Source organism: Silurus meridionalis, chromosome 4, assembly GCF_014805685.1.
Source record: "Silurus meridionalis isolate SWU-2019-XX chromosome 4, ASM1480568v1, whole genome shotgun sequence".
NCBI classification, from domain to species: Eukaryota; Metazoa; Chordata; class Actinopteri; order Siluriformes; family Siluridae; genus Silurus; species Silurus meridionalis.
Genome location: NC_060887.1, coordinates 26,559,626 through 26,668,057, shown reverse-complemented (window position 1 = coordinate 26,668,057; position 108,432 = coordinate 26,559,626). Strand labels below are relative to the sequence as shown.

General features: G+C 38.7%; 3 protein-coding genes and 1 long non-coding RNA gene across 5 annotated transcripts; 2 read left to right on the top strand and 2 right to left on the bottom strand.

Moving 5' to 3' along the window:
- Positions 1-58,115: 58,115 nt before the first annotated feature.
- tent5aa (terminal nucleotidyltransferase 5Aa) lies at positions 58,116-63,205 on the bottom strand. Its single transcript, XM_046848400.1, has 2 exons — positions 61,916-63,205; positions 58,116-61,492 (listed from the first exon to the last, which is right to left on the bottom strand). The coding sequence occupies exons 1-2, from the start codon at positions 62,342-62,344 to the stop codon at positions 60,713-60,715; spliced, it is 1,209 nt and encodes a 402-aa protein (XP_046704356.1). The 5' UTR covers positions 62,345-63,205; the 3' UTR covers positions 58,116-60,712.
- A 10,847-nt stretch (positions 63,206-74,052) lies between these two features.
- On the bottom strand, positions 74,053-94,809 carry ibtk (inhibitor of Bruton agammaglobulinemia tyrosine kinase). 2 transcript variants are annotated; one of them, XM_046847182.1, is made up of 28 exons: positions 94,463-94,809; positions 90,906-91,829; positions 90,280-90,376; positions 89,946-90,070; positions 87,047-87,157; positions 86,804-86,971; positions 86,578-86,695; positions 86,077-86,257; positions 85,685-85,808; positions 85,385-85,562; positions 85,147-85,288; positions 83,859-84,476; positions 83,636-83,722; positions 83,472-83,554; positions 81,905-81,942; positions 81,682-81,778; positions 81,492-81,593; positions 78,929-79,046; positions 78,596-78,656; positions 78,391-78,518; positions 78,172-78,305; positions 77,832-77,971; positions 77,609-77,724; positions 76,848-76,943; positions 76,571-76,723; positions 76,279-76,464; positions 75,251-75,383; positions 74,053-74,618 (listed from the first exon to the last, which is right to left on the bottom strand). In XM_046847182.1, exons 2-28 carry the CDS (start codon positions 91,227-91,229, stop codon positions 74,487-74,489), a joined length of 3,990 nt encoding a protein of 1,329 aa, XP_046703138.1. In that variant the 5' UTR covers positions 91,230-91,829; positions 94,463-94,809; the 3' UTR covers positions 74,053-74,486. The 2 variants fall into 2 exon arrangements, with proteins under 2 accessions (XP_046703138.1, XP_046703137.1); XM_046847181.1 differs by having other exon boundaries at positions 75,251-75,386; positions 94,463-94,805.
- A 5,745-nt stretch (positions 94,810-100,554) lies between these two features.
- Positions 100,555-108,047, top strand: LOC124385281. Its single transcript, XR_006925719.1, has 2 exons — positions 100,555-102,427; positions 107,804-108,047. It is a non-coding gene; the product is annotated as an uncharacterized LOC124385281 (long non-coding RNA).
- On the top strand, positions 102,421-104,406 carry tpbgb (trophoblast glycoprotein b). The gene has a single exon (XM_046848511.1). It carries the CDS (start codon positions 102,669-102,671, stop codon positions 103,812-103,814), a length of 1,146 nt encoding a protein of 381 aa, XP_046704467.1. The 5' UTR covers positions 102,421-102,668; the 3' UTR covers positions 103,815-104,406.
- Positions 108,048-108,432: the final 385 nt, after the last annotated feature.

Here is a 108,432-nt window from a genome sequence, read left to right as displayed (position 1 = left end):
TCCACTAGCACCAAAGTGTTTGCAGCTCTGAAAGCACTATTTCATCTTTAAAAACCATGTTTGACAAGTCACTAAATACAGCTGGTCTCCGTTTCATTTTGTAGCTCATGCTTTGTTTGCTCTTGCTCAACAGCATCTCTCGTTCATTCTGTCCTCTTTATCCCTCCACCATCTTCTCAGCAATGGAGTCCCCATATACAGTGCCTTATTACATTGCCTCATTCTATGCCCTTTTATGGAATTTATTTATATTGTGATGTGGCAAAATATGTGGTAGTTTTTTTTCTAGCAAAATGTGATGCGTAATTTCCACTAATGATTGCATGTTTGGAAGTAGAACAAACCGTGATAGTTGCTTATTCCTGATTTTCTATTTGTTGCCATTTTCTACTACTACTATCCAGTCATACGCCACAGATATTGCATTGAATAGCTTTCAGTTACTGTTCTCTGGAATTAACGGGTGCTTGTAATTTACATTTACATTTGTGGCATTCCAGAGCGACGTACAAAAGTGCTTTGAATCTCTAGCAATGAAAACAATCTACACTGGTTCGCTCGATTACAAATTTAAGATAAGTCAGACTACAACTCTTGATTTTTACAAAGCAAACTTGGTAAGTGCTAATTAAATGTTTCAGGAAAAGGTAGGTCTTCAACTGTCGCTTGAAGATAGCCAGGGACTCCACAGTTCGGAAGTCGAGGGGAAGTTCATTCCACCAGAAGGTGGTACCAGTCGACCAGTGCTGGAGCATCTCACAGTGTGGTAAAGTGGGAGGTGTGATGAGGTCTCTGAGATAATATGGTGCTGAGCCATTTTTGATGAGCACTCATCCATCAAGATTTGTCCATCAAGCATGCCGATAGCTGAGCGAAAGCTAGGTATCTGATGGAGGGAAAGAAAAGATGAGTTGAGTATCATCAGCATAGGAGTGGTAATAAAATCCATGAGAATATGACTTCACTAATAGAGTGGATATAGAGGGTGAAAACGAGGGGACCAAGTTCCAAGCTTTGTGGGACACCAGTGAAGAGTCTGCGTGGGGCAGATGTGGACCCCCTCCATGTTACCTAGTATGAGCAACCTTCCAGGTAGGAAGCAAACCATTCCCATGCTGTTCCATGGATACTGAGGCTCCCGAGTGTAGACAAGGGAGTGATATGGTTGACTGTGTCTAATGCTGCTGAAAGGTCAAGGAGGATAAGTACAGATAACAGCTTGGCTGATCAAGCAGTATGCAGTTTCTCAGAAACCTCCAAAAGGGCCATCTCTGAAATGTGCCGCTTTGAAGCCAGACTGGTTTGGATCATGGAGCTTGTTCTGTGAGAGATAGAAAGACAGTGGGTTAAAAACAGTGCATTCCAGAGACCAGAGATTCCAGTCTGTAGTTGTTGATGTCTGCTGTATCCAGAGCAGGTTTCTTTAAGATGGGAATGACCCTTGCTTGCTTGAAAGTAGTTGGCACATGGCCAGGTGTTAATAGCCCATTGATGTTTGGGGAGATGTAGGGCAGGAGGTCTTGTGAGATGGTTAGTAGTGAAATGGTTAGTAGCTGTAGTGTAGTTGAAGGCACTGGATGCAGAGGGCAGGTGGTGGGATTGCAAGATTGGATGACTTGCAGTATCTCATCTTCTGTTATGGTTGGGAAGCTTGACAACGAAGGAGTAGGGGATTCCTGGCTGTGTAGTGCAGTCATTGTTGTGGAGAAAGTGAAGGTCTGTCAGATTTACTTGATCTTCTTATCATAGAAGGAGGCAAAGTCATCAGCAGTCGGGGAAGATGGAGCAGGTGGAGCAGGGGGGTTGAGTAGTGTAGAGAAGATGTTGTGGAGGTTACGAGGATCTTGTGCAGAGATCTTGAACTTTTCCTTTTAAAAGGCAGCCTTAGCAGATGTCACATCTGAAGAAAATTCAGGAGTGCACGGTAAGATGCCAGGTCTGTATCTAGTTGTGATTTTTTCCATTTCCTCTCTGCTATACTTCCTTCCACTTCCTCATTGCTTGTACAGAACCTGATCTGCCAGACATTGTTGGCAGTGTGTATTAATTAATATTTCAATTAAAGTAGTTTTCAGGTTCCCTCTTTAATCAGAAATGTGCAAATATCCATCTGGGATGAATAAAGTGATCTATCTAGTAATAGAGAATTTGTTTGGTTGTAACTAAAAGTTTGGTAAGCTACAAAGGTGTTGATCCAATGTATACATTTTTGAATCAATTCATTATAATAGGATTTCAGCAGGTTGATTAAATGGATCTTGGAGTTATTTATGGGGTTGGAGTTGTAAGTCTAGTGATAAGAGAAGTAATTATAGTTTTCTATGTACTCTTTCTCATTTTTCTCAATGAAAAATTATCCAGGGATTTGAGGTCAAAATATTGCTATATTCAAAAGACTGGGCAAGTTAGGACATTAACTCTGAAACTCATCTATCAGGGGAAACTGAGAGTTATGTTGTCTTGCTGGGATGTTTGCTTACTGATCCTAAAGACATCTGCTGTGACCACAGATGAACTAAAAACCACACATGAAAAGCCAAATTATCTCCACAATTTATGTGGATTCATAAATATTTGTGGCTATTTTTAAAGCGTGCCTTATACATCTTTGGAGTTACTTTCTAAAAAAATAAATCTGTGTTTAACCACTGTAAATAGCTTGAATGTGTAAAAGGAAGAGAATTTCTAAAAATATATCTGGCAGTCAATCATTTGAGGTTATTACTGAGTTCATGCTCTATCTAAACAATACATTTCCAAAGGTTGTATGGCATTAATTAAGAGGTCACCTACACTTCTCAAATCTGTGTCACCACTTTTTGGTACAAAAGCCACATCCCGGGTGTGTGGGCTATGTTGACACTGTATCTGCTGCACCATTGTACAGTCCAGTATAATACTGTAGGTAAATCTCTCTCAGTGATGATCATTTGTAATAGGAACTTGAGGTTAAGAAAGACCACCCTCAAGTTGGTTGGTGTGCCATGATCTCACACCAGGGATCCACTTCTCCCCACCATTCACAAGTACAATAATTAATCAGTTTGAATGTTGTTTTTTTGCCATTTAAGGACTTAATTATATTAAGTATTTCATTATTTTTAACACCTGTAAGTTTTCTTTACTTATAGATCAGTCCATCTCTTATGGAAGATAGCCAGGGACTCCACAGTTCGGAAGTCGAAGGGGAAGTTCATTCCACCAGAAGGTGGTACCAGTCGACCAGTGCTGGAGCATCTCACAGTGTGGTAAAGTGGGAGGTGTGATGAGGTCTCTGAGATAATATGGTGCTGAGCCATTTTTGATGAGCACTCATCCATCAAGATTTGTCCATCAAGCATGCCGATAGCCGAGCAAAAGCTAGGTATCTGAGGGAGGGAAAGAAAAAATGAGTTGAGTATCATCAGCATAGGAGTGGTAAGAAAATCCATGAGGATATGACTTCACTAATAGAGTGGATATAGAGGGTGAAAACGAGGGGACCAAGTTCCAAGCTTTGTGGGACACCAGTGAAGAGTCTGCATGGGGCAGATGTGGACCCCCTCCATGTTACCTTGTATGAGCACCCTTCCAGGTAGGAAGCAAACCATTCCCATGCTGTTCCATGGATACTAAGGCTCCCGAGTGTAGACAAGGGAGTGTTATGGTTGACTGTGTCTAATGCTGCTAAAAGGTCAAGGAGGATAAGTACAGATAACAGCTTTGCTGATCGAGCAGCATGCAGTTTCTCAGAAACCTCCAAAAGGGCCATCTCTGAAATGTGCCGCTTTGAAGCCAGACTGGTTTGGATCATGGAGGTTGTTCTGTGAGAGATAGACAGACAGTGGGTTAAAAACAGTGCATTCCAGACACCAGAGATTCCAGTCTGTAGTTGTTGATGTCTGCTGTATCCAGAGCAGGTTTCTTGAAGATGGGAATGACCCTTGCTTGCTTGAAAGTAGTTGACACATGGCCAGGTGTTAATAGCCCATTGATGTTTGGGGAGATGTAGGGCAGGAGGTCTTGTGAGATGGTTAGTAGTGAGATGGTTAGTAGCTGTAGTGTAGTTGAAGGCACTGGATGCAGAGGGCAGGTGGTGGGATTGCAAGATTGGATGATTTGCAGTATCTCATCTTCTGTTATGGTTGGAAAGCTTGACAACGAAGGAGTAGGGGATTCCTGGCTGTGTAGTGCAGTCATTGTTGTGGAGAAAGTGAAGGTCTGTCAGATTTACTTAATCTTCTTATCATAGAAGGAGGCAAAGTCATCAGCAGTCGGGGAAGATGGAGCAGGTGGAGCAGGGGGGTTGAGTAGTGTAGAGAAGATGTTGTGGAGGTTACGAGGATCTTGTGCAGAGATCTTGAACTTTTCCTTTTAAAAGGCAGCCTTAGCAGATGTCACATCTGAAGAAAATTCAGGAGTGCATGGTAAGATGCCAGGTCTGTATCTAGTTGTGATTTTTTCCACTTCCTCTCTGCTATACTTCCTTCCACTTCCTCTCTGCTTGTACAGAACCTGATGTGCCAGACATTGTTGGCAGTGTGTATTAATTAATATTTCAATTAAAGTAGTTTTCTGGTTCCCTCTTTAATCAGAAATGTGCAAATATCCATCTGGGATGAATAAAGTGATCTATCTAGTAATAGAGAATTTGTTTGGTTGTAACTAAAAGTAAGCTACAAAGGTGTTGATCCGATGTATACATTTTTAATTCAATTCATTATAATAAGATTTCAGCAGGTTGATTAAATGGATCTTGGAGTTATTTATGGGGTTGGAGTTGTAAGTCTAGTGATAAGAGAAGTAATTATAGTTTTCTATGTACTCTTTCTCATTTTTCTCAATGAAATTTTCTAAAAAAATAAAACTGTGTTTAACCACTGTAAATAGCCTGAATGTGTAAAAGGAAGAGAATTTCTAAAAATATATCTGGCAGTCAATCATTTGTGGTTATTTCTGAGTTCATGCTCTATCTAAACAATACATTTCCAAAGGTTGTATGGCATTAATTAAGAGGTCACCTACACTTCTCAAATCTGTGTCACCACTTTTTGGTACAAAAGCCACATCCCGGGTGTGTGGGCTATGTTGACACTGTATCTGCTGCACCATTGTACAGTCCAGTATAATACTGTAGGTAAATCTCTCTCAGTGATGATCATTTGTAATAGGAACTTGAGGTTAAGAAAGACCACCATCAAGTTGGTTGGTGTGCCATGATCTCACACCAGGGATCCACTTCTCCCCACCATTCACAAGTAGAATAATTAATCAGTTTGAATGTTGTTTTTTTGCCATTTAAGGACTTAATTATATTAAGTATTTCATTATTTTTGACACCTGTAAGTCTTCTTTACTTATAGATCAGTCCATCTCTTTTCTGACACCTTCAAATATTACAGAAAAAAGCACTGATTTGGAAGACAATGTCAAAAGCAGTTATGCTTTGGGGTGATGCAAATGCAGAAATATATATGGGGAAGATCCACTGTTGTGAACTAGTTCTTTGTCTGTGTGGCATTAAATATGTTTAATAGCTGTGGCATAGTTAATATTTAATTTGATGGACATTAAGGAAATACACTGAATAAAAACAAAAATGTGTTCTGTAATATAAATGAACAACTATGTGCTTGTTTTGTATTGATGCCAAACAATAGTAGGAGTGTTAATGACAAGCTGGTTGGTTAATCATATTGGTGTGCGATATCAGTCCTGCGATGTTAATAACTTTGATATAAACCCTCCAGGCTGGATCTATCTCCCTTTGAGATCAGAGTGCAGCTGGCTGTCTTTAAGCAGTTGACAGCTAGTTTTGAGTCAGCCTCAGGGCCAAACGGATTTCCATGTAATATAATAACCGCCCAAGGATGTTTAAGCTGCTGTGGACTCTTATACAAAAGTATAGACCAAGAGAAGTTACTATCAAAGTGTCAAAGAGCTAGAGTGATCTATATTTATATTAAAGAACGGATTCCAAGACAATCAGCCAATAAGACATTCTCTATTTTGGCAAGGAGGCTAGCTTCCTAATCAATGGTGAATGGCTATGGCAAAAGGCCAGAGTACCAGGTTTCCTACGGTACATGGAACCATTTGGGAAATTGACAAAAGGTAAACCTCACACCTGCATGTTAAATCTTCTCAACACACATAGGATAGTGTCACACATCTCATTAACTATGCACTACACTAGTTATCAGGCATACCAAACAAAGCAAAACCATGGTGAACAGAAACTTCCTGTACCTGCACATGTGCTTTTTCCTTCAAGGGGCTCACCACTGACTTGGATCAGCTAAAAGTGGGAATTGCGGTATGGCTTCCCCATCTTCCTAATCCTATTTGTAATAATCTTTAAAGTCATCATAATTGGTGTTAGATGGATAGATTAAGGAGTATGACTCCCTAATTGCTGGAGACTACCCCTTGTTCAGTGTTCCTGATTGCTTAGAATAGTCCCCTGCATGGCCAGATTCCTGAGAAGCAAGTCAAGGAGCCTTTTTTCATGGAAGCAAAAAAAAAAAACTGGATGACCAGGACACCTTTTTGATCAGCAGTGAACACCCTGCATTGCACATTAGACTTTAAGACTTAACAAATAATCATGGAGTCTCTTACAGAGTTCAAGATGTGTACCACATCAAGCTGTTTCCATGAATGATCTGGCCCCCTTAGGGGATTAATCCATCCATCCATCCATCCATCCATCCATCCATCCATCCATCCATCCAATCCATCCAATCCAATTCACCCACTGATGGCAAGTGGGTGGATTTTCTTTCTCAGTTTTGGGTCCATTTTACTGAAATTTGCTGGGAAAGCACAGAACAGAGGTTTTACACAATATGAAAGATGTGATTCAAGTGGTCAACGGAAAGATATATATATAAAAATGTCAGCTTCCTTATCAAGGTGACATATGACATCCTTCCTTTCTCCTAAAATTTCCATCAATGGCTGAGCACTGACCAACTCTGTGACCACAGCAATGCCAATATCTAGCACATTCTGTCAAGGTTCAAGACTGTACTGGCATAGGGTGGACATGTACTGGCTCCTGTCTGACCTCGTCGGTCAACCTGCCCATCACCACTGCAATCCAAGCCGGTCCTTGATGCAATCCAACCTCTACCTTAAACCAGTCTGTCGTTTCCTACTGCACACATCACATGTCCTCATACATGTCCTGCACCACCCTCACACTACTCTGACACACCTGACTTCCTCATACAATACCACAACTGCTCTCTTGGCACCCTGTTGTACGCTTTCTCAAAATGCACAAACACACAATGCAATTCCTTCTGACCTTCTCGATACTTCTCCATCAACATTCTCAAAGCAAATAATGAGTCTGTGGTGCTCTTCCTCTGCATAAAACAATACTGTTGCTCACAGATAGTCACCTCTTCACACTGGCCTCTACTACTCTTTCCCATAACTTAATGGTATAACTTATCCAATTTATTCCCCTGTAGTTACTGCAGGTCTGCAGGTCCTTCCTCCTTGCTAATCATATCCACTTCCTGCTTCATCTCCACATCATCCAACCGTCTCTCTCTCTCTCTCTCTCTCTCTCTCTCTCTCTCTCTCTCTCTCTCTCTCTCTCTCTCTCTCTCATTTTCTTCATTCATCAATGTTCATAAAGTAAACAACTACTAGTGTCCATCCTGGTAGGAATTAAAGCTCCTTATGATTCTTTAGAATGGCTTTTGCTTTCACATGTATATTTATTTATTAGCAGTCTTATTAACCTGGACCCTTCTGCTTGTTTCAGAGTTGTAATTTAGCTTTTGGAACCTGTAAAACATAGAATGTTTTGAAATTCCTTTTCTTCATTTCTAATACAAAGGTATTCCTTCTCTACTCAAAGAAATACAATATATTAGTAGATGCAGTAAAATCTTAAATAATATTAAAATCTCAGAAGGGCTATTTGATGTGTATATGTCTAAAGGCCAATTGGGGCCATGTTGAGGAATGGGACTGCTGATTTTGGAATAAGTATTGAAAATGGTTTAACTTCTGAAAATGGGTTTGAAATATTTCTCTCTGGCACCCCTGCAACACCCAACCCCATTAGAAAAACACATCTTGATCTAGTTATGACAAATCAGGTTATGGTGTCCTTAGTCAACACACAAGATCCTCATAAGCTCTACAACATCTTCTCATCACTACTCAACCCCCCTTCCTCCACCTGCTTTTTCCTCCCTGACTGCCAAAGACTTTGCCTCCTTCTATGATATGAAGATTGGGGAAATCTGCAAGACCTTCATTTCCTCCCTGACTATTCCTGCATCACACAGCTAGGAACCCCTTCTTCTTGGATGTCAAGTTTCTCAACCATAACAGAAGATTAGATATTGCAAGTCATCTAATCTTGCATTCCCACCACCTGCCTGATGAATCCAATCCCTTCAACCATGCTTCAGACCATCTCACAAGACCTCCTGCCGTTCATCTTCACGATCATCAAAGGGTCCTTATCTGGCCATGTGCCATCTGCATTCAAGCGAGGGAGGGTTATTCACATCTTGATGAAACCCGCTCTGGATCCATCAAACCTAAACAACTACAGACCGGTATCACTTCTCTCCTTTCCTTTTAAATCTCTGGAACGCACTGTTTTTAACCCACTGTCTGTCAATCTCTCACAGAACAACCTATAAAGATACAAACCAGTCTGGCTTCAAAGCGCACATTCCAAAGAGACGGCCCTTCTGGCTATCAAGGAGAAACTACATACTGCTTGATTAGCCAAGCTGTCATTGTACTCATCCTCCTTGACCTTTCAGTAGCATTTAACCATAACACTCTCTTGTCTACCCTTAGGAGCCTCGGAATCTCCTACCTGTAAGGTCGCTCATACCAGGTAACATAGAGGGGGTCCACATCTGCCCCATGCAGACTCTCCACTGGTGTCCCAATACTGGGTCCTCTTTTTTTCTCCATCTATACTCACTCTCTCTGTGCCATCATATCCTAACATGGGTATTCTTACCACTCCTATGCTGATGACACTTAACTCAACATCTCTTTCCCTCCCTCAGATACCACAGCTTCCACTCGCATCTTGGCATGCCTGGTGGACATATCTTCGTGGATAAGTGCTAATCAATTAAAACTCAACCCCAGCAAAATTAAACTGCTGCTCATCCCAGGTGATTCATCTCCAGGTCAGGATTTTAGAATATCTTTCATAACTCTCTGCTCTCCCCTTTTGCCACTGCTTGCAACTTTGGGGTAAATATGGACAATAAACTGTCCTCCTCCACACATGTTGCTAATGTGGCTCATTATTGTCGTTTTCTTCTCTACAACATTTGAAGGATTCAACCATTTCTGTCCACACAGGCTGCTTGTTCAGTGCTTGTTCAGTTTTTTGTCATTTTAAGACTGGACTACTGCAACTCTCAAAAGGTCTTCCTCTGTACGATATTCGTCCAGAGCAAAAGATCCAAAACGCAGCTGCACAAATTGTGTTCAACATGCCCAAGTTCTCTTACACCACCCACTGCTGCGCTCCCTCTACTGGCTTCCGGTAGCTGCTCGTACCAGCTTCAAAACACTGATGCTTGCCTACAAAGCCAAAAATGAACCAGCACCATCTTACCTCAAAGACCTCATTACTCCTCGCACTGCACCATGCTGCCTGAGATCCTCTAGCACTACTCGACTGGTACCACCTTAATACAGGGTAAGGGTTAAGTATACTTCAAGGGTTTTCTCTGTTCTGGCATGGAGGTGGTGGAATAAACTTCCCCTAAATGCCCAAACACCAAAGTCACTGGCTATATTCACGCAATAGGTGAAGACCTACCTTTCCCTGAAACACATTTAAACTAGCACTTTTCCAGGTTTGCTTTGTCTTTTACATAAAAAAAATCCTCTTAACAGAGTTGTGGGCTGATTTATCTTAAGTTGTAGTCTAACGTACCAGTGTGGATTTATTCATTGATAGAGACTCAAAGCACTTTTGTATGCCGCTCTGGACAAGGGCATCTGCTAAATGCCATTGCTAAATGTAGCAACACATCTAATTTTACATTTATGGGATTTGGTAGATGCCCTTGTCCAAAATTGATTAACCGAGGTGCTTTAAAGACTCTAACAATAAATACTTCTTAATACTTGTTCACTATCTCATGGTCTAAGAATACAATCAAGCTAAAAACTTGGTTGGAAAGGTGATATGGAAAGGAAAGCACTTTTTAGAGTTTTTTTAAGTTATTTAACTTCAGGAGGTCGTGTTTAGACAAATTGTTCACTGAAAAAACTTTCAATCAGAATAAAGAAGTGTCTTGATGCATTCTTTATTTGCACCCTGTGAAATGTTGTGTCCAGACAAGAAGTGCTACATCAGATGAAGTGTGTTGTAGTCAGAGTGTAATACGTGCTCTGAGGTAAGTGGGTGCTGGTCAGTTTTGAAGACAAATCAACATGAGTGTGTCAGATTAGCTATGTAAGAGGAAAAGGAGAGTCCATTATAACCCAACGGTTGTGTGCAATAAATGAGTATGAGATCAGACAGTTGTCAAGGGAGATCACAAGATCCTTACATGGGGATGAATCACCTGGGATAAACAGCGGTTCGGTTTTGGTGCCATCCATGATCTGTCAGACATGCTGGGATGTGAATGGAAACATGAGTGTATGTGGGGGAAAAGGAAACCAGAGGATGACTTGTGTGTCATTGCATTACAATGTTATGAAAACTCATGTGAAGATATAAACTTACCAAGAGACATAGAGAAGGTATAGAAAAAGAACTTAAGAGGAAAATATGTATTGTGATACATTGTTGTAATGTCTGCATAAAGCGGATATGGATTTTGTCCAGGTCACCTGATATGACCAACTTTCTAGATGGAAACAACCATTGTCATGCTGTGCCATGGATCTATGGGCATGTAGCATTGTAGTAAAGTTTAAAGTGGCTCTAATGTTTTAAAACACCAAATTAATTGATCATGCAAAAAAAAAAAGGTATTTTGATTTTGTCCAACCTCCTGGTAAATGGACGGGCTACTGTAAAACACCCATAGATTTAAAGCATGCATGTGAATCTTTGTGAATGTCTTGCACCCTTTTCTGATATTGAAGGTATTTTTTTTCTGAAACATGGAACTATTGGTCCCAGTGACCAATAATAACTGAGTTTTTTCATTCTGCTAAATGCATCTTTATGCTTTAAAGAAGACTTTTGATTTATGGCATTTAGCATAGACCCTCAGAGCAATTTAACATACAGAGCAGTTGCTAATTTGTTGCTCAAGGTCCCAGCAGTGGTAGCTTGGTGGTGCTGGGATTTGAACTCATGACCTCCCGATCTAGAGGCTAATGCCTTAACCACTGAGCTACTACCTTCCACAGTTATGTAACCTGTACTATATTTTTTTGTATATCGTTCAGACATATGTTTAGAGCTAGCAGAACGCAGAACGTTAGTTCAAATCCCCTGGTGGTCTAGTGGTTAAGATGCAGCGCTCCCACTGCTGCGACCCGGGTTCGATTCCCGGTCAGGGAACCATCCCCAGCCACTCTCAGTGCCGGTCCCAAACCCGGATAAATTGGGGAGGGTTGCGTTAGGAAGGGCATCCAGCGTAAAAACTTGTGCCAAATCAAACGTGCGGAGGATCCGCTGTGGCAACCCCTAACGGGAGAAGCCGAAGAAAGTTTTACTATAGTTAGTTCAAATGAACTAATCTTTATTTATTTTTTCTGGATAGTATTGTGACTGGAGAACAAGCTAAATAGAGGTGTGTGTGTGTGTGTGTGTGTGTGTGTGTGTGTGTGTGTGTGTGTGTGTGTGTGTGTGTTAATATCCCATATAACATTTTCAATTAAGTAATACTATTATTTAAGTAACTATCAAAAAAGACTATAAACCTATATGGGGTTACATTAATGCCTAGAATGTATTTATTTTTCATGCAGTAAGAAGGGCTTGGAAATGAACTGAGACCACATGATATGTTCATGTGTTCCAAGGATACTTAGCAAATATAGAAACCTTCCCAATGTGGACTGTAGTCCAAAGCATTAATATAGTATAGGGGGTGTTGAACACCACATTATTTTCACTTGCTTTACACTTCTTAACAGTCATATTATTCTTAAGTGTGGAAAAAACAGTGGAATGATACTTCAGGTTCGATTATGTGTGAATCACATATTGTCAGCATTCAATTTCAATAGTTGAGAATAAAGATGCTCTGATGATTCTTAAATAACAGTCTTGTCATGACCCATAAAACAAGACAAACTGAGAATAAAATACAAAATAAGATAACTTTACATTTGAACCATTGTATAGAAAATGCAAATATAAGAAAGTTATTTGTTTTGATTGCATGTTGATCCTTGCAGTGAGATTTGTCTGGGTGTGTTAAGACAACATGCTCTCAAATCCGTGCTTTATGTCAGTTCACTGATGACTGTATTGCTGCTTTGTATTGTCATTATGGGTAACCTACAGTGTAGTTTGATTTTGTTATTTATTGCTGTTATAAGCCCTTAAATAGACTATATTTATGACTGTGGTTAACCTCATTTGCATATGATTATAGCTAAACTCTTTTGTCTATCAGCTTTACCCATCTGGATCCTGCTGTTTTTACCCATTCTTCTTAGAAAAATTGCTCAAAATCTGCTACATTGAATGGAAACCATTTGTGATCAGATTCATAGTGAGCAGACCATTGTAACAAATACAGACTCTTGGCTCATAATCACTCCAGTACATCTTTGGACATGTGCTTAGGGCCATTGACCGCACTGCCCATTGTTGGATAGTGAACCTGTGGTCTGTGGTTGCTTTTCTGTTTAAAGCCCTCCTTACCTGTGAGTGGTAGATGGCCTACTCAAAGCAGAGTTGTGGTTGATGCCATATCATTGCATTACTTAATACCAGTGGTGGGCCGTGCATTTGGTACCTGGACCTTCAGTGGGGACTTGCTCGACTTAATTCACCTCTTAATACCACCACTATCACGTTGCAATTATAGAAACCATCAATACAATACAAAACACATAATAACAGGCATTACAGAGAGAAAAGCATTCACATATGGAAGGTGAATACCATTTTACTAAAGCAATAAACTCCAAACCTCTACACTACAACCACAACTGTGCACCTACATCATCTGGAGCAGTTAAAAATCAATATTTGTCTAATAACATAACAAAAACATTAAATTTAAATAAAATACAACCTACTATAAATACACCAGAGATGCAGACTCATAATTTGTACCGCTCCTCAGAGGCTGTAATCCAGTGGAACTGCTCCTATTCACTGGTCTGGAAGTGGAGAACAAACCCTTTCCCTAGGCTGAGACAAGCTAGCTAGCTTCGGGGTTGGCCGACCTCCTCACAATGTCTCGCTTTTCTTGAAAATGTATTTTAAGTATGCCTGAGACCAAATCAATTTCTCTTCCTCCATAGGCATAAAAAAAGTCTAACTCAGAAGTATTCACGTGTGCAGAGCGCTACCGATGTGTTTTGCCAGTCGAACTTGGCTGTACCAGTTTCCCTTTGACCAATCGATCAGAGGACGGAAAAATGCTGACGCTTTTCTGGGCCAGCTAGCTGCCCTGTGAGGCGAATTTGGTTAAAGAAACAGAGCTATTTTTTAAGGAGACTAGGGTAAAAAAAAGCTAGCAGTATAGACTTTGCAGGCCCTGGACAGATTAGATTGACATGGCAGCAAATAGAGGCTGAAATCTGATTGGACAAAAAATGTAACATACCTGTACTGGAAGCAGTGCAGCCAAGAGAAACGCTATGAAATGAAGAGAATAAACTGTTGGGAATGAATTAATATTAATACAATTTCATGGAACAAATATTAGAAGTTTGGTTGTAAATGTAGGTCATTGCTTCTGATAGTGTTTAGGCCAGAAGAGACGGCTTTGCTGGCTCTGACCGCCCGACACTGCTCACTACAGAATTCCAAACTGCCACTGGAAGCAGCATTAACACAAACCTGTTTGTTGGAAGATAAATGAAATTAGTTTTCATGGTCACAGAGCTGAACACATGCTAAAGATCACTATTAATGGTGTGTTGGCTGGTGTGGCAAAAAAAAAAAGTGAAAGTCTTCAACTTAGCCTACTCAACACTTTTGATAATGAGATGAATGAAAATATCAGTTGCAAGCAAGGTCATCTTGTCCTGTGTCAGCAACTTTAAATGGCCTTTTTGACTGAATGGGTACAAACACACTCAAAAATCTTCTGGAAAATCCTTTCCAAAATAGTGGATGCTGTATTTGTTACAAAAGGAGTGCCAGCTTCATATTAATGTCTATGGTTTTAGAAAAGGATGCCACGGGGCACATATTAAACGTGTTCATATAGTTTTGGACATGTAATATACTTTAAAATACCATGGGGAAGTAGGAGTAAATAATATGGCATTTGTTATACATGACTTTACTGAGATTAAATTTGAGTTTAATGTGCTAAAACTAATTTGTAGAAAAATGTAATTGTATTATACAAAACCTCAGCATATGCAGTAATATTAGAACAACAATTTCAATAAAAAGCCTTCCTCTGCATCAAAGTCTGTTAGAGCTGATTTTAACCTTGGCTTTTCTGAGCTTCTGTAATAAAAGCAAGAATGTGATTTTTAAAGCCATTTATTTATGTAAAGAGTTAAATGTATATAAACATTTATCAACAGCATTTGACTTTTTGACAATTAATAGGTTTTATTTCCAAACTTAGAAGTTATTTGGACTGGATGTTAGGAGGTTACTGTTAATTAAATGCCAGTGTCTTCATTGCTCTTTAGTCTGCTGCACACTGAGTATTTTTTACTCATACCATTCTGTTCTCTCTTAGCCGTATCTTGATGTGTTCAGCAAAATTTTAATAAGCTTAAACTTGCTTAGAACATCAGCATGAACCATTCACTGCATAATCAAGCATGACTACAGCATGTATGCTTTGGGCTTACTGCAGCAAAAGTCCGCAATAAAAACCCTTCATTGTGGTGTAGGAGGTGGGTGTTTCTCCCCTGCAGCCTTTTCTCCGAACCTAGTAGTAGAAGAAAATCGCACACATGGAGTTGGAGGACAAGGCATTCCCCACTTTATGATTTTCATGGATCTGTTTAAAACTAACAATTGTAGGCTTTTATTTGCTCAATCTCAATCAAGCACTGATGGTGTTGTGTTGTACTCGAAAGCTAATTTCTCCATTTGGTCCCTTACTGGTTTCCTTATACCTGTCCTTAAGTGCTACTGCATAATGTGAAAGAAAGATCACTTTATAAGTGTCAAATTGTGAAGTGTTTACCCTGAGTTTTACCTCAAAATGATTGAAAGGAAACGCTTGCATAATTTAAGAAAATATACATGCTCCTTGTCATAATCACATGAAACTTTCAGACAGCAGATACAAGCCCCACCCTGTTGCTGAGATTGCTGGCAAATTTTCCTCCTTACAGAGTTTGTCTACTTCTGCTATAAACAGTTATTTTAGAAATAAAGCTAATGAACAGGTTGGCTTCATTAAAGCGCTGTAATCTCTTATGTGTCCCCAGAATGTGCCCTGGTGATTAGCAGGAGGAAAATTGCAAATTTTATAAAACCATTAATGTTTCATTCTATATATTTTTTAAGATAATGATCTAGCATCAGTATAACTGTAGCCCGTAAGTGACTGTATGTTAACATTTTGATGCTCTGTTAGGCATGCAATGCAGAAATTTCCTAATTTCTTTTAATCTTAAAATTTCTTCAAAATGTGAAATGTTTACTGGTGTACAGATCAGTTGATTGACTTGGCCATTTTGCACATTCTCTTTTTTTTTTCCTGAAAAACTCCAGAGCCTGGTTTTACTAATGTGCACACATTGAGGCCTCAGGCTATGGAAAAAGAACAGTTCCATTTTTGTTATGTGCTTTCTGCAAATTTAGTACAAGCTATTACAGATACCTGTTATTGTACCAGAACTTTTATGTTTTTTTCCCCCAAAATTATAACCTTGTTTTCTTTTTTTTTTTTTTGGTTGGTTTTACCAGTGGTTTGCATTTTTCCAGAAAATCCTTCTCCTTCCCGCTTGTCTGTGATGATGTCTTGCTTCCAGATGCACTGAACAATTTCCACATACAGTTTGAAGCAACATGCCACCAAAGAAAAGCACCTTGACCCCCACTGACTAAGTACATCTTCAACATCTCTGAGCCAAGCAGTTATCCCTGTGTGCTTTTAGGTGACCACCTTTATTCCTGTGCTGAAGAACTGAACAATGAAGTCCTGTCTGATTGACTACTGACCCATTGTACTCACACCTGTCATCATCAAGTGGGACAAAAGAAGGATGCAAAATCTTCTATCATCCCCATTGTGTAAATCTACTGACTGACATTGTGACATATACTGACTGATAGTGTGGAAACAAAAATCACTCTTTTAATGTGGATTAATATTTGAGGAAAAACATCACTAGGTTACGTATGTAACCCTAGTTCCCTAAGGAAGGAGAGCTGCTTCAAAAACGATTTGGGAACGCCTTGTGTTGTTCATGCTCTGAATCACGTGTAAAATCTGGCCAATAGGCAGTCGTGACGTCATTGGCGGGCGACATCGCGCAAACCAGGAAGCTACAAAATGGGAGCGCGATGGGAGCGGCATTAGTTCCTGAAAAGGAGAAGGAAAGCGCTGCAGGGAAGCAGGAAGTATGGCCTGTTGACGCAGCTCTTGTTCCCTCAGGGAACTAGGGTTACATACATAGCCTAGTGACATTCCCTTTCAGGAACTTGAGCTGCGTCGAAAACGCTTTGGGAACGTTTGTCCAATCACGCCAAACTGACCAGTCCCTGCCTAGTGTGTCTGAGTACAACCTGCATGCAGGACAGAGGAGCCAGGAGTGGCTCTGATGTCGAGGTCGTAGAACCTGACAAAGGTCAGCGGGTTGAACCAACCCGCAGCGTTACAGATGTCCTGGAGCGACACTCCAGCGGACCAAGCCATAGAGGCCGCCATACCCTGGATGGAATGAGCCTTAACTCCGAAAGGAGTGGGAAGACCAGAAGACCCATAACACCGACAAATGGCATCCACAATCCATCTACTGAGCGTCTGCTTATTAGCCGGGAAACCTTTCCTGTAAGGGCCATAGCAGACGAACAGCTGAACAGCTGAATACCTGCTTCCTCCACGGACTTATCCAGTCAATTTAGCTTTTCCTGGTTAGGGGCTAGGAAGGGAGGAGGGCAGAATGCCTGCAAAATGACAGGTTGTGAGGGAGCAGCAGGCACCTTAGGCACATACCCCGGTCTGGGGTAAAGAATAGCACTGGCCATGCCAGGGGCAAACTCCAGGAGAGACGGGGCCATGGAAAGAGCCTGTAGCTCCCCGACCCTCTTAAGGGAAGAAATTGGCAGGAGAAAAGCAGTCTTAACTGACAAATACCTAAGGGCCACCTCGGCCAAGGGCTTGAAGGGGGGCTCAGATAGAGCCGCCAGCACAATGAGCAAGTCCCACACAGGAACTCTGAGTCGTGTCCCGGGCCTCAGCACACACTAGCCACTGCTGCCATGAGACCAAGCTGCCTCTGGAACTGCCTTACAGTCAGTGACTGGCCTGCTTTTACTCTCTTGACTGCAGTGAGGATGACTTTGGTCCGGTCAGGAGACAATTGTAGGCCCAAGAAAGTGGTTCTCTGTACTGGAGAAAGCACACTCTTCTTTGCGTTTAGTCTCAACCCCAATTTCTTCATGTTGATGAGAACGTCATCTCAATGCCGGACTGCCTGAAGCTCTGATCGAGCTAATACAAACCAATTGTTGATATAGTTTAGAATGCAGCTGCCCTGAAGCTCCTGTGAGAAGTGAGGATGGCTATGTGGAAATAGGTGTCTCTTAGATCTATCGTGACAAACCAGTCCTTGGACTTGATCTGAGACACGATCTCCTTGAGAGTAAGCACCTTGAACCTGAGCCTCTTTAGTGAAAGGGTCAAAGAGCGCAGATCTAGGATTGGCTGCATTTCGCCATCCTTTTTTGGAACAATGAAGTATTGGCTGTAGTAGCCTGTCTCTCTGACTAAGGGACGAACCACCCCGATGGCCCCTTTCCTTAGAAGGGTGCGCACTTTCTGTTCCGGGTCCAGAGTCTGCTTGTGTCCCACCATGGTAGGACACAACCCGTTGAACCGGGATGGAGGGAACCTGAACTGAATCGAGTAGCCCTTCTTTATTGTGCGCAGGACCCACTGAGATATGTCTGGCAGGCCTTCCGCAGGAAATCTCTCTAGGCTGGCTTCTGACCCTTTCAGAACAGCTGGGAATGCTTCCTAAGCAGGCCCGGGTCCCCTCCATCCCCAGTGGGGATGGAAGGAGCCACCCAGTGAGACTGCACTCTGTGGGAGAGTTAACAGTCTGGCCCCCTGGTGGTGTTGAGGAGGTACGGGCACCGTATAATGAGGTGTTCACTGCACTCCTCGAAACATGGCGTTCTGATTGTCAGGGCCGCTGCACCACTGCCCGTTTGTTCGCAGAGAGGACCACCCTCAGGTTGGCCGACCCCTTGGACTTGGGCTTAGAGCATCGCCAAGGGCCCTTGGCAGGCCTGCATTTTAGACTCCTGAAACCTGTCGCCTTCTGACCCTACCACATGGCCAAACAGGCCAGAAGCAGCTATCGGGCATTCAGCAGAAAAACCCTGTCCCCGTCAGGAATTTTTGACATGCCACAGATGCCTTTTTAACTAAGGCTGACATGGAGTGACCGACAGCCCGCACCAGTTCCTTGGTGGCTCTAAGGGTTAGGTCAGCAGCGTGACATAACTCCTTGATGTCGTCAGCCCCAGAGTAAAAACCCTCATCCAACTTTCACAGCAGATCGGCCTGGTATGCCTGCAACACACCCATAGTGTGGAGGCAGCCTGCGGCTTGACCTGCTGCTGCATAAGACCTGCCTACTAAAGCCGAAGTGGCTTTCAATGGCTTGGTAGGCAAAACCGGAGCCTTCAGTTATGCAAACCTGGGGAGAGATAGCCAGCTAGTGTCTCTTTAAAGCTGGGCATCTCCCCATAGCCGCACTCCCTGAACCCTACTATATGCGCGTATAGCGAATACGGAGTTAAAGTACAGGCTACATATGGGGTCTCCCAGGACCTAGACATTTCGGTGTATAGTTTGGGAAAAAGCGGTAGGCCCCGGGTGGAGCCCGTGCCGCAGGACGCAGGAAACTCATCCAGCTTGCTGGGAATGTGCAGCTTCCGCTTCTCGTCGGGCCAAGCTATCTCTAGCTTACTGCTGGCCCATGTCACTACCTCCAGAAGCTCCTCGAACAGCACAGGCTGAGAGGAGTCCATGGGCCCGCTATAATCCGAAAACTCTACCTTCTCTGAGGAAGAGACCTGGAGCTCCGCGTCACACGCCCCGGAAGAAAAGACCACCAAAGCGAGTGCTTTCCCTAATGAACGGGAGCTCGGCTCAGCAGGGGAGGCTGGAGAGGACTCATCACCTCCGGCACCGCTTCGCCTCGGTGAGAGAGGGGCCTGAGCCGCGAGGGAGATCACTCTCCTCGAAGAGCCATGTAGCCATGCGGCTACAGCACGGAAAATCGTCTCTCTTAAGAGCCGATTGAGCATGCTCCACTCCCAGGCAAACAATGCAAACACATGCGATTTGTTACTTTTTGGCCATGCTGCACAGATTCACACACAAAGCGCTTACCTGAACAACAAAAGCTAATGTTGTTTCTATTGTACTTCCATTTTGTGGCTTCTTAGTTTGCGTGACGTTGCCCGCCAATGACGTCATGACTGCTTATTGGGCAGGTTTTACATGTGATTCAGAGCGTGAACAATGCAAGGCTTTCCCAAAGCATTTTCGACGCAGCTCAAGTTGCTGAAATGGAACATTACTTACTGTACACATGACAGAGGACAACTTCTGGACTCTCAGCACTAACTGCATAACCAAGGAGGCCCAGGAGCTCCTCCACTTTTGTGTAGGATGAAGGCTATCAATCCCCATTTCTCTTCCTGATTAAATGCTCTCATACTTATATCTACTATATTATACGATAAAGTGACACTGGATTAATTAAAAAAAAATGTGTCACTGTCTAAGTACATAGGAACTGTGGTTTAAAAAACAATCCTTTGCAAGGCACATTCCTTCCACCTTTCCTGTGTGGCTCTGCATTTGAGTTAACAAGAGCTTTCCATGAATGGTCCTCAATTCATCCTGCCTGAACCTGGTCTACAGCTGGGCTTCAAAGGCAAGTGATAACAGTGCTTGCCTAAATTCAATGTGCTTTCATTTAGACACATCTTGTTTCAGGAGGTTATGCACTTAGATTCAGAGGAAACGTAAAGTAGAGCCTGCCTCCTTTAGCATTAAAGAGCCAGACCATGTAAAATTCAATAAAGTTAATTTGTAATTAATTAACCATCACTGTCATTTGATAGCAGTTACAAGTTGTGCTTTTTCCCTATTTTGATGTTGTTCATATTTGGTTGATTTAAAATCTTATATGCACATCCTCGCTATGAACCAAACTTGTGCAATGCAATTGTAGTATTTGTCACTGTCTGTTACACTCCAATAAATTGTTGCAAAAAAAACAAAAAAAAAACTCCAGTCAAATACTTTTAGAAGTACACTTAACATTTATATAAAATGCATGGAAGGTGGAGAAGTGATCTTTAAACTGCTGTTTAAAGTGCTCTAGACAACTCTAGAATACTGGACAAAAAGTTGACAAAAACAGTGAATGCATTCAGAAATTATTTTCTGGGTAAAGTGGATTAGATTAACTCTTGTAAAATTAGCTTTGCTGGGTCAACATCTGGGCCACAGTCTGGGTTAACATCTGGGTTTCTACCTGACAACCTTTACTATAGAGTGTTGCCTGGGTATTTTAAAAGGTGTCTTGTCACTAGTGATCAACTCTCTGCTCTCTAGTTGCAGCACTGGAAGAATGATTCTGTTTTAGGTAATTCCAAAAAGTTTGATAATTTCTTTTCAGTTATTTACAGATAACAAGCAACTGAGAGGCAGGAGTCGACCTTGAGCATCCTAAATGCATTAAACACATTAGAATGAGACAGAAGGACTTTTTATCTAGATATTTGTGTGATTTCTTCCTTTCTGATGCTCAGGATTTGTTCAAGGATGGGGACGGTATGACATGATGCAAGGTACATACAGTAATTTTCAGTGAATGCTGCTTGGAGAAAGGTGTAGTTCAGAACAGGACAGAACGCAGTGTGACATTAGCTGTTTTTTTTCTATCACTTTATCTAAAATAGCTGAAGGCCACATCCATGAGAGAAATGCATCATAGCTGTTGCTTATGTAGAGCAAATGCATTTACATTTAGGGAATTAATTGCAAGGAATTTAGACTTACATAGTCTTACATATTGCAGTCATAATAAATAGAATTATTTAAAAGAAAAAGAGAGCTCTGACCTTCGAAAAAAAGACCAGGCTAAATATAACATTTTTGTGTACACTTGGACTTAAAACTCATAAGTGCTTTTTAAACATCCCATTTTAGATCTTTAAACCCTGCTTTGATTTTGTACTCGGTTTCTTTCTTTTTTAGTACAGAAAGTGGCTGTGCTCATTCAGCAAAAAGAGAATTAGTGAGATCAGGCAAATGTCAGGTGAGGAGGATGGGGTGCAATTAGTATTTAAATTTTTTCATGTTTAGTGGGGTTGAGGTCAAGGCTATTTGTAAGTCACTTGAATTCTTCCACACAACTTTGGCAAAGCATGTCCTAATGAAGCTCACATTGTGCACAGGAGCATTGTCATGATGGAACATGTTTGAGCCCCTAAGGTTTAGTGAATAAAAAAACTTAAACGTTCTAATCGTGAAACTGTGGTGTTACGGTATTTATTTGAGACATTAGTCTGTGTAAGTATTTATTTGAATGCAACATAATGACAAAGAAAATACTTTTCGAGAGAGTTCTGTAGGTTTAACCTTTGTTGTCTACATAGTGAACTGATGACAAGGCTTGAAAGGAAAACTGATGACGGAAACAGAATTTTTAACGATGACTGGAAAAAAGAAGTATGCATTGATTCTCTGCTTCAATTGTAAAACAGATGTCTAATCTGTAGTTAGCTACAGGTGCTGACACTGTTTTTCTAACATGTATTTTAAGTTAGCAGTGTTGCTGATTTTGGCTACATTTTATAAGCACATAAATCTGTCCTATTCTGACCAGGAATAAGACAAATGCAGTAGGAGCCAAATAACCATCCCAGAAGAAACCCTTACAAAAACCAACATAATATTAAAACACAATATTAGTTTTGATCCCTGAGATTTGTGCGTAATAAAATTTGCAATCACTTATTTTTCTGTTTGGTACAAAATAACCAAAACCATGTGTAAATTTAATAGGAAGGAATTTCCCTTCACATTCATGTTTCCACATCCTCTGCATATTCTTAGAAAGTGTTCAAAATCCCAAGCATAAATTACTCCATTTGTACAACTGATTACTCTTTCAAAATGAACTGAATGGAGAATAAACGTATACTGTGTATGCACAGTATTTTTCATGTCTAACTGAGTAGTGAAAAATGCAGACTGAAGTCGTGTTTGATCATATTTATGTGTGTAAAAACACTTTCCATTCTATGTCTTCAAAGTGATGTGATTTTCCAGTACCCCACAGAGCACTTCAAATGTCTTGAAGGAAATGAGTAGAAAATGCTGGTATGTTTAAACTAGCTCTCTGTCTCCAGTGGTTGGTTTTGGTTGACCACTGTCAACCAAAACCAACCACTATCAGGCCATAGATTCAGTGGTAAGAATATAGTATCATCTCAGAATTCAGTAGTACAAGAGTCACAAATTCCTCAGGCTAAAATACCATGTATAAGTCCTCTGGCAAGTGTCTGGGCTTTTCCTGGCTTTCCTATTAGTGTTCTTTATGTGCATTACCCATTGTTTATCTCAGATTTACTGATAATAATGTTCTGCTGTTAATGTTGAATTTTGAGCCCTGTTTTGGGTAGCAGTTTCTTTGACTTGCTGGTTCTGTATTTGAAAGGTGACAGCTTGGATTTAAGGTGTTGGGATAGATTTCTTTCTTTAAACTATAATGTGGCAAACCTCAGTATGCACTCAGTCCATTAACTGTGGGGTTATTCATATTTTGAGAAAGTTTTGAGTCCAAAAAAAGAAATCAAAACCATGTTCAGAAACCTGGCTTAGTTTGAGCATGATGGATAATGTTTAAGTATACTGATCAGATGCTGTGGATATTACACACAGCCAGATGATTTAGAAGACACTGATACCATGCAGATGCTACACTGGGCAACTGTGCAACCCATCTGGTTCTGGTGTACAACTGAGGATCTTTCAGTGACAGCACTGAGGACGTTCTGGCAGGTGGTCTTGGAATTTGAAATCATTTTGTTACAAAATGGAAGGCTAAAACATTGTCCCTCTAGGTCTGTTTTGATATTTCCAATATAAAAAATTTGTAAATTCGAAGAAGTATTAACCGAGCTAATTTATAAACAATAAAGTTTAGATGAGTTGAGAAGCCAGGACTCTGATAGAATTGGCTTGAGCAAATGTTTAGATCTCTTCAAAGGCTCAATCGAGGTGATTTAATCAATCCGTTTTTCCTACACTCATCAATTTTAATAAACACTGAAACCATAGATGTTTTTTTAAGATGTTAGACAGATTTCTTGTCTTTTAACTTTAGACTGCCCTAATGGTCTTTAATTTATGGACACTTGTTAAAAAGAGCTTTAATTGGACCTGCATTGCAATGCAAAAAAGAAAGCTTGCTACGCCACAAAACAGAAAACAGATGTAAAACAAGAACGAAAGGAGATATACAAAATGACTAAATCTTGACAAACTTACATGTCTGTTTACCAGGAGAACTGCAGAGTTCACTGTGTAGTGGGGCCAGCTGAGTCCTGATAGAATGACTCACTGCATGATTCTCTGCTTTCTTAAACTTCCAGAAAGGACAAGCAATAAATAGAGACCAACAATCCTCTTGACCTTTACACTTTATCATTAGTTCATTTATTCTTTTATCTGCTTTTGCTATATTCCAAAGTTCAATTCCACAAATGAATTTTATTTAATCTGACATTATATGTCTGCAATCCACATACTGTAGATGGTACTATATTAGTATATTTTAATAAAACATGTCCAGCTATGTACTTGGAATATAAAAAAATATAATGAAACTTTAGCACTCAAGCTGTCACTAAGTTTTAAATGAAGCATGGCTGCATGCCGTGTGCCACAGATCATTTTAACAATGTTCAGCAGCCCCTAAACGATCAAACTTTGAGGTGTTTATACAAAGCATCCGCATGTGTTATTTAGCAGCAGGAGGCCCTAATTCCTCTGCTGCTGTCAAAGCTTTGTTTATCATTGTATGAAAAGTTGCCCAAGTTCATAGTGTGTGACACACTGCCCGTGAACTCTAGGAATGCCACGGGCATGTGAGAGAGGACCTCATGTTTCTGAAGAAGAATAAACAGGGCCATGTACTGTGTGAGATCAGCACATCCTATAAATATTTGTTGGTTCAGAAACAGCTGACTCTTTTGCTAACCACTTATGTATTGTGCCATAGTCTGTCCTCTGACCAGTGGTGGACAGTAACAAAGTAAATGTAATTCGTGACTGTACTTAAGTTGTTTTTTTTACGTATCTGTACTAAAGTATTTCCATTTGAAAAGACTTTAACTTCACCACATTTTAAAGTCAAATATTGTACTTTTTACTCACCTGCATTTTGCGAAATTATTTGTTCCTTTTTATTTACGATTGCATCAAAACTAAACTGGTCAATCACGCAGTAATCCACCGATCAGGGTAGTGCTCTGTTTTAAACTTGTTTTGATTGCCGCTTGGTGGTATCTACAAACATACAGTTCAGCGTCAGTTCAACAGCAAGCAGAACATTTTGGGAGGAATAAATGATGGAAGAAACTCCTGACTTTAAATTGCCACAACAACTGTGGCCTTATTTGCATGATTTTTTAGTAGTTTATTAATCTTATTAGTTAGTTAGTTCATTAGCTCATTAATCTCAGTCTATTAATAGAATGGTGTGCTAAGAGTAATATTAGAGTCTTTTCACATAAACTTCCTTGATTATGCAAGAGCCTTGTGATAGAAATAATAATAGGACATTTTAAAATTTTAATTTTATTTTATTTATGAAATTTATTATTTTATTAATTTATTTAAATTAAATCATAATACTTGGATTCTTAAGTACATTTGAAGGGAAATACTTTTACAGTAATTTTACTGAAGTGAAAGTTTATTGAGAGCACTTTTACTTTTACAGAAGTAATATTTTTCAGAGTGTGTCTCTAATTTAACTCAAGTACATAGTTTGTGTACTTCGTCCACCACTGCCTCTGACTGTACTTCTGTCCTGAAGCTATTGCTGATTTCACTGCTAATGTCATCTCCGGTATGTTATTTTTGGAGAAACCACTTGTCAGTTAGCTTGCATAGCAGCAATGATACCTTAAAAGATCATGATCATGAATGTGTGTAGCTCATAAGTTAACACTGTTTATCATCATTTTGTGAAAATAACTTTTCTTTCTTTGGCAATTGTGCTTCCAAAAATCACAATATAGTAAAAAAAAAAAATTATACTCTGCAGCTTATCCTAGAAAATGTATATTAATTACAGTCAAATATGTTTCATGGGCATTTTTCTATGTAACTTTGTATACTATGGGGAAAAAATTTTGTATTTTCATTACTTTGCAGGAACACAGATCAATACGCAGATCTATGCAGTTGCACAGTACATAAGACTAAGTATACAAACATCACATTGTAAGATGAGTGCTCAATATACAATAAATTCACAAGACTATGCATGATTACATAATAAAACAACAGAAGAAAAATATTGTATTATTGTGGTAAAATAATGATTTAATAGTTATTTCTTTGATAATCTTTGCACTTTCTAAATTAGGGACAAGTGAATGATTATTTTTTTGTAACAGGTAAATTAAATTATAAACAAAGACAATGATAAATAATATATTTTTTATTTGAATTATTTTAGTTTGTTATGCCAAATGTGGCAAAATAAAACACACCAGCTAACACTATGGTGCATGATTAGCAGCAGTATAGGGAGCATGAATAGTAGCTCTATAGAGTGTAAGAGTAGCAGCTCTGCTGCTTTTTTTCTAGCTTCAGGATTATTTTACAGTTTGCATTTAATCCATCCAATATTATATTTAAAATCTACATATTGCTGTTAAGTTGTAAAGTCATAGCAGCATATGACCCAGTGCAAACAGGTAAAGTAGCTTTATCAGTACACTATAGCTGCAATGGAGAGATCGACCGACTGATTGAGCCCATTTTTGGCATTTTTCATTAATCAGCATCGGCTGAAATGCAAATTGGGCAGATTAATAAGCAGGCATCTGCAAGCAGCTAAGCGTTGTTGTGGAACATGTGACTGATTAATGCATTAAGCAGATTCATTGCTATTCCACTGGCATAATCCTGTAATGTCCCCCTCTGCCTGGTAACATTTTAAAGAGAACAGTAAGACTTAAGGTAGGGACACACCAAACTAACTCTGAAGATATCCGATTGTAGTGTCGCCTGTGTCGCAGCAAAAAAAAAGTTGCCGGACAGTCGGCAGAGAGCAAGGGGCCTTCTCACAGGAGCCTTATTCAAAAAGCGTGGCATCGGTATTGGAGGCGGGCCACTTTTCCGAGCTCAATAGTCAATCGGAGTTCTCTTTCTCGCCTAAACGCGCTAATCACATGCAAAGCTGTGATTGGAAGATTGGATCATTTTAGTGACTTACTTCTTTTAATCTGAAATGTATTTTTTTTAATCATTTAGCTTATTTTGTATAAGTGGGAGTCATGTGACAAAAGAACGAACGACTCAAGTCTGTTTCCTGTACATAACCTATGGAGATTTTGTGATGCTTTGCTCATGTGTTTCCAGTAGAAAATGAACAAATCGGTTATCAGCTGCCCTGGTTTCTAAAAATCGCCATCGGCCGGAGAAAAACCCATATTGGTCGACCTTTACTGCAATGCACTAGGAAAACTGTCCCAGCAGGGATATTATAATAGAATAAATAAAGTGTCCAGTAGCAGAAATATAAGATGTAAATAAGAAGAAATCTATTCTGAAAGAAATTGTAGATCTAATAGCCCTCTGTTATCCAAAGACACTAAACACAGAGACAGTGTATGAGAGAAGGAGAGAGAATGTGAGAAACATTTGTCTTATGATGAAGATTAGGTGGAATATTTCACACACTTGTGCAGAATGAGACAGAAGGTAGTAAGAATTTCCGCTCTACAGTTATCACATCCACTCTTATTCTGTCTCTAAGATCTGCATCTTTTGCTTACTTTCTTTATTCATTCACAGCTTAGAGTCCTTGTTAACTTACATTGTCTCTGTCCTTCATAATGCTCCTGTTAGTGCCCATCTTTCATATTGTGTGAAAGTTTTTGAAACTGGTGTTTTAAAGAGCAGAGTCTTAAATACACATCTCTTTTAAATGGTTTCTTCCCTGACTGTTTCTACCTGTTATGTAAATTGGATAATCTAAGCCTTCTTTTGTTTCTCTGTGTCATAGTGTATCTTGAGTTTAAACTATGCACATTGATAAGATGTGCAGATAAATCTGCCTTTTCAGGCTTTAGATTCTCTGCTGATTTGACCAATTTCCAAAATATAGATAGTCTGCTTCCCAACCGGTGTTTTGACCCCCTATCTGATATAATAAATACAGACCATTAAGAGTAAATTGATGCCATGTTAATCTTGCCATGTCAGTGCATGCATTCTGCACATTACAGCATTCAGTCAAATACTTTACTTCACTTTGACCTTGCCTGGGCTTGACTATTGCCATGTTTTTGCATATTGTCATGCAAAATAAAATTGCTGATGTGGAATATTAGGCATGAGTTTTGATACATTACAAGATCCAACAGGATAAAATCCAACTTGGCTCTAAGTCCATGGTCTGCTTTGCAGAGCAGGGATCTCACCCAGCCATGCAAACAAATAAAGTCAAATTGAATTAGTGAATGTACAAGGAGACATATCTTCACTATACCATCGCTGCGTAGTGTTGACAAATTTTATTTACATGGTGAGAGCATTGTGAATAAGACAAATAAAACCAGGCAGTGTATGGACACACCCATTTCTCTGTTAACCAGTGAGCCAAGCTGTTTCTATATAGAGATTTTTACAGGCTTTAGAAAGAACTGGCAACGTCTTTTAGTGTTAGTTTCCTAAAATGTAGCCTAAGCAATCCTGTACATGAGGATTGGCTGGTACCTTCTAAAGAACTGGAACTGTAGGAAACATCTCAAAATTTGTGTCAAGTAAAAGAGATTTGTTTATATTAGATAATGCCACTGGTTTGCTGCTATTCACATGTGTCATTAAAAGCATATGTGCGCTCCTCATAAGCTGACGATAGAATTTTCTTTCTTATAAAACACTCAGAAGTTGACTGTCATTGTGTCTCTGGAAACACATGCTGAGTTAATGTTTTGCATGTGATTTTCTCAAGAAGTCAAGTTTCATTGCACATGAAGGTCTCCCAGGCATTAAGGAAGTTATCTCATGTTATCACTTCATCTCATAAGGATAAAGATACAAATCCAAACAGGAAAGTTTAAAACGTGTACATATCTTTAAAGGGTTTTCACTTCTTCATAAACAATTTTATTCTCTATAAAATGTGCATGGCAGTTCATTGTGTTTTAGGTTCCAAGGGTCCTAGTGTGGTTAATGGTTTCAACAGTGGGCACTGGAAAGTGGTCAGACTGAATAAAAAGTTTTCACTTGTAAAGTAAAGTAAACTTCATAGTAGTTAGAGAAAAATAAACATCCAACATATGCCATATAAAGAACAAAAGAGTTCAGTTATAGGCATTGGTCCTATAACTGGAAAAAAAAAAAAAATCAGTACCTTACTAGACCAACTTCTGTCTCTGCATGTCACATACTTAAGCTAAAAAATGTTAACCCAAACTTTTTTTTTTATCTTCACAGCTTCTGCATTTTGCAGAAACCAGTGGACTTGGTGACCTTGGACTGTGAGCATTGGCTTTTTAACCCATAACCACTCCCTTCCTGAAGCCACTAAAAGCCAGCAAGCAGGCTCTCTAATTCAGTGTTGAATAACACTGATGTAATTGCTTGAGCTATGCTTGTGCAATTTTCGCAAGGCAAGATGTTGCATGTAGGGGTAAGTATTAAATGTATATATGCACACATACTAGGGTAGAAATATAAGGGCATAGCATGTACACTCTTGTTCCAGAGAGTGGGAAAGTTGGCCGGCTGCACCATCTTTAAAAAACATGGTATACATGTATGATAGTGTCACTACCTTTCACTATGGTAATACATGTAATTGATTATGTATACAGACACTGAATGTGTCAGATTTAGTCATCTATATATTTGACAGGCACGCATACCCTTACACCTACACCTACACACACACACACACACACACACACACACACACACACACACACACACACACACACACACACACAGCAGGCTGCCAAAGCACATTTTTCCTAGAGACAAGACCAAGAGGAAAGGATTAAGTTTAAAAAAAGTTTTCTCTCATGAGGGTCCAGCTGTAGTTGCTCATAGGCAATAGGGACGGCCACACTCTAAGTATGTTGGAAATCTCTCATGGGCAATTTGCGCTACCTTGCATAACCTAAATTTAATCTGAAAGATATACACATATAATTACAGTTTTTAGTCCAACAAATATTTGTCTTTGCTGTCAAAAGCTTTAATATGTATGTTAGTTATGATTTCAGACATCATAAATTAAAAAGGGCAGCTTTTAAAAGCAGAAGTCATTGAAGGAAAATATAAATCATCAGTTTGTTTTATTAGCTTTTCAGTAAATCAGATAAACTACCAATCATTAGGAAAGCTAAAAAAAAATCCACATATAATGGCCAGTCTTACTTGGATACTGTAGTCTTGTTCCAACGAACTACTGCTGTAATTATTAAGACTGATACTCATACTTGGCATTCTTTTAAAACACTTTTGATATTATAGCATAGCATTTTTTTAATTCTGAAGTATTTTATTACCCTGAGGAGGATGGGTTTTGAATGTAGGTTCTCTTAAAATTTCTTCTTATGTCATTTCAGAGAGTTTTTTTTCTTGCTCTGGTTGGCTCATTAGGTGTTTACTGTAGATTTAAAAGTTTTTCTTTTAGAATTTTTTTTTTCCGATGGCAGAAGGGTGAAAAGTGTGTGTGAGGGGTTTAAATAGGTTGTGGTGTAAATGTCTCTGATATTTAAAAAAATAGAGACTCTGAAGATTTCTATTGTCCTCACTATCGACTGCAGGATCTTGTGATACAAGGTGCCACAGTTCTCAAACCAGACAGACATGCAGTTGCTAAGGATACTATTAGTCCTTTTGTAGATGTCAAGTGGTGTAAACAGAGCTTTTCTCATCCTTCTTTGGAATTAGTGACACTGTTGTGCTTTCTTAGTTATGGAGGTGTGGTGAGGGACTAGCTAAGGTCTTCCACCAGTTGAACAACAATTTGCTGTTCTCAAAAAACTCCACAGAGGAGCCGTTCACCTGAGATGCTGTGCATTGCTGCACAGCAGTTAGAGTCAGCTGAGTGAACATAAAAGTCCTGAGTACACACAGCATTATGAGGCTCCCATGTTGTCCCACGAGGCTCCCATGAGGCTCCCATGTCCGATCCATCCTGAATGAGGTTGTATTACAAACTTATTGCAGTGTGGTTTTGCCTGCTAGTAAGATCTTCCTTTTTTAACTTTTTTCCATCTATCCAACTTTTTTTATCACATCTTTACTGCTCTGCTGGCCTGCCAGTATGAGGTATAACACTTACAGTTGTCACTGTTCCCTGAGTTCCCTTTCAGGAACTCGAGCTGCGTCAACAACACTTTGGGAACGCTTCTGCATTGTTCATGCGGAGAAATGGTGATGTCATGACCAGGAAGCATAAAATGCGCATGCGATGGAGCTGAATTGGCTTCCTCCCTCATTGCTCCCAGGGGCTGCCTGGCGGGCACAGCCCCAGCTGGGAACCATGAAGCCTAAAAACAGAGCGTCGCCACTAGGACCCCTTCCGGCCGGGCGACGCTCTAAGCCGCAGAGACCCTGACATTAAGGGGTCTTAGGTCAAGGGGGCAGTGTACACCGCATTACATGGTGCCCGTCCCTCATCACAAGGTTCAGCACCATCAGGAGGTCAGCCTGTTAACCCTGCCAAGTTAGCATTGCTCCAGCCGCTCTGGACGGGCCAGAGACCAGTCTCGAGTGATGGGTTTTCTTAACAGACTTCCTGGCGGCCTGGGAAAGCCTGCCAGTCGGTCCCAGTGGGTCCTGCACACTGTAAAGAAGGCCTACTCGATTCAGTTCGGGTCCGGGGCTTCCGCATTCTGAACTATATCGACGATTGGTTGATATTAGCCCGATCACAGCTTCCGGCAGTGCTACATAAAACCACATAAAACAACATAGAGCTACACGAACACAAAGCTAATGACTAAAGTAAGTTGTCCTAGCCACATAATGTGCATCGTGTGCAACTTGGTGTAGACTGTGCAAGACAAGACGTAGGACAATTACAAATACTTTAATAAGTTTGCTGGTCATTCCATATCGTGTGATACTGCTCAGGTTAGAGCTATCCACCCCCTCAGGCAGTTGCATAGCTTCTTTTCTACAATAGTGGAGTTTAGGAACTTCTGGAACATTGGTCACAGGATCTGTACAAGAATGCAAATTCCGTGCTGGTGTATTCAAGTCTTAAATGTTATTTGATGATGCTTTATTTTTGCATTTATTTATGCATTTATGGTCAGAATTTGTATGCCTGATATTGAAAAACAGACCTTTTCAAGCATGTTCATTAGCACATGATATTGAACATGGGATGGTTAAAAGACAATCCATCCAATCAGATTCTCTTGACCACTTCTGTATCTAACCATACCTCGGTTAGTTCACTGACAAACCTCCAGCTGTGGTTTCTCATAAAGAATAAGTTGGAATTTTCCTCAGGCAATTTGCTGTATATTTTGCCTGCATAAATACACACATAATTTGTCTTTCCTGTCAGAGGCAGAGGAAGTTAAAGATATAGTTTAAGTTACCATAAGTGCAATTGTTAATATTGGATGTCACTGGAGAAAATCTAGATTTTGCCCCATCTCAAATGCCTCTCCAGACCCCCAGGAACTGATAAGCTGGCTCAGCATTACTGAACTTTCATCTCTAAAACTGCACCTTGAAGGTTGGTTATTCTCCTTTTTGGATTTCAGTCTTCTCTGCTCTGGTTCAGTTGATTCACCAGTATTGCTTTCAACATAATTATCAGGGTCCATGCAATTATTATTTTTATGACATCTGCACTTGTGCACCTTTCTCTGCACATCAGACGACAGGTTTTCAGTAGAGCCCAAATTCAGAGACTAAAAAGTTTGTTGTAAAATTGGGATTTTGTGGTTTATTAAATATTATGGCTTGATTTGGAAGAATACTTGGTTTATCACCCTATTTGACACTTAGATGACATCCTATTTTGCCAAGTCAGTACCTCCTCACAAAAGCAAGAAGACTTTTGCCTGAAATAGTGTGGTACAGGTAGTCGTCGATTTACAACCACAATTGGGACCGACAATTCGGTCGTAACACGATTTGGTCGTAAGTAGAGTAGGCTATATGTACAGTACTGTGAAATGATGCCCGGAAGCTGGTACGCACTGTCGTACGCCACGGCTACCGGCGTAGCCGTGGCATACGACACTCGTAACACGATTTGGTCATAAGTAGAGTGGGCTATATGTACAGTACTGTGAAATTATGCCGGAAGCTGGTAAAAAAAATAACGTACGCCGCGGCTAGCGATTGTGGTCGAATGGTCTTAAGTTGCATAGGTTGTAAGTCGACGACTACCTGTACTCCTACAGAATTCATGACGTCTATATTTTGAAAGAATGTTTACAATACTTCTGAACAGCTAAAATACTGGTGTTTATCATCTTTTTCACAACATCTGGAAAACTTATAAATGTTTCTAAAGAATTTTTTTTTATTATGATTTTAATTATAATTTTTTACTTGCTTATGAATTTTCATAAATTGATTTGTGTAGGTCATTGGAGATCCATATCTTTAAATGTTCTTTGTTTTTTTCTCTTAGTAACAAATGACAGCAATTTTGCATTTAGGATTGAAATTTTATACAGTGCATTGCAAAAGTATTCAAACACCTTGAGTATTTCCACATTTTTTCACATTATAACCACAAGCCTAAATGTATTTTATTGGGATTTAATTGATAGACCAACACAAAGTATCGCATAATTGTGAAGTGGAAGGAAAATGATGCATGGTGTTAAAGATTTTTTATAAATAAATATAGATGCATATGTATTCAGCCGTCTTTACTCTTATACTCCTAAATAAAATCCAAAGCAATCAACTGCCTTCAGAAGTCACCTAATTAGTAATTAGAGTCTACCTGTGTGTACATAAATCCCGGTATAATTACAGCTGTTCTGTGAAGGCCTCAGAAGTTTGTTAGTGAACATTAGTGGGCAAACTGCATCATGAAGACTAAAGAACACACCAGACAGGTCAAGAAGTTTAAAGCAGGGTTAGGTTTTACATTTACATTTACATTTGCGGCATTTAGCAGACGCCCTTATCCAGAGCGACGTACAAAAGTGCTTTAAATCTCTAGTAATGTTATGAAAACATATCCCAAACTTTGAACATCTCACAGAGCACTGTTCAATCCATCATCCAAAAATGGAAAGAGTATGGCACGACTGCTAACCTACCAAGACATGGTTGTCCACGTAAACTGACAGGCCAGGCATGGAGAGTGTTAATCCAGAAGAAGCAGTCAGAAGACCTATGGTAACTCTGAAGGAGCTGCAGAGATCCACAACTCAGGTGGGAGAGTCTGTCCACAGAACAACTATTAGTTGTGCACTCCACCAATCTGGTTATTGTGAAAGAGTGGCAAGAAGAAAGCCACTGTTGACAAAAAAGAATAATAAGTGCCATTTGCAGTTTGCCACAAGCCATGTAGGGGACACAGCAAACATGTGGAAGAAGGTGCTGTGTTCAGATGAGACCAAAATTGAATTTTTTGGCCTGCATGCAAAACGCTATGTGTGGCGGAAACCTAACACTGCACATCAGGCTAAACACACAGTCATCCTAAACATACAGCCAGAGCTACACTGAAATGGTCAAGATCAAAGCATAATCATGTGTTAGAATGTCACAGTCAAAGTCCAGACCTAAATCCTATTGAAAATCTTTTTTGGCAATACTTAAACATTGGTGTTTACAGAAATTCTCCATCCAATCTGATTCAGCTGAAGCAGGATGTGCAAAGCTGGTAGAGACATACCCAAATTACTTGCAGCTGTAATGGCAGCGAAATGTGGTTCGACAAAGTATTAAATTATTAGTAGTATTTTTATTTTATTTTTTTTTTATTATAATGACTTGGGGGGCTGAATACATATTCAAGCCTCTTTTCAGATTTTCACTTTTACCACACTTTTCAGATTTTGTGAAAAATCTTTAACACCATGTATCATTTTCCTTCCACTTCGCAATTATGGCATACTTTGTGTTTGTCTATCACATGAAATCTCAATAAAATACATGTACTTTATGGTTATAACGTGAAAGAATGAGGAAATATTCAAGGGGTATGAATACTTTTGCAATGCAATATATTTCTAATGAAACAAAGCATTGTCTTGGAGACTGAAAGGAAATAATATACATCATACATATTTTCATAAATTATTATTTGTTTGTATTTATTTAGTGTATTACTTGTGGTGTCAGTTTTGGCAATACTTGTGGTGTTAGTTTTATACACATATATATATATATATATATATATATATATATATATATATATATATATATATATATTTAAAGGAAAATGCTTTAAAAAAAATTATAAAAATTTTAATGAAAAGTATGCAAAGTTTACAGGATATGAGAAGTATGCAAAGTTTCCCTTTATATTAACTCCTATTTCTTCTTCTTCTTCTTCTTCTTTCGGCTGCTCCCATTAGGGGTCGCCACAGCGGATCATCCGTCTCCATACCACCCTGTCCTCTACATCTGCCTCTTTTACACCAACTACCTGCATGTCTTCCCTCACCACATCCATGAACCTCCTTCTTGGCCTTCCTCTTTTCCTCCTACCTGGTAGCTCCATCCTCAGCATTCTTCTACCAATATAATTCATGTCCCTCCTCTGCACATGTCCAAACCATCTCAATCTCGCCTCCCTCACCTTGTCACCAAAACATCCTACATGCGCTGTCCCTCTAATAAACTCATTTCTAATCTTATCCATCCTCGTCACTCCCAACGAAAACCTCAACATCTTCAGCTCTGCTACCTCCAGCTCCACCTCCTGTCTTTTACTCAATGCCACTGTCTCTAATCCATACAACATCGCAGGTCTCACCACAGTCCTATAAACTTTCCCTTTCATTTTGCAGATACCCTACTATCACAAATCACTCCTGTCACTCTTCTCCACCCACTCCACCCTGCCTGCACTCTTTTCTTCACTTCTCTAACACACTCTCCATTACTTTGCACTGTTGACCCCAGGTACCTGAATTCCTCCACCTTCTGAAGCTCTTCTCCTGCAACCGCACCACTCCACTGCCCTCCCTCTCATTCACACACATGTACTCTGTCTTACTCCTACTGAGTTTCATTCCCCTTCTCTCCAGCGCATATCTCCACCTCTCCAGGCTCTTCTCAACCTGCTCCCTACTCTCACAACAAATCACAATATCATCCGCAAACATCATAGTCCAGGGAGACTCCTGTCTGACCTCGTCCGTCAACCTGTCCATCACCACTGCAAACAGGAAAGGGCTCAGGGCCGATCCTTGATGCAGTCCAACCTTCACCCTAAACCAGTCTGTCGTACCTACTGCACACTTCACTGCTGTCACACTGTCCTCATACATGTCCTGCACCACCCTCACATACTTCTCTGACACACCTGACTTCCTCATACAATACCACAACTCCTCTCTTGGCACCCTGTCGTAGGCTTTCTCTAAATCCACAAATACACAATGCAATTCCTTCTGTCCTTCTCTATACTTCTCCATCAACATTCTCAAAGCAAATAAGGCATCTGTGGTGCTCTTCCTCGGCATGAAACCATACTGTTGCTCACAGATGGTCACCTCTTCTCTCAGCCTGGCTTCCACTACTCTTTCCCATAACTTCATGGTGTGACTGATCAACTTAATTCCCCTGTAGTTACTGCAGGTCTGCACATCTCCTTTATGCTTAAAGATCGGTACCAGCACACTCTTCTCCATTCCTCAGGCATCTTCTCACCTTCCAAAATCCTGTTAAACAATCTGGTCAAAACCCACTGCCATCTCTCCTAAACATCTCCACGCTTCTACCGGTATGTCATCTGGTCCAACCGACTTTCCACTCTTCATCCTCTTAATCGCTGCTCTCACTTCCTCCTTACTAATCCTATCTACATCCTGCTTCACCAACTCCACATCATCCAACCTTCTCTCTCTGATTTTCCTCATTCATCAGCTGCTCAAAATACTCCCTCCACCTTCTCAACACACTCTCCTCACTAGTCAACACATTTCCTCTCCATCCTTTACTGCTCTAACTTGCAGTACATCCTTTCCAGCTCGGTCCCTCTGCCTGGCCAATCGGTATAAATCCTTTTCTCCTTCCTTAGTGTCCAACCTCTCATACAGCTCCTCATATGCCTTTTCCTTGGCTTTCGCCACATCCTCTTAACCTGCTGCCGCATCTCCTTGTACTCCTGCCTACTTTTCTCATCACTCTGTCTATCCCACTTCTGTTTTGCCAACCTCTTTCTCCTTATGCTCTCCTGCACTTCCTCATTCCACCACCACGTCTCCTTGTCTTCCTTTCTATTTCCAGATGTCACACCAAGTACTTTTCTAGCTGCCTCCTCATCACTCCTGCAGTAGTTGCCCAATCATCCAACACCTCCTTAACACCACTGAGCCTCTCTCTGACCTCTTCCCTGAACCTCACACTACACTCTTCCTCCTTCAGTTTCCACCATCTTATTCTTCTTTCAGTCCTCACTCTCCTCCTCTTCTTCTTCGCCTCCAAAACCATCCTACAGACCACCATCCGATGCTGTCTAGCTACACTGTCCCCTGCCAACACCTTACAGTCTCAATCTCCTTCAGGTTGCATCTCCTGCATAGCACATAGTCCACCTGTGTGCACCTTCCTCCACTCTTATCGTCACCCTATGATCCTCCTTCTTCTTAAAATAAGTGTTCACCACTGCCATTTCCATCCTTTTAGCAAAATCTACCACCATCTGCCCTTCCACATTCCTCTCCTTAAAACCATACCTACCCATCACCTCCTCATCACCTCTGTTCCCTTCACCTACATGCCCATTAAAGTCTGCCCCAATCACCAATCGTTCTTTCCTAGGTACACCATCTACCACTTCATCTAATTCACTCCAGAATCTTTCCTTCTCCTCCATCTCACAGCCAACTTGTGGAGCATAGGCACTGATGACATTTATCATCATCCTTCAACTTCCACCTTCACGATCATCACCCTATCAGAAACTCTCTTCACCTCCACTACACTCTTACTGTACTCTTCCTTCAGAATCACCCCTACACCATTTCTCTTTCCATCCACACCATGATAAAACAGTTTAAATCCACCTCCAATGTTCCTGGCCTTACTCCCTTTCCACTTGGTCTCCTGAACACACAGCATATCTACCTTTCTCCTCTCCATCATATCAGCTATCTCTCCCTTTACCCGTCATAGTACCAACATTTAAAGTACCAACCCTAACCTCCACTCTCCTACACTGCTCCTTTCCTGCCGTCTCTGTAGGCGTCTTCCTCCTCTCCTTCTCCTCCTTGACCAACAGTAGCCCAATTTCCACGGTACCCTGTCGGCTAACGATACCTGTGGCGGTCGTTGTTAACCCGGGCCTCGACCGATCCGGTATGAAATTCTCATTTGTGATCCGCATATTTGATTTGGCACGTTTTACGCTGGATGCCCTTCCTAACGCAACCCTCCCCATTTACCCGGGCTTGGGACCGGCACTAAGAATGCACTGACTTGTGCCTCCCTAATGGCTGGGTTCTATTAACTCCTATTTATTGCAGAAAACCTAGGGTACTAATAATTGTGGGTAGTACTGTGTGTTTACATTATATATTTTTTATTAGAGTGCCTGAAGCTATTTCCACTGTAAATATTTGGCTCTGATCCAGGCTAGGTGTAATTATGTTTGTGAACAGGTTTGTTCTGTCAGTGGTTTTCTTCACTTGTGGTAAATTTATGCAGGCAAGCATTTCATAGTCAAGTCATGTGAAGAAGCTTTTTTATTGTCATTTTAACCATATATAGCTAACACAGTACAGAGTGAAATGACACAATGTTTCTCCACAACCCTGGTGCTACATAAAACAACATAGAGCTCAATTACACAACATAGAGCTACATACAGAACAGAGCTGAGGACTAAAGTAAAGTGTCATAAAGTGCATCATGTGCAACCTAGTGCAAGACAAAAGACCAGACAACACAAGACAGTGTGGGACAGATACACAAAACACATTATAGCGCCGACAAATAAATCTACTGAATAATATGTTATATAGTAATATGTGCAAAAGAGAAATATAAACAACAGTTTATTTGTAAACATAAACACAATGTTGTGCAAAAACAGTCAATCAAGAGCAAACAAGAGGTGTGTAAAACAGCATGTAAACAGTATAATATGAAAAATAAAATATGGGTGGTGCTGAAGACATGGATGTGTATAAAGTGAAGTGAAATCAGTATTGAATGTGTGTTTGAGTTCAGGTTGTAACAGTTCAGTAACACACAGTTGAGTGAGTGTGTGAGTTTTGTACAGTTTAGTTCTGTGTATTGAGGAACCTGATGGCCACAGAGTCCTGAATGCTTTGGAACCTCTTTCCTGATGGCTGTAGGGTGAAGAGTGTGTGTAAGTGGTGTGTGGGGTCATCCACAATGCTGTTGGCTTTGCGGGTGCAGAATGTGGTGTAAATGTTCATGATAGAGGGGAGAGAGACTCTGATGATCTTCTCTGCTGTCATCACGATCTTCTATAGGGTCTTGCGATCCAAATGCAGTTCCCAAACCAGGCAGTGATGCAGCTGCTCAGGATGCTCACGATGGTCCCTCTGTAGAATGTAGTCAGGATGGGGGAGGAAATTGGCTTTCCTCAGACTTCTCAGGAAGTAGAGGCACTGCTGGGCTTTCTTGGTGATGGAGCTGGTGTTGAGTGACCAGGTGAAGTTCTCCGACAGATGAACACTAAGAAATTTGGTTCTCTTCAGACGATCTCTTCAGAGGACCCATCAATGATCAGAGGAGAATGGACGCTTTGTGCTCTCCAACAACATTCTCTTTGGTTTTGTCAACGTTCAGAGACAGGTTGTTGGCTCTACACTAAGCTGTTAACTGTTGCACCTCCTCTCTGTATGCTGACTTGTCGTTCTTGCTGATGAGACCCACCACGATTGTGACATCGGCAAACTTGATGATGTGATTCAAGCTGTGCATTGCTACACAGTCGTCAGTCAGCAAAATAAACAGCAGTGGGCTGAGCACACAGCCCTGAGGGGCCCCAGTGCTTAGTGTGGTAGTGCTGGAGATGCTGTTTCCAATCTGGACTGACTGAGATCTCTCACTCAGGAAGTCTACGATCCATTTGCAGAGGGAGGTGTTCAGGCCCAGTAGGCTCAGCTTCTCAATCAGGAGCTGAGGGATGATAGTGTTGAATGCTGAAGTCTATGAACAGCATTTGTATGTGTTCTAATTGCCCAGGTGAGTGAGGGCCAGATGGAGGGTCGTGGTGATAGCTTTGTCCGTGAAATGGTTTGGACGATATACAAACTGAATGGGGTCTAGTGAGGGTGGTAGCTGGGTCTTGATGTACCTCATGACGAGTCTCTCATAGAAGTTTATTACGATGGTTGTGAGTGCCATGGAACTATAGTCATTGAGGCAGGAGACTTTAGACTTCTTTGGCACGGAAACAATGGTTGTTGTCTTGAGGCATGTAGAAACAACGGTGCTGCTCAGGGAGATGGTAAAGATACAGCGGTAAAATAAATATTGAACACGTCACCGTTTTTCTTAGTAAATATATTTCTTAAGGTGCTTTTGTCATGAAATCTTTACCAGATGTTGGTAACAACTAATGCAATCCACAGATACAAAGAAAATCAAACAATATATGTCCATAATTTACATTATGTATAATAATGTAAAATGACACAGGGAAAAGTATTAAACAAATAGGTGCAAAAAGGCATGGAAAGTAAAGACACCAGCTAAAATCAATCAGTAATAATAAAGCAATCCTACCCCTTGTCAGTGCAAGTTTATATCAGCTGGTTCAATCCCAACTGAAGGCCCGTATAAAGGTGTCCCATTACCAAGGTGTCACACAAGAAACATTTCATGATGGGTAAAAACCTTATTCAGCCTCCCTAAACATGTCCCAGTCAGTGCATTCAAAACAGGCCTAATGAGCAGAGGTGGCTCCTGCTGGCCAGGTTTTCACCTGTTTTGGAACCGGTTTAGAACGTCTGACAAGTGGTCTGTATGCTGAAATAAGCATAACAGAGATGTTGCCTGAGTTGAGGTGGGGCCGGGGCTTCTTACAGTATGTGCCAGGGATGTTTATGTAAACAAGATTCAGCGTGTTCGCCCCACTCTTTATAAAGTCTACATGCTGATAGACTTTAGGGAGCACTGATTTGCATGGTTGAAATTTCTGCCGATAATAAAAAGTCTGTTGGGATGAGCATTCTGCAGGTTGCTAATAGCCCCATAGAGTTTACACAGTGTCTCCTTAGCATTAGCGCTGGGGGAATGTACGCCTCGACAATTAAAAGCAGTGGTGAATTCCCTGGGTAAATAAAATGGCCTGCATCTTAAGGTGAGGCACTGCACTAGTGATGAGTAAAAGCAGAAGACAAGCAAAGAGTTCTTGCACCATTCTGTGTTGATATAAACACACATGGCACATGCACACACCACTACAAGTCTTACCACACAGAGCTAGCCCGTCTAGCTGAATGGCGGCATCCGAAACTCTGTTGCTAAGTCACGTTTCTGTGAAAATAGCATTCTATAATCAGAAACTATTAACAAAGAATTATTGTAACTTTGCTTTCTTGTACCACATTCATTTATTTACAGTTTATTCGTTCTTTTTTAATCCAGTTTTTATGTTGACAATATCTACAGCCATTCTAGTTGTTTTGTATCTGGACTCTTTGTTACCTGTTTATAAGGCAGTAAGACAAATTGACAGACGGAAAGCACTGCAGTGGTTTGAATGTTTGCTAAGATCATCAGCAGGTCAATTCAGCCATGCCTAATGACAAACAGAATTAATTTCCTTACTTGTCTGAAGCCCAAAAACACATGGAGATTCAAAAAGCAAGGGGGAGGTAAGGAGAAGGGTAAAGGGCAAAGCAAGTCTAGTGTCAGCGTGGTGCTGCATAGCATCAGCGTCCTTATTGTTTCAGCTGTGGGATCAGCGCCTTGTTGCTTTCACCGCTCTTCTCCAAGTTTACATTAAACATTTAGTTACAAATATCAATGTGTGTAATGGTCATGCCAGATATTACTGCTTGCTATAGAGAAAAGGGGGGATCTGAGTTCATTTTAAAGATGTTTTTAAAATGTGGTAAATTGGCTGTTTTGTGTTTGTGTCCTTGATCTGGCGAAAGCTGTTATAGAAGAGATTTAACTGCTTTGGATTTTTTTTGCTGTCCAATCTGTCTCATCTTGTCACCCTCGTTCATTCTGCAGATTTGATAGCCTGATAGATTTAACCTGAGGTGCATTAGTAATATGTGAAAGTGATATTTCATTCAGTGAATTTATTGCATCAAGTTGTATGACGGGTACTAATGTGTGTGTGTGTGTGTGTGTGTGTGTGTGTGTGTGTGTGTGTGTGTGTGTGTGTGTGTGTGTGTTTTATTGTTAAGTACTATTCTGGATACACATCTGGTTGTGTAAAACTGTAAAATTGGAAAGTTGAAAATAAATACTTTTCCTTGATGCATAGTCATCCTTAGCTGCCTATTATTTTTATGAAGGCATCTGTCATCTGCTGAGTTATACTTACCTGTCCGCAGGTGTGTGCCACTCTACATTCCATCTGAAAATCTTATGATGATAAAGCGATAACTATTATTATCACTCCTGTGTTAAGTATAGCTGTGGCTCTGTGGTTATGGCTGCACTCCAGCAGGCTGAGGTTGGAAAGAGATGCATACAGGAAGATTGTAATGAAGCCTGCGAGTCGTGCTTTCACCCTAAAACTGCCAATGAAGCTGCATAATGATGTGTCTCAGAATCATACTGGCGCATAATCTCTTACAGTCCTAACTCTCAGGTTATCCGGAAATCACATCCCCTGTAGATTGTACAGAAACATGGCAGTGAGGTCATAATGAGGCAGTAATCCCTTTTGAACACTTTTGCTTTTATTTGAACACATGAGTAAAATCCCAGTTCAGTCTATTGGAAAGCATTTTGCACATCTCAATTGTGAATATGCAGAAAATTGCAGTAATATGGATCTTGCCCTGAACCACAAAGAGGTCCTGGGTGTAGAATATTTATTATAAATAGTGTGCATGTTTCTGTGTGTTCCTGTGTATGAAATGTGTGTAGATGTATATTATCTTGTGAAATCTTATTTACTAATACAATTCTAATATAATTTTCCACTAACGAATGTCATGGACTTCATTTGTGCATATAAATATGTAAAGTGTAGTATAAAATAAATTATATAAATGTAAGTTCTGTATTGTTCTGATCCAGATGCCCTGTATTTATGGCTGCTTTTCTGACTTCAGTAATTTTATTTCTTAACCAGTCCATCTGTTCCCATGAGAGGAATTACACACTAGTCTGACTCCAAGGGAGGGCAAAAGAAAAGAAAACATCTGTCTGGTGGTGAAATTCTGTACCGCGTATATGGGTAGTGATTACTTTAGAACTTCAAACTGAGCAAGTACAAACCTAAACACACATGTATACATGCAGCAAGCCAGGCTGATGAATGAAAGACTCAATGAAAAAGTTGCTCAATGAAAAGTTTGTATTCAGTTAAAGGTTAATATATCTATCTATCTATCTATCTATCTATCTATCTATCTATCTATATATATATATATATATATATATATATATATATATATATATATATATATATATATATATATATAAACCTTTAACCTGTATTCATAATTTTGCTCAGATACTGTAACAGGTACTGTAAGTCCCTTATATTAAGCATGGTATTTACTCAAGTCTATGGTTTCTTTATTTACACAAATCTGTTTTTATTCCTACTATTAGCATTCAGGCTGCATTTTATTCATGAACTGTATGTTTAACCTGTTAGTACCATGTTGTACAACAGTTGTATATTAAGAAATATTTTCCTGGCTCTAATGTGAAAGTTCAAGTTCGTCTATTCAAGATTGTTGTATTTCTGTGCAAAAATATACAATTGAAACATTGCTTCATCACATTATAAGCATAAATATATTTGCTCACATGACACAGAATTGCTGAATGAATTTAGTTGATGATTTGCCTTTACATTAAAAGTCTTACATAAATCTGCTCTGATTTCTTTAGAACTCGAAAGACATACACCTTTGATAAACATAGCAGAAACTTTACACACATTAATCTGAGGAAATTCACCTGCATATTTAGGAATCTTCAATGAAAGAAGTCTTTTATGTATTTTTTTTATGAGCTTTCTGCCTTTAACCGCAAACACAGACCATCTATGGTCTGCCCCATCTGAACTGTCCCGCAGTGGGGCAGTCTGTGAACAGAGCCAGGCTGTGTTCATGCTGTTTCACAGCTGCCCGTGTGCAGCTGCTCCTTAAACTTAGTGATAAAACAACACATAGCAGAGCATCCAGAATCATGGAGCACAGAGTTATACATCAAACACTGTGGGAGCACTCATCATTTCGCTTTTTGTTCCTTGAAATTCAAAGCATATTATTGGTGATTGCATTTACCATTAGACATCGGAGGCTTTGATGTACCATAGGTATCTGGAAAAATGCATAAAACTTTTTCAACCTCTGGCCTGATGTTTTATTGGCCACACTTTGCATTCTGTTGATCACTTGCACCTGCTTTTCATCCATGACATTTCTGGCAGCAAAGAAAGTCAATCCATGCGTGGAGGAAGGCAAGTGTTGAGGATACTTATTTAAATGTTTTAAAGAAATCTATCAAATTAACTAAAGATATTCAAACTTCTCTTGACAAATTTTAACAAACTTTGACACAGTAAAGTAGCAAGTAGACTGTCTGTGTGGGTTTCCTCCTACTTCCTAAAAACATTTCAGTAGAAGGCTTAAATACACTACGTTTGAATGAGTGTTTGCATTGGCTAATGGTTTATGCATCCCGCTTTTGCAATAGGCTTTGGATCCACTGACATTTACACAAATTAATTACATTACACATGTAATAATTTAAATTAAAGATACACTAGTTCAAATTTTACTCCAGTAAAAGTGCTTTACTTTAGTAAAAGTACAGAAGTATTTGCCTTCAAATGTACATAAATATCCAAAAGTACTATGATTTAATATGGCTATAATGTTGTATTATCATTTTTGTTATAAGACTCTTGTTTAATCAGTTCAGTTCAAAATAGAGTGCGCTCTCTACCCTGATTGGTGGCTTTCTGGGTGCTTGACCAGTTATAATTTTATCAACTCAGAAATAAAAAGGAACGATTGATTTTACAAAAGGTTGTAAAAAGTACGATATTTGACTTTGAAATGTACAGTACAGACCAAAAGTTTGGACACACCTTCTCATTCAAAGAGTTTTCTTTATTTTCATGACTATGAAAATTGTAGATTCACACTGAAGGCATCAAAACTATGAATGAACACATGTGGAATTATATATGGAATTATATACATAACAAAAAAGTGTGAAACAACTGAAAAATGTCATATTCTAGGTTCTTCGAATAGCCACCTTTTGCTTTGATTACTGCTTTGCACACTCTTGGCATTCTCTTGATGAGCTTTAAGAGGTAGTCACCTGAAATGGTCTTCCAACAGTCTTGAAGGAGTTCCCCGAGAGATGCTTGGCACTTGTTGGCCCTTTTGCCTTCACTCTGCGGTCCAGCTCACCCCTAAACCATCTCGATTGGGTTCAGGTCCGGTGACTGTGGAGGCCAGGTCATCTGGCGCAGCACCCCATCACTCTCCTTCTTGGTCAAATAGCCCTTGATGCCTTCAGTGTGACTCTACAATTTTCATAGTCATGAAAATAAAGAAAACTTTTGAATGAGAAGGTGTGTCCAAATTTTTGGTCTGTACTGTAGTTAAGTTAAAGTAAAAGTCATCGCAAATGGAAATACTTTCATGGAGTACAGATACACGAAAAAAGCTACTTGAGTAGTCCTCCACTGGAATTGCGGCTTTCAGTCAAATGACTGTTCACTTCATTTACTTTTGGCATGTTACATCACATTTTAAACTAATTTTAATCCGACTTTAAACTGCTCATTTGGCATCCTTTTTTTGAACATCCCGTGCAATGGCTGTGATGTGTTAGTCTGGATAAGAAAGCTGCAAAATTCAAATTGCATGTTGGTCATGTTAGTGGCTGCTGCTTTGCTGATGAAACCAGAGTTAAGAGCTCTTTAAAAAGTGAGTATGGCACCGTGTGGCTGCAGCTAATGAAAGGAGCTGCCATTTAATGGTCTCATCTGAAATGACCTGCTCTTTTATCAGCTACAGCATCTGGTTTCAGTTAGCCCAGGAGTCCTTCCCTAACCACCGTCCACCCCGAAAGCTCCAAACAGACAGCAAGGCAAATATGTTTGCACTGTGCTTACACAGCATCCTGCTCTTTATTCAGACAGATTCAGCTTGTTTATAAGAAATGAGCCTGCATACTTTTAGTGGCTTGGATGCAGCTGTGTTGAAACGTTTGTTTCTGCAAATGTTTCTGCAAAATACAGGGCTTGGTGTTGTGAATTTGGTTAGAATGGATCTTTATGCATAACACAAATCGTTTGCTCAAAGGATTATTTCATTACTAAATTATTGTAATTATTAAGAGAGACTAATCATATAATGGGCTTGATTGATCCTCCAACTTATGCAAGTTGTTTTTTAGTTTAAGGATCTACCCAGGATGAGTCACAGTCACAGTCACAGCTCTATAAGCACAACAGCATGCCTAAGAAATGACAAGGTTGCCACACAAGGCTCTTGTTACTGACTGTGTCTATTGCTAAATGATTTGTGGTAAGTTCTTTCATACTTTTAAATCTGTTTCTTTTCTGGACTGTAAATGGAGATCACCCAATAGAGTAGCCTCGTCTGGGTTTTTTTTTCCCTTAGAGTAGGAAAAAACAGAGCCTTTATTACTAATTTTCTCTTCTAGGCCGTAGTATAAACGTGGCTTCATCCGACTAGTGTTGACTAAATGTCTATTTTTGTGTGTGCGCGCGCGCGTGTATGTGTGTGTTTAAAAAGCTAAAGATGCATACCAGACTTCAAATTCTTACACTAGTGATAGAAGTTTTTTGTCACTTATAGTGAAAAATTGATAATAAACAACACATAAATGTTTTTTATTTGAAATTTGATGATTTCTAGCACTGCTGTGGACATTCTTTGTCCATGTTTCTATAACAAGCTTTTTAATATCATCTTCTATTTTTCTTTATTAGAAGTATATAATCACTAAATTAAAATCTTGGGCACATCAACACGATCATATCTCCAGACACGAAAAAACATGACACATACAAGTTTAGTGATTTTTCGTGGCATGTGCTGACCGGTGGATGGCACTCCTGGTTCTCCTCAGTGGGTTTATCCAGAAGGATTGGGTCAGTGCCCCTGGCTACTAATCCAAATTAGTCTGCTTTCCTCCTACAGGAAGGGGATGGCAGAGCCAATTACTATGGAAGCATTAATAAGGAGGTGTGAGTTCCCCTGTTCTTTTTTTTTTTCCATTCTTATAGCTACTCCTAACATTTGTATTCTTTCTCTCTCTCTCTCTCTCTCTCTCTCTCTCTCTCTCTCTCTCTCTCTCTCTCGCTCCTATACATACAACATTTTATGGGATATCATAGAATGCTTTGGAAGTTCAATGTGTGCATCAGTGAATATGAGAATCAGACAAATTTTACTTACTGTACTATTGCAATTAGGGGTAAGCAAAATTCATATTATGTGTGTGTGTGTGTGTGTGTGTATATATATATATATATATATATATATATATATATATATATATATATATATATATATATATATATATATATATATATATACTGTTATACATATACATGCATATACAGTACAGACCAAAAATTTGGACACACCTTCTCATTCAAAGAATTTTCTTTATTTTCATGACTATGAAAATTGTAGATTCACACTGAAGGCATCAAAACTATGAATTAACACATGTGGAATTATATATGGAATTATATACATAATAAAAAAGTGTGAAACAACTGAAAAATGTCATATTCTAGGTTCTTCAAAGTAGCCACCTTTTGCTTTGATTACTGCTTTGCACACTCTTGGCATTCTCTTGATGAGCTTCAAGAGGTAGTCACCTGAAATGGTCTTCCAACAGTCTTGAAGGAGTTCCCCGAGAGATGCTTGGCACTTGTTGGCCCTTTTGCCTTCACTCTGCGGTCCAGCTCACCCCTAAACCATCTCGATTGGGTTCAGGTCCGGTGACTGTGGAGGCCAGGTCATCTGGCGCAGCACCCCATCACTCTCCTTCTTGGTCAAATAGCCCTTGATGCCTTCAGTGTGACTCTACAATTTTCATAGTCATGAAAATAAAGAAAACTCTTTGAATGAGAAGGTGTGTCCAAACTTTTGGTCTGTACTGTATACATACACACACATACTTGTGTGTGTGTGTGTGTGTGTGTGTGTGTGTGTGTGTGTGTGTGTGTGTGTGTGTGTGTGTGTGTGCAAATAATCATGCAAGATAATTTTCACATTGCGTGAATGCTTTATAATGTTAGAACTTTATTAAGATCAGATAGACTAATGTTTTCAAAAATGCAATTGTTCAAATGCTTGTTTCACAAGATTCTACTCCCAAGTCATCATTACATTACTGATGAATGCAACAAGGCTACAGATGATTCCTTTTTGTTGATATTTAATAATATTTTGTTAATAAATATTGTTTATTAAAATGTTTAAATTGTTTATTTATAGATTTGTATACACATAGCTGTTCAATTCTATTAGATAATTCAATGATATTCAAAATCAGAAAGAAATTTATTGAATAGAAAATTACTATACATAGTCCTTCAGGACTAAGTAGAGTTCCAATGAAAAGTAAAACCCATGTGTAAAAAAAAAATCACTGCTGTTCTTTTCTATGTGTTTCACCAAATAAATCTGACAAAAGCTGAAATTTTACAAGTTAGCATGTAGGTGTTTAGTTGATTTCAAACCCACAAGAAGCACAGTGAAACTGTCACTATCTTGTTTCTTTGGACTATACTATAATTTACTTTCTTTGCAAGTATATGTTCTCCTAAACATCCAAGTGTGTAACAAGAGGATTTCCTCTCCTATACATTTTAAGTAAATATTACTTTTGCAATCTGGCAAGTACACAAAATCCTGGCATGAAACCAACTTAAGACACTCCCAAAAATGAAAAAATACTTATTACACAATGCATTTACAGTAATTTGTTGGTTGGCAAAAGAACACAATCTATGTATAGTCAGTGTACAGAGAAAACATAACAATTAGCACAAACTTTGGGCCAAATAAGTCATGAAAGCAAAAAGATCTATCCAGCATCCATCACTAAATGTGACAAAAGTTAACAATTAGCTGCTGCACAATACGCATCTATACTGTATTGCACCATCAGTAACATTTTGACACAATTTTTATATTTTTTTTTTACTGATTTAAAGTATCTAACCAGTCCAAGATGACTGCATTAACTGTTACAATGTGCACATACCTTCCAACTTCACTAATAAATTCAGTTTGGGGGAACTGCTACACCTTTTTAAAAATATGAAATCATTGGAGTCCATACTAAATAAAAACGTTTGGTGGATCCTCTAAGAGAGTATTTAATTTTCTCCACTTCTCAAAATCCAATCTCTAAGCCAGAGTGAAACTAAAGTGGTTTACTTGATTTCCAATCAAGTATTATTCTTCTCCGAGCCAGAAAACATGCAAAAGCATAAGCGTCTTGACATTTTTATGGACATGACTGTACCTTGCTCAGGTACTCCTAAACCTGCCATTTCAAAACTAGGCTTAATATCCTTAATATATGGCTCAGACAGGATTTTGAATATAGTTGTCTAATAATAAAACAGTCTGAGGCAAGACTGTTTAACTGACTGGACAGTTTAACCTTGCTATAATAGAGTTTGTGGAGGACCCTGAACTGAATCAAGCCTAAGCTAATACAGGAGGTTGTCCTATTCACTCTAAATAATGCGTTGTTCCAGGTTTCCTCTGATATGTCCACTCCCAAATCTCTTGTCCATTTCGCTTGGATTTTGTTCAGATTCATATTTTTTACTGAAATTAAAGTATAATACACATTAGAAACTATTCCCTTCAAATGGAAATATTTAAAACTGCATACATTCCTGCGCTAGGAGGAATTGGAGGGATATGAGGGACAATGGTTTTGGATTAAATAGCGAACTTGAAAATATCTAGAGTGTGATCTTGGCAGATTATATTTTGAAGAGAGAGTTGGGAACAAGGCAAGAGCATTATAAAAAAAAAATCACTAAATTTCACAAGATCTGACTGTTGCCACTGATTGAGTCCAGTTGACCCGGAAGGAATAGGTGGTGTATATATATATATATATATATATATATATATATATATATATATATATATATATATATATATATATATATATATATATATATATATATATATATATATATATATATATATGTGTGTTCTTGAGTACTAAGTGTTTTTAAACTATTGTCTTCGATGAGATCAGAGGGGCATTTGTCAGTTGTCAACTTAGAACAAGCGAGTTAAATATAAATCAGTTTATGATGAAGGTTTAACAGCTAATTATAGTAACAGTGTTTGCTCAAGTGTATAGTCAGTGACCACAAATGTCTAATCATGCATGCAGATAGGGCCGTGCTTGTTTGATTTCTGTTTTCTGTTTGTCAGTGATGACGTGAGCATCACCTTGTTGCGCTTGATGTTAGACATTCCCATATTTGACGGTCACACCCTGTTTAATCTTTTAACATCTTTCCAGCCACTCATTGCAGTAATTACCTTTTGGCTATGATTTTTTTATTGAATTTATAAATGTGAACATAGAAGAGTCTGCTGGGTAACTTTGTAGTGCTACAGAATATACAGTATGCCCAACATATTCCAGGACAATATGCATTAATTACTCAACAGTGTGGGGGTTGGTTGCAAGCTTAGTTCCAATAATTAGTCAGAATTAGAGTGAAATTAATTTGGAGAATAATGCATTATGGTATTTCAAATACTAGTTTTCTTTTATTGAACCATGTTTGTTGATTTTGATTTGTTGTTGTGGCACTTCATTACTGTAAAATGTTACTTGGTCTAATATCTTGGACATCTGACCAACTTACAAGAGCATTTCTCTCAAGGTTGTCAGCTGTTATTAGGGCTCTCTTGCCAAACACTTCTCCACCCAATGAGTCAGATAGCATTCTAAAGTCCTTGATAACCAAGTCATGAAAAATACAGAGTGGGGCATGAACAGAAGACAGAAGGCTTCAATTACAAATAGTTCAGAAAATCGAACACTTTTTTTAGGTGTTTCTCAACTGGATGGTGAAAATGTAAATATTCTCTAAAATGTAAGTATGGTAAGGCATGGCCAATCTGAAAATTAAATGACTGTGTAAAATTGAACCATGGCTCTTACTATCACACTCTTTCTCTCTGCCAAACTTTTCTATCTCTCCTCTTCTTTTCTGGTGTCTTGTAGTAATCATATCGGCTAACCTAGTCCTGCTAACCCCAATGAGTCTAATCCTTCAGACAAGGAGATCATCTTCACTGTCCTGCCCTCCCATTCCGTAAACAAACACGTACACGCACCCGCTCACGCACACACACACACACACACACACACACACACACACACACACACACACACACACACACAAACCTATATAAAATTATTTATACTGATGATATATATACTAAACACAAATCATGCATACACTCAAATCCTCAGCGGTCATTTAATACTTGACAATTGAATAAAGGAAACAGGTAATTGGGGGCATTTTTTCTACAAAGAGACATACATTCTAGTTTAAAACAATAACAATCTGGCAAAATCTGCTGTGACAGAGGGAGAGTGTAATACGTATGGATGGCACCCCTGAGCATCTTTTGTGCAGTAGTATGTGACATAATGTGACACATACTACAATTGTATGGATGGTAAGACACTTCCTCCCATGATTATGACATACAAATATAAAGATGGCAAGTTCCATAATAAGCACATACCTATTTTAAACAGAAGAAAAAATTTAGACTTTGATGCCTTTCAGAATGTGTTATTGTGGTGTGTACAGTTATGTACAGTGTGTGCGTTCTGGTCATTGCTTATGTCTTTTCAAGCTGCTAGTTAGTGTTTACATACTGTGAGTCATGCTGTAATTTTCAGAGGTGGCTTCTTGAGTTTTACAGCTGAGACACGGCCATGACCATACTGCCATTTCTGATTCTGTTAATCTGGAAAAAGTGCTTCAAGTAGGTTTAAAAGCAGACTAGAGCGCTTCTAAATTAGCTGTTTTTGTAACTGTCAATGGTTGGAAAACACATTAAGCGTTGCAGAAAATGCACTTTTTTTTTAGGTATGTACAAAATACTATGCCTCTCAGCCAATATCATCACCTACTGCATTAAGCAATTAGAGAGAGAATGGTGTTCTCCAGTATGAGTCTTCCAATGTTTTCCCTGTGGCTGACTTCAAAAATAAGCTGAGCAGCTGGCTTCAGTTTGTCTGTGTCCTCTGTATGTAATGCTGCAAATACACTTGGTTTCTATACTTTGTAGATGATATTTTTTTATTTATTTATTTTCAAATCTATATGATGATTAGAATGATTGGAGTTCAGTAGGTGATGAACTATTTACTATTTGTATCATTTACAAGGCTCAAGAAAAGCAATTCATTCATGTCATGTGTCACCTGAAAAGGTCAGACAAGATGTGGATTAAAATATTTTGAATTTAGCCTTGGCTAAACGACTTGTTGCCCCGGACAACCGCTGATGTCAGAGACACAATACAGCCAGGCTTTATAGAAATGTCACATCACTGAAAAGGACATTTATTGCTTATTGAGTGTGTCTGTTGACAGATGGCTTCTGAGAGCAACTCATACCACGCGCTTACTGGGGTTGTTATGGGGTAAAAAAAAACAAAAACAAGAACAACTGTTTATATCTGTTAAAGCAGCACAGGTTCTCAATAAATTGTAATGTAAAATATATAAGAAGATAATAGGCTGTTTATGAGGAGGATGCAGACTGGCTCTTGCTGCACTTGTTCTGCTGTTGCTTTTACACATGTAAATCAGTTTTGTTGTTATGGATATCTATTATGCATTGCTGACATAAAGGACTTTTTTTATTGTATTGTAGTCTAATACAACAAAAATGACCTAGAATAACCTAATGCGACATTATTGTTGCAGAATATAGTAGTTACCAGTGGTGGGCTGTCAGTGCCAGCAAGGCTTTCTCTGTTTACCTAAACACTTTCAGAATCACTGGCTTAGGTTTTAATACATTTTTTTCCATAAATATGTAATTAAATTATTCTCAACAGTCTATGCTCTTCATTTCATAACGTTTCTCTTGATTCCAGTGGTGTCTGTTTATGTTAGAGTTTATATCTCTCTCTATAGAGTTTTAGTCATCGTGGGTTGCCTGTTTAAAGAAATCTCCATCAAGGTCTTGACACAACAATGTAGAAGCCTGTAGCTTACAATACATGACAATGAAACTGTTGCTTTATCCACTCTGATTCCAAGTTGGTGACACCGGGCCCATCTAGCAGGCGTACAATAACGTTGCCATTGTGCTTTTGGATGGTCAGAGAGCGCACTAGTCAGAGCTAGCAAACTGCATCTGTAGCAAACTGCACAAGCTCAAATATATTTATGTACACTTAATAGCTCTTTTTTCATTCCACAATGGCTTATAAAGGAGATGAAATTAATTTGGCCGCAGGTACAAGGCAAATTCTAAGGACAGAATTTTCAAGAAACCTTAAAGAAAGGTCAAAAACTGTTCAAAACAGTTAAACTTTTTTAAAGAACCATTTTCTTTCTTGTAGAATTTGCACAAAAATCACATAATTTGCCTCAGGGTTTCCATGTCTGAGAACAAGGTACTACAAAAATACACAGAAAACCCAGGGTGGACTATAGTTTTGTAATTTTATGTGGTTGATATAGAGGCTTCTGATAGAGATGATCTAGGTGGTGTAGCTGTGCCTGCAGTAAAAAAAGAGGCTTGTTGAATTGTGTTAATTAGGTTTCTTGCTTTAGTAATGGTATCCACTCTAGCTGCATGAGATACCTGATGCAATGCTCTGTTATACTGTGTTTCTGTATAATATTGATGGTTTCTATAGCTGTGGCATTATAATTATGATATTGAAAGGTGGACTTATGGGTAGAACACCACGGAAGGTGAAAGTTATATTAGCCCTTAAGAAACTTTTATTTGTCCTCTATGTGGAAGCGTTACTGTATATTCTATCCAAAAAACTTGACTTGACTTCACTTGACTTGACTTGACTTGACTTGACCTAGAGTCTTGATGTCAGAATGGTGTTGAAGTAGACTCCTTATAGAGATATAAGAATCTACCCAGAGGAATATTAAAGTATATATTTTTCTAGTTATTATTTGCGAATAATTTAGTTGTTTTTTTCATGTACATTTCTTTTATTTTATCACCTCTATTTAGTTTGACTGTACACAGTTTTTGCTGGCCAGGCCGTATGTGATATAGGTGCGTTCTATGGGGGTACACAATATTAATATTAAAATCTCACTAGGAAAGACTATATCATGCATTGCCCCTGAAAGACAGGCTGATAAATGACATACACAACAGATTGTAATTAACACAAAAAACCCAAACCATCAGAGTATTAAAATAACAATTTCCACAAGAATAAATGCAACAACTATTACTGACTAGCTTCTCACCTAATTAGAGAAAAAATCTGTTCAAAACTTTTGTTTTTTAAGTTTTTCAAGTTCACACATTTTTCATCCTCATGTGGGAGGATTCTCTTATGTCATAACATCTTGCACAAAAGTATCAAGCTGAGCATTAGAAATGTAAGGTGGATGCAGTGAATCTTTGTATGACAGTAATGACATGATCAACGTACATAGATTTCACATATTCATTTAATAGAATATTATTAGAACATTAGTAGCTAATAAAATATCTAAAACTAAACCTTTAATCATATGATATTTCAGGTCCTTTTCACAGTGTAAGTAGATCATAAGTAATGTAGACGTCCCTCTTTGTTCAGCAACGCTGGTTCAAGCTTGACATTTTATCACACTTTTTATCATTTCTCTCCAGAATGTGTATTTTCTTGCCTTTGACAGATGTTCCTCATCTATTAAATTCAGGTAAAAAGGACAAGAATGCTGACTGGAGGTTATGCATGTGCAGTGGCATTATTATGTTTACTGCCAGTTATCCCAGGTAAAAACAGGGCTGTACATGTTTTTATTTCTACAGGAGTTCTCCCTAGCACATGCAACAATGTTTTAAAATGAAGGCCTACAGAATAACAACCATCAGATAGTAATTCTAAATCCTGACTCTGCACTGCTGATTATTAGTCTTGCCACAGGTTCTACCCTCCCTGTGCTTATGCTCGGTCCCTACTGATGTGTTTGTTAAAAGAATAATTTACCCCAATGAATTTTTTTAATGAAAAACAATGGAACTGAAATGGATAATAGTTATAGTATAAATCAGTAGAGTTTTAAAAATGATTTGTAAAATATTGTGGTTGCATATGTATTTTCCAACCATAGCTGTAAAAAAAAAAAAAAAAAATGTTATCTGGTCTAATGAGATAAAATAAAAACGTGAAGTGCGGTGGTGGTAGAATTGTATTGATAATTATGATTGGTCTTTTGATAGCTTCTCTAATGAATTCCATTCTTACCTCACACTGGTCACTTAGATTAGATTAGATTAGATTAGATTAGATTAGATTAGATTCAACTTTATTGTCATTACACATGTACAAGTACAAGGCAACGAAATGCAGTTTGGGTCTAACCAGAGTGCAATAACAGCAAGTGCAGGATATATAGTGTTACATGATTTGCATAAGTTAAATAGAATCGTAATATAGGACTATAAACAGTAATTTACAGATGTATATGTACTATGAGTATAACAGATGAATATATATGTACTATAAATAAAATATACAGATGAATATACAGTACAGACCAAAAGTTTGGACACACCTTCTCATTCAAAGAGTTCTCTTTATTTTCATGACTATGAAAATTGTAGAGTCACACTGAAGGCATCAAAACTATGAATTAACACATGTGGAATTATATATATAACAAAATAGTGTGAAACAACTGAAAATATGTCATATTGTAGGTTCTTCAAAGTAGCCACATTTTGCTTAGATTACTGCTTTGCACACTCTTGGCATTCTCTTGATGCCTACTTTGAAGAACCTACAATATGACATATTTTCAGTTCACTTTTTTGTTATGTATATAATTCCACATGTGTTAATTCATAGTTTTGATGCCTTCAGTGTGAATCTACAATTTTCATAGTCATGAAAATAAAGAAAACTCTTTGAATGAGAAGGTGTGTCCAAACATTTGGTCTGTACTGTATATATATATATATATAAACTTTTGGTCTGTACTGTATCTATAATATATATATATAAACTTTTGGTCTGTACTGTATATATAATATATATACAGTACAGACCAAAAGTTTGGACACACAATGAACACTATGAACATGATTTACAGGTGAACAATAATATACAGATGAATATATATGTACTATGAGTACAATTAGTCGTGCTTGTCATGGTAGATGCACTTTCCTGTTTAATACGTTTCTATAGATTTGTACAGGAATTGTTTTGACAGCTCTATGATCTCCCTGATACTGTTATATATAAATGGGGATGAATACTTTTATAAGGCATTGTAAAAAAAAAAAAAAAAAAGATGCTTTGTGGCTAATGCAAAATGGATTTCACAATTTCTATGCTTCTCTCTTATACCACTGCTGTCAAATATAAACAGTGGCCCTAACAAATGCTTTAAGTTGTATGATTAAAGTATTTATTCCAATACACTTAAAATAAAATAACTCTCAGACTGTGACTCAACATTGCACAAGATTTTAAACTGTACATGAACCTCACTTTCAGTTAAACAGTCAAACCCAGAGTCTATAAACGAACATAGCATTTTGAGTATGTTGTTTTATAGCCTTTGACTAAGGGTGCCATTAGTTGGCTACGATCCAAGTACAAGCTCATAAGTGTCTAATTTTGTGTAATAGAGCCTTAGAATAAATTGTATCAACAGTTTACTGAATATAATGCTATATAATTAGAAGTTAGCAAATGGTATAATACCCTGTATTATAGAATACATTATACCTTAGCTAACATTATTTAACAAATATATTTACTTAATGGCTCTTCTTTGAACTTGGGGCTCTTGAAATATGATGGCACTGCCGTCCTGGAGAAAAAAACCCAACATTTTTATATTTTAAATTAATCCCACTATCCTAATGCTACCCCCCAACCACCACCACTCCAAGTAAATTCTTAAGTTACTATTGTATTATTAGTGTATTAATAATTACAATAGCAACCTTATTTAAAATACTTATAAATAATTTATGAGATTAGTAAATCAGATGCATAATCTGCAGTGGACCAGTATTGTATATGAAATGCATTCTAGCATATTCTCTGTTATGATAAGGGTAATAGTTATAATAAATGTAAAATATATAGGTTTTTATTCAGAGTTGAGACTTGAAATTCTAAATTCAAGGGTTAAAAATAAACACATGTATTGAATATTGAAGTATTTAAAACATTGAAAACTTGTAATGTCTTCCTAGTTCAAAGGTCAAATGTTTGCTGTAGAAGAACAGTATAATCCATCAGTTAGATGTTTTATATATAATGCTGTCTGTTAAAGGTCTGATGTTCATCATTCTGCTTAAAACACTGTTGCATTTCTGTTTAGCTGCACTATCATAGGTATATCATTAGACAGCAGCTCTTATCAGTAGAGTAGCTCAGGTTTGAGTCCTTGCTGGGAGAATTTGATGAGCAGGCACAAAAGCAAAAAGATATTAACAGCTCAAAGTTGTTGATGTCATTCTTTCCATTCACCTGTCAGGCAGCAGTGGTATTATACCAACCTCTCTCTCTTTAACTCTGTCTTTGGTCTGGACCGTACTGCGGCCTGGCAAACCTAGACCAGATTTTTCCATTGTCTACAAGAATTATGCCCAAAACAAGCAAAGGATAATTACAATTTAGAGCAGTCATAATATACTTTATATAGACTTCCTACAGTAAAAAGTATTATTATGCCTGTAACCTCACATTTGTATATACTTCTACAGTATATTTTTCCACATCTTTTATTTCTCCTAATGAAGGCGTATGAAAGGCACAGCTAATTAGATTTCTGATGCGCAGATGGTTTAGACTGTCGTGGTTCCAATAACAGGAGCAAATTCTGGCAAATAAATCTTCAAAATTTTCCATGTGACAGTGCGAGGACAATGTAGTTCAAGGAATGAAAAGCAAAGAATGAGTTCACTCGTGTTTTTCATCTTTTATTGAGAAAAAAAAAATCCTTTAAATGTTCGACCCATGGGACACATCAACAATATTTGCAAAAGAGCGATAAAAAAAAAAAAATCAAACATTTAGCAGCTTGATCACACGTTTCGAAGCGGATTGACAATTATAATGTATAATACATATATTCAACATAACAAATAACAAAAAAAAAAAATGTATTTTTGGACATTTTTAAGCGATTTTGTTGCACTGTGCAACACGATGGTCTGCTATTTGCTTAGAATTTTTTTGTTTGTTGATTATTTATTTATTTATAACTTTTTTTGCCAGCTAAGCAACACTAAACTCTCATAGCTTTCATGGGGCGTGTGTAAATTCCTGCTGTGTGCATCATCCACAGGACTCCAGCAACAAACGTGACAAAAAAGTCACTCAACAAACAAGGTTGCACGTGAATCACAAAAACGACAAAAGAGAACATGAGCATATAAAATAACAGGATAGAGAAAAATATATATAGAACATTTAAGATTCTGCTTCATTTAGCAGTAGACACAAAGCATAGTCTATGCACAGGCTCCTCTCAGCATCACTGCACTGTGCTATCTATAAACAACTAACCTGACAAATCCAAACCTGGCAGAATGGAGAAAACAGGGACCATTCTCAAATTAATTGCTGCCTCGTTTACCCCAACTACATTTTGTTACAAGTTTATTGGCCCTTTATTTCTGTATTTCACAGGCACATTCCTTTTTCAAATGCTGGTGTTGAAGTGTTTGTGTGCTACACTTGAATATACTATATTTAAGTATACTGGGTCAACATTGTTCCTGTTTATGTCTCCTTAATAATCTGTGGCTAAGAGCGACATCATTTAGAGCCGAAACAGGCGGTCCTGATTAAAAACTATATGCAGAGTGAGATGAACCCCTTCACCAGCTGCACCCATCTCCCCAGCTCTCACTCCCTCTCCTGCTCCTCCTCAGCTCTCCCATGCACTCTTTCACACATTCCCCCATTCCCTGCCTTCTCCATCTCAAGTTTACATATCTCAGCCGTCCAGACATGCTTCCTCTTGTCGCTATTAATCAAGAACGAGTTCTGCTCTGCTTGCAGGAGCCGAATTCCGAGCTAACACTGAGCACACAGAACGGTGAACCCGCGCGAGGAAGCTGAACACTGCCGGTTTTAGTCTCATCGCTTCAGCATCGACTGAGGAATTCCCTGCTAGGTTGTTACATCAAATACTGTCCCACCTTCAGAAGTGCCTCAACAAATATGTTCCCTCAGGGCAGCGGGGAAACGCACTCCCCTCGCTCTGTTAAATAACATGGCTCTTTGTTTCCTAGCGCAGCATGCCTTTGACTTTCCGTTCTCACCCGACACAGGATTTTTGTCCACTTGTCTGTTATAAGCCAACAGAGATGAGAATTCAATGTGAACTGAAATGTACAAACTAGGGTCATGCTGCATTTTGCCAAACCTACAGAGCTTAAGCAACAAAAAAAATCGGAAAAAGATCTAAACTTGTTAATTATGACACATACAGTAACAAGTGTGATAAGGGAGTCGTTTCCATGTGACTCCTGCTCATTTACAAGAAACAATAAATTAGGAGATAGATAATGTGGCTGAGTAATTTTCTTCAGTTTTAAAGCAGTGTTTCAAAAATAGAGCACCACAAATATCGAGATGTTCTGTCTTAATCTCTCTTCTATAAATTTGAAAAATAGCCTTTTCTCATCCGCAATGATGATGCTGTATTGACTTTCTAACAAAATGACTATCTAGCCGGCCATACATTCACAATCTTTGAGTCCCTTTGTAGTCTATGACAATCACTGACTAAGTTAGTTTATTCACAAAGAGCAGAATGCTCAGCGCAATTCCCTTAACATTCTGCATTAGGCACTTAATGTTTCACATATACAAATATAGACAGAACTACCTTCAAATTTGGGCAATAAAAAGAGACAATCATAAAATCTTTGGTTTTGTAAACACTCGTTAAGAATATGACTGCTTTCTAAGACGTATTTTTTTTCCCATTTTAAATAAGTTATCCCCTCACCTTTTTGTGTTAGATCAAACGTTAGAGCTCAATAAAGAATCCAGCTCTGTATTTTTTTTGTCTTCGGTAACTTCGTACACAGACCACATGAAGAAAGGCTGCTGCACCCATATGGTCAGCGTGAGAGCTTTCCAAAACACAGCAATAATAAAGCCAGTCTCTGGTCAGGTATTTATCGACTGTCCATTGGTAGCATTATCATGGACTGTTAGATTGCTTCAGAAGAGGCTGTACAGATCGTTCCAGAGATGGGCACTGTAGGGCCACATCAAACCCTCCTGACATCTGTTTAGCAAAGCTTGTCGAAATTACAATCAGAACAGTCAGCTGACTCGTTTACCCCTTGTAATGCAAATTTTTTTTTGCTTTAGTATGCACTCTGAAATTTACTCTGGGGCTTTTCATTCAGAGCGGAAAAGCACAATCATTTGCTCTGGCTTCTCTGAAATGCTCTGGACAAATTTGCAAATCTGATTTAGCTTCTGAGTAAAAATACAACCTTTTGTTTTCTTTCTTTTTTTTTTTCTTGACACACCGTACGCTCAGTTGCAAGGTAACCAGGTTGAGTATGTGTGCTGCTGGCAAGCGAACACTGGCTGCACCTGGGCAATATAGTAATTGCTGAAGTTAGCATCGGCTACATATGGGGCGGGCTGGTAGTAGCAGGTGACGTTTGCCACATTGGGTATGACGTTCTGCTCTGCCAGCACACGAACAGCCAGCATGGCGATGAGCCCTAATGTCTGCCGCCTCTCATGTCCCATCAGGCACACCGTGCTTTCATTTACCACCCCGTGCAGCGTCATCAGATAGTCGTATTTGCGATCCTCCAAGCCCACGAAATGGTTCTGGAGGTAGGATTCCAGTTTGCGCTGCTGCTCGTTGATGTCAGAGAAGTCAATGAAGAAGCGTGAGCACATGTAGCGCTGCAGAGACTTCATCTCGCTCTCCGAGTCTGCTCGAAAGCCCCTCACCAGTAGATGGCAGTACTTGAGCAGGCCACCACCACGGATCTCCTCCGGGTTCCTTGTGCAGATCAACTTGTTGCGGAGGTGCTCCAGGGCCATGCTGAAGTCTCCATACACACTCTCACCAATAATGCTCGGGTGGAACGTTTTGGCCATCGGGTTCTCCGAACATTCATAAAACAGAAGCAGAGAGTCTAGCTTGATCTGAAACGAGTCCACGCTGAACTCAAACTGCCGCCGCAACGAGTCAACAAACTTCAGCTCCACATTCTTGCCTCTGTTGTTGGAGAGTGAGATGAGGCTCCAACGGTCCGAGTCATTGCATACTTTCACCATCTTCTGAACATAAGCTTCCTGTCAAAGAGAGACGACAAAAAGGTGCTGAATGACACTATTCCGAATGAACAAAAATAACTCGTCTTGAAAATTATTTGTATGGAATAAAACAGCTTTGAACTTTAACACAAATCACTCTTGGAGCTCAGCTCCATGTGTAGAAGACCAAAGGAGCTGAGAATGCAGGATCAGCCTTACACTGGTTTAGCACAATCCTCTTAGTAATCCAAAACCAGGGCTTTAACTACTAGTAAAGTTGTCTTATTTTAGTTTTATCTACATTGTAGTTGCTCGTCTGACAAAGCACTTTTAAGGTGGTGTAAATATATTGCAACATTTATTAATATTTCTTATAGAAGATGGTTAATAATAGTGCCTCTAATTACTCTCCTAATAATAATCATAACAATAATAATTCTTACAATTAACACAAATACTTACCTTTAGGGTCAATGGTGTAATTTTCTCCTTGTTGACTCCTTCTGGGAGGAAGTCGAGTAGACAGTCCAGCACTATGTCCTTGACCATCTGGAACTCGCTCTCGCCTTTAAGCTCGGCGCAGAAGATCAGGTCCAGGTCCTTGTAGCCGAGGCCGCTGTCTTCGTGCAGCACGTGGCTGGCGGCTGAGCCGTTGAGACGCACGTCGCGCACCCGTATCTCACTCTGCTCCAGGCGACTCCGCACCGCCTTCACGATCTGCCGCGGCTGCATCTCCAGCGTGGGGAAGTTGCCCCGGCCGTGGATCGGAATGGTCTCGGTCAGTATGCTGTCCAGCCGCTGCACCTGCTCCCAGTTGAGCACGCTGAAGCTGTTCCCCCTCGGAGCGCCGCACTCCGTTGGACTCGCCATGCCACCGTCCTCCTCGGCCATCTCTCCGGAGCAAGAGCGCGCGCAAGGGTGAGAGAGAAATGTCGGATAGAGAGAAGAGAGAGAGAGAGCGCGCGCGCGTTTCAGCTTGGAGAACTTCGCGCGAGCTTCTACGGACGGTGTGTTAAGTGTAAAAGAAACCCTGATTTCATCAATAATAACGATTATCCCCCGAGTCTTTTACACTTATCTACCCGAATTCAGTTGCATTTCTAATTGCACTGTATCTTGGATGTAGAGCATAAAACGGAAGTTCTGTCTCAGTCTCGATTCGGCACGTTTCGTTTCAATTCCCTGCTGTTTTGTATCCGTCGCTTTGCACGGTTTTTAATCCGGTGCTTTCTATAGAGTGAGTGCAGTCGTGCTGCTGCCAGTCGGCTGAGTGTTTGTAAAGCAGGAGGCGCATGGCTGCAGGGCACGCCTATCACTTCACATGAATATTCTATTGGCACTTGGCACAGGCTCCAGGGCGCCCCAGAACTTCTCAGAAGGCGAGCATGGGCACAAGATATTTCTTCTTCTATTGTTTAGATTTTTTTTGTTGTTGTTGCGAGAAATCAAATAAAAAAATAAATGTACAGTTCCTCAGATACACTTTGCATGCCAGATTATATTCCCACCACAATATCCCTTGCACACCACGATTGGCATTAAAGTGCCACATGCATCGACGTGCTTAATTAGCTGGGATTCTTTGATGTCTTGTGTCCTACAAGTTCAGCATCTGGTGTGCCAAATGAGCTCTGCAATCTCCTTACTGACCTCAGTGCTGGGCATTGTGAGTGACAGCTCTGTTCACCATTAGTGTCTTGCTGCTAATGAGCACTGTCAATCACACCAATGCTTCATGGTTCATTTTCAGCAATGCAATTTAAGATAACTTTCTGAAACTGTTCAAAAAAAAAAAAAGCCAGTTGTTTACATTCTTGCGAAACCATTGTTGTACAGTTATTGATATCTCTGCATTAAAATGCTTGTTTATAAAAAAAAAAGCTGTATAGCATATTATACATAATATATGAGCGTGTGTGTAGATTATGCAACATGTATCTTATATACAGCAGTTCGCTTGAATAACCGATGAAGGAATTTAGGATGGTGTACTTATAATTATATTGAACACACAAATGCATAACGTCAATCTACCCTCTATAATAATTATAGTTCTTCACACAGTGCCTAATTTGGTGTTAGTATACTGCCCTCTACAGGAATACTAGAAAACAGTCGTATGTTGTAGTCTATCAGAAAATTAACCTTAACTAAGTAAAAAATTAATACTAATAATTTTTTTAATTATAAATGTAATTTCAAAAAATGTTTTCTAAGCACAGTGAGCATATACTATAAAAGTATGGACACATTAGATTTAAAAACTTATTGAAAACAAAAACTTAAAATTAAATGACCTTTAGCACATTTTTTTTTCCACAAGTCTCTGGTGTGATCTGAACCAAAAGCCACATTTAGGCTTCTTTAGTAAGTAAAGATATACCATAAGTGGCGTTATTTCTTACTTATTTCCTACTAAACACGGTTAACCACATTACTAGGTTGCTGTACAAGTTCCCCTACTGCAAGAAGCAGAACCCGAGGCAGCCGGTCAGTGCTGCTTGGAAAGCACCTATCAAGAGCATTTATTCAATGTGTGTAACATTTTCCCTCTCTAAAAATATACATGCCAAATTGCATTAAAGAGCATCTGACATCTCTTGACAAGTGCAATTTTAGACATGTACGTCAGAAAGTGACGGCGGGAGATAAGTCGATACGCAGGTGCTCTTCAGGCCCAATGGAGGAGTCAGATCTACAGTGCAGTGTTAGCATGCAGCAGGTGTCAGGATCCATTAGGACACAAGGAATCTATCGCTTTAACTCCAGCTTATCCCATTTACTCTAACACAGTCTTAGCCTAGACAGGAGGGCCTGTAAACCTATCCTTATAGCTGGTCATGTAGGGCTGGAATCCAATATAGGTTGAAGATTTCTCTGCTCGAACACACCTACTACACTTGATCCTTAACTGATAGATCATTTAGAAGTAGAGACATCTCCAAACTGTGCAAAAAGAAGCATAATTTAATTCTGTGTAATTTAGGAACAATAATTAACATGCATAATCAAAAACAAAACAAAAAAACTAATTTGACATTAATTTTTTAAATTAAATAATTTTATAATTAATTTTTTAATTAATTTTATAAAGTAGTCTATACGTTTCTATAAAGCTGACTGGCGACAATGGCAGTGGTCTTCCCACAGTCTCCTCTTCAGAAGGTAAAATGCTGCTCAATGTATAATAATTGTCCATGACAATATTCAACCTTTCACTATTTCATATAATGAAGTGATTTATGGTATTGGTAGTCTGTTTTGGGTCATCGTGTTTATGCCAATTAGATTGCTGTAGACCTCAGAATACATCTACCTGCATTAATGAATTTTATCATTAATAAGGTTTAGTCAGAATCTTCCAGAAGAAGATTGACACTACGTCTCCTCGTCCACCATGTTTTACATGTTTTAGATCATGATCCTTTGATCATGACCTTTCTTTCTCCACACTTTGACCTTTCCATCACATTAAAGAGGTTCATTTTGGAACGTTTGTGGCTCATCTCTGTATTGCTTTATGAATTCCGGTCTGGCCTTCTGATTCTGACTGCATACAAGTCATCAGATTCTTATCAGGTAGCCACTGCTCTATGTATATCTTATATTTATTTTTTAAACAGTAGATTGTGATACCTTCACCCCTCGCCCTTCAGAGGTTGGTGGTAATGTCACTAACTGTTGTTTTCGGATTTTTCTTTACAGCTCTTACAGTGTTTGCCATAAACTACTGGTGTTTCCCTTGACTGTCATGTTTAATGTCTGATTGTTAGTCTAACTGTGGTTTCTTTCATTCAGAACATTCAAGATTGCTGTATTGGCTACACCAAATGCAGGAGCAATGGCTCTGACAAATTTTCTCTCTTTTTTCAGCTTCAAATGTATTGCTTTTCTCCACTAGACAGCTCTGTGGTCTTCATGTAGGTTTATCTTTTTTAAAAAACAAATACAGTCTTCATTGCTTAAAACAGATGGCAAACCTAATCTAACAGGGTACACCAGGGCAAAAAGAAAATACCTGTCAGACACATGTTCTAATATAATTTTTTTTTATGTTGTTGTTGTTGTTGTTGTTGTTGTTTTTTTTTTTTTTTTTTAAGATATACCAGTATTTATAAATGTCATTTTTGAATTTAGTAGTTAAGAGTCAAATAATAATAAACATGATTATATTATTTTTTTATTCTTTACTGCAAATAAATGTTAATATTTTTCTACATAATTTCCATTTTGGTCAGTGCATGCATTCTAGTGTGATGAGTGTTTCATACATTTATATGTTTCTTTAATTTATTTTGAAAATTTGTATTTTATTAATTCTTTTTAAGGTTTTTGTTTGACTCATTCTCACTTTTTCTATTTTGCTTGTCCAGTATACTCTAGTTAGACCTGAGTTTCCACTGACTTGCTAACACTGTGTGAATCACTGATGACACTCTCTCAGCATGAAAGGGCAGTACGATAAGTGCAGGGTGCAAAATGCCAGCCCAAACAAACATTTTCCAAAAGATGAAAAAAAAATATGGCTGATGACAAAATGAGGTCTTATGGTCTGTTTTTTATTTAATTTTTTTGCCTACCGCATATTTGTAGATATTTGGGGGAAAATATTTAAGAAAGTAAGAAGGGTTAGAGGATATGTCCTAGCTTATTAGAGAGCTAAGCGACAACCATATTTTTTGTGTGGACCACAGAGCAATTATCTGCCTAAAGTTTATTATTTTAATACAGAGAGGTGGATCTGGATCATGACATCATTACGTATGCACAATTCATCGGTTAGGGAAGTTGGTTTTTCTCGGTAAGGTCGTGCTAGTTTTTTCTGTCACCTAGCTTCCAGATGAACATACTCCTGCTGAAGAGCTTTAGCTGATGATTTGCAGAGCAGATCTGCTGTCTACGATAAGTAACAGACTCACATCTTTTTAATTCATTAGAGAGACTTTCAGACATGTAGAATAATTTATATCCCAGCAACTAAAGAAATAAGCGTAAATAAATGTAATCTTGGATTCCTTTGCCAGATTATTACCTTTTAAAAAAAAATATGCACACTTTATATAAATATATTGGCAAATGTATCTATTTGTAGTCCTTCCTAGCAACAGTCTTTAGACCCCTATCCTGAGCAGGACTCCTTATCCCCGGCAATATGCCGAACGTACCCATTGGCATGCAGCACAAGAGTTTACTATGCTGCAGGTAAAGGAGATCACTGATGTCACACAGTACAGCGAGCATGATGAGGATCCTTGCCAACCTCTAGCCTTAATCATTTAAACTTGGGGCTAATGAAGAGCACGCTCATAATCCATGATTAATGGCTCCATGACAGCCAAATGAGATTAAGAAGGCTGGCCTGGTTGAGTTCTTAGCTATAGAAAGAGAGAAACTAATCAGCTAGAACAAACTTTCCAGGACTGCAGAAAAGAAAGTCTAGGCTTAATGAGTCTCACTTTCGCTTGTTTCACACTTTACTGAAACGTGTAGTTAAAATGAAGTCTAACTCAAGCAATGTTTCCTTTATCTGACCTGTGTTACTTCCTCTCTCATCAGTTTGTTCGTTTGCTTGGTCATTCTGCCACTTCCTGACTGTGTGAGCATAAAGAACTGAAATGAGTGAAAGCACCACAATTTTGGATGGATATTTGCTATATTTGCTAGTACTTTACCAAATCTTCTCTAATTGCTTGTTCTTACATTTTATTAGCCAGGGACCCCTTTAGCGCTTTTAAATTAGTTCAGATTTATTTAATGAAAGTTGTTTAATGAGTACAAGAATATTTTGCCTATTCATTTCAACAATTTTGCTTTCGATTCTTGTAAGTATTTACAGTATCTCACAAAAGTGAGTACACCCCTCACATTTCAGTAATTATTTTAGTATATCTTCTCAAGGGATAATACTATAAAAATGTAACTTATATTTTAGAGTAGTCGATGTGCAGCTTGTATAGCAGTATAGATTTACTGTCCTCTAAAAATTACTCAACATACTGTACAATCCATTATTGTCTAAATAGCTGGCAACCAAAGTGAGTACATCCTAAGTGAACATATCAAATCTGTGTCAATATTTTGTGTGAACAGCATTGTTATCTAGCACTGCCTTTATCCTCCTGGGCATGGAATTCACCAGAGCTGCACAGGTTGTTGCTGGGATCCTCTTCCACTCCTCCAGATTTTGCAACACGGAGCTGCTGGATGTTATACGCTTCTCCACCTTCCAGTAAAGGATGCCATACAGGTTACATATTCTGGCCACTCCAGCACCTTCAGCTTCCTCAGCAAGGCAGTTGTCATCTTGGCACTGTGTTTTTTGTCGTATATTAAACTGCTGTTTGACCCAGTTTCTGAAGGGAGGGCATAAGGTTTTGCTTCAGAATGTCACGGTACATGTTGGAATCCATGTTTCCCGCAAAGAACTGCAGCTCCCCAGTACCAGCGTCTCTAAAACGTCCCACATGTGCTGTCCCTCTAATAAACTCATTTCAAATCCTGTCCATCCTTGTCACTCTGAATGGAAACCTCTACATCTTCAGCTCTGCTACCTTCAGCTCCACCTCCTGTCTTTTACTCAATGCCACTGTTTTTAAATCATTCAAAAAAGCAGGTCTCACCACAGTCCTATAAACTTTCCCCTTCACTCTTGCAGATACCCTTCTATCACAAATCACTCCTGCCACTCTTTTCCACCCACTCCACCCTGCCTGCACTCTTTTCTTCACTTCTCTAACACACTCTCCATTACTTTGCACAGTTGACCCCAGGTACCTAAAGTCATCCACCTTCTCCACCTCTTCTCCCTGCAACCGCAACACTCCACTGCCCTCCCTCTCATTCACACACACATAATCTGTCTTACTCCTACTGACTTTCATTCCACTTTTTTCCAGCCTGTACCTCCACCTCTCCAGGCTCTTCTCAACCTGCTCCCTACTCTCACCACAAATCACAAAATCATCCGCAAACATCATAGTCCACGGAGACTCCTGTCTGACCTCGTCCGTCAACCTGTCCATCACCACTGCAAACAGGAAAGGGCTCAGAGCTGATCCTTGATGCAGTCCAACCTCTACCTTGAATCAATCTGTCGTTCCTACTGCACACTTCACTACTGTCACACTGTCCTCATACATGAATATACATTGTATACTCATATACAATAACTCCTCTCTCGGCACTCTGTCGTAAGCTTTCTCTAAATCCACAAACACACAATGCAACTCCTTCTGACCTTCTCTATTCTTCTCCATCAACATTCTCTAAGCAAATAATGCATCTGAAGTGCTCTTCCTTGGCATGAAGCCATACTGTTGCTCACAGATGGTCACCTCTTCTCAGCCTGGCTTCCACTACTCTTTCCCATAACTTTACTGATCAACTTTATTTCCCTGTAGTTACTGCAGGTCTGCACATCGCCCTTATTCTTAAAGATCGGTACCAACACACTTCTCCATTCCTCAGGTAACCTCTCACTTTCCAAAATCTTGTTGAACAATTTTGTTAAAAACTCCACTGGCATCGCTCCTAAACATCTTCTACTGGTATGTCGTCCAACCTACTTTCCACTCTTTATCCTCTTAATCACTTGCTCTAACTTCCTCCTTACTAATCCTTTCCACTTCCTGCTTCACTATCACCACACCATCCAACCTACTCTCTCTCATTTTCCTCATTCATCAGCTGCTCAAAATACTCCTTCCATCTCCTCAACTCACAATCTCACTAGTCAACACATTTCCCTCTCCATCCTTTATTGCTCTAACTTGCAGCCCATTCTTCCAAACTCGGCCCCCCTGCCTGGCCAATCGGTACAAATCCTTTTCTCCTTCCTTAATGTCCAACTTCTCATACAGTTCCTTATATGCCTTTACCTTGGCTTTAGCCACATCCCGCTTCACCTGCTGCTGCATCTCCTTGCACCCCTGTCTACTTTTCTTATGACTCTGTAAATCCCAATTGTTTTGCCAACCTCTTTCAACTTATGCTTTCCTGCACTTCCTTATTTCACCACATCTCTTTGTCTTCCTTTATATTTCCAGATGTAACACCAAGTACCTTTCTAGCTGCCTCCCTTATCACTTCTGCAGTAGTTGCCCAATCATCCAGCACCTCCTCAACACCACCGAGCCCCTGTCTGACCTCTTCCCTGAATCTCACACTACAGTCTTCCTCCTTTAGTTTCCACCACCTTATTCTTCTTTCAGTCCTCACTCTCCTTTTCTTCTTCACCTCCAAAGCCATAATACAGACCACCATCACAAGCTGGCTAGCTACACTGTCTCCTGCCAACACCTTACAGTCTCCTTCAGGTTGCATCTCTTACATAGACATTAAAGTCTGCCCCAATCACCAATCGTTCCTTCCTAGATACACCTTCTACCACTTCCTCTAACTCACTCCAGAATTTTTCCTTCTCCTCGAACTCACAACCCACTTGTAGAGCATTGATACTGATGACATTTATCATTACCCAATCAAATTCCAGCTTCACGTTCATCACCCTATCAGAAACTCTCTTCACCTCCACTACACTTTTACTGTACTTTTCCATCAGAATCACCCCTACACCATTTCTCTTTCCATCCACACCATGGTAGAACAGTTTAAACCCCCCTCCAATGTTCCTGGCCTTACTCCCTTTCCACTTGGTCTCCTGAACACACAACATATCTACCTTTCTCCTCTCCATCATATCAGCTAACTCTCTCTCTTTACCAGTCATAGTACCAACATTTATTGTACCAACCCGAACCTCCACTCTCCTATACTTCTTCTTTTCCTGCCTTTTCTGTAGACATCTTCCTCCTCTCCTTCTCCTCCTTTGGCCAACAGTAGCCCAATTTTCACCAGTACTCTTTATTAAACAATAACATTACCTGTGGCGGTCATTGGTTACCCAGGCCTCGACCGACCTGGTATGAAATTCCGCATCCATATATATGATTGGTCACGTTTTACACTGGATGCCCTTCCTAACCCAACCCTCCCCATTTATCTTGGGACCGGCGCTAAGAGTGCACTGGCTTGTGCAACCCTAATGGCCAGGTTAAACACTGATCTACATATACCTTTTTAGTACAGCTGATATACAACACACCCTAAAAGATGACACAGTGGTCCTTACAGTGTGATTCATAGTCTACATTTAATGTACATATAAGGTTAGATTCAGGTTTATTGTTTTACATGTTACATATAAAGGCAACGAAATACAGTTAGCATCTGAAGTGCATTGGTAGCAGTGTAAAATATTTACATATGTACAGTTTGGTAAAGCTAGGATATATGTATAAAAATAATGATAAATTAATTAATAATATGATGTGAATAATACGAATATAAATAAGCAGTACATGGAGAGTTTACTGGTGTAAATAAAAGGAAAAGGTGTAAGGTACAAAACCATTGAGGTAACCTCAGTGACATGTTTGTTTATTAAAAGGTCTAGTTTTTAAATATGAAAGCATGAAATATTTCTGTCAAGTTGTTCTTGATTTTCTAAAAGGGGTTGTACCTGGAATGCTTCAGGACCCCAAGGTTCAGCTTTTTTTTTTTTTTGAGAGTGCTGAATTGATGATCAAGTGACATTTTTGCTACTTACATAATCAGAGTCAGAATCAGGTTTATTGGCCACACACAAGGAATTTGGTTCCAGCTGTTAGTGACTCTCAAAAATACAGACATAAATATCACTATACATTTAGCTTGGACTATACAAGACAAAACAGACAAGACAAGACAATACAGACTATACGAGACAATACAGACAATGTGAGACAATATAGACAGTACGAGTGACAAATAGGAATACAGAGTATCCGATTTAAGCTTAAACTTGGACTCGGCTTCCTTGTACACAGATATAATAGGCATATTAAATTCACACAGCAAGACATCTTTGAAGGGTCCTAAACAAATCTGTTTCTGGTGTTGCTATTAGAACGGTCTGTGTGTGAAGTAGAAATTCACTTTCTAGAAAATATTCTCTCTCTTTTTTCTTAGTCTTCCTATAAAAACACTGAGATATCTTGGGTGGCTGAAGGGCTTCCACGTGGCTTCTTCACGTGATGGTAAGAAAGCCATTTACCACTAAAGAATGTTTTCATGTATTATCTTTTCTGATAAGGGAAAGAACACACTGTCAAAGCAAACATGATTTCATAGTTAAACATGGTTCTATATTATATTGAATACACACTTTGTGGATTGATGGCCATTGTATTTGCAAATCATCCAGGTGCCAAAGAGCATTACTGTTAGCTAAAATTGACACTACTGATTAGGTAATCAAAAGTGACTCAACTTATTTAAGCAACTTGCCACAAAGCATCAGTTTCAACTGTGCATTCTCAAGAGACTTCTTCTTTCTTTTTAGTAAAGAGCAGAAAAAACTCCCAATTTTTAGTACAAATATTATGCAATGAACATTCTGCTTTAATCATAGGGCAACACATTTTATAAATTGCTGCAGTCTGATAAGGTTTAAAATAACCTCCGTTGAACATTTGTATCATCTTGTATGTTCCTATTACTTCCTCATATTTTTCTTTTAAAAAATAGGAAAAGTACTAAGTACAATATAAACCAGCAAATTGCATTAGCATTGTTGTGACATTGTACAGTATGTACATATACAATGTACAAAGCATTCATTCGACTTTGCTGATATCTTAAATGAGTATGTTCAGCTGGGCCACACACATCTAAGGGCAGCACATTTTGCTTTTGTAGCTCTGGAACTGCAGAAATAGTGTAAACAATAGTGTAAATAGGGTTGCAATTGATAGTGATAACCACAGACAACCACAAAACCAGTAGTTTTAAAACTGCGTGGGAGAATTGCTAATTTTCTTTAGCGTCTTAAATATCCCCTTCCCTACAATCATGCTATCGACCCTGCAATCTTCTCAAGGCACTAAAGCTAAAGTTTCATTCACAAGGCATAATTGTCTAAATGAAGAAATATGCTTTGGTGTGCATGGATGTCAAGATGTCTTCACGACCTTACAGTGTTTTTTTGCCAGCCCCGTGAAGCGTCTGCTCTCTAACTAACCGAGTCAAACAAGTAATTGCTATTCACTTCACAGGACTCATGTCAAATGACTAAATGGCGCCATGTCAGTAATTATAGCCTATTACCATCCTTAATCACAAAGCACTTTTTCTTTTATGAAGATGTCATCCAGCCCGCTTTCAAAATCACACTATTAAATGACATAATGAACCCTCAGGATGCACAGAGAGAGATCTCTTAAAAGGGGAATCAGCTGGCTGATTAAATGTAAGCATCAAATTCATCAATAGGAAATCAAAAGGAGTGCATGGGTGAATATGTTAAAAGAATAAGGGTGATGCCATGAAAGATAACTGATAACGGTCTCATTTGGCTCATTTTGGAGAGGACATCATTTTGAACTTTTCTTGTGGAGAAACTGTTGTGTTCATACTGAATAGACGGACTGCATGAATAACTGTTTAATAATAATGACACACTGACTTGTTTATAAGGCATTCCAATTAATAATCTATTATATATATATTTTTTTTTTCTTCAACCAAAGCCTTCATTCACTATCCAGTGAACAGTTTATGGATATCTTACCATTACAGACATGTGGGCACCCCATTATAGATAAACTTCCCACTTTCCTGGAACGTATTTCCATTAGATTTTGTAAATTGGGAGAGCAGGTACTGGTGTTGGTCGAGGAGACCTGCTGTAGAGTGCTTTACAATTTAATCCAAAAGTGTTTAAGTGGGGTTGAGGTCAGGGCTCTGTTCAGACCATTTGAAGTATTTCACCCCAAATTGGGAAAACCAATGTCTTTATGAGCCTTGCTTTGTGCACAAGGGTTGTTTCTTAGCTCAAGTAAAGAGACAATTTTGCGACTCTTACTCTGTGGCAACGATTTTGAGTGAAGGCCACATATGGATGTGATGCCCCAGTGGAGCTGTTTGGTGGAGATGCTCCACAAATGTTTGGCCAGGCACTATATACTTATTTAATTTTTCATGGTAAAATTGTTTCTATAAGTCATGTACCGGTAATAAATATACTATATCTACTACACCAGGGGTCAACAACCTTTTTGAAACTGAGAGCTACTTCTTGAGTACCGATTAATGTGAAGGGCTACCAGTTTGATACACAGTTTTCAGTTTGATCTGAAATAACAAATTTGTTCAATGTACCTTTTATTATATGTTATTATTAATAATTAATGATATTTATCTATGTGAAGACACTGATCATGTTAATGATTTCTCATAATAATTATCAACAATGATTTAACAAAGTAGAAAACAGCTATTTTTAGAAAAGGCCCGCGGGCTACTCATGTGGTCCTTGCGGGCACCCCGTTGGTGATCACTGTACTACACTATATCTGTCCACTCACTCCTTTATAGTAATCATTTAACTCAAACTCAAGGTTGTGTTGGATCCTGAATATATTCCAGGGCACACACACAAACACACCTGATCAGCACCAAACTACTATTTTCATTTCATTCATCATGAATAAAATATATAATTAGTTAATTTGCTTAGCGTATACTGACTTTAATTCAAATAAAGACTATGTAAAAGAAACTTTTAGTGCATGAGATGTTAATTTATTGCATTCCACTTCCAGAATAAACTGCCCAATAACAATGTTCACATAAGACCCCCAAAAAACAAAAGACTCAAGGCTTCGGTTAACATTCACTTTGTCTTAGACTTCAAATGCAGCGTATTTCTGCTAACTGCTGTACGCCATAAGCAAGAAAACAAAAGAATCTCATTTCTACAAATACACAACGTAAACTGTAACATATGAATTCTTCTCCTAATTAGTTTTCACCTTAAATCCCTCACAAAATTCAATAAGGAACAGCAAATAGAAAGCACTGAATAAAGCTTTAAAAAAAAAAAAAAAGCTTGAAAAAACCTACTGCTCCAGTTACACGGCCAAGGTACATGTTAACGCTGACTGAAACTCACAAAAGGTGTGCATGTGGTATGTAGGTAGTGTGTGAGTGTGTGCTAATTTGAATGTATGTTCCAGGTAGGGGCAGCGACAGGGCCTTGAGGAGATCTCTCCACCATGATGAGCTCATCAGGGTTGTTGAAAGCCTTGTAGTGAACCAGCAAGTCCTGAATTGCTCGCTCCTCAATCTACACCGGAGAACAAAATAGATAAGAGAAAGAAAAAACTTGCATATGCACATTTACATGAAATGACACCAGAATCTAGATTTGGTTTCATCAGAATTTCGGGTTTCTCTCCGTCTAGTACAGTCAGCTCACACTAAGTCGCCAAATGATCAAGAATACTTTTACCAGCTGAGGTCCAACTGTTACTATAGCCATGTTCTTGACCACCCTCTTCCTATCCAGCAACAACAAAGAAAATAATGCTGACCAGATATTAGTTATGATTCGGCCAGCCATAACACTGATGCTGGTGTTCTTAAACCACCCAGTCTTAATGCTGGGTAGAAAACTATGGATTAATTATGGAAACGTACCAGCAGCCTTGTGCTCAGAAATTATCAATGAAAAGGGGCAAGTGGTGATTCAGATAGGATTTAATTGTATGTTTATAATGTGAACTACTAAGACTCATTGTCTAATAAAATAGGCAGTAAAAGTACAAACACCCCACTTTATAAGCTAATACACATACATCATTGTCCCATACACACTCTCATATCAGTGTATTGTAGTGGGAAATCAAACAAGTAGCATCTGCTCCAGCAGTTCTGTCTGTTATATACGAACCTAAGTTTTAAAACACCCTCCATTACCTGAATTAATGCCAGAGGCTTCTCTCGACTACGGATGAGTGCAGCTTCCTGCTGCTTCTCCTCTTCAACAATGGATGCAAAAGTGATCGCTGTAGCAGCTGGTGGGCTTCCAACTTGCCCAAGCACCCATGGCCTACTAAGAAAATGAACACTGCAATTCAGTTTACTTTTTTAACATGACAAAATTAAACATACACTCGCACTACCTTTAGGATAACAAGCTGCACTCAATCACACTCAAATTAACAAAATGACTAAGGTTTGACAAATATAGGACTCTATTAGACATTGTCTGAACCATACAAAATGTGTTGCTTGAAACAAATGAGCCAGGAAATATCTGTAGCACTCAGATTAAGCATTGTTTTCCTTTCAAAAGCAAAGTCTGAAAGATTGATAAGCTTGTGTGCTTACAAGTTAAAGAACGCGGACACTAGCCTAATATTAAATGTGCTGACATAGCGAAAGATTGACGATGACTATCAGTAGAGTTAAAGGCCGAATATTCGAATAAGGACACCAGGAAAAAAGTAACCAAACAGTCAAACGTTTGCAAAAACAGGGAAGTTAAAGCACAGGTTGCCAAATAATATCACATCACTGCTGGACGCATTCTAAATACATCTTTTTAAAAAAATATCCTTTGTAATATTGTGTGCAGTTGACGCACAGAATATTAACTATCGAAACGCAAACATCGTATCCCGTGCAGATGGGCATCAAGGGTGTAAAAAATGAGTGCTAATAGGCGTGCAGGTGCCTGCTTATTAAAACTTATACATTTATTCTCAATGAATGCGACAGTAACGTGACAGCAGATAACCTACTGAAATCTTGCTAACGGTTGACATTTGATGCCTGGGAAAGAAGTCTGCATCCACATTCACTTGAAAATGTAAGATTGCCACCTGGAGGAAACTGACTGGCATTACGAGATCATGAGACATCAGTGCTCTGACCACAACAGCTAGTTAAGGTTAATGATTGTCTGAGGGATTCTCAGTTAAACAGTGCACTCCGTCACTCACCCTGCAGGTTTGCCAGGCTCGGCACATTTAAAGGTCACTCTTTTGGCACAAGTGGCCATGCCAACAGGACTCGCTGGACTCCCGGCAGCCATGGCAGCAGTTGGGGATGATTTATCACGCTGCTCCTCCTCCATTAACAAATCCCGAAAAGACAATGATGAAGGAGGGGACTGCACCGCTGATGCCCTGAGTATGCATAGATACAGTACCACATTGTCTTTCTGTGTCAGAGATGGTTAGGAAAAATTGTTTATAAGCGAAAAAATAAAGCGCAATTCGACCAGAAACACACCAGCCTTTCGCTGGCTTAAATAAAGTGACTCCAGGGGGAGATTTGGCAGACGGTCCATCAACACTAGCCTCTCTGGTAGCCATGGCCATCATCTTCCTCTGCTTCTGAGACAGTTTAGTGGGGATGACTGAAATTTTACTGCCGTTTCCAGACCTACAAATCACCCGAGAAGGAGGACATACAGTACAGTTTAACATTTCAAACCAATAAACTAAAAAATTAACGTTTCAACATTTTTTTTTTTTATAGGGAATCGTATAGATGCAGCAACCCATACAAGCCAGGGCTTTTCAGAGTAGCGCCACGGTACAGAGTGTTGGCCTCCATTTCCATAATGGCCCTGAGATCCAGAACAGGTGCTGGGCGAGACGGACTGAACAGATCAAAATCACAGGTCAGTAAAAGGTGGTTGGTAACATGAGTATTGTATTATATTAAGGTACAGAGAGCTTTATACAACAGTACTAAGTAAAATAAATTATTAGCTTAAAAAAAATTTTCAAAATGAACTGTATTTAATCCGACTATGATTGTAATATTTACATTACTGCAAACCCATTCCAAGCATTTTCATGCATGATCTTCAGCACATGTATACAGGTAGTCCCTGACTTACGATGGAGATGCGCTCTGCCATCGTTATTTGCATATATTGTAAGTCGAAACATGGCCTAGCCTACCCAAGAGTTTTAAATAACCAGTTTGGGGTAGTATACTGTTATTTAGCCCATTACGGTACATAACTCAGCAAAACAGAGCAATAGACGAGCACTGGTTGGTGAGTGGAGGGCGGAGTATAAACTGTTACGTTCGCCTGCCACGTGAAACTTTAAAGATTTGTAATTCAAACCATTGTAACTTTAGGATCTGTATATCGTTTTTGTTTATATTTTAGAAAGGATGTGTTCAAGAAATGCATGCAAATACCTCACTGTGTATAAGGCCTAACCAAGTTTGATAAATGTATCTCCACAATAAATCCAACATATATGGAAATATCCATCCTTGATAAGTATTAATGTTATAAGTAGAGCTCACCTTGCTTTAATCATGGGGATGGGTTCAGGTGTGGAGCACTTCACAGGCAAAGAACCTTTCCTCCAGGTTGGAGTGCTGGGAGGAGTCTTACAGCAGACATGGCTTGACTTTTCCTCCTATTAAAAAAAAAAAAAAAAAAAAAAGGCGAAAAAGAAACATTTCCATTTGCTCTATTGAATAAATACAATTGTGTGTGAAACATGTAGGAGTGTGGGAGAATTACTTGTACATAAGTTCTGTCCTGAAAGACTGGTGACTGAAGGTCTCGAGGGCTGCCTACTCCTATGTAACTGCCCTCAGAATCAGATGTGATCAGCTCATGCAGAGATTCCACAGAGCAAGCTTTCCCGGAGTCTACCAAACCTGGGAATAAGAAAAACAAAAAAACAAAAAAAAGAAACACACTGTTATTTGAGGATGCATAAATCATGTTGAGGGCATGTGCCAAATAATAAATGTTAAACTAAAAAAATATGAAGTAATGGAATCCAGCTTGGTAAATACATGTATAAAAAGCCATGTATTTTACCCATGTGTGTGTGTGTGTCTGTGCGCTGGCTCACCTACAGAGGGTGGGCTCTGAATGACATCAGTGGGTGAACTCTGGATGATATCAGACAGGGTGTAACCTCCTGAGCTATCCAAACGGCGTCGTGATTTTTTCTTGGCCTTTATCTTCGTTTTCTTCAGACCATCACTGAACAAAAATCAAAGAAAGGTCAAAACACTGCACTGTATTACTAGGTCTGGTCTCAGACGACGGTGATATGTGGCAGACATACTTGCAGGATTGCTCATGTTCAAAGCTGGTTTTACAGCTGGTGGTTAAATCCAGGCTTATGTCTTCATAGGCACTCAGATCAGGGCCACCAAGATAAGGAGTGATGTGTCGTCTCTGCATGGCTGGAATCTGAGGGAATTACAACATGGTACAAGGATTTAAAACAGTCTCAGGCTTTAGAGCTGCCCTTGTTGGTATAAACTTACCATTTTCCTATATGCCTCAGACAGCTCCAATAACACGTCATCACTCAAGATCTCCAGGGCTCTGGGACAAATAAAAAATTTTAATATTCTTTTACTGTACAAGGCAGGAAGTCTGTCTTAAATAAGCACTATGGATGCCAAGTCTTGGTTTAGACATGGTTCATTCAGCAAATCATTTTTACAACTAGTGGTCTAGAAAAACACATTGGAATCTCACTACAAGGCTGAAAAAGAGTTATTTCCTCCCTGTAAAGTGATGGAAAGCAGACAAAAAGAGCATTCTGATGTATTTTTCTGACAGACTTAAAATCCAAAGGGTGATTAACTACTCACTTGGACTCCAGCAAGGCAGCCATGTTGAGACCAATAAACTGTAGGCAGGAAAGTTTAAGCTGCTCAGCATTGTACATCACAGAAAACTCCAGTAGCTCTGCAGCATTCTTCAGAGTCACTAGACAGAAACACACAACATGTTTACATGTTTACTCCTTTTTGCACATTGTACTGTATAACATATTACTGGTCGGCACTATTTAGTGTTTTGTGTATCTGTCCCACACGGTCTTGTGTTGTCTGTCTGCACTGTTTGCACTAGGCTGCACATGATGCACTTTATGTGGCAAGGACACTTACTTTAGTCCTTAACTCTATGCTGTGTGATGTAGCTCTGTGCTGTGTGATGTAGCTCTGTGCTGTGTGATGTAGCTCTGTGCTGTGTGATGTAGCTCTGTGCTGTGTGATGTAGCTCTGTGCTGTGTGATGTAGCTCTGTGCTGTGTGATGTAGCTCTGTGCTGTGTGATGTAGCTCTGTGCTGTGTGATGTAGCTCTGTGCTGTGTGATGTAGCTCTGTGCTGTGTGATGTAGCTCTGTGCTGTGTGATGTAGCTCTGTGCTGTGTGATGTAGCTCTGTGCTGTGTGATGTAGCTCTGTGCTGTGTGATGTAGCTCTGTGCTGTGTGATGTAGCTCTGTGCTGTGTGATGTAGCTCTGTGCTGTGTGATGTAGCTCTGTGCTGTGTGATGTAGCTCTGTGCTGTGTGATGTAGCTCTGTGCTGTGTGATGTAGCTCTGTGCTGTGTGATGTAGCTCTGTGCTGTGTGATGTAGCTCTGTGCTGTGTGATGTAGCTCTGTGCTGTGTGATGTAGCTCTGTGATGTAGCTCTGTGCTGTGTGATGTAGCTCTGTGCTGTGTGATGTAGCTCTGTGCTGTGTGATGTAGCTCTGTGCTGTGTGATGTAGCTCTATGTTGTGTGATGTGGCACCAGGGTTTTGGAGAAACGTTGTCTCATTTCACTATGTACTGTCAGTGATTGTATTGAAATGACAATAAAAGCTTCTTGACTTTACATAATCAGCTTCCTACATCTTTGCATTACCACTGTAAGTAATTGGATGCAGCCTGAGTTATGAATTGTATTAAGTACAGGACATAAGTTGCACCTGGATGACTTTCATTTGTATACATTAACAACATTAAAGATATGAATGCAATTCCTAAAACAAGCAATTTCTTGATCATTAGTTTTAATAATACACTAAAAATACAAACTCCCCATTATGGTTCAGTGGTTTATTTAGCTTAAAATGACCAATATAATAATAATTTGACACATATGAGAAACCCCATAACCCCAGATTTGGTTAGTATTCCAACTACAATATGTTCACCTCTTGGCTAGGCCAAATGAGATCCTGTCCTATTTAGATTGCAATCATAAAACAAATAAAAATATGCAATAAAAATATATGAATCTAGATCAGGTGTCATTTATATGACCCACTGGGCCCGGTATTAATCTCCACCACCAAATGCATTTTAAATCTGTGTTACAAATTAAAATATATTTGCAGAAATTTTTGAAAAAAAAATAAACCTATTCCACTAGGGGGCAAAACAACATTTAGAAAATCCCATGGGTTAACCTAGAGACCAGCATTTTCGTGGGACAAGATTTGACGGCTGAATGCGGGTGGTAAAATACTCGTGTGCAGACTGCGGGAGAATAAAGTCACTCATGGGACTTTAAAAGTATTACAAATAAATAAATAAATAAATAAATGACTAAAAACAAATAAACTTATGTATCTACTGCACAAAAGCAACAATGGCAACTAAAATAAAATAAAAGGATTTACAGGCACAGGGTCGGAAGCGAACTCTCGTGTGGTTCATGTGCAGTAACTACTGAAGCACACCGAGACTGAATCGCAAGTCTGATTCGCAAGACAGAGGAGAATCACTGAGTGCTACAGAGATTACTTCATTATTCAAGAAAGGAACATAGAAAACAACAAAACCTTGGCCTGTTTTTTTTTTTTTTATATATATATATCGTTTCACCTGATTTTCTGAAAAGTCCATGTCCATGTTCATCATTTACACAAAAAGTAAAAAGAAACATGTTTGTTAATTTTCCGTTTCTTTTTCATTCATATTCAAAAGTAAATTAATTGTAACTAAAAAGCAGAGCAGCGGGAAGAAGCAGTCATAGCAACAAAGGTCAATATTTATACAAGCACAAACTTAATAGCAATAAATGACTTTCCCTTCAATACAATATTTGAGAGCTTTATACCATGATGATAATCATAATCAATTATATTAAATAATTTAACCACAATAACAATCTATATACATATAATGAATATGCATTTTAGACAAATTAACATTCAACATTGACATTTGTGACTATTATCTAAAATCAGTGGAAAACATGCACTTGTCTTAAATGATTTGTTTTTGTGGGGTGTTGCCTGTAACCCACTCAGCATTTTCTCAGGACTTTATACATTTCATCACTAGAAGGCTAACCTATAAATTCCACAGAAGGTGCATATAACCTGATATTATATGCACACACAAAGACTTGATAGGTAAAGAGATATTGCAGGCTCACGGTTTTCAGTGATGACCACTTCACATATCTCCTTCAGCCGAATAATGAGCAGTTGATCAGCCACTACCAGGACACTGCACGCAAACTCCACACTCAGAGACTCTGCAGCACACACACAAAGAGGCATATAATTCACAGTGACCACTGCGATGGGTAAAAAAACAGTCCCTTAAGTAGTACGGGCTAATACCTCTTATGGTGGGAGACTCGTCTGTGTAAATGTACTCCAGAATGACCTGCAAGACCTTGGCACTGGTCGGCATCTCCAGTGCAGTACAACTAGTAGACTGTAGGGGGCAGAAAATATCCACATGAAAATCCAAAAGGCTGCCACAACTTACTGAAGTGAACCGAAAATACTTCTCAGTCAAATGAGATTCACAAAAGTTTTCATCTGTTAATTGTTTTCGTACCTCAATCCAGGGATTTCCCAGCATACTGTTAAAATACTCTGCAAAGACAAAGGAAAACTTTAGCAGCACTGATTAGCATGAAGGTAATCTCTCATAACTCTATGGATAATGAAACACATACATTTGGGAGTCTGAGGTTGATCACAACAATAAAACCAGATATAAGTTGACAGTTATCTGCTCAGATGTCTGTTGGCTTGGTTGTTGCAGTGTGTCACTATAATCCCTAGTGGGCCAACAAAAGATTCACACTGCATTCAAGATGCAGCAGTTGCATCTGGTATTAGTTCCTGCACTTTAACAAGTTCCAAACAAAATTAGATACCAAACCTACATTTAAGCATATGGTACTCAAATGTTTCATACAGTTAAAAAGCCCTGTTATGTGGTGCTGATCTTAGCAAAAAACCAACAAAGACTACCACAAAGAAGAATATACAAAACAAGCACATGACCTCTAAAGGTTGTACAACATGCAAACCAGCAAAACATGAGAACAGAAAACCCAGGACACAATTTGCCTAAAAAGGCTGCAGAGCTCGCAATTCTCTGTGCACAAAAAGTGAGGATTGAGTGCCTCAAAGGGAAAGAAATAGAGAGTTCTGCAGGAGGGAAAAAAAAAAAAAAAAAAAAAAATGTGAACTAGGAAGGAACCGCTCAGGATCCAAATTTGAGTGTCAAGCATTTTTATTAATGAGGTGTCTGCCAGTGGCACAAAGCACAAGATGAATTCGGAACTGCACAATAGAAGCTTATGTGCTCAGATCCAGCCAAGAGCGTCAAATGTGAATGGATGGTCCTTCACCTGCAGCAGGACAATGACTCAAAACATGCCACTAAAGCAAGTACAGAGATGTAAAAAAAAAAAAAAAAAAAAGGAGGCTCAAGACATGAGCTGTGTCACTGATCCTTTCAAACTGGAGTTAGCACACATTTCACTTATTGATGCAAACAAGGAATGAATTTCACAATAAAAGAAGAGGTCCCAACAGTACTAAAGAGAAAATTCTAGCAGGAAAAAGAAAAAGCCCCAATTTACTCATTTTGAATATGTAGTATTAGAAATGCAACACTTCACATTCTCTTGTTCTCTATTGGCTTAAAATACTGTGGCTCAAAATTTACCTACAGTCGGTGCAAAGCGAAAATAACTGCTCTTAGAAGCAAATCACTGTTTCATGTCTTGTGTCCTTTCCCCTTCAGTGATTCAGCTTTCCTGGTCACATTTATCTGCATTTAGATTCACTGCTGCTTCAGTGGAGTTCCATGTGTACCTTATACTGCTGAAGCAATCTAAATGTTAAACTGAAAATGTGAACTCTGGACATACAAACAAACTCTTAAAGAAAATAATCTCCCCTTTAATGATATATTTACTATTAGATTGCTGTGTCTGCATTACTATTCAGGCCTTCTGTACTCCAGTGTACAGCTTTGTATTACACTACTGTAGAAACATATGCTTATATAGCTTATGCTGTCTAGGAATAATAATAATAATAATAATAATAATAATAATTCAAGGAATAATAATAATAAAAAAAAGAATCCAGTCAGTAAAGCTCACCTAGTCGAGCACACAGAATGCACTTGTGGCAAGGGAACTCCTTTCCATCCTCAGACCTCAAGGTGACGTCACAGAGGTAGGGGCTGCGAGATCAATGTTATTTGTGAACAGTAAATTAACCAATCGCATTACTGGAAACTGTGTTTTCACATGACATCACTCACCACTTCTTTAGGTAAAATCTTAGTTTGCTGCCAGTCTTCTTTTGAACCATGTTGATCTGCCCTTTTTCATACTTTACTCCATCAAGCCTGATGGAATGAATAAAAATATATATATATAAAATCAAAATATAGCAAAAGTCAAATTGAATACAAAAAGCTCATTTTTACAGTATAATTTACACATTACAGTATCTTCTGTCAGTTTTTTTTTTTTTTTTTTTACCTTGCAGAGAGAGTACCCAAGCCCAGTTTCTTGGCTACTGCTTGCAACATCTTTACAGGATTGTGGCTTGGATCATTAGCACTGCCACCCTTGTCCTTCTTCCCAGATTTAGCACTTTTGCCCTTTGGCTTTTCTCCCTGACTGGGAACTGAAGTAGGCAGGGATCGGTAGATTTCCAGAGCGGAGCGTCCACTGACGTTAAGCTCGTGCAAGCTGCAGATTAGCTGTTGCGGCTCTTGCTCAGGGCCACGGTTGATGCGTGAGATTTTTGGCCTTGCTCCATGCACTAGCATCTCACACGAATCTGTATAGATGAAGTGAAGTGCTTGCTCCAGCATGTCTGGAGAGATATTTTCCAGTATCAGTAGATCGCAGCCCACAGCATCTACACTTCTCTTTACTTCCCCATCGACCTCGTCTCCGTGGCCAGCCTCTGGCAAGAGCTGCTTGCGGAAAAGATCTGAACGCATAGACAGGATGTACTTGTGAGCCGGAAAGACGCGATCACCAGCCTGAAGGGTCACATCATGAATACTGTCCGTTTCGTCGACTTCAGCCAGGAGTTGCTGAAAGTGCTGGGTGAACAAGGAGGCTGAAACAGTGGGCACTTCATATATGCTATACACAGAGAGAGCGAGAGAGAGAGAGAACTGGTGTAAACACATGCACATATGTGGAATGTACAAGGAAATCACAATGGCAGTGACTTTATTAGACAAAGTTTTCAAACTGATATTTAATGCCACAATTACTTTTTTTATTTAAACAGCATATTTATTGGTTGCTAGGTTATCGCACTGAACAGTCTGTGAAAGTTTTTTAATGTGAGCTAAATTGTCACACTTGCACAACTCATGTATTGCATGGCCAGGACAAAGTAAGAAGTTTCAATACCGTAAATTTAATAACACACTTTAACGTAAAAACTTTGGACAGCCTGATATTCTCTGTTCTGGAAGAGAAAGTTTTTTGGCTGATTCAGTGCGATTACATCAGGTCTCTCCTGCTTTATAAGAATCCCTAGAGGAACCTGAGATATCAGGAACCTATGTTATTTTCCACCAATGTCTCACCACCCAACATTTGAGAGTTTTGTCTGTGTTTGCTCTGTTTGACATTTTAACTGCTAAGTAAAAAAGTTTTAATTACAGGAGGGCACAAGCCAACGCATAATACACTATAAGCCGGGTTTTACACTGGCAAAATGCTCTTTAAGAAATGTCCAAAAAGAACATTGATGTCGTATAAAATGAAGGTGAATGTGCATTGTTTTTTTAGATTCATGCACCTGGTTTTGGGATCAGACTGGATCACCCCAAAGTTACGGCCCTTAGAATCCATGGTAATGCTGACAGCTCGATGGATGTACGGTAGTCTTTCCAGTCGAATACGCTCATGCGCACTTCCACCATCGGAATGACTGCTCACTTCTGCCGACAGACAATTTCCAAAATTCACGTTGACATCAAATAATATCACAGGACCGTCAATGTTCTATGTGTAACAAGTTCAAAATTGGGTTTCACCTTTTTTGTCCATACCCTTCTTGTATTCACCAAGCCACTGACCACTAAAACCCTCTCCATCCTGCGTGATGAACATCATTTTGCTCTTGCTGATGGCGATGTCAGACATGAAGACCTGTCGCCCGTAAGCCCACCTACACTGTTTCAGTGAAGTGCCTGCTGAGTGCCAGCAGAAAACCTGGGTGAAAAGACCACAGAAAGACACAGGTGGAGAAACAGATTAAGTGTCTAATTTTAAGCACAATCTCTAGTGCTCTTTTTGCACTTTCAAAGTCCTTCACCATTTAACCAAACACTCACCCTGCCAATCTCATCCAGTGCCAAGATGGAGATCTTCTCTCCCCCACTTTCGTTTAGGAGGTGTGGGTCTACACGATGGTCCAAAGTGCCTCCGGTTACAAGAACCTTCTTGATGTTCAGCTGCCTAAAGGACAACAAATTTTGGCATTTCCAAAATACAAATTTTTGACTGCAAAATGCAAAAAAATATTAATTAAAAAAAAAAAAGTCAAAAACAGCATGTCCAGATAAACATTATAATGGAGATAACGTGATGTTTCTGCCTGACCACAATTGTCCAGATTTATTACATAAGTTCTCTAAACAGAATTCTTTTCACAGCAGATTGCTGATGTATTAGTGAGAAACACACCTGTCAGACAGAGGCCTCAAGACATTGCAAAATTACTCACCTGGAAGCCAACTTCTTGCACTGGTAGTCTGCAAGCAAATAGATATCCCCTTTCTCTGTCAAACACACAGTAGCCCCATTACTGGCTGCAGCCATGGCAATGGTGACATCCTTGTGGTGTAGAGCTGACACCTGCCGAGGCACAGTTACACACTTCTCCCCATTTGGATCCAGCAGGTAACCTGTGTGTGTACACAAAAATTCAAACCAGAGCTCATTACATGGGGAATTGCCTACTGAATCACCCCCTATTGTATTGTATGTCAAATGTTGGGCTTTTTATTTGTGTTTAGCAAAAATATTGTAAACAATTAACTTAAAGAAAAGAATGAATTTCATTTAGTTAAACATTTGCAAAAATTATTTGAGATGTTAAATTTGAATAATTACAGAAAATTACAGCGCGTGTTGCAAAGTTGAAACATTTTCGCTCTTGCCTCGGTATTACGTCATATAAATACACAATTGCTGTCATTATTGTTGTGTCTTTCCCTACTCCTACCCAGCTGTCCTCCGTTCAGCCCCACGGTGTAGACTGCGTCTCTCGTCCAGAGAACAGTGTGAAATCTTCCAGCAGCAACACCGACCACATTCTTCCCTTTCAAACACTTAGAAGTCATCTGTGTCCAAAAATAAATGGAAAAACTCAGCCGTGGACATTCATCATCCTTTTTCCAGCTATTGTGAGACAAAGCTTTCTCGCAGAAACAGGCATGCGGTTTGTGTACCTGTTTGGGGACTTGGCTGGCAGCAGGAGGAGTCAGGCCTAGTTGATGGAATGTGTTAAGACCAAAGGTGTACACATAACCCTCCTCAGTCAGAACCACGGTGTGATCTCTAGCTGCAGCAACCTGTGAGCAGTGATGGGAGACCAGCCCTTCCACTAGACGGGGAACCTGCAACAGAAATACTATTTAAAAAAATGTAACAATGAACAATTCAGTACACACAATTAAGCAAACAAGTCCCACCAAATATGTCTGTTCATCCCCATGTCCAAGACGTCCTCCCTGTCCATGACCGCAAGTGTAAACTTGACCCTTCTGAGAAAGGAAGACAGAGTGGAACTTGCAGACGACCACCTGTGTATACAAACACAAGTTTCATGTTAAAGGGGAAGATAATAGTATAAATCAGTTGCTTGAACTATTAAATAAACTTCACAACCTGAAAACACATTGTTAATGCTGCACTATTAGAGTGCTAAAGTTTTAGTAAAAGGCCATTAAACCTTAAGTGGCCTGTAGACAGATACTTTACAGCATACTATGTTCCAGCTGTGGTCTATTCAATATGTATGCATGTTAGACGTTTCTTTCATGGCCATTTATTTCCATCTTCTGTCTGCTGCGGTTCAGAGTGTAGTGGAGAAGAGGAACCATTGCCAACCTCATCATTAATGCAAGACGCTCTTCAAAGCCCAACAAGGAATGAGATGTTCAGTAAAGCATCCTGTGCACGGGGCAAAAGTGCCCCCTATGCATACAATCTCTCGTCACACATGGTGGGCTTTTTGAATTTGACCATGTTGAGCGTGAATTAATATTTAACTCTACGCACCTGGAGAACAGTGCGGTTGGTCACAGTGACCTGACTTTCCATGTATGGGGCAGCTGAGGGCTGATGAAAGTTAAAGGAATGTGATCCCCTGAAGACTGAACATTATTAAATTAATGTCAACATGACTGTCAGCTGCTTTTATACATATGGTAAAAATAGAAATTAACTGGATTCAGACATTTACAGAGTTACAACATGCAGGAAATTAACCTAGGAGGCAGTTTAACAGTGCAAGTACACACACTCTTATTTCTCAAAAATGCAGAAAGACAAATCTGACTGTACAAAAGTGATTCCTTATGATCAAAAACAATTGAGTATAAAACACAGGTATTCACACATACATTTTAAACATGTTGGAAATATGATATCTGAGGATGATACCAGTTGAATTGAGCAAGTTCAGTTAAAATAGAAACTATGCTGTCTAGTTGAGCTGGTTTAAAATTGCTTGAGAAGAATGGGCATTTCGCAATCTTCCGTGAAATTATTGTGGATAAACACCAAAAAAATTATATATATATTTATTTCGGCTTCTCCCATTAGGGGTCGCCACAGCGGATCATTCGCATGTTTGATTTGGCACATGTTTTATGCTGGATGCCCTTCCTAATGCAACCCTCCCCATTTATCCGGGCTTGGGACCGGCACTAAGAGTGGCTGGGGTTGGTTCCCTGACCGGGGATCGAACCCGGGCTGCAGCGGTGAGAGCGCCGCATCCTAACCACTAGACCACCAGGGACCATTAATGTGGATAAACACTGTTTTTTGTCTTAATCCTCGGTTATGTGAGCATCATTGCAGCCATCACACTAGAATGCAAGGATGTACAACAAAATTAAGAAAATCAAAAATTTTGAACTATTCTGGTTTTATAGTAGGAGTCTGTAGCCAATGTGAAACAAAACTATTAAAAACAGGATCATGTGCAAAAAATCTGTGAAAAAGTTAAAAGCTCAAAGTGTACACAAAGCTTTTACCATCTTTTGAAATGTTAAACAATGTAAAGGCAGCAGACCTGAGCGTGCACCACATTATCAACAAACAAGGTGATTGCATGAAAAGATTTTCATGACTATGGAGCAGCGAAGCAAGCGTCATGCATGAGAGCGTTTCATTGCTCCAGAGAACTGTGATGCACACGCTTCGTCGTTTTCACGCCAAAGTCTACACTTTGCATGCAAGTTAAGTTAATGCAAAAAAGGATTAGTGTCAGTGTACCAGTGAAGGCCCCGATACTAATACTGACAGCCACACATCCCAAATCTATGCACAATACACCTTTCTTCTCCTCCTATGCAGGTACTAGTTATGGTTGGCACTGGTATTAAATAAACTTCAATGAATTATTAATAAAAAAAATAAAATAAAGTGAAATTAAAACTAGATCTAACGGAATCGTGGACATCTGGTCCCAGACCATGTTCAGTAGACAGTAGAAAGCAAAAGGCATAAAAAAGCATTTTTAATTCCATTTACTCTGATGTCAGAAATCAGTTTTCAGGCTGAAGATCAAGCAACAAAAGGAATAATAAAAGCTATTATAATAAAAGTTATGGTTTTGGCCATCAGAGTGACCATCATAAACCATGTTTATGTATCAAATTAGTCATTCCATGTGAACACACTGTATAACTATAAATAAGTCCCCGTATTACTGGAAACTTAGGGGGGAAAAAACATGCACCTATCAGCTCAGATTAGGATTACAGAGGGCTGTCTAATTGGTTTAAATAACATTTTACCGCGGTTTACCCCCCACAGACCAAACAACTTCTCGGGAATGGTTTTTATGGAGTTTTATGTTGAAATAAAAAAATGTATTGATAAAAATATTATAAAAATTATAATATGAAGTAGTAATATGAAGAAGATCATTATAAAATGAAGTAGAATGTTAATACAGTACAGTACTGTATACATAAAGTAGTATTTTTATGGTGGCGTCTGTTTATCGGGGTTTTTCGTTTATCACAAGCGATTTTGGAACGTAACCACCGCAATAAACGGGGAATTACTGTACTCTGTTTATTGTCTCCTGTAAATAAGAAACATCTTTCAGCATGGCTTTGAAATACTTCTAAGAAAAGTGAGTGTGTTCATAGAAGTTCATAACAACACAACAACCAATCTGATCCGGCTTCCTACCTTTAAATCAGTTTGGAAAAAAATAATACAAAAAAGCAAAGCAAAAACAACAACAACAAAAAAAAACAGTGGTGACAATATTTGGGAGGCAAGGATAGCAAGGATTTAAAATGTCATCATATTGATCTTGCTAAAAAAAAAAAATAATAATAATAAAACGACCTGCTTAATATAAACCCCAGTTCTGGCAAACAGGTCCACGATCTCAGGATTGTGTCTACTCTCCTGGTTTCCATGTCCAAGGCTAAAGTTGGTATTGTTTCCCCAGGTGTACACCTCAGTGGGATCTGGTGAATAAGAGCAGAAAATCTTACTTGAATATTCCACAACGTCTGATGTATTAACATTAGGAAGTGATGCATTGCTGAATACATTTTTATCATTACAATAAAATAAATATCAATATTGCAGTTATTTTCTAAAATTGCATGTGGGGAAATTCATTTTCATTAGTAATACCAAAATGAAATATGTAGTGAAAGATCATTTAAAGTACCACTGTTCTGAAACACAACATGAGCTGGACGGTCCTTCATAGTTAAGTCCAGTACAGAGAGTCCCTCCTTATCTGGAGTAGAGAGTGAACCACCACGCTGCAAGCCAAAGACACAATATGCATTCATTATTAGCCTGTGATTTACACCCAGGTGCTGTTAACTTCTTAGTTAGAAGGAGTTATTTTCGAACAGCAAAGCTATGACTGTAGTATAGGCTAAAACTCAAATCACAAATTTTAAAAGTAATATAATATTCGATATAGCTAAACAGATAAGAATTATTGTGTTCTTGAATAAATTAATAAAAAATGTTGGCAGACTGCATGATACAAGAGCATAAATAGATGCACTTTAGATCACTGTGTTCTAGGAAAAGAGTCAACTTTTGATTTATGTCAAGATGAATAATACCACCCTATCACTGAATATAGCATCAGAATGTGCATTTTGTCTTACTTAAGAAACTACTTTGAGGATAAACAAGAATAGGCAACATTTTAATGATGTCCTGTTGCATGCAAGATTTAGAGCAAGATCATTCTGATGAACAGACAAAAAAAAAAAAAAAAAAAATCAAATAAACTCCAGAACAGTTAGTTCAAGTCAGGCAAAAAATTCAGCTCACCTTAACAAGGGCCATGAGACAGTGAATATGTCCATAGAAAGCACTGCGGTGCAAAGCTGTCCAGCCCGACTCCTTGTCCTTCAGCAACAGGTCAGCACTCCTGCTGTCTAGAAGCCATTCGAGCAAGGCTCGTTTTCCCACTGAAGCAGCGAGATGGAGTGCAGTGCGGCCAAACTCATCCTTCAATTTGGCAGCGTTATGGCAGTATGTTGACAGGAAGGTCTTTAGCTGTCCTTCTGAGCCACCCGTCAGAGCAGCCACAATCACATCCGCGTGACGTGGCGAATGGCATTTTGGTGTGCATTCTGGGGTTACCAGACTCATCTTATGCCCTTTCCCAGAACACCTTATTGTACACTTTCCTCTCCACTCAATTAAAATATGCCCTACTCTACCACAGACTTACCTGTTATTAAGGCTCAGTTACAATCAGTTAAGCCCTGGAGGTACTGATAACCTCATTACAAACCTAAATCTTCCAAACACAAAAGCAAAAAAGAAAGCAAAAAAAAAAGCAAAAAAAAAAAAAAAGTGCTCTGTCCAAACTTTGGGGTGCTAGAATTGTGCAAGTGTTGGGTTTCCACCGCACCCTAGCAACCCCAGAGTGAATGTCAACCTTGCCTCAGTCCACCATATCAACAACAATACCCAAACAACACAGTGCTGGAAGAAGCATCAATGGCAACATTAAATAATAAATATTTTGGCTCTTTCTTTTCTGTACAAAATCTTTACAAACATATAGTCCCTGTTTTGCAAAAATACTTTCTTTGTAATAGTTCTCTAGTTTAGCTTTCTGTGCAAAAGGCAACAAATTTCAAAACAACCTGAAAAGTCCATCAAACAGTCCATCCAGCCTGAGGGGAAAGACCCCTCCCCCCAAAACACACCACCTTTTTAAACCTCCATAATTGTAAATGTTACCTGTGCAGAATAAAAAGTAAAAAAAAAAAAACATTCGTATTAGCATTTAATGTACATGTCAAATTAGTATTAGAATACAAGTGCAATAAAAAAAGAATTTGTGTTAATGTGTCTGAAAATCACCTTATTAGAAGTCAGTTTTTTTAAAAACCTTTTTTAAAATAAAAAACATTTTGGTATGTATTTTTGTATGTATACTCCAGCCACCAGACTGCAGCCCCGTTTAAAAGAAGTGGTTAATAAACTAATGCATTTATGTATTTATTTATTTAAAATCCATTTTTCTAATTCGAATGCTGCTTATAAAGACAAGTCAACATCTCATGTAACCTTTCATCATCAGACTGATAAGCATGGCATTACTATTACCTCTTCATAAACTTGGGTTGTAACAGTTAGTAACTATTTTATTAAGCAGTTACTTCACCGCTGACTTTTTATTATACCGTAATTTCCGGACTATAAAGCGCACCCATATATAAGCCGCAGTCTACACTGATGTACTTTACAGAGGCTTTAACAAAAGACACGTTACACACGGAGTAAGAGGTGAAATATGTTGCGCTTCCTTTAGGAGCATAGCGGTATTTTGGGAATAGCCTGGCATTGCATTTTTCCTGTATTACTGCGTGTGTGTAAGACTGAGGAATATGTCCTTATTATTTTCTGATGCTCATTTCTTTGACTAACCCTTAACACTGTTGCCAAGAAAAATAAAAAAGCACGAGTTTTGGAAACCTGTCAGTGCTTATATGATTTCTGTTGCAACTGGAGTTAGCGAGCTCTCCCTTCACCCTGACTCAACGCGTTACAATGGCTTGTATCTAAACAGTAGCCGACCAAGTAAGTCATTGTTCACTGTCTTCCTCCTTCCTTTCACAACTATTTCTCTCTGGAGTTTATCTTTTGGCATCTTCGTGCGTTTATAAATCACCCGATGGAAGTTTTTTCTCCCGATGCCGTGCAGCTCAGAACACAGGTGAGGGGCGTTTTTTCGTTTCCATTCGGTAATTTCATTGGACTAATGTTTTGGGGTTCAGTTTTTTGGCTTGAAGTTTGTGAAACCGGGAAAAGCCCAGGAAAAATTAATAAATTAGCCGCTTCGTTGTTTAAGCCGCGGGGTTCAAAACGTGGGGAAAAAGTAGCGGTTCATATTCCGAAAAATACGGTATATATTTATGGTATGGATTAAAATTCATAATTTGTTTTTTAGTTTTGTTTTTAAACTGAAACCATGTGTTTTAAATTTTACATTAAACATTGTCATCATCATGATTTTAGCTTGGCACACAAAAAGACTATATAAGTGAATTTCCCTGTTTCTAGCTTTTCCCCCAAACAAGAAACAATTTCACTGCAGCAAAAGGTTTCACATGCAAATGGTGGCACAGGAGCTCTTAGGAGTCTAGTTTTGTCTTTAATTCTTTTACATTCTGACCATTTCTTTTTAAAATACCAGTGACATTTTGCCTGCTTTGGCTAAATAATAAAGGTTATAATAAAGGTCAGTGGAATCACGAGGTCTCCAGTGCCATCTAATATCAGGACCCCTGATAAATATAAGCAGTAAAATATGAGCATTATTGAATATTAAATAAAGAATATTAGTAGAGGCACTGTGTGAACTTAGTATTCCCTTTAGGCACTACTTTTGTACATATACAGAAATGCAAAGGAGCTTTAAATAAAAAAAAAAAAAAAAATCTTAATTTTCACAATTGCCATGTGTGTTATAAATGGTTAAATTAATACTGTGACTTTTTTGACTAGATTTTCTTTGACACCATGGAAATGTAATTAACACCCAGGAGCAGTTTCTTACTGGAGCTCAAAGTAGAATCATTTTCATACTGGTTGTTATGAAAATCTTTTTTTTTTTTTTTTACATTTAACATTATAAAATGTTTAAACTTTCCAGAACCACCTCGAACTTCTTCCCTTAAGTTAAAGCATATGATATTGTGTTTGTTGACATCAGTAAGAAACTTGAGTGCATCAGATGAAAAACTCGGGTCAGGATTAGTTGCTGCATGTAAGCAATAGAAGGTCAATAGAAGTTACTTGTGGGAACATGATGGTTGACCAGAAACAATTCAATATGTTCCACACAGACTAAAGTGCATTTAAAAATTGACTATTAGACAAGTTTAGACTTGTCAGAAAATATAGTTGTGCAATTTTACAATGCCCCCCAGTTATTAAGATCTATTATAAAAATGGGTCATCAGTTAAGTAACACACAACAGAAAGAAATGCACTGTCAGAGAACAACTATGTACACAAATCTTGCTAGCAAGTTACATTTAGGTGTCAAGTTCTACTTCTTACTTATTAATATCAACTGTCTGTTGATCACAGTTACAAAGCAGCTTGTGTACTTATTATATTATTAGCAGCACTCGCTCTCTAGTATGTTTTACTCATCTAGACTGGACAATGCATGTGTCTTAATTCTTAATTTGTATTTGAAAAGCTTTTATTTTTATGAATTTATCTGGAAACTCCAGAGTGCTGTAGTACAACTTGTAGAGAGTAGTCAGCTAGCGAAGAGCTACACCGTCTTAGCCTGCATGACGTCCCCCATCACAGCACTGCAGATCAGCGCGATCTCCCCTGCGTTTCCATCTCCTCACCTGCCGCTAGATGAAATAAGAAGCAGTGCTGGAGCTGGACTCGGCGTGGAAAACCCGTTCAAACATCCTCAGAGAATTAATCCTGTTTTTACTGAAATCCTGCAGAGCTAAGAGCAGGATGAGCTAGCCAGAAACCACAGGAGAAGAAGAAGAACGCTGATTGGCTCCTGCAATTGCGTATGGTCCTTTTCAATTGGTCGGCTTTCGCTTTGACAGCTAGCAACTCTGGCTATGGGTTGCGTAATAGCTCCTAGCCCTGCTAAGGGAATGTATTATATCGCACCGATTAGAAGAAATTAGTATGCTTCTTTACCCCTTATAAGTAACATCTGCGCTCTGCATGAGTTTGATACGGAAATAACCTCTCACTAACGTGTCCTTCCCTGCGTGTGTGCCCCGCTGATAGCGAGCACCGGTGCCCCCCTATACGTCATCACATGTAGGCCACCGCACACGTGGAGTCCTCAGGCTTTCAGAGACAGAATGCTGCGATATTGGCAGTGAGCCTTCACCAGCCATGACCCTGTCGCTGGTTCACCACTGTTCCTTTCTCAGACCATTTTTGATAGATACTAACCACTGCAGATCAGGACCATGCCACAAGAGCTGCATATTTGGAGATGATCTGACCCAGTCATCCAGCCATCACAATTTGGCATGTTCTTACGCTTGCCCATTTATCCTGCTTTAAACACATCAACTTTCAGGACAAAATGTTCACTTGTTGCCTAATATATCCCACCCAGATAGATAGATAGATAGATAGATAGATAGATAGATAGATAGATAGATAGATAGATAGACAGACTGCGTTCTGTCTGTCTGTCTGTCTGTCTGTCTGTCTATCTATCTATCTATCTATCTATCTATCTATCTATCGATGAAGCACACATTTCTGTTTGATCATTTTAATACAAATATAAAAAAATAAATACAAATGAGATTAAAACCTTCAACGCAACATACATTTATTTACAAAGTCCATTCTTTAACCAGATATTAAAAAACTAAAAAGAAAAAAATAAACCGAAAAAGAATTATTAATCACTGAACATTTGTTTTACTGAGTCTCAATTCAAGCACCAAAAAGCACCATGGTGCACACATCCATCAATTAAAACTATCTGTGTGGAAAAATAGCAAAAGTTCTGTTTGCTATCCTGATGAATTACATCATTTAAAACAACATTATTTTTATATATATATATATATATATATATATATATATATATATATATATATATATATATATATACAGTGGAACCTCGGGTTACGAGCGCCCCTGGATACGTAAAATTCAGGTTAAGAGTCGCAATTCATATAAAATGTTGCCTCTAGTTACGAGAATTTTTTTAGGATACGTTGCGCACGGAAAAATCGCAGGCAGGTTAGTTTTTTACGTATCGCCACGTGCTCTCGCTGCGCTCTCGTGCAGCACATACACATCCGCTCGTCGCTCTAACAGTGTGGAATTACTGAACTTTAAATACTGTACGTATTCCTATCACCATGCCGCCAACAAAGAAGCCTGGGAAAATTTGTATCGGGATACGAGCTTTTCAGGTTAAGAGTAAAGTGATGGAACCAATTAAACTCGTAACCCGAGGTTCCACTGTATATATATATATATATATATATATATATATATATATATATATATATATATATATATATATATATATATAAAATAATAAAAACATCTCTCTCTCTCTCTCTCTCTCTCTCTCTCTCTCTCTATATATATATATACAGTACAGACCAAAAGTTTGGACACACCTTCTCATTCAAAGAGTTTTCTTTATTTTTATGACTATGAAAATTGTAGATTCACACTGAAGGCATCAAAACTATGAATTAACACATGTGGAATTATATATGGAATTATATACATAACAAAAAAGTGTGAAACAACTGAAAAATGTCATATTCTAGGTTCTTCAAAGTAGCCACCTTTTGCTTTGATTACTGCTTTGCACACTCTTGGCATTCTCTTGATGAGCTTCAAGAGGTAGTCACCTGAAATGGTCTTCCAACAGTCTTGAAGGAGTTCCCCGAGAGATGCTTGGCACTTGTTGGCCCTTTTGCCTTCACTCTGCGGTCCAGCTCACCCCTAAACCATCTCGATTGGGTTCAGGTCCGGTGACTGTGGAGGCCAGGTCATCTGGCGCAGCACCCCATCACTCTCCTTCTTGGTCAAATAGCCCTTGATGCCTTCAGTGTGACTCTACAATTTTCATAGTCATGAAAATAAAGAAAACTTTTTGAATGAGAAGGTGTGTCCAAACTTTTGGTCTGTACTGTATATACACACACACACACACACACACACACACACTCTGAATTTAAATAATTTGAAATAGTTGATTAGCTTAATAAAATAAACCTGTGCTGCAAGGGTCAGTGGAATCTATCCTAAATGGAAGATGTTTAAGTATAAACATATTATTGCTATAAACAGTGCTAGTAATATGTTTGCACTGACCAGAAGTGAGCATTGCTATTTCTAAAAAGACAAATATTGAGGTGAATGCATGCCTATAAAATTGACTGCATATTGAACATATAAGCTACAAATCCAACATTTCAACCTCTTATTGTTAGAATTAAATGGACCTCACACTAGTTCTCTAAACACATTCCTATGTTGTCTGTTCAGTATCTATAGGATCTTTACAACATGAGGATGTAAGGTATACAGTAAGTCTTTGTCTGGACTCACACATCTCTGGTTACTCTTTTCTAACCCAATCAGGAACAGTTTTAGCTCAGTTTTTTCCAGTGTGTATATATACTTGTCTGTTATCTGCAATAAAGTGAAGAAGATCATTTGCGCCATTCTGTGTGCTGTGTGATTCTTTCCTGATCAGTAAAATGCACCACGGGCATTGTAGATCGTATGGAAAACCTCTCTAAGAATTAAGTTCTATTCGGGCATGATTAAAATCTAAAACCTATACATCACATTAACATAAGTAGAAGAGTATTTTTAGCATAGCCTATATATCCCTTATGTGTTCTCACACAATGTTCCTTTGGAGTGACATTGAAAGAATTCAGCACAATCATAAATATTATGCACAATAAATAAAATTCAATACAATAATAGGGGTGAAAAATACGGCTGCTTTTTGTCCCTCGTAGCATATGCAATGCCTGGGGTGGCCTTGGCACTTACATCATTCAGAGCTCAAGCTGGGTGTAAATTGAGCCCTCCCACAGCCGTGTGACAGAGATGTACCGCAGTTACAGGGCCAAGTAATTGTTGTGCAGTAAACCAAGAGTGAGGCCACAATGTATAAAGGTTCATAAAATTTCTTGGTAAGTGATGGAAGTAAAAATGTATTAGACTATCAGAATCCCTAATTTTTTTCACATTCTGTTATGTGGCAGCTCTGTGCTAAAATGCTTACAAATATTCTCTTTCACATTGATTTCCACTTCATACCCATAATGACAAAACAAACACCAAATTTTGTAATAATTAAATTAAGTATTATGTATTAAAAACAAACAAAAAACTGAACTATCACATTGACATAAGTAATAATTCTATTTGCAATGACACTTGAAATTTAGTTTAGGTGTGTCTTATTTCTCTGAGTCATCTTTGAGATCATCTTTTAAATGTTGGAAATTCAACTCATTGGCCAATCTATATATGGTCTAACAGCTGAAAATGCATGTTCTAGCAACAATCAAAATATTAGGTCATAGGAACTACCTAACTCAGAAACATGATTATTTTGAAGCAAAGATAAGGGGCAAACTCTCTGGCATCCATAAATCTTATCTGGAGGTTTAGAATGATTGTGAAGCTAGCTACACCCCCAGATTGATCAGTTGGGGAAAGAATCTTGGTACAGGAGTTAATATGCATTTAATGAGCTGCATAGTCATTAATAAAAGATTCAAACCCTCTTCCAGTGAAAGTGTCCAGTTACTACATCGATATACTGTATTTTTTTAAATAAATAGATGTTTTTAAAATAAAGATATTTAATTGTTCTCTTCAAAGAGATTTATTTGTTAAAAAAATAACCGCACACTGCAACAAGTCGTTTTGCATGAACATCGTCCTAGAAGGAAGCCTCTTCTGAAGCTCACTCACAAGTAAGTCCACAAACCGTTTGCTGAAGAAAACCTGTCCAAGAGCATGAGTTACTGGAACCATGTCCTGTGGCTCAGATAGTGTCCAGCATGTGTGGTGAAGCCCTGGTGAAAAGAACCAAATAATTGTGTCTTGCCTACATGGTGGTGGTAGCATCATGGTCAGGGGCTGCATAAGTGCTGCTCTTAATAGGGAGCTGCATTTCATTAAGGGAAACGAAAAAATTCCAACATGTACTGTGACATTCTGAAGCAGAAACATGACACCCTCCCATTAGAAACTGGGCTGAATGGCAGTTTTCCAACATAATAACGACCCCAAACACACCGCCAAGATGATGACTGCCCTGCTGAGGAAGCTGAAGGTGATGGACTGGTCAATTATGCATCCAGACCTGCACCCTATTGACCACCTGAGGGCATCCTCAAGCGGAAGGTGGAGAAGCGCCATGTGTCCAGCAGCTCTGTGATGTCATAATGGAGTGGATGAGGATCCCAGCAACAACCTGTGCAGTGCTGGTGAATTCTATTCCCAATAAGACTAAAGCAGTGATGGATAACAATAGTGCTCACACAAAATATTGACCCTTTTGGGACTACTCACTTTTGTTGCGAGTTATTTTGTATGTTGAGTTATTTTTTTAGAGGACAGTAAAGCTGCACTGCTGTACAAGCTGCACATTGACTACTCTAAAATCTATCCAAGTTTCATTTCTATTGTATTGTTACTTAAGTGGTTCCTGAAATGTGAGGGGGTTCTTTTGTGATATACTGTATATTTAGTTATTTGCACTTCTGGGTAGATGCTACCTGAATTTCATTGGCCTGTACCCTGCACAATGACAAAGTTTAATCTAATCGAAAAAGATGATACATTTTGAGCACCAATGTTTAATTAAACGGACATACTACATATATTATTATTGTAAATGAAACTGAACATTATTGCATTTTTATTAGTGTTGTTTGATTATTTGGTAACAAAATACTATATAAAAAGAAAATCATAATGTCATAATGAGCTATTCATTATTTGAAATACTCACATACTTATCAGTGTGCAGTCTCTATATATTTCACTGATCAGTTTGCGACCATACCGAAAAACTCTTCTTGTGACTGGGTATGTGAGAAATTTTCTACGAATGCTGTATAAGAACTGTTTGACTCTCAGAACCTTTTTTTTTTTATTTAGATTTTATATATATCAGCCCTGATCTCCTGCCATTAGTCTGACACTCAGGATAACTGAGCCAGAGTTAGAAACAGTATGAGTCAGAGTGCCGGATGTATCAGGAGGAGTGTGGGAGTAATAGCAGTAAATCGACCATTTAAATTGCTTATGTTTAAAAAAAATAATAATAATACAAAAAAAAAAAACTCAATTACTTTCGGAAAAAAGTAGGAGGTCTTTAATGAATTAAGCAAGAATGTGTTTAATATGTTTAATTTATGAATCTTCAGAGTCTTAATTTATCTGGTATTAAAACTACATAGCCCCTGGAGTTTTGACTTTCCACTTTTTTCGAAGCTTTCGTGCCATTAATAAATCAGAACACTGAACGCATGATTTTTGAAATCCTCAGCAAGTTGATGGGCAAAAGTTTATATCCTATTCTAAAAGATCATTGTTAAAAAGCATCTTTTGTTAACACAGGATGAAAACCACCGGTTTAATCTGTTCCTTTCATCCAGATGACACGTTTAAAACATCATTTACTCTAAATATGCAACATATTCTTATATTGTGTGACACAGTAAACTAAGAGAGACTACATACAGTACATGTATTATGCTGTTGGACCATAGTTATCTAGTATAGTTGGTTATCTAGTATAGATGGTTTAGAAAACCTTCAGTACAATCCAAATTCATAACCGCTCTGTTTTTAAATTCTGTACGAACACATTAAACACACATGATGAAATGACAGACATAAATTTTTTTTATTATATGAACACAGTGCATTAGTAGGCCTAAGTAACACTGTTTCTGGTCTATCTTATTCCCCTCCTTATTAAGATGCTTTGTACTATTATTAATGCAAACCAAATCAAACCAAATCTATCTAAATCTAGTGCATCAGATTACCCTAGTTGTGGTGTCTTTCATGCATCCATTCATCAATCTAGTACAATTTTCCTCTCTCTGCTTATTGTATTTTGAGACTGTCTCAATAAACCTGAAGTTTGGCATTACTCAGGAAAGAAAAAAATTATTAACATATGTACAGTATTTTGTTACGCTATACATTTTATTTATTAAAATACTCTGAAAAACTTGTTGTTTGTACATATGATATTGCTATAATGTATTTTTTTTTACTTCTGCATTATTGAGTCAATATAAAAACATTTTATATTTGTTTGTCACTAACAAAAGCAACATTTTATCTAACAGACCACAAATCACAAAAGAATAAAGGCTGTGGTGGTTTTCATGCATGTGCAAAAACCAGTGTCCAGAAGAAATGCAGCAGATTTTCAGTTAAATTCTTTAAACTATTTGTAATCAAGGGTTATCATGTAAAAATTTTTTTTTTACTTGTTACTGCACTTTTTTTTTAAAAAAGCTTTTAATTTTCTACATCTGCAGCATTTCATTTCGTTAATTTTACAGGCATTATTGCTTTACTGCATGACTTTTACAGTCAATGGTTTTAATAACATTTGGTCAGACAATTAGAAAGGAATAATAATAATAAAACAAGAAAAAAACTAACAAGCAAATCAGTCCTTAGAGCTCCTGTGCCACATTTTGCTCATTTTACATTTGCTTTAGTGAACTGTTTTGGTGAAAAACTAAAAACAGGGAAGTTTACTTTATATAGACTTCTTATTATGCAGAGGAAAAAAAAATTTGCACAAAAAAGCCCTGATTTCTGGATTAATAAACTTTTCCAAAGATATCTTCTGAAAATCTGAAAGATTAGTGATTATTTGCATATAAGAAGCTCCGAAATGGAAGCAGGACTGAAGCTGGGAATGATTGTTAAATGTCATTTTGTCATTACCAACATCAATATTTTTTTCTTGTTTCCGTTTTGCATAAAGGAGTGTATTATACCAAGCAAAATCCACAAGAAGATGCTGTTTGATGCTGATCAACACATATGATGACTTCAAAAGACATTTATAATGAAGGTGCTCAGTGACATGTTGTTGTTTGATTGTTGAAATTGCCCTGAATACATCCTAAATGATCTCGAAATGCTTTAGGACTTCTACAAATAACACTGAATACCCACCAAAATGAAACCCAGGGAGGCCCTTGTCCAGACCTGTGACGTCTGTTTTCCGACAAGTTGTGCCAATAGAGACGGGTTAAACGATTTCCTTTAAGAAACAGATAAGGAGGAACAGATAATAAACAGATAAAAAGGTAAACCGGATGCCATTGTCTGTATCCACACACTGTAATCGCACACCTTACTTGCACACTAGGTGCTTTGCATGCCTTGTGGTTATTGTGGCGTTGCCTGTGTCGTCCTCCTCCCCCCGCCGGACAGTAATGGTACAGTCCACTGAGTGGTTTGGACGCGGTTCTCCAGGAGCGGAGCAGGAATCTGACCTGAACTCTGCAAGACTGTGTGATGCGTCCGAGTCGCTGCTGAGATGAAAATCCGCAAAGAACACAGAAAAGATCAAGGAAATGAAAATGTCCAAAGTTTCTGGCTACAGATCACCGCTAACCAGCGTCTAAAAACCTGAACATTTTTACCTACAGGAGGTAAAGACTTGGAGCTCAGAGCGACAGAAGTAAGCTGGTGGAGATTTGAACTTTTTTTTTTTGCTTTTGCCTGGACGCAGAAATGAGGGCCGTCCATGTAGGAGCTGGACACAAGCGTCTTCACGGCGGGTATGTGAATTTGAGATTTTGACAGCAGTCTGATCAGGTCTCCATGCCCTCCCTGTGTTATTTGCATGTTGTTGTTTTTTCGCTTCTTTCTCTAACAACGTAAGACAAAAAAGTGTGCCGAGAAGAAGTGAAAGGAATGAAAGAAAGTAAGCACCAAAAGGTGTAGCTTTCAGACTTGGGTGCTCTTCGTGCAGGTGTTAGTTTCAGCTCCTTTTTTCCCTCCTGAGTCTGGTGACCAGAGATGCGTGCAGGAGGCTCGCTGCGTGCGCTGCTGGTGAAGGAGAAGCAGTCCAGGCGGCGTGTCTCCACTCCCTGCGTGGTGCTCTTCCTCACATGCTTCGGCACCGCTGCGTCTCTGGAATGTCCTCGCAAATGCGTGTGCACGGGCACCACGGTCGAGTGCACTCGCCAGAGCTTGACATTCATCCCTCAGCCAATTCCTTCCAACACAACGACCCTTCTCATCAGTGGAAACGACATACCCCGTCTATCCCACGAGTCCTTCCCTACACGCCTGGACTCTTTGGCACAGCTCTATCTGCCTGAGAACCGAATAGAGCAAGTGGACCCTGGGGTGTTTGACAACTTGCCAAGTCTCAGTTTGCTCGACCTGAGCAACAATAAAATCCTGAATTTCAGCGTCGATGCTTTCCCAAGGAACAATACCCTCCAGGTGTTAAATCTGAGCAACTCATTGTACAATTTCTCCTACGCTGATGCTTTTTATAACCTTTTAAACCATTCTGTTCCTAAACTTTCCAAACTCAGCTTGGCCAACAACGACCTCTTCGTCCTTCCAGACGACGCGTTCGCCAGCTTACCTGAGCTCGTCACCTTGGACCTGAGAAACAATTCCTTAGTTTCCATTAAGAACGTGAATTTCGGAAACCAAGCACTTATAACTCTGGACCTGCGCAACAATACTCTGAAAGAGCTGTCTAATGAGACGTTAAGGGATTTCAGCCAGATACCTGGGCTTCAGCTGTACCTGCTGGGGAACCAGTGGGCTTGTGACTGTAACATTGAGGACATGGTGCTGTGGCTGCAGAGCTCGAATATTGTTGTGGACAAGCAGAACTTGACATGCACTCAGCCTGAAAATATGAGAACCTATCAGCTTGTGCAGTTAAAGCATACAGAGCTGCAATGCCCTGACAATGGAAACATGGAGGTTACTCTAGGGACCTCGTATGTCTTTCTGGGTATGGTGTTGGCCCTCATTGGGGTCATATTCCTGCTTGTTCTTTACCTGAACAGAAAAGGCATCAAGAGGTGGATTTATAATATCCGTGATGCATGCAGGGACCATATGGAGGGCTACCATTACAGGTATGAGATCAACTCAGATCCACGCCTAACCAACCTCAGTCTTAACTCGGATGTGTGAAGGAGGTGTGGTGCTTGGCTGGACATGGGGAAAAGTGTTTCCCACAATTACGCACATTGACTCAGCCCTACATTTGCATAGTTTTGACAAGCTTATATCGTAATATGCAGTTTGCCATGCCAGCTAGATTACTTGGCATCTGCTGCAGTACATGCTGCATGCTATGTTTATGATCTGTCTTGTTTAGATGTTGTTCAAAGCTTGCATGAATCAAGAACTCATAAGTACTTCTTTCTTCTAAAAGAAATCGACACATGATATTTTGGGACAGTGTGAAGTATGATCCAAGGATCTCTCTAATGGATGCAAGTCGTGCATATTATCTTGCTTGAAAAAAAAAAAAAAAAAAAAGCCTGAATTATGCATATCTTAAATCTCATGAATGCCTGACATTTTCCCTTGAATAATAAGTTACCATGTTTGCATGTGTTTATGTACTTTCAACGGTTATGATATATAAAAAAAAAAAAAAAAATCGCATATATCGATCACAGCTGTCCATTTTTCTATTCACATTTGTTCCGTGGACATGGCTCAACTTTTCTTATGAATATGTTCTGCTAAATAAAAAGGTCTTGCGTTGATCCCTCAACTCCCCTCCGGTGCTTTGTACTCCAGAGAGGAATCCAAAGCTGCTGGAACAGAAATAGGGATTAGGCATATTCTCTCTCTCTCTCTCTCTCTCTCTCTCTCTCTCTCTCACACATACACACACACACACACACACACACACAATCACACAGATCCATCAGTACACATACATCAACTACAAATCTAACAGACCATTATAAAAAGCTATTTTTGTATGCAATCTTTGTTCTGTGTTGTTCCCTGTACATTATCAGTAACATCTACAGATTGAAGGCCTGTGATGTAACTACAGACATATAATGTTATAAGACGTGTTACCCGAATTCTATTTGGTCAGGTAGGCACAATGAAATTGGAGACGCTGCCTGAAATAGACATAATAGCCAGCATTCACTGGCGTTTTCTTAACAGTTTATATATGTATGTATTTCTCAGCATCGCTGTCACAGTCTTTGTTAAGGCAGTGGGGTAAGAGACGATGCCTTTGAAAAACACTCTTTGAGGGGTTTGAATGATCACTAAAGGGGAAGCTGGAAATTATCATCTGATTTTTCACATTTTTGTTTAAGCCCTTAAAGTAGATGTGTTCGTAACACCTACTGATGTACAGCTTTAAGGCACTTTCCAGATATAGAATTCAAAACCTTTTTTTTTATGAAACATCACCTTTTTTTACAAAAATAAATAAATAAAATACTCATCAGTAATTAAGGCTTATTGGATAAATGATTAATTATTTATTGGACTTGTTTTACTCTGATTTTAATTTGGTGTGTAAAAAAATTTGCCTTTAAAAAAGGCCAATCCTGCCAATAATTTTATTTAAACCACACTAAGATTCTTATGCAATTCTTGGAGTAATTAATTACAATGTTCGGGCTTTAGTTTGATCCGCAAAATGTAGCAGCAATTATTGTATTATTATTGTAATAAAAAAAATATATATATTTTTAATATCAGATTATTTATTATTAATTATATATATATTATTTTATATATATATATATATATTATTTTATATATATTTATATTTATATATATATATATATATATATATATATATATATATATATATATATAAAATTATTGATTATTTATAAGCCCAATAAAACTACAGCTGTGAAGAACCATAAACCTGAACAATGGAAATATTAATATCAATAATGATAAAAAAACCAAAAAAAAAAAAACAGCCGGACTGTAGCTCAAAACAACACCTAAGCACGATCTTTATGAGACAGTGAAAAAATTAGAACTCATATAGAGGATGCTAAACAATGTGAAAGGAGACATGAGTGAGACTGATTTAGATGTAAAATTCTGGATTTGGTGGGTAGTGTAGTTCTGCAATTCTTTGGTAGTACCATGTCAAAAATAGAATATATTTGAAGAAGGAATATGTTGGGTGTACTTTTAATAGTAATATATTCTCAGCTCATTTCACCATTTCTTATATATGTAGCAATTTTTATTGTACCGTGTCATGTCATAAAAGTATAGAGTTAACAATAAGTAAGACTGACAACTTGGTAAAAACCAGTTTACATCTTTAATTTACAGACAAATGGCAAACGTATTGGATTTGCATTAAAAGGATTTTCCGAAGGAGGTATGTCACGAGGTGAACAGAAACACATTGGTCCTGAATTGCTCCTCTTCTACACTCATTAGTGTTGCACTGAAATGTTTATGCGATGCTTTTAACTAACAATAACAATTCATTCTTTGTCAGTGCTTAGTGATGATTAATTCTTGATGAATTCTTCTTTGTCTGCTGGATTGTTTGGACATGCTGATTAGGGCCACATGTCAAGTTTAAATGAAATGACCGATACAGTGTTTTGGCATTTACTTTGGTCTAAAAGTATTTGGGGGAAAAAGATGAGGTTATTGAGTCAGACCTCTTTTTGGTGTGAGTCTCATGGTGTGAGTCAGACCTCTTTGTTACGTTTTGTGTTGTAAATGGTTGCCATGAGTCTCTCATATTTCCTGTAAAGCTGGGAGTAGCACAGTCTGCTATGAGCCTAGTCTTGTCTTGTTGTGGCGCACTGCCTCCTTTCCCATGCTGAAAATGAGTGACATTCATGGCTTATAGAAAAAATGTTTTGAAGCTTGTCCCTGGAGCTGTATTCACTAACAACTGGCAAATAAGGTCATCTGTATAAGCTGACAGTGCCCCTTCAGCTTATTCTTTGAAGAATGTCCTAAAGCTTGTTAAGGCTTGACTGTTCATTCTGTCCTAAAACTAGCAATTTTATGATTTTTTAAAAATATTTTTTAAATTTGTTATTAATTTTAATATACAAATATTCACATTTCAATTTCAAATTGTTAAATCAGGTCATATACAGCCTTTTTTTAATCTTCTTTCTTTTACTATAAACTGGTATGATGGCACTTTATTTCACTTATTATTGAAAAACCTTTCATATTCTTTGTTTTTAGTCTACTATTATTCTCCTTCTGCAATATAAATGTTATTCTGTTGTTTGATTTGGTAAGTAAGAGGAAAGCCAGTGATGTGTAGAAGCTGGTGGTTATACTAAACAATGGCTCATTGTGCCTGAGCGTAACAGAGCGGCTGATGACCCCTTGAGACTGGATCACTTCTTCCCCAGAGGAGAGAACCTGGGCTTCCCTCTCGAGGGGCCTTGCTGGTGCTCACTATCTTCCGTTTCTACCGCAACCATTTCGACCCTGCAGCACTAGCTGTGTGGCAAGAGATCCACGTTAGACTTTTATTAACAAGTTGGAACAGCGTAACTCAGCCATGCCTGCCTGAGCAGGTGTAATTAGAGGGTGAACAATAAAGCATTGTGTGGGAGAGTTAGAAGTGCTGCCGAAGACACCTCAGTCCTTATAGTGCTTATTAAAATTCCAAATAGACCAGACAGACTGAAAAATAAGCTTTCGCATGCTGTCAATGAAAATAAATGCATTAAAATGCTTTAAATAGCTGTTTGTAGATGAGTTTTTTTAACACAATACTGTAATGTGAGTAAATACTGATGATGGTTGAAGTATGAACATTCCGCATGCTGTCTAAAAACTGCTACGCATTATGTACAAGTGTATTCATCTGTAGAAAAAATATTTTGGGATTGACTGTAGCCTAAAGAACAGGTCATTTTACACGAGCCAGTATCCAGTAATTATAGAGTTTGCTTTCTATGCTTTATGAAATTCACACTTTTGACAGTTCATTTTTATTTTGAAATGACTCACTGCACTTTACTTGGGAAAATGACAACTGTAATAATCATTCTCTCTCAAACATGTGGTGAAAAATCAGTGCGACCGTAAAAATGTAAAGTATTACTTTTTATTTTAAAGTTGTTTTTCTTTATTTATTAACTACAGCCTGCAGCAACCCTATTTTTATCTTTTCCCATTGGTAGTTACACAAGATGCACCTGCACGGTGGAAATAAAAAACAATAAAGCACAACCAGGCACATAAAAAAGTTTCAAAAGTTGAGGATTTGCCAAGAAGAAGGAGCATGTGCATACTGTCCCCAAACGATGATGAAGATACTGAGGGAGGAAAAGAAGAACCCAAGATCACAAGTTTCAGAACAGCATCATTTTTTCTTGTTTCTTTGCAGGATATTATGGTACAAATAAATGCTTTGGCCAAAAAAAAGCTCCCTTATCCATTGTATTATATGAAGACTGGTGGTTCAGGAACTTCTAGTTGCTTCTGTCAACACAATAAAACTTGGCTAGTTATTATTCTTTCATCAAGCTAATGATAAAAAAAAAAAAATCAACACAGATGGTTTAGAGTTTAGATTTAAACCTGTGGTCCAGTTAGAAGTGGGAATCCAGATGTTCAAACCTGAGAAGATATTAATACATATATATTAAAATGTTCCACATGGAATGGCCCTAGATCCCTTGACAAGTGTCCAAACTTGTTTGTGTTTGTTTGTTTTTTGTTGTTTTTTTAAGGGAAGGGGGCTCGATGCTGTTATTTTCTCCAGGGGAGGCATCAGACAAATTTGTATGTGTATGTGGGTGTGTAAGAG

Bases quoted from the DNA above. Each gene is read 5' to 3' on its own strand.
- tent5aa (XM_046848400.1), bottom strand. From the start codon at position 62,344: ATGGCCGAGGAGGACGGTGGCATGGCGAGTCCAACGGAGTGCGGCGCT. The intron at 61,493-61,915 runs GTAAGTATTTGT...TCTCTTTGACAG, and splicing joins TTACACCATTGACCCTAAAG to GAAGCTTATGTTCAGAAGAT.
- ibtk (XM_046847181.1), bottom strand. From the start codon at position 91,229: ATGAGTCTGGTAACCCCAGAATGCACACCAAAATGCCATTCGCCACGT. The intron at 90,377-90,905 runs GTGAGCTGAATT...TTTGGCTTGCAG, and splicing joins GTCTCATGGCCCTTGTTAAG to CGTGGTGGTTCACTCTCTAC. The intron at 85,809-86,076 runs GTGAGTAATTTT...GTTGTCCTTTAG, and splicing joins TGCAAGAAGTTGGCTTCCAG to GCAGCTGAACATCAAGAAGG.
- tpbgb (XM_046848511.1), top strand. From the start codon at position 102,669: ATGCGTGCAGGAGGCTCGCTGCGTGCGCTGCTGGTGAAGGAGAAGCAG.